Source organism: Rhamphochromis sp. 'chilingali' (genome assembly GCF_963969265.1).
Source record: "Rhamphochromis sp. 'chilingali' genome assembly, chromosome: 4".
Taxonomy (NCBI): Eukaryota; Metazoa; Chordata; class Actinopteri; order Cichliformes; family Cichlidae; genus Rhamphochromis; species Rhamphochromis sp. 'chilingali'.
Genome location: NC_137948.1, coordinates 32,777,137 through 32,892,809, shown reverse-complemented (window position 1 = coordinate 32,892,809; position 115,673 = coordinate 32,777,137). Strand labels below are relative to the sequence as shown.

General features: G+C 40.5%; 5 protein-coding genes and 1 long non-coding RNA gene across 9 annotated transcripts; 3 read left to right on the top strand and 3 right to left on the bottom strand.

Moving 5' to 3' along the window:
• The first annotated feature begins 1,217 nt into the window (after window positions 1-1,217).
• LOC308395245 lies at window positions 1,218-36,554 on the top strand. The gene is made up of 5 exons (XR_013971356.1): window positions 1,218-1,665; window positions 2,509-2,578; window positions 2,729-2,815; window positions 2,992-3,130; window positions 36,421-36,554. It is a non-coding gene; the product is annotated as an uncharacterized lncRNA (long non-coding RNA).
• LOC308395911 (very long chain fatty acid elongase 4-like) lies at window positions 7,029-13,574 on the bottom strand (the record flags this gene model as incomplete). The annotated part of the gene is made up of 7 exons (XM_080880962.1): window positions 7,029-7,526; window positions 10,840-10,978; window positions 11,155-11,241; window positions 11,392-11,519; window positions 12,306-12,477; window positions 12,583-12,622; window positions 13,570-13,574. The coding sequence occupies 5 exons, from the start codon at window positions 13,572-13,574 to the stop codon at window positions 11,191-11,193; spliced, it is 396 nt and encodes a 131-aa protein (XP_080737088.1). The 3' UTR covers window positions 7,029-7,526; window positions 10,840-10,978; window positions 11,155-11,190.
• Window positions 15,788-23,119, bottom strand: LOC308395243 (beta-1,3-galactosyltransferase 5-like). The gene is made up of 2 exons (XM_080880013.1): window positions 22,920-23,119; window positions 15,788-17,441 (listed from the first exon to the last, which is right to left on the bottom strand). Exons 1-2 carry the CDS (start codon window positions 22,961-22,963, stop codon window positions 16,340-16,342), a joined length of 1,146 nt encoding a protein of 381 aa, XP_080736139.1. The 5' UTR covers window positions 22,964-23,119; the 3' UTR covers window positions 15,788-16,339.
• On the bottom strand, window positions 31,348-61,483 carry LOC308395242 (zinc finger protein GLIS2-like). Of its 2 annotated transcripts, none has more exons than XM_080880011.1 (7): window positions 61,024-61,483; window positions 42,309-42,497; window positions 40,624-40,817; window positions 38,073-38,258; window positions 35,664-35,797; window positions 34,755-34,873; window positions 31,348-34,153 (listed from the first exon to the last, which is right to left on the bottom strand). In XM_080880011.1, exons 2-7 carry the CDS (start codon window positions 42,472-42,474, stop codon window positions 33,480-33,482), a joined length of 1,473 nt encoding a protein of 490 aa, XP_080736137.1. In that variant the 5' UTR covers window positions 42,475-42,497; window positions 61,024-61,483; the 3' UTR covers window positions 31,348-33,479. The 2 variants fall into 2 exon arrangements, with proteins under 2 accessions (XP_080736137.1, XP_080736138.1); XM_080880012.1 differs by having other exon boundaries at window positions 40,624-40,796.
• A 17,098-nt stretch (window positions 61,484-78,581) lies between these two features.
• Window positions 78,582-86,916, top strand: akap8l (A kinase (PRKA) anchor protein 8-like). Its single transcript, XM_080881467.1, has 13 exons — window positions 78,582-78,735; window positions 79,514-79,552; window positions 79,684-79,903; window positions 81,290-81,890; window positions 82,436-82,550; window positions 82,652-82,704; window positions 83,088-83,118; window positions 83,476-83,581; window positions 83,700-83,841; window positions 84,138-84,243; window positions 84,323-84,453; window positions 85,154-85,249; window positions 85,573-86,916. Exons 1-13 carry the CDS (start codon window positions 78,711-78,713, stop codon window positions 86,083-86,085), a joined length of 2,178 nt encoding a protein of 725 aa, XP_080737593.1. The 5' UTR covers window positions 78,582-78,710; the 3' UTR covers window positions 86,086-86,916.
• Window positions 86,917-88,804: 1,888 nt separating this feature from the next.
• LOC308395065 (bromodomain-containing protein 4-like) lies at window positions 88,805-109,968 on the top strand. 3 transcript variants are annotated; one of them, XM_080879724.1, is made up of 22 exons: window positions 88,805-88,881; window positions 90,516-90,667; window positions 92,787-93,027; window positions 93,129-93,221; window positions 96,346-96,483; window positions 96,594-96,726; window positions 97,120-97,622; window positions 97,719-98,087; window positions 98,442-98,570; window positions 100,296-100,517; window positions 100,686-100,909; window positions 100,987-101,084; window positions 101,173-101,418; window positions 101,669-101,767; window positions 101,861-102,328; window positions 103,724-104,320; window positions 104,907-104,995; window positions 105,171-105,288; window positions 107,200-107,333; window positions 107,478-107,668; window positions 108,335-108,575; window positions 108,672-109,968. In XM_080879724.1, exons 3-22 carry the CDS (start codon window positions 92,899-92,901, stop codon window positions 108,738-108,740), a joined length of 4,290 nt encoding a protein of 1,429 aa, XP_080735850.1. In that variant the 5' UTR covers window positions 88,805-88,881; window positions 90,516-90,667; window positions 92,787-92,898; the 3' UTR covers window positions 108,741-109,968. The 3 variants fall into 3 exon arrangements, with proteins under 3 accessions (XP_080735850.1, XP_080735849.1, XP_080735848.1); XM_080879723.1 differs by having other exon boundaries at window positions 97,716-98,087; window positions 101,672-101,767; XM_080879722.1 differs by having other exon boundaries at window positions 97,716-98,087.
• The last annotated feature ends 5,705 nt before the right edge of the window (window positions 109,969-115,673 follow it).

The following is a 115,673-nucleotide window of genomic DNA, read 5'->3' as shown; positions in this document are numbered from 1 at the left end:
ACTACTTTTCCTTTTGAGAGACTGAAAAACAAACCAGCGACAGGCGATCTTGTTTCACTCACACACACACACACACACACACACACACACACACACACACACACACACACACACACACACACACACACACCCACCCCGCGGGCCAAGGAGGAGTTTTTTTTCTTCAATACTTTAACAATAAGTTTTCTCAATAGATAGAAAATGATGACGCTGAGGAGTCAACATCCGATATTATCATTGCTTGTAACCCGGTAAATAATTTCGTACATCTCCCCATAAAACAAGTCTTAGCGGGGAAAAAAGCTCATATTCGAATAAGTTTATTAAAGCACCCCCCTCTGTGGGAAAGAGTCAACCATGAGGCGAGTTTTGTCAACAGCAATTGTCCATTTGGTAAAACAAATATCCGTCTCAAAGTCGTATTTTACCGTTGCAGAATGCGGAAAACAGACGGCGTTCGCAAGAAGGCACACACACACACACACACACACACACACACACACACACACACACACACACACACACACACACACACACACACACACCGCGGGTCAAGGAGGAGTGAGACGGCAGAATAGTTTTTTTCTTCATTACTTTTACAATGGGATTTCTCAATAGATAGAAAATGATGACGCTGAGGAGTCAACATCCGATATTATCATTGCTTGTAACCCGGTAAATAATTTCGTACATCTCCCCATAAAACAAGTCTTAGTGGAAAAAAGCTCATATTCGAATAAGTTTATTCCCCTCTGTGGGAAAGAGTTTTTTTCTCAGAGTCAACCATGAGGCGAGTTTTGTCAACAGCAATTGTCCATTTGGTAAAACAAATATCCGCCTCTAAGTCGTATTTTACCGTTGCAGAATGTGGAAAACAGACAGCGTTCACAAGAAGGCATTCAAAAAAAAGGAAATTGGATACCCCAACACCCCAACTCTCCCGACTGCACACACACACACACACACACACACACACACACACACACACACACACACACACACACACACACACACACACACACACACACACACACACACACGCTTGCATAGATAAACTCTGAATATAGTAGTGGGACTTCAGCTGTTTATGTAACTTACTATCTTAAGACTTTTGTGTCTACAATAATTAGTTTCCTTGGAACCAGATCCCTACCTGTTAATAATTCTCCACTGTACCCATGGTTCAGAAAATTACAGTCAGCCTGCCAGGGACACGTCACTCAGAGAGCTTTTAGAAACATGAGAGGCATCCATACATTTAGAGCACGGGCCTGTTATCAGAAAAAAGTACAAGCCGGAGTTGAATGGTGTTCAGTTTCACCTTCCTTCCTGTTGCTCTATGACGTAGTTTGAAACAGAAACCACAAGTGAGTCAGTCTCGGGTCGAGGTTAGGATTTCCAAAATCAGAGTTCACACACATGTAGCTCTTGATCATATATGTTCATATGTTAACAGTCTTTTTCTTCCCCTTCTTTATTTCTGCGGGAGTCAGGTGGCAGGAGCTCTGTGGAGGTATTTCATCTCCAAAGGCATTGAGTATCTGGACACTGTGTTTTTCATCCTGAGGAAAAAATTTAACCAGGTCACCTTCCTGCACGTCTACCATCATTGCTCCATGTTCACGCTCTGGTGGATTGGCATCAAGTGGGTGGCAGGAGGACAGTGTGAGTAGCTTACAACACAGCAGACATCAGCTATATGATATATATATGAATTTATCAGCATTGCTGTTGATAAAGCCTTCACCGGCTCTGTAGTTTTGTGGTTTATACTGGGTGAGGGCTGGGAAGAGACACAAATGCCTTGGTGGATGCTTCAGGAAGCTAAACCAAACATGTGGAGCTACTTGTCTATAAACCTTTTATTCACTACTGGTTAATGTATTCATTATTGTTGTTTGTTGAGCTTATTTTTTTTTTTTTATAATATGCATCTGCATATTAACAGCCATGCTAGCAACTCTGTAAAGGTATACCACAGGCAGAGGAGCACTTTGAGCTAAGTGCTAATGCCAACAAGGCAACATGTTGAGAGTAATAGCATTTAATCGCTGAAGTTTACTATTGGGTACAATGTTTATCATGTTTACAGTATGTATTTAGCATGATAACACGCTATCACTTGCTAATTAGTAAACACAGGTGCAGCTATATGTATATTTGCAAGTAGATGATTGTGACTGAGAGTAAACTGAGTCTGAACACTGATGAGGAAGCTAGATGACAAATTTCACTGAAACCCACAAGCATAGTATCGTCATATGTAGCTTGGATAGTTTAATCTGGATTCATGGGCCCCTGGACCTACACTTGTTTGTATCTCCCACCCCCTCAACTATTGTCTTTTTATTGGATACAGACAGCAGGAGTTCAGAGCAACTCAGTTTAAGATTTTTTTTAACTATAGTAAGCAGAACAAAATTAAAAACTTATTGTTTCTTCTACTGCAGCATTCTTTGGTGCACATATGAATGCGATGATCCATGTCCTGATGTACCTGTATTACAGTCTTGCCTCCTGTGGACCTAAGATCCAAAAGTACCTGTGGTGGAAGAAGTATCTGACAATTATCCAGATGGTAGGTTGATTTCCAGGGTGGCTGATTTTGAAATTAAATATACTGATTGTAGGGATCATTTGACTGAAAATCATTCTTCTTGCTATGAAAGAACGGTGAAAACACAATATGGTGCAAAAGCATAACTCTTATTCTCTCTTTGGGGCTCAGATTCAGTTCCATGTCACCATCGGTCACACGGCCTTGTCTCTCTATCTCTAAAGACAGAGCACATATCTGAACCACTGGAACACAGAGGTAAGAGAAATCTGTGGAGATACATGCGAAGGATTAAACTATAAATTAGTTAATATTAGATTATTTCTGCCAAGAAAAATGTTGCCTGAGTTGATGTAGCAGTAATCTTGTTTGCGTTGGCCATGTTTCTTTTGGTTTGTGTTACCTTACCTGCTTTTCTTTCATACTCTCTTTAGGTAATAAAGCCACATCTTTACCATGAAGCTACCTTTGGCTCTGGTGTTTGCACTCACCCTCCCCATCATCAGGGCTCAGGTTCCTCACTGGGGTCCGTGTCCAGAGCCTGCTGTTCAACCCCCCGTCAGCCTTAAACAGGTACCAGTGACGATGCAGACTGTGCAGAATATGCTGAACACATTAGGCGTGAATGTCATGAGATACTTCTTCTCTCGCACAGTTTGAAAAGGAAAAAGCTGACACCACAAACATTATCAGAGATTTCTGTTAAACGAGAATTTATTAATATAAATATTGTTTTCATGTGAAAAAATAATTTAATTTATTAAAAGTACTTTTTATTTATATAGTTTATAATACATATATATATATATATATATATATATATATATATATATATATATATATATATATATATATATATATATATATATAATTTTTTTTTTCAGCATTTCAGCATAATCTTTGTTGTAAGTCAACTCAGTACCCAAAGTATTGTGTAAGTAAAGCTTTTCAGTACCTTTAATAGCATAGAAATGTGCATACATTAGTACAATAACTGAATAAATGAAGACAGACTTTTTCCCAGAGGGGAAACTTGGCAAAACATTGTGTTTAATTACTTCCTCAGCTGGTGTAGAGTAGGTTTTTATAAAACACATACCATATATCAGAGTATGTAGATTTATTCATAGTCTGCCGACCCCCTCTTCTTCTTCTCTGTGTTGGTGTTGTTGTTCGTGTGCGTGTGTGTGCGTGTGTGTGTGCGTGCCTTAGAAGTCAATTAATACATTAGCCATACTTAAAAAACATCTGAATTTCATTTAGAACTGAGATTCTAAGTTGTAAGCAGAAATCTTATGCACAGCCAGAAACATGTTTCCCCACTTTCACAATGCTGAGGTGTCAAATCCACAACCCCCAACAAATGGTTTGTTACACGCGGGTGTGAAGGGCAAGCTTTACTTACACAGCCTCACACACAGTAGATTTTTAAAGTTTTTGGGTACAGGGGTTTAGCCACAGATGCAACATCCACTTTTGATAAAGATCCCTCCACCTGTTTATTTCTTAAGAAATTAAGCATCTTTATTAAGCTCTTATTTATAATTGTCTACACAATAATAGACACCGTGTGCTCTGTGACATTATAGTCTTCTACTGCTGCTTCCATCGGTTTGCATTTTAAACTCCCAGCCTTTCAGTTTGTTATGAACGACTTTATATCACAAAATGTTAGAAATATAAAGTGATCCATGCGACTTTTTTATTTTTTTTATTTTATTTATTTTTTTATTTTCTGTTTGATGGAAGGACTTAAGACACGAGTTATTTAAACAATTCTAAATGACAGTGTGATGGCCATAGCACTTTATGCGGGTCAAATGTGTTAAGGATAATGTTTATCAATGTAAAATTGCAAAGAACTTGTGGATAGATTATAACATTTTGTAAACAGTTACCTCAGAAGCTGTACTGGTAGATCTATGTATGTAAGGTAAAACTATCCACAGTACTTCCACTTAAGTAGCTAAACACATAAAGTCACCCTTACCAATAATCCGCTGCTCCTTGAAAAAGTAGCACAAACAGACAACTGACTGAGCAATGATAAGTAGAGCTACCCGAGGCCGAGACTCAAGCAGAAGAAAATTAAAAGTTGTTGTTTTTGTGGCTCGAAAAATTAAAGAAAGTATGTTTAATAATTCAACAAGACCCGCACCTTCAACACATGTACATTCAAATTCTGGTACAGGCTCATCATTGCTGCTGTTCAATAGTTTTTATCCGTTTGAAAAAGTCATTTTACGGCTTTAATGTTTCCAGCTGATAAGGAGAATGAGCGCGTTTTAAATGAGCGTTCAAAGGCTTTAAACATCTGCTTTGTCTGTAACGACAGTATCAAACTACAGAGCATTGTTTTTACTAAAATTCAACATTTTCAGATGAAAATTTGGCTGCTTTTTGTTTTTTTCACTGTAACACCCACCTCAACGCCATTTTTAGGATATTCTTGGTGATCCCACCTTTTTCATATTTATGCTTCTGGCACTGAGGGTATCTAATACGCATGTTGTCACTGTGTTTGTACTACCAGCTGTGAGGGCTCTGCCTTTGCTTTGAGCAGTCTGTTTTTATTTTGTCTCGTGACTGTGTGTGTGTGTGTGTGTGTGTGTGTGTTTTTTTTTTTTTTCAAACGAGATCCTCGTCAGTTTGATTTTGTTACCACAAACTTTGTGTGAAGTTCACAACAGAGGTAAAGAGATTTAAACACCCCAGTTTAAGGAGGCAGGCAGGCAGGGGTTGGACCACCTGCACAGGACAGGTGAAGCAGAGAGTGTCGGGGGGAGATGTGCAACAGAAGCAGAGGGAACATTTTACTAGATGGTAAATGACAGATTTAGGTGATTAAGGATTTGTTGACAAGATTAAAAGACACGTCCGTCAGAGTTCAACAACATTACAGTTTGATTAAATAAAAAGTTTTTAAACTACACAAGGGTCATTTTCTCCTCTGATAGTAAGCATATTAAACATGTCAAGAAAGAAAGAGTATAAAGAAAAATAGTAAATGTGTGTCTAATTAAACTCTTCCTGTGAACCTTATATCATCCTTTAATATGTTCGGTGTTACAAACTTGAAGAAGCACAGAAAAGATCATCAGACATTAATCTAATCAGTTTTCAGCCTTCATTCATATTGAAAAGTTGAAATATGAATGAAGACCCAAGACCCTGCTAGACCCAAGTGCAGCGTTTAACACCGTTGGCCAGAACATTTTATTACAGCTATTATTAAATGGAGAGTCCTCTTCACACACTGAGGTTAATTATGAAGCTCCACAGGCTTCTGTGCAAAGACCAGATTTGTTTACATTATACGTGCTTTAGAAGACATAGCATAGCATACATTTTCACTGCTATGCATAAGATACCCGCTTTTATTGGTTAAACTGCCGGGATGTCTTAGACACATAATGAGCTTTAATTTTCTGCTTCTAAGTTCAGATAGAACTGAGGTTATTGTAACGGGGCGTAAAAAATCTTAGAAACACTGTGGCTAACAAGATCCTTACTCTGGATGGCATCGCCTTGAGCCGCCTGTTGTAGTGATTTGGCACATTATAAGTAAAATTGAAACATACAATCCCATAGCACAACATCAACATTTATTTATATACAAAAATAAAAATGCTTTTTCAGAAAAGAATTGTAACTTCACAATTCATCACCGATTATGTGGGTACATTTTTCTTTTTTTAAATGCACTATATGTAGAATACATTGTTTGGTAAAATGCTGGTTACACGTTCTAAGAATGAAAAAATCAGTCTTTCAGAGAAAAAATTAGCAGCCTCCTTTGTAAAACTCTGCGACCAACCGTAGCTGTCTGATTTTCACCATGTCCAACCCTACCAGATTGTGGTATGCCTCGGCTATGGCGTCAAAGACTTTCCTTTCCGATTTCAGTTCGCGCAAGAGAGTTTCCGCCACCATGCAGACTTTGACGTCGTCCATTTTGATGTGGCGAGCAATCAGCAGCCGTTGAATGGATGGAATGAAACAAGGGGTGAGGAGTCTTTTTCTGATGCTGTAATAATTTTCAGCGTAAAAGTCATCCTCCAACACTCGCAAACACTCATGCTGTTTCTGGAGGGGTTGATCGGCCATACAATCGTTGCATGTGTCAGTGAGGTACTTGTTGATTACGAGGTTGACAAGATGATACACCGCGGTTTTCACGGTATCGATGAACAAAGAAGATGCCCAACCGTCAAGCTCGTCCTCTTGCTGCTGCTTTTCCAAGGGGCGATAGTAACCGGACGTGTCAGGTAATATTGTGCCCTCGTCCGCAGAACTTTCCTCCTCCTCCGCAGGGTGGCGCAGGGCTGTAGAGGCCATACTTCTCTCTGTTTTTGAGCTAAAAAAAAAAAGGTTTGAAGGAATGAGACGGCGGTCTTCTTTTTAAATAACAGAAGAGGGCGTGGTCTGGAAGTGGGTTGATCTTAAAGGGTGCGGGTAGGTGTGGCAGCTATTTTCAAAAACCGTAGAGTCGGCCACTGCGTCTCTAGCAGCTGTAACTTTGGAAAAGAACGGTAATTCCCATCTGTTGGGCTTGAAATTCTCCATGAAAATGGCATCTTCCAGCCCTTCTGCTCAATCAACCATCAGAGTGACAGAACTTGGTACATATTTGGTACTTGGTACCAGGGATACTGAGCAATCTTTAGTCTCTGAAGATCCAGCCACGAACCCTACATTTGAAGATTGGAGTGAAGTGTCAGAGTGGAGCACACCCCCCTCACCACCACAGCTGTGGACGATGGACATTGATAACGAGGAAGATTTTTTGTATTTCGGCGACTCTCCCGACATTGATGAGGTAGACTGGACATGGCCACCCTTCCAAGGCCCTGAGAGATTACCGGAACAGCTATGGGATAATGATGAGGACTTACCCTATGTACCCACATAATCGGTGATGAATTGTGAAGTCAAAGTCTGCATGGTGGCGGAAACTCTCTTGCGCGAACTGAAATCGGAAAGGAAAGTCTTTGACGCCATAGCCGAGGCATACCACAATCTGGTAGGGTTGGACATGGTGAAAATCAGACAGCTACGGTTGGTCGCAGAGTTTTACAAAGGAGGCTGCTAATTTTTTCTCTGAAAGACTGATTTTTTCATTCTTAGAACGTGTAACCAGCATTTTACCAAACAATGTATTCTACATATAGTGCATTTAAAAAAAGAAAAATGTACCCACATAATCGGTGATGAATTGTGAAGTTACAATTCTTTTCTGAAAAAGCATTTTTATTTTTGTATATAAATAAATGTTGATGTTGTGCTATGGGATTGTATGTTTCAATTTTACTTATAATGTGCCAAATCACTACAACAGGCGGCTCAAGGCGATGCCATCCAGAGTAAGGATCTTGTTAGCCACAGTGTTTCTAAGATTTTTTACGCCCCGTTACAATAACCTCAGTTCTATCTGAACTTAGAAGCAGAAAATTAAAGCTCATTATGTGTCTAAGACATCCCGGCAGTTTAACCAATAAAAGCGGGTATCTTATGCATAGCAGTGAAAATGTATGCTATGCTATGTCTTCTAAAGCACGTATAATGTAAACAAATCTGGTCTTTGCACAGAAGCCTGTGGAGCTTCATAATTAACCTCAGTGTGTGAAGAGGACTCTCCATTTAATAATAGCTGTAATAAAATGTTCTGGCCAACGGTGTTAAACGCTGCACTTGGGTCTAGCAGGGTCTTGGGTCTTCATTCATATTTCAACTTTTCAATATGAATGAAGGCTGAAAACTGATTAGATTAATGTCTGATGATCTTTTCTGTGCTTCTTCAAGTTTGTAACACCGAACATATTAAAGGATGATATAAGGTTCACAGGAAGAGTTTAATTAGACACACATTTACTATTTTTCTTTATACTCTTTCTTTCTTGACATGTTTAATATGCTTACTATCAGAGGAGAAAATGACCCTTGTGTAGTTTAAAAACTTTTTATTTAATCAAACTGTAATGTTGTTGAACTCTGACGGACGTGTCTTTTAATCTTGTCAACAAATCCTTAATCACCTAAATCTGTCATTTACCATCTAGTAAAATGTTCCCTCTGCTTCTGTTGCACATCTCCCCCCGACACTCTCTGCTTCACCTGTCCTGTGCAGGTGGTCCAACCCCTGCCTGCCTGCCTCCTTAAACTGGGGTGTTTAAATCTCTTTACCTCTGTTGTGAACTTCACACAAAGTTTGTGGTAACAAAATCAAACTGACGAGGATCTCGTTTGAAAAAAAACAAAAAACACACACACACACACAGTCACGAGACAAAATAAAAACAGACTGCTCAAAGCAAAGGCAGAGCCCTCACAGCTGGTAGTACAAACACAGTGACAACATGCGTATCAGATACCCTCAGTGCCAGAAGCATAAATATGAAAAAGGTGGGATCACCAAGAATATCCTAAAAATGGCGTTGAGGTGGGTGTTACAGTGAAAAAAACAAAAAGCAGCCAAATTTTCATCTGAAAATGTTGAATTTTAGTAAAAACAATGCTCTGTAGTTTGATACTGTCGTTACAGACAAAGCAGATGTTTAAAGCCTTTGGACGCACATTTAAAACGCGCTCATTCTCCTTATCAGCTGGAAACATTAAAGCCGTAAAATGACTTTTTCAAACGGATAAAAACTATTGAACAGCAGCAATGATGAGCCTGTACCAGAATTTGAATGTACATGTGTTGAAGGTGCGGGTCTTGTTGAATTATTAAACATACTTTCTTTAATTTTTCGAGCCACAAAAACAACAACAACTTTTAATTTTCTTCTGCTTGAGTCTCGGCCTCGGGTAGCTCTACTTATCATTGCTCAATCAGTTGTCTGTTTGTGCTACTTTTTCAAGGAGCAGCGGATTATTGGTAAGGGTGACTTTATGTGTTTAGCTACTTAAGTGGAAGTACTGTGGATAGTTTTACCTTACATACATAGATCTACCAGTACAGCTTCTGAGGTAACTGTTTACAAAATGTTATAATCTATCCACAAGTTCTTTGCAATTTTACATTGATAAACATTATCCTTAACACATTTGACCCGCATAAAGTGCTATGGCCATCACACTGTCATTTAGAATTGTTTAAATAACTCGTGTCTTAAGTCCTTCCATCAAACAGAAAATAAAAAAATAAATAAAATAAAAAAAATAAAAAAGTCGCATGGATCACTTTATATTTCTAACATTTTGTGATATAAAGTCATTCATAACAAACTGAAAGGCTGGGAGTTTAAAATGCAAACCGATGGAAGCAGCAGTAGAAGACTATAATGTCACAGAGCACACGGTGTCTATTATTGTGTAGACAATTATAAATAAGAGCTTAATAAAGATGCTTAATTTCTTAAGAAATAAACAGGTGGAGGGATCTTTATCAAAAGTGGATGTTGCATCTGTGGCTAAACCCCTGTACCCAAAAACTTTAAAAATCTACTGTGTGTGAGGCTGTGTAAGTAAAGCTTGCCCTTCACACCCGCGTGTAACAAACCATTTGTTGGGGGTTGTGGATTTGACACCTCAGCATTGTGAAAGTGGGGAAACATGTTTCTGGCTGTGCATAAGATTTCTGCTTACAACTTAGAATCTCAGTTCTAAATGAAATTCAGATGTTTTTTAAGTATGGCTAATGTATTAATTGACTTCTAAGGCACGCACACACACACGCACACACACGCACACGAACACCAACACCAACACAGAGAAGAAGAAGAGGGGGTCGGCAGACTATGAATAAATCTACATACTCTGATATATGGTATGTGTTTTATAAAAACCTACTCTACACCAGCTGAGGAAGTAATTAAACACAATGTTTTGCCAAGTTTCCCCTCTGGGAAAAAGTCTGTCTTCATTTATTCAGTTATTGTACTAATGTATGCACATTTCTATGCTATTAAAGGTACTGAAAAGCTTTACTTACACAATACTTTGGGTACTGAGTTGACTTACAACAAAGATTATGCTGAAATGCTGAAAAAAAAAATTATATATATATATATATATATATATATATATATATATATATATATATATATATATATATATATATATTATAAACTATATAAATAAAAAGTACTTTTAATAAATTAAATTATTTTTTCACATGAAAACAATATTTATATTAATAAATTCTCGTTTAACAGAAATCTCTGATAATGTTTGTGGTGTCAGCTTTTTCCTTTTCAAACTGTGCGAGAGAAGAAGTATCTCATGACATTCACGCCTAATGTGTTCAGCATATTCTGCACAGTCTGCATCGTCACTGGTACCTGTTTAAGGCTGACGGGGGGTTGAACAGCAGGCTCTGGACACGGACCCCAGTGAGGAACCTGAGCCCTGATGATGGGGAGGGTGAGTGCAAACACCAGAGCCAAAGGTAGCTTCATGGTAAAGATGTGGCTTTATTACCTAAAGAGAGTATGAAAGAAAAGCAGGTAAGGTAACACAAACCAAAAGAAACATGGCCAACGCAAACAAGATTACTGCTACATCAACTCAGGCAACATTTTTCTTGGCAGAAATAATCTAATATTAACTAATTTATAGTTTAATCCTTCGCATGTATCTCCACAGATTTCTCTTACCTCTGTGTTCCAGTGGTTCAGATATGTGCTCTGTCTTTAGAGATAGAGAGACAAGGCCGTGTGACCGATGGTGACATGGAACTGAATCTGAGCCCCAAAGAGAGAATAAGAGTTATGCTTTTGCACCATATTGTGTTTTCACCGTTCTTTCATAGCAAGAAGAATGATTTTCAGTCAAATGATCCCTACAATCAGTATATTTAATTTCAAAATCAGCCACCCTGGAAATCAACCTACCATCTGGATAATTGTCAGATACTTCTTCCACCACAGGTACTTTTGGATCTTAGGTCCACAGGAGGCAAGACTGTAATACAGGTACATCAGGACATGGATCATCGCATTCATATGTGCACCAAAGAATGCTGCAGTAGAAGAAACAATAAGTTTTTAATTTTGTTCTGCTTACTATAGTTAAAAAAAATCTTAAACTGAGTTGCTCTGAACTCCTGCTGTCTGTATCCAATAAAAAGACAATAGTTGAGGGGGTGGGAGATACAAACAAGTGTAGGTCCAGGGGCCCATGAATCCAGATTAAACTATCCAAGCTACATATGACGATACTATGCTTGTGGGTTTCAGTGAAATTTGTCATCTAGCTTCTTCATCAGTGTTCAGACTCAGTTTACTCTCAGTCACAATCATCTACTTGCAAATATACATATAGCTGCACCTGTGTTTACTAATTAGCAAGTGATAGCGTGTTATCATGCTAAATACATACTGTAAACATGATAAACATTGTACCCAATAGTAAACTTCAACGATTAAATGCTATTACTCTCAACATGTTGCCTTGTTGGCATTAGCACTTAGCTCAAAGTGCTCCTCTGCCTGTGGTATACCTTTACAGAGTTGCTAGCATGGCTGTTAATATGCAGATGCATATTATAAAAAAAAAAAAAATAAGCTCAACAAACAACAATAATGAATACATTAACCAGTAGTGAATAAAAGGTTTATAGACAAGTAGCTCCACATGTTTGGTTTAGCTTCCTGAAGCATCCACCAAGGCATTTGTGTCTCTTCCCAGCCCTCACCCAGTATAAACCACAAAACTACAGAGCCGGTGAAGGCTTTATCAACAGCAATGCTGATAAATTCATATATATATCATATAGCTGATGTCTGCTGTGTTGTAAGCTACTCACACTGTCCTCCTGCCACCCACTTGATGCCAATCCACCAGAGCGTGAACATGGAGCAATGATGGTAGACGTGCAGGAAGGTGACCTGGTTAAATTTTTTCCTCAGGATGAAAAACACAGTGTCCAGATACTCAATGCCTTTGGAGATGAAATACCTCCACAGAGCTCCTGCCACCTGACTCCCGCAGAAATAAAGAAGGGGAAGAAAAAGACTGTTAACATATGAACATATATGATCAAGAGCTACATGTGTGTGAACTCTGATTTTGGAAATCCTAACCTCGACCCGAGACTGACTCACTTGTGGTTTCTGTTTCAAACTACGTCATAGAGCAACAGGAAGGAAGGTGAAACTGAGCACCATTCAACTCCGGCTTGTACTTTTTTCTGATAACAGGCCCGTGCTCTAAATGTATGGATGCCTCTCATGTTTCTAAAAGCTCTCTGAGTGACGTGTCCCTGGCAGGCTGACTGTAATTTTCTGAACCATGGGTACAGTGGAGAATTATTAACAGGTAGGGATCTGGTTCCAAGGAAACTAATTATTGTAGACACAAAAGTCTTAAGATAGTAAGTTACATAAACAGCTGAAGTCCCACTACTATATTCAGAGTTTATCTATGCAAGCGTGTGTGTGTGTGTGTGTGTGTGTGTGTGTGTGTGTGTGTGTGTGTGTGTGTGTGTGTGTGTGTGTGTGTGTGTGTGTGTGCAGTCGGGAGAGTTGGGGTATCCAATTTCCTTTTTTTTGAATGCCTTCTTGTGAACGCTGTCTGTTTTCCACATTCTGCAACGGTAAAATACGACTTTGAGACGGATATTTGTTTTACCAAATGGACAATTGCTGTTGACAAAACTCGCCTCATGGTTGACTCTGAGAAAAAAACTCTTTCCCACAGAGGGGAATAAACTTATTCGAATATGAGCTTTTTTCCACTAAGACTTATTTTATGGGGAGATGTACGAAATTATTTACCGGGTTACAAGCAATGATAATATCGGATGTTGACTCCTCAGCGTCATCATTTTCTATCTATTGAGAAAACTTATTGTTAAAGTATTGAAGAAAAAAAACTCCTCCTTGACCCGCGGTGTGTGTGTGTGTGTGTGTGTGTGTGTGTGTGTGTGTGTGTGTGTGTGTGTGTGTGTGTGTGTGTGTGTGTGTGTGTGTGTGTGTGCCTTCTGTTTTCCGCATTCTGCAACGGTAAAATACGACTTTGAGACGGATATTTGTTTTACCAAATGGACAATTGCTGTTGGCAAAACTCGCCTCATGGTTGACTCTTTCCCGCAGAGGGGGGTGTTTTAATAAACTTATTCGAATATGAGCTTTTTTCCCCGCTAAGACTTGTTTTATGGGGAGATGTACGAAATTATTTACCGGGTTACAAGCAATGATAATATCGGATGTTGACTCCTCAGCGTCATCATTTTCTATCTATTGAGAAAACTTATTGTTAAAGTATTGAAGAAAAAAAACTCCTCCTTGGCCCGCGGGGTGGGTGTGTGTGTGTGTGTGTGTGTGTGTGTGTGTGTGTGTGTGTGTGTGTGTGTGTGTGTGTGTGTGTGTGTGTGTGTGTGTGTGTGTGTGTGAGTGAAACAAGATCGCCTGTCGCTGGTTTCTTTTTCAGTCTCTCAAAAGGAAAAGTAGTATTCACTAAGGGATAGTTATTCGTTTTTTACACATAGGCAGCCTGTAGGTTACAAGCGGATAGAAAGTTCTTCTTTTCATCACAAGCTATGGTGTATCTTAAAGGTTTTTTTACAGCGTCTGTATTATAGGAAAATAAAATACTATTGAAATCTCTACAGGAAGTCACTCTTTATTTCCATTACAAACGCCGGTGCAGCTTAAGAAAGTAAAATTACATCCGCTCTGTCTCTCTATACATCACAGAATCATCTGCTGCATCACCGCTGTGCTTAGGGAACATGACGCAACAGGTCTGAAAATGACTAGACACTTCTGGAGTATTCCCGGTAGGGTCATAAGGTCCGGATCGAGGCCTTCCATAGTAAATATGCTGTATTTGAATATGTCATATTCAAAGCCTTCTTCTTTGGGAGAGCAGATCTCATCGGACACAGGAACGCTGCGGGGCTGCAGAAGGAAATCCATCCTGCGTCTGGGCCTTAGAAATTGTGACGGACTCCACCTCTCTGCTTTTTTATTCCCCTCCAACAGATGGCGCGCTTCCGGAGGTTTCCCCCCTCCCTCTAAAAACTTTTTTTTTCCCAACAACAGATGACGCGCTTCCGGGGTTCACCCCCCCCCTTCTCAGGATGCGATTCGTCACGCGGGGGGTTTCCCACCCCCCTTCTCCGGATGCGATTCGTCACGCTCATTACACGCTTCCGGGGGGGAGGGGCGGGAGGTCAAAAGGTCGTGATTAGGGCCATCAATCACTTCGGATCAAATTTTGTCATAAGCTGTATGGGATTATCTCTCTCTCCAGCTTTGTGTCTTCTTCCATTCTAGCTGACGTCCAGGACAAACTGTGTTCTTTTTCAGCTCCGTACGAAGTGCGTAATAATTTCTCTGAATGCGGGGCGATTCTGTTTTTTACAGAACAGTTGGCAACTCTACTAACTAACTTTATGAATAAAATAAAGTTCACTGTCAGCAACATCATAGCTCCCATAGTACGCAGTACAACTTATTGTAACTGTAAAAAGTCAGCACAACGAAAATAAACTCCACCTAAACTTGGTTTATATCTGACCCAGATAGACTGCAGGTCATAACTTCTTACCTGAAGTTCAGTTCACCTGATACTCGGACCGGCAGCTGCCTCGGGTCTCTCCTCCTCCTGCCTCCACTCTCCCTCATCCACCTGCTGGCCTCTGTGGCAGCTCCGCCACAGCCACCAAAAATTTGGTTACTGAGTTACTTTTACATATCGGCCAGCATCTGGCCAATCCACCACCTTTCATTGTTTATACCATAAAAAAAAAATTTTTAAAAACGAAAAATCGCCATCGGCCCACCGGTATGCCCGATGGCCAGTCCAGCTATGATGTGGCCATTACATTTTTGGTTGTCTAGACCAAATCACAAAATTTTGCTCTACAAGGGCCTGATATCAACTTATGAGGACATTATACTGCCTCTGTTTCATCAAAATTTAAAACAAATATCCTCATATGTGGCTCTCATTTTTCTCAGAAACAAAAATTCAGTTTAAAAAAAATCTGGTAATTCTTTGTTTTTACATTCATCGGATCCCAATATGCCCAAATACCAAAGAGAAATTAAAAATGCATGCCATGGAAGAGTTTGGGTCTTAGGAGGTTAAGATGTGCAGTGAACCTTGGCTGTTTTGAGTCTTTGCTGTCTGTGTGTCTTATTTCTGGTGGGAGAGATAAGGACACAATGGGAACATAACAGATGTATGCAATGAGAGATGAATACAATTGAAATAAAGAAATAGTCTAAAAGAATTGAAATTGCTTTGCAGATTAAAACAATCTGAGGCACTATAGAGAAATATGGATTCTGTAACTAGTATCTTTCTGTATGTCAGAAACTGTCCTCTAAGGGCTTTTAAGGATCCCAGATTTGCCAGTGATAGAAAACAAAACAGGACAGTGCTCTACTGTGGTATTATCATAGACTCTAGTATGTGAATGGCGTTTCTCACAACATTCAAGAGAACACTGAAAGGTTGAGGTTTTGGAAAAACATATTCATTACATTCAAATGAATAAGAACAGTCCATTTAATTAAATGTACTTTAATATGTAAAATAAACCTTATAATCTTTTAAAATATTTACACCTTTCATTAGCAGTCAATTTAATCTTTAACCCCAACTGTATTATTTGTAAACGCATTTAAGTAACCTCAGCATTCTCACATAATAATCACACATGTAAAAGTGCACCCCAATGAGACCTGGTAAACCTATAAAACCTTGAAGCAATTGTTCACCTTCACCTTTCCAAACAAGTAACTCTAAATCACATTTAAAAAAATAAATAACTTCGGTAGTTTATAACAATCTATAAATACATTAAAACTCTAGCATAAAGCTAAGGTGTTAAGGACAAGGTGGCCCAGGCTTTTTCAGGTCTGTCCAATAATCCAGCAGCTGTTTAGAAGAACCAAGAATGTATGTAATGACCTTGGAAAATTCACAGCGATTATATGCATAGTTATAGGCCTTGAACTGGGAGGGTGTTGGTGGTGCTGTGAGGGCAAGTCCAAGCTTTTTCATGCACATCCCAATATAAGCATCCTCAATGTTAAAGGGTTTGACTGACTTTGACATTTCCACATATTTCTCTGGAAGATCATTAGAAAAGACATATCCCATACCCAGTGTGTAGGTCGGGTATTCAGGCTCTGGATACAATTCCTCAGGCACATACCACTTGGAGTTCTTGGAACGAATGACTGGTCTGTTCCACATAAGCATCCCTGTCAGGTAGTTGGTCTTGGGGATGCCCGGCTGTTTTAGCATGATTACTAGATTGTCAACATTCAGAAACATGTCAGAGTCAATCTTCATGGCATAGGCTGCTGCAGGGCAGTGTGTACTTAGCCAGTCCATGATCACCATGGTTTTGATTGTTAGGTTTAGATAACTGTCTGTGAAGTCACTCTGGATCAGATCATGGTGCTGCAAATTTTCCTGTTTGAGCTTCTCAACATCATCTTCTCTAGAGACACCCAACATAAATAAAGTGAGTACCACCTCACCCTGAACTATGTTTTCTTTGCCCCATGTCTGGCGGATCGCGTCCCGAGCTGCCACATTTTTTGGTTCCACTGGAACCATGAGAACCAGGAATGGGATCTTGTTCTTGCAAACCTCTGTGTTATCCATAAGAAAATGGTAGTTGCGTGGATAGGCTTGGTGGTACTGGAGGGAGGTAGATCGCACAGTCGAAGGTTCAGTGGTTTTGTTTAATATAACTTTGTTTTTGGGATGAATGCGGTAAGCAGGTGCATTAACCCTACTGTTCTGGTTTAAAAACCACTGGTATTGTTCCTGCAGTGGGAAGCTCTGCCATAGTGACAGCGGGCGGCTGGACAGGGTGTAACACAAGCCTAAGGCCAAAACACAAAATAGAAGCAGGAGCTGAAACCAGGAATGAAATAAGATCTTCTTCTGTGGAAAGATGCTCTGGACAAGTTCCCTAAAAAGACAAGAAAGATAAAAGTGGTGAGTTATATCATCTTTCTTTGCCATTGTTAACAAAGTGTACAGCTTCACAACATTTGAGTTAGAGCTGAAAATCTCTAAGCTCACTGATACTGAAGATTTATGCTTCAGTGGGAAATCTGCCTCATATCAACACTCCTCTGAAATCCTGCGCTATAACCTATGGAACAACTTGATATGCACCTCCTTAATGATGTAAGTACAATCCAGGTGAACACAGCCCACAGCTATTGTGTTCAGCCTCTTTAGTACTGCCAATTTCTGTTGAATGTTTCCAGCTACTTTTTTGAATTTATCAGTGAAAGATTAACAATCATTACCTCAGTATAGGGAACAATATTTATAGCATCAATATAAGGACTCACAAATGGCAACAAATTCCTGGAGGCAGATAATACAGTCATGATAACACTTGAAAAACAGGCCATTTCTTTGTTTCATCAGAAGTCACTTTGACCTTTGTTGGAAAACGATTGTTTGCGCAGGTTTTATCAAAGGGTCTATAAAGATTTTCCACATTTTTTTTTTTGTAATGATAGCACTGAAACTGAGTCACGGATGCCTGTTTAGATTATTTTCTGTCACCAATGCCTTGTGTGAAACTTTTTCTGAGGTTTTCTCTCTGAGCTATTGAACTTGTTATTACCTGTAGGGCTTCATATTTTGTTTATCAAATGTGTGTTGTGAAATTTGCATTTGAGTTCTCATCTCTGCACTCCACACTTTGTGACATCTAATGGTGACCATAGGTGGAAAGTTACAAAGTACAAATACCTACGTTATTCTACTTTAGTAGAAATTTTAGGATTCTGTACTTTATTTGAGTATTTTAATTTCTGACAACTTTTTTCTTTACTCTCTACATTTTTACATAAATATTTATGCTTTCCACTTCTTATATTTTCTAACAGATTTGTTACTTCGGGAATTTAAGTGGGGGAAAGGAGTGTAGGTCTAAGTATGTTGTGTTTGTGATACATCAGAATCTAGTGCTACAGAAGGGGGGAAGCATGAAAGGAGTGGCATTTTTTAAGTGTTAGGTCATTTCAAATGTAATGTTTCTATCAGCTAAACAAACATCAACAATCACACAAACTGTTTGTCTGCATTTTGTCACACAGTGTGTTGCCAGGTAAAGGTTCAGCTGCTGTATTTCCAGGGAAAGAAAAGAGAGAGCACTAACTTCACTCAGTGATGGAGAAAGATGTAGGAAAACAGAAAGAACAGGAGAGGAAGATGAGAGGTTATATTTAAAGGTAAGGGCAAATTAACTGCAAATTTAAAGCTTACATATGATGTCATCATTATCAATCACATTGATAAATTACGTATATTATCACATGTTTTATATATAAAGCTAAGCTGTGCTAACTCCTGTTAGCTGTTATTCAAATGTTGCATGTTAGTGGGTAGTTATATTATGTATATAAATATATAGCTTAATTTGAATTGGTGTGGTGGATTCACAGTAAAGCACTGTGTTGGATTGGTGCACAGTGCAGCATAGGGATGGGTATCGTTTAGGTTTTATCCGATACCAGTCCCAATCCGGTACTTTTGAAATGGTGCCAGTGCTTAAACGGTGCTCGAACCGGTGCTTAAAGAATCAAGAACACAAACTTTGTCCAAAACCTCTCATGTTTAGCTGTTTTTTGTAAAAAGATAACAATGTTAGCCTTTTCTGCAGCTATAGGGGATTTATGGTATCACTCTTGGCTGGAAGCAGTGCTTAAACAATGGAAAAAACACAAACTTTATCCAAAAACCTCTCATGTTTAGCTGTTTCCCACATTTTCTTTGGTCATTTTAGCCTTTTTGGCCAGGGTGAAGGGAGTATCTGCCATCAAACAAGAAGACAGCCGCATGTAACTACAACGGTGTTTGCTAGTTCACCTTACATGCATTAATTTAATAACGTGGTTACACACGAACAACATTAAGCTACTGACCCAGAGAAGAACGGCTGCTGCTGCCATCATCATCCGTCATCATTTCTGCTACACTGACAGGGCTAGGGGCCAGGACTCTCCTCTTTGGGTTCATGTTGCTAACTCCGGGTCCGATAACAGGCACCACACCCGCAGTAGATATGCTCGGTGTGAGGTCCTGCAGCAAGCTATCAAATACGGCGCATTTCTCGGCTTTTAAAAAAATGCTATACGTCACCAGGTGTTTCATCAGATTCGAGGTGTTACCTCCTTTGCACAGTATCACCGTATCAACATAATACCACTTGCTGCAGGCTGCTGAGTTTGCCCGCCTACTACGCTTGCAAAGGTAAAATGATTGGCTAGAATCCAAAGTGTATGACATCTCAGGGAAAAAAAGCACCGAAATGTGCGCTGCTTTTCGGTCTGGTTACTACCGTTTATGTCAGAACCAGTGCCGGAACAGGTGTTGTGCCAAAAAGTGATTGTCTGCCAAAAACTGATTTCCGGTATTTGCCAAAAAGCGATTGCTCATATTTAAAGTGCTATAAGTAACTTGTTGGGCTATAATATGTTAAACATATGTCAAATGCATCCCTTATGGATGACATAAAGTCATCTTGAGCCACAAACAACATTCGTGTAACAAGATACAAGCCGCAATCAGTTTTTGGCAGCGACTTTTATATAACCTTTATTTATGCAGTAAAAAAAATCTCATTAACATTAAAAATGTATTTTGTAAGAGTAAGTTGCCCAACAGGACAGCAGAAACGGCAGCAAATATTACAATAGTTCTGTAAAAATATTTTAAGTGGGGATAAAGGACCGGATTGGTTATAATGTAAGTACAAGTTGTAAAGATACTTAAAAAACAGATAATTTTTTAATTCTTTATGTAACCCCTTTGTATCCCCTGTTCACTGAAGTCTATTTACGAACATACGTAAAGATATTACACATAAAAAAATACACAGAAACACTGGAAATCAGTTTTTGGCAGACAATCACTTTTTGGCACAACACCCGGTACCCATCCCTAGTGCAACAGAGCTGAATTAGCATTTAATCTGACTGGAGTATTTTTAAACCTAGGTATCTCTATTTCTACTTAAGTAAAGAAAGTCTGTGCTTTTGCTACTTCTGAGGTTGACGCAGTTTCCAAATTACTTCAGAAATTATTTCTAGTATTGTTATAGTAGTGTTAATGATGATCTGGAGGAAGGAATCAAAAGGTATTTTTCTGCCTCCTCAACATTTTTATTTAATGTATGCTGCGTGACAATGGATGCCATCTATCAACTGGAGTTGATAATTTAACACTTATTAATGCTAACTAGGTGTTAAGAGTTTATATACTAACTCTCAGAGTATTCTAGTTTAACTACATAAGAGATCTTCTAATTAATTCTTAAAAGTTTGAATTTTACTCTTCTGAACTTCTAGAAATTCCTTTGGAAATAAACATGTATTATAAAGAGGCAATGGTTTTTGAAAAACATTTATTTTTGAACTGTGCACTACAATTTCAAAACATTTTCTGAAACATGTAACAATATGGAGCAATGTACATGTTCTCACTTTCATTAGAATATTGTTTATCAAATGCTCTGACATAGATAAATGCAACAGCATGCTCATTGTTCTTTTCTTCAATGGAGGAAGTGATGAATGTCCTCCATTCATCACTTCTGCTTTCCCCCATATTCCACCTTCACAAGCATATCCTGTGTGGAGATTCAATAAAAATTAGTTGTGCACTAATTAATTGCACAAATAATCTTTTGAGCTGTAACTTGTATTTAAAGGCAATATTCTACCCGCACATGTTTGTTGAAATGGTGCTCTCTCAAACAACTGAAGAACACAGACAACAGTTAATGGTGAACTAAATTTAAAAACTCAATCTTTTTCATTTTTACCTAAACCGTGTGCACAAAACTCTGGAGGGATCTAAACGTACAACCCAGTCAGGACGTCTGCAACTGCTGTTTGCTCGGTTTTTTTTGTGGGAGATCGTTTTCAGGCTTGAAGTAGCACCATTATACCAACATTTCACAATCTAGATATTGTTTTAGGTGTATTTAAGTTAACCAAAAACCTGACTGAAAATTCATATGCAAGCTTTTTTTCAAGGCTGTACTATTTGCCCGCAGACAATATATTTCAGCTAGCTAAAACAGATTATTATGCTATCAGCGAGCAACATGGCTAATGCCTTTCACACAGCTTTGTCTCAACTCCAAAAAGCCACAGAAGTAAAAGCTCATAATAATAATTGAAACAATCTCACAAAAAAACGACTTACCAAGCATAGCAAACGGCTTCACTTCAGCTTGGATCAGAATCTGTGGTACTGCGGGCGGAGTCTGTGAATTTACTCTATTAGTGTCATAGCCCCTCTAGGAGTTCGGAGTTAAGAGGTCAAGAGTTAATGTTAACATTGTAACACCTCCAGATTTGAAATAGAAACACTCATTTTTAACACTCGATTTTAACTACTATCATTTTACACCTCAGAGTTACATTAAAAGAATGTGACTCTACTTAGAGTAAAATTAACTCTACTTTTGCAAGAAGTCTACTAACACCAAAACATTTGACACTTTTGAATTTGCTGTGGCCTATAATCCTATACGATTAAACACTGGTTTCTGTTTCACCAAACCTGTTTGCCTCACTCCACAGCAGTAGAGCCACACCAGCTTGACTCGTTTTATTTTCTCAAGTAATACTGCTCATATCTGTAATTCTAATTCCCCAAAAGTTTTCCATTGTACTTAAGTCAAGCCAAGTGGATAGTAAAGACTCTGTATGCGCAGCATTGGAGTTCAGGGAATGTTTTATTTGCACACTGCCTTTTGTATTTTATTATTTATTTTGTTCTGTCAGCCAGACTGATTAAACAAATTGCATTTTAATAGTCTACCCATTGTGTTCACTATGTTTTGTTATACTGATGTGTATACAAACTTGCCATGAAAAATCAGTTAGATGCAAGTCACCAATCATTAATCATCAATCATTTCCAGCTCAGAACAAGACGGTCAACTTTGTCTAACTTACCAGGAAGAACAATAGCGTTAACACACCATCAACAATAAAACACACAAAAGACGTTAAATAACATCTTTAAAAATGTTAGTTTTCGTTTGTTTTGTTTTGTTTTCTAATCATTCATTGACACCGAAACTGTTTCTTGCTTTTAAATAAGTTGAAAGTGACTTCAATTAATGAGTTTTGTCTGTCAGGTATCCAGTATTCAAGTAGAGAAAATGTATAGCTTATATTATCGCATAAGTCAGCTTCTCCCCGAACGCTAACATTTAAGTTTAATCAGTTAAACTTTTTAATACTGATCTTGTCACTTTTTTCATCACAAAAAATGGAATCAAATATGAATGAAAGCTAAAGAATAGCGACTAATGCGTCCCAGAATGATGAATTCAGAGCCTTTACATGCTGCTGCTTTTCAGGAAACCAAAGCTGAGTTTTGGTTTGGAAGCAGTTTGATAAGTTCTTACCTCTTCGTTCCATTTGCACCTGAGCCAGTGTCGGAATCCCCCATGATCGGCCCCGATCCTTCTTTTCGTGATTCCTTGTTCTCTTTCTTTCTTCTTCGCTTCAGCCACAAAATCCAGCGATTATTTATTTAAGTGGCTCACTTAAGGTGTTCTATCCATTAATGTTTCCAGATAAATGAATGAAGCGACTTCTTTTTGTCTTTTTCCTTTCATTGTGTGTGATATAGGATAAGTGAGAGAAGGAGGGAGGCGCAGGAGGAGACTGGGGAGGGAGAAAAGGGGGAGGAGAGAGACGGGACACGGGGGGGGGGGGGGGGGGGGGGAATTATAGCTTGTAATTTTCCCCTAATTAGAACCAGCTCATCTTTCCACTCAAGTTAACTGTAATCTGAAAATTTACTGCATGTGGTCTTTTATGGTATTAAAATGGATGTCTATGGGAGTAGGAAGGGTCTTAACCACAAAAATTGTGCGCATGGGAGGAGACGCATTCTTTTTAATATTGAAGGAGTCAGCCGAGTATTGACAACTTTTACGCACAGCACTCTACACCCTAACCCTCTACACCGGCACTGTCAACTGCCTTTTAACGGCTGAGGTGCTGTGGTTCCTAGAAGCCCGGAGAACTACTCTCTTGTAATTTCTTTAACACTACATAAAGAAATTTCAAGAAAGCTTGCCTAAGACAGCTCGGGCTGTGTTGAAGACTTAAGGTTAAAATCGGGTCGCGAATACCTAAATAAACATTGACTTCAAAGCATCTTTGAATTGCACAACTATTCTTTTGTGTATGTTCTATTTGTTTGAACACTAGTGTTTGTTCGGTACAAGGGCGTAGATTTGGTTTTGGCATTGTTGGGGATGGATGATTCAACCACCGAACCCTGCCCTGTTTCTTTTTTTTTCTTTTTGTCTTTGCTTCTTAATAAAAAAAAGGAGAAATATACTTGCCTACATATGTTATTCTACATGCTTTTAAACCATTTAAAATTACAATTCATAGTTTTATATGGGAATTATATAATGTTAAGTTACTATTAAACAAATGACTGACTAAGTATTTTATACTTTAGTTTACTTCAACCATATTCCATATAAATCAGATATCATACAAAAATAAAAATACCTTAAAATACAGTCATGACAATAAAAGAATATGACTTTAAGGACTTAACAACATTACTTCAGTTATACTACACCAACATCTCTTATAGAATAGAATAGAATAGAATAGAATTCAACTTTATTGTCATTGCACATGCACAGGTACAGGGCAACGAAATGCAGTTTGCATCCATCCAGAAGTGCTTTAGTGATATAGATATATTAAAATATATATTAGCAATAGTATAGATATGTAAGTATATTACAGAAATGGGTCTATTATGGTATGTTATAATGTACACGGTATGAAGTATGTTGTGAATATTCTATAACTAAGTATGTAAAGGCTGTAGTGAGTACAAGCTATGTACAGGCTATGAACAGGATATAAATATGAAAAACTATACAGAATATGAAATAAATAACTTTACAGAAATCTGAGATATACAGCTATACAGAAATGGGAACTATGCAAGTTGTAAACAGTTGTAGGATTAAAGATTATTGAATGTACAGAATGATTATTTACACAGAGCTATACAGTAGTGCAGTTAAGATAAGTGAGGGTGTAGATAGTTTCTACAGAGGCTATATAAAGTGCTAGTGGTTGTGAGTGGTGGTTCACTCCATGTTATTATTGTGTGTTTGAGGGTACAGTTGTCCATTGTGGGTGTGTGTATGTTCAGTCCATGAGTTTAATGTGGGTCAGATGTCAGGAGGCAGAGTTCAGGAGTCTGACATCTGTGGGGAAGAAGCTGTTCCGGTACCTGGTGGTCTTAGTCCGGAGGCTCCTGTGGCGCCTCCCAGAGGGCAGGAGGGTGAAGAGTCCATGTGATGGGTGACTGGGGTCTTTGATGATTTTCCCAGCCCTTTTCAGACACCGCTTCCTGTAGATGTCTTTTATGGCAGGAAGTGGTGCTCCGGCGATGCGCTGGGCAGTTTTCACGACCCTCTGCAACGCCTTCCGGTCCGAGGCAGAGCAGTTCCCGTACCAGACTGTTATACAGTTGGTCAGGATGCTCTCGATGGTGCAACGATAGAAGTTCACCAGGATGTCTGAGGACAGGTGGTTCTTCCTCAGGGTCCTCAAGAAGAAGAGGCGCTGGTGAGCCTTCTTGACCAGCTTGGAGCAGTTGGTCGTCCAGGTGAGATCCTCGGAGATGTGGACTCCCAGGAACTTGAAGCTGCTCACACGCTCCACAGCCGTCCCCTTAATGTGGATGGGTGGATGTGGGTCAGCATTCCTCCTGTAGTCCACGATGAGCTCCTTGGTCTTCTCGGTGTTAAGCAGCAGGTTGTTTGTGTCGCACCACTCAGCCAGACGATCCACCTCCTCCCTGTAGGCGGCCTCATCGTTGTCACTGATGAGGCCAATCACCGTGGTGTCATCTGCAAACTTAATGATGGTGTTGGAACCATCAGCAGGTCTGCAGTCGTGGGTGAAGAGGGAGTAGAGGAAAGGGCTCATCACACAGCCTTGTGGTACACCGGTGTTCATTGTGATGGTAGATGAGCAGTGGTTATCCAGCCGGACATGTTGGGGGCGGTTGGTCAGGAAGTCCAGTAACCATTTGCAGATGAGGGAGCTGATGCCCAGGTCTGTCAGTTTCCTGATGAGTTGTGAGGGGTGGATTGTGTTGAATGCTGAACTGAAGTCTATAAACAGCATTCTGGCGTAGGTGTTGTTGTTGTCCAGGTGTGAGAGGACAGAGTGCAGTGCGATGGAGACTGCATCCTCTGTGCTCCTGTTCCGGCGGTATGCGAATTGGTGGGGGTCCAGGGTGGGGGGGAGACAGGATTTGAAGTGTGCTAGGACCAGCTGCTCTAAGCACTTAGTGATGATGGGGGTGAGTGCTACTGGGCGGTAGTCATTGAGGCAAGATGGGTTGGAGTTTTTGGGTATCGGGACGATGGAGGTGGATTTGAAGCAGGCCGGTACCACAGCGTGGGCCAAGGACAGATTGAATATGTCTGTGAGCACTCCTGCAAGCTCCCCAGAACACGCTCTGAGAACACGCCCGGGGATGCCATCTGGACCTGCAGCCTTGTGGACATTGATCCTGCTCAGCACCGCTCCTACATCGGTGGGGGAGAGAGTCAGAGGTTGGTGGTCTGGCGTCATGTCTGCTTTGGTTGTGGTTGTGGGGTTCCCTCGCTCAAAACGAGCATAAAAGTTGTTGAGCTCGTTGAGGAAGGAGACATCAGAGGATGCGGGGGAGGGTTTGGTGGTCCTGTAGTCTGTAATGGTCTGGAGTCCTTGCCACATGCGTCGGGGGTTGGAGTTGGAGAAGTGTTCTTCTACCTTCTTTTTGTAATGGTGTTTGGCTTTTTTGATGCCCTTCTTTAGATTAGCCCTGGCTGTGCTGTAGGCGTGTGCATCTCCTGACCTAAAGGCGGTGTTGCGGGCCTTCAGGAGGAGACGAACATCCCGGTTCATCCAAGGCTTCTGGTTGGGGTACATGGTGATCCGTTTCTGGGTGGTGACACTGTCTGTGGTTTCGGAGATGTAATCCAGTACAGATGAGGCGTACTGGTCCAGGTCTGTGTGGGTGAACATATTCCAGTCTGTGTTTTTAAATCTGTCCTGGAGCACTGCGTCTGTCCCCTCTGGCCACACTTTAATTGTCCTCACAGCAGGTTTCACACGTTGGATGAGTGGTGAATACCGAGGTGTGAGGAACAGGGAGAGATGGTCCGATTGTCCAATGTGGGGGAGGGGTGTGGCTTTGTAGGCTCCAGCCAGGTTGGAATACACATGGTCTAAAGTCTTGTCTCCTCTGGTGTGGCAGGAGACATGTTGGTGGAATCTGGGGAGGACTGTCTTTAAATTGGTGTGGTTGAAGTCGCCAGCAACAATAAAAGCAGCCTCGGGGTGTTTATTCTGGTGTTTGTTAATGGCTGCAGAAAGTTCTTTCATGGCTAACCTAGCATTAGCGTCGGGGGGGATATACACGGCAGTGAGTATGATTGAAGTGAGTTCTCTGGGGAGATAATAAGGTCTGCATTTGACCATTAGAAACTCCGCATTAGGTGAGCAGTGACTCTCAGTAGTAGTGGAGTTCATGCACCAAGCATTGTTAATATAAATGCACAAACCTCCACCTCTGGTCTTGCCGGAGTCATCTGCTAGCCTGTCGGCTCGGTGTGTGTGGCGTCCTGCTAACTCGATAGCATTGTCCGGGCAGCTGTTGTTCAACCATGTTTCGGTGAAAAACATGACATTTGAGTCCATAATCCGTCTGTTGTTAGAGATGGAGAGCCGTATCTCATCCATTTTGTTTGCCAGAGAACGGACATTGGCGAGGAAAATACTGGGTAAAGGCAGCCGGTGTGGTGTTAGCTTTAGCTTAGCCCGTAGCCCTATACATTAGCACTAAGGGAACGCACTGAATGACCTGGTGGTTTTTGTCCATAAAACTACTCGTCTAAGATTACCACAAAGTAAAAGATCTCTCAGCAAAATTATGCAACATTTTAGGCACACTATTGCCCCGATCAAATCAGTGAGCTGGGATGTTTTACTCTAAACATGAACTACTGTTACAGCAACAGACATGGACTACTAGTTGTAATCTGGAAAAGGTCACCTTCTATTTGTTCTCCCGTAAATTTTTTACAGCGCTGTTAATTCAATCTTGCAGGCCTTCTTAGAACAAAAATGAGAAAAAGAGAGCCGATTAGTAGCTCATCCAAGCACAAAACAAAATCACCTGCCAGGTTTTCTCTAAGTGCACTGTCACAATGTTAAAGGGCCCCGTTATACACTGAAAAAAAGGGATTGGCCAACTCTTGGATTTACGTAAGCATCTTGCGTGTATTTAACATAAGTGCCTCATGCTTTAAAGTTAAGTGTAATTATATAGTGTAGAAACTACATGATATGCAGAGAGGCTAGATTAAATTGTTCATATCATGTTCGAGTGAAGTAAGTCAATAACTTACTGCGACACCACACGGGATTTCAGTCTCGCACGCTTTGGATTGTGGTTTCAGGAAGGCATCCATCTCAGTCAAATCGAGCAGCCGCCTCTAAGTAAATTGGGTGGTTGTTGCATTAAAAAAGTCGAACTTGTAATTTAAACACAATAATTTCATGTTTCTATGAATGTAATTAAATCATGAAGAATCTGTACGAAATTCAACAACTTAATTTGTTCTTGTTGAGACGACCTGATACAATCTAGTAAGAGTGGTTAGTTGCTGAACTCATGAAATTCACAAGATCGCACGAGATTTCAAACTGCAGGAAAACCACTGGAGTTATAAGAGGCAGACAACTACACACACACCACATGTATGCTATTGCTATTTATTGTGGTTTAACCTGTCAAGGACAAAAACGTACAAAAGAATTCTGCATCAAGCCTTGAAATCATAGCTTTCCTCCTTTCGTTAAGTCTGTATTGGTGGCGTGGTGGTTAGTGCTGTTGCTTCACATTAAGAAGGTCCTGGGTTCAAATCCACAATCTGGCTAGTTTGCACTGGGTTCTCTTAGGGTATTCTGTTTTTCGTCCCAGAGTTAAAAGTCAAGCAGTTGTTAGAATTAGGTTAATTGGTGATTCTAAATTACCTGTGAATGTAAGTGCAAATGGTGGTTTGTGATAGACTTGTGAGCTGTCCTGCCTTGTAACCTATCACTTCAGGGTTATTTCCCAGCCCCCCTGCACCAGAATAAGGTTAGGAGGATGGTAGCTATTGTAGATCCATTCAATTTTTATGGTAACCAGACTCTAGACTTTGTTGAACATTATGTAATATGAAGACAACATGTAGTATTTAAGTGACCAAGTAGTACTGGGGTAAAAGTTATTGAATAGTGTTAAAATAAAATGACAAAATTGTGAAGGATTAAAATATTCCAAGAGCTCAACTTACATCATCTGAACATGTTTCAATCGTGTTTTATGAACACAAAATGCACATGGTTATTACATATGAAAAAGCTGTGTTGATTTAACTCAATTGTTTAAGTTTTTGCCAAAGCAAGAAATTTGTGTGCAACCAATGTCCACTATTGAATCAAGTAAATTCAACATGGCCTTTTGTTCAGTGTAGACATGTCCATGGTGGAGATGATTCCACACTGCTTCAATAAGTTTGAGCTCCATGCTCTGGAGAAGCCAGTCCATGACTGATAGTATTCCACTGTGTGTTTTCCCATACAGCTACATGTTTACTGAATTGGCATTGTGTTTGGGGCAATTGTCATGCCAAAGCAAAAGCCATCACCAATAAGATTGTATTGTTTGTATATGTTCGTAGTTCCATCCAATTTCGCCAAAATCCCCAACATCACTGGCTTGAAATGCAGCAGTCACTGTTGTACGCCTCATAAGTTCATGACCGTTTGACTCAAAATTCTGAAATCTGATTTCACTCCTTGATAAGAGGCGTAACAATTGTAATTTGGCAACCTCAGCCTTTGCTCCATGTTAACCTTCCTTGACAGCTAACCTTCTGAGACCATTTCTAATGAGGCTTCTCATTTCAGGTATTTGGTAGATTTCTTTAATTTCTTAATTTCAGATACTATTCATCTATTGCAGGTAGTTTTTAAGCAACACCACTTTTTCTTTTGTCCTCCACAGTTCCACATCATGCAGAGATCCACTAGATTTTCAGGTGATGGCTCTTTGGAGATCATCCTGTTGGTGCAGAAATAATATTTTTATGCCTATCAAACTGTTTTATTGTTGGCATTTTTCATAGATTCAATTAAAGAAATGGGGAGGGTTAACTCGGCGCAGACAAGGATTTACACTCACATTAACACCTACAGGTCGTTTAGAATCAACAATTAACTTTTCCCTGCTGGGGGGATTTTCCCATGACATTTTTATCAGACACTTCTGTGGTTAACCACAATAAGCCAGTAATTGGTTGGAATCCCATCCCTCCATTCCCTCCTCTTTCTTTTTGTGTGTTTGTGTGTGAATGTTATATACCACAGCCACAGCATTTAAATGTCCTATTTCCTCAGGCTGGCAGTTCATGCCTGTCCAATCAAGGTTAGAATTAGGGTTAGGGTGGGGACTAGGGGTCTAAGTGAGCATTTGCAGATTGAGTGTCATCACCCCATGAGGTTTTGGATTGGAGGTATAAAACTTGTTCCAACCAATCCACTGTCTTCAGTCCAGAGAAAGATTACACGTTTACAATGCTTATACAACTGTATTACTTCTCCAAGTGCTGAAACCTAAGGCTTTCATTACAAAGGTGTATTTACACGTCAAATATTTACTGATTTTCTTTCTCACCTACGAACAATTACCTACCTGGAGGGGAAGAGGGGCCCTTACTATAACCAAAGCTGTGACAGGCATGCCATTGCAACACCCATCAGAGATGTTTTATTGTTAATATGTCACCCGAGATGTGGAGACATATTATTATAACCCACTTAGATATGGGAGGACCATTTTCTGATTCTCCTCGGAGCTATCAGTAACATTCACGTGGTAATTCTTTCACATCGATAAGAAGATACCTGTTTGTCTGCTTTTTCCTGCTTTCTATTCATGCTGGTATACAAGGAAGCTACCTGATGTCATAATCTCAAACAAATGAAACAGCAGAGGCAAACTCTAACTGTGAGTGGGCATAACACAAATAGAGAAGAGTGGACACGCACAGTAAGAAAAACCCTAATTTATTACAATTCTTTATTCTACCATGTAGTCTTTCAACTTGTAAAGTAACAAAACAAAAAACATCACAGCACAAAAATTACACAATGGTGTCACACTCTCTCCTTTAATGCATTTATTGACACTGAGTCATTGCCATAGTCGTAAACATTGGTGGAGTGTTTAAAAGGTGTTGCAGTCGCCCTGATGTACAAATCACATCTGTTGTCAAGCCTTTAAAAAGTTTAACGTTTCCTAAAATGTAATTTTTAAAAAAAAAGCATATATATGCACTTTACAGCTGAGTACATATGTTCCATATACTGAGTGATATATTTTAGCTGAAACACAAGGCACTTACTGGGGCACCTTTGAAATACTGATCAGGATGTGCAAACAGGAATACAAGATCAACACAGATACTGGCCATGTGTGGCCATCGTCAAACACTTCCCCTTCACTGCCTCTGGACAGACTGCTTTTTTTTCTGTTCCTACTTATGCCATGTCTCAACATTTGTTCAAAGCAAATGTGTAATTATTATTGCCATATACACACCTTTGTCTACCCACAAGAATTATTCCTTCAGGCAGGGCTGATCCTGTTTAGACCATTGTCTTGAAACGATTAGTACAACAAACACTAAACTAATATAATCTGCGAGTGAAGGAGCTCTGACCTTCACTTGTGTCAATATGTTTGTTTTTCGTTTTTTTTTTTTTTTTTTAGTTCGTTCTTCTTGCGATTAGAAAAATCACATGGTCAACATAGCTTTTTGTTGAAAATAATCTGTCACACATCATTGTGTTCTAAGTCTGAGTCAAGGTTTTACTGTTAGCTAAAATAAACAGCAGTGGAGATATGAGAGCAACACTGAGCACTTTTCTATGTGCAAATTAGTGCGATAACTGCTGACATTGTCCTGTGTAGCGTGAGACCTCTTGTGATTTAGCATTTTTAAATCAATATTTTTGGGGGTTGGAGGCAAGGCAATTATTCTGTTTGCTTTTGGCTTGGAAATTAAGCAGGTGAGGGGATATACCAGGACTACATATTGCACGTAGCAACTGGTGTACCAAACTGAAACCATAGAAACCTTTACATGATCAGACCGAGTCAAAGATTTTGATTTCAAACTGACTTAAGTACAATCTATAAGAAGACTGCTGTGCAAAATCTTTTCCATAAACACATAATTTCCTCTTCATATGCATAAATATTGTGTAAACAGCTTTGCTCAAATAAAATCAACTGTATCAAGGGTAGCTCTGTATTGTATGTTTTAATATTACATAATTGTGTGTGTTTTGGTGTGTGGACTGTACTTCCTATTGCTCCCCACATCCTTGTTTCCTCACATCTTTATTGTTGAGGAAACAATCTGAGTCGATGGAAGCACTCTGTGGGGGTTGTCGAGCTTAAAAACTACACAAGGCCGGGGTGCCAGCTGTTTTTCCTTAGCAGCTTTGGTAAATTTAATCCACGAGCTTGCCTGTGGAAAAATCCTTTAGGAAATCAAGCTGTAGATGAAATTAAAAAGATGGGTTTATGAAGGCTCAGTTCACCCAGATTACACATATTCCCCAACTTCTGTTATTTAGCTGTGCAGCGATGTGGTTTTGTTTCTCTTTGGAGTAAACATTTCCTAGTGGGTTTATGATCTCAGGCCCCAGTTTCAAGTCTCACCATGATATTAACTTGGTAAACTGTGGTTTAATTTAGAGTAAAACAGACTATGAAGGTGGGTATACGTGATGGCCGGGCAATCACAATGTTTTCCCTGGTCATTACTGTATGAGTCACTATTATATGGACTTACTTTTTGACCTTTGGTTCTCTTACTCATCATCTGGGGTTTTAAAACCAGAGACCAGTTAAAGCAAACAAATTTTAAATGCCCGAGACTTTTTATCAAGCCTACTAATAACTACAAACAGCTATAGTGGTTGAGGAAATTATCCAAACAACATTGCTATCCTTAGGAGTATTTCAACAGGAGAAACTGTTTGCACTGATGATTTAACATTACCCAGATAACAACTAGAGCTATAGAGATACTCAGTAGGTATCTCAGGTCAATGTGAAAAAAAAAATATAAAGTGGATCTGCATGCTACGATTAAGGATCTGGCTTTTTTTCTTTTCTTTGCAATATGGATGAACTGACCTTCTCAAAGTTAAGACAGCTAAATGCATGTATGGTGTAAAAAATAACTGTTATGCAGTACAAAAAGGCCCTGCTGAAGTTTTGCTCATTACAAGACCACTGTACTCAAGTCTGTCTTTAGTTATTATTGGTTGGAATGGCTGAACTGTTGCATGGCTCTAACTGTGGAAGGGATTTTTATAACCTTATACACCCACAAAAGCTTTCCACAGTCATATGCACTGCATTATGTTAGTAAAACCAATAAGGTTTCATGCCCGGGTATTAAATACTAGTGTTTTGTCAGGAGCCACCAGCTTCACAGAGATCTACACCTTTGGTTTAACTCCTTAATACAACATAAATGAGGAAGTAAACGTCCTGTTTTAAAGAGCAACAATATATCAACAAAAGGAAGTGATGCAGGCATACACTGAGGGACTGTAGATAGAATTATCTGGATTTTCCATGATATGCCAACATAAAGACATTTCAGTGTATCTTAATGTGGCACCAAGGTATCCAGAGCGAGTCTCACATGTTATGTACTTTTTTAAACTATTACACTTACATTACCAGTGATTTCTGATAAAATGTTAGTATGAGACACGGTGATAATGATGATGGCAGGCTGGAAAAACACAAAGTCAAACTCTCTGGTTCTCTGAGTTGCTGACAGTTCATCTTAACTAACAACAGCTGGTTTGAGGAGTAGCGCCCTTGATGGAACCACCACCCAAGACAAAGCGTCACTTTGTCTCGCCCCAACCCCTGCAGAGAGGTTCAGCACTTCCCCGTCCTCTCCTTCCTCTGATTCCTCCCCGTCCTCTGGCTCCCTTCTTACTACCTGCCCCAGACCTCCCAAAGCCCCCAACCCAAACATAGACGCAGCTGAAAGTCCAAAGCGCAACAGTGGGGAGTCTGAAAGGCTGAGCGATCCCATGCTTCCTCCTCCACCCATGGAAAAGAGCGGTGCCCGGTGGTGGCCTAGAGCTCTGGCATGGCAGAAAGCAGAGAGTGGCAAGGACGTCCCAAGGCCCCCAAGAAGGGCTGCAGCAGCCCCAGGGATGATGACAGGAGTCCCGCCTACAGAGGGCTGTTCAGTGGCACTCTGGTGGGTAGGAAGGCCCAGCCCTGTCCCTGACCTACTTGAACTCCCCGGCTCTTGGGCAACAAAGTGCCCATGAGCCTTGATGTGCTTGCGTAGGGAGCTGGGGTCTGTGTAGCGCTTCAGGCAGCCAGCCATCTTGCAGTAGTAAGGCTTGTCCACATAGTGGGTGCGAGTGTGCTTGAAGCGGTCACTAGAGTTGGAGTAGCGCTTGCTGCAGCCTTCATAGGGGCAGATGTAAGGCTTTTCCCCTGAAAGAAAAGAGAAACAAACAAATATGAGTCAGAGACAGAAGGACAAAGGAAGGAGAAATGGAGGGGAAAGAAATGATTTGATTTGAGAACAATGCCAGAGAAGGATGTTGTCAGTTTGTTTCTAACTCTTGAGATTCATGGTGTGTCATTGCTCAACAAGGAAAGGAACAAAGAAGAAAGTGTTATTCCGATGTGACACTTTTTAAAAGAACAAAATAAAATACTGCATAAGAACAAAAGATATAAAATACTTTATTTTTAATGGTCAATGGTCGCCATTGACCATGGTCGCCTTAATGGTCGCCTTTTGTAATAGCCTCACTGGGACGTTCCTTTTTTTTCAAAAGGTTTAATTTGCTCCTTCTTTACATTATTAGAGTAAAGTCTGTCATTTATGACAGAAGTGATAGCAGAGTTGTACGTTTTATTTTTTCAGAAATCACTCAGTCAGAACATGCTATATTATTTAGTCTTAAAATATTTTTGGAATCTTCCCGTGTACCACTAGAGGGAGCCCACGTACCACCAGTGGTATGCATACCACAGTTTGAGAATGACTGGTTCAAGTCATTGCTGGTTTTGATGGGACTGAACTCACCTGTGTGCGAGCGAGTGTGTATCTTCAGGTTCTCCAGACGTGAGAAGCTCTTGTTACAGGTGGGACAATGGTGTGGCTTCTCATTGGTGTGTGTGCGGATATGAATCAGCATTTTATACCTAGAAATCATAACAAATAAGACACACATTTACAATCAAGATCAAGCCGTTTTTATTTTTTTCAGCATTTTTACCTAGGATGTGGCTGCTGATATTCAAATGTGTCTTATCTTGGAAGCCTGACATATGATGCTTACATTTATTAGTTTCAGATGTAGCCATTCTTGTATTTTGCTTGTTTACATTATTGTATTTGCACAACTCTGTTGCTTGTGAAGCTCGCACACAAGAATTTCACTCACATGTACTGTACCAATGTACCTGCACATGTGATGTGACAATAAAAGTGATTTGATTTTGACATTATATTGAAAAGATCATGACTCGCTCTGATGACCTGTCACACTGGATTCAAAGCTACTATTGCTAGCATGTTTTCATTTCTTTGTTTCTTAAGGCAGCCAACCTTTTTTGCACCACGGACCAGTTTATGTCCAACAATATTTTCACAGACTGGCTTTAATGTGTCGCGGATAAATACAACAAAATAAAATCAGTACTGGTACCAAAAAAAGAAGATTTATTCATGATATACGGGAAAAGACCCAGGGAAACCGAGTTAACAATAAAAATGATAAAAATTAAAACAACGCTAAAAACCAATAAAAACCCTGAGAACCATAAATTTCGCACTCAAGCCTCAACTGTCGCGGCCCGGTACCAAGCGACTCGCAGATGGGTACCGGAAATTACATTGCTTTTAACACCTGTTGCTTAGAGACTGGTATAATTTTTATGAGAAATATGCTTTGTGTCATCCTCATGACAATGGAATAAAGCCACAGAATACCTTGCATTGAAGCCCCTCCCATTTCGAGCACAGCCTTCCCATTGGCAGCAGTATCCAGAATCCTTTTCGGGCTTGACATGGAAGTCGTTGATGTGATCCACCAGGTCCTGCAGTGAATCGAACAGCAGGTGGCACTGAAGGGCAAAAGAGGGAATGAAGCACATGGCTGATAAGAAACCTGATTGTGACCTTTTTAGGAAACTTTCACACAAACAGTTGATGTTTTTTTCTTCTTATGTCACTCTTTCTTTTTAATTGAAAATGTTTGAACAGTATACCATTAAAAGCAACCTTTGTCAAAGTATCTACAGTTCCACAGTTCAGTACAGTAGGTGCTATTTCCTAAATTTGTAAACTCCGTAACATATTGTATTATTTAAATAGTTTCGTCTTTTACTGTTACTGTCTTGGAGCAACTGTAACCCACACAATTTCCTTAGGGATTAATAAAGCATTCTGATTCTGATTCAAAGGATTAAAGAGAAAATAAGCCTCTGTCTCTAGAATTTTCTGCATTGTCCCAGGATATGGATTTTATATCTGTAAATTTAATGTAAATTAAAAAATAAAATGAAAAAGCAGAATCATCCTAGACAAAACAAACCAATAGGCGATTGTGGCAGAGGTGTGGTCCTTGGCTCAGCTGCAGGGGAGGGGTGGTGCAGTGAGCTCAAGGGGCAGTGCCAGGGAGGTTGGTGGGACACGTGTGTGGTGTTATAGTTAATGAGCTCTCTCTCTTTTCCTGTCTGATTTTTAGTGAAGCCGGAGCAGAGAGTGGGGAGGTGTGTCAGAGTGTGGCTGGAAGCTGCTCGCGTGGGTGCCAAGCCGGGGAAAAACGACAAAGAGACTGTCAGTAGTGTGTGTGATGGCAATAAAAGGAAAATAAACCCATACAGTGTGTCCATTTGTGGTCCTTCTTCACAGCAATAGTATTTTCTATAAATTTGTATATTTTAAACATTTATTTTAAAAAGTTTCTATTGCACTAAAAATCAGGTAGCATGACAGATGTTTTGTCTAATTAAATTAATATAATGTAGGAGTAGGTCGTGGATAATAGGCATTGATTTGTAAATAACTGGACATAAACTTGAGCTTATTATATAATATTATACGAGAGTATCTTTCTAACTAAATAGGCAGCTTGTAATCTTTTGCTTGAGGTTATATCAAGAGATATAAAACGTTCTGGGGTCTACTTGAAGGAAAGGCAGATGCCAAATTTAAAGTGAGGTCAGAGGTCAAATGTGACATGTGTCAAACTATAATAACATGATACAGGCACGCAAGCAAACACTATCAAAAACATAACTTTGGCAGAGTCAACTGCAGTTTAAATGACAGGTAATAAGTATGTGTAAGTATAAAAAGATCATTTCATAGCTCGGATAAAGCCATCATAAAAACATAATGTTATTGATGGGTAACTCTAAATCTTTAAAAGAGTTTTTCCTGTGGATTCACAACAGTCACAAACCCCATGAATGTGTGACACAAGCTTTAAGTGTGCAAGCTGATCATCACAAAAAGTTATTCTTCTTTGCTTCATATTTATGGTTCATCCCATCTTCAAACTTAGTCTTAGTACACAACTATACATTTCTGTGACTTTGATGGCTCTGTGTGCGGTATGAATGTGAGTATTAATGGGTAACTGTGGCTTGGTGTAAGAGAGCTATAAAAAAACAGGTGAAAACACTCTGAGGAACACTGCTGCTGCTAGCAAAAAGGGAGATTCTGGCTATTATTAGCCTGACGTGATGATCTTACTGTATGTAATAAATTTAAGTGTGACGTACTGAAGAGCATGTCCATTAATCATAGCATCTGTTGTTCTGATATATGAGTTACGTTTTGTACAGTTTACCTAATCAAGGTACTTCATTGTTTTTCATTCATTTTTTATACATAATTATTAATCCTTTAGTTCTTAAAACACCAGAATATAATATAGGAAATTTTGACCTTTTAATTCACCCAACTATATTTTTTTAAAAACACAAAGTTTATCTATTTAAAATTATACAAACAGATGAAAAAGTAAATCCCTTTTCACACCAAAATGGTTAATTTGTTATTGCTAGATCACACCGCACACCACACTCATTTTTTTATACTGTAACCTCTGATAGCATTTATCCCCGCTGACCTCTTTTTCTGTAACTCTCAGCTTTATATATTTTGTTTCCAGCGCCACTTAGTGGTCAGAGTAATGTTTGCAGGCTCTTTTTCACCCTCATTGAAGAAACTGCTTGTGCCTGCTATTAAGTGTAGGGTTTGAAGCGCGACACATGATTAATAATATTATCTGCCAAAATAATATGACTCAAGCTTCTGCTAAAATGCATGCAATAAACATATAACTAATATATAAGTATAACTAAACCTACAATATTTAATTACACGTACCTTCATCCAACGACAGGCCAACTGAGCATCCATGGAGGGTTCCGGAGAAACCGGCTTCTCTCTAGTCTGACTGATGAACATGGAAGAGGGAAAGCTGTAGCTTCTTGGTGGACTTCTAACTGGGACATAAAATGGATAGCCCTGTGGTGAAGCACCAGGTTCCACACCTCGGTGAAAAGGTGATTCCTAAAGCAGAGGAGGATAGAGAGAGGTCAGAGCAAGAGAATTTTGTGGCAACAAAGGCAAGATGTTCATTAGCTATTCACAAGAAAAGAAAAATAATTAATTTACTTCACCGTTAACGATGAAGAAAGAAGCTGACCTAACACTAAAGCCTGCCACTTTGAGCTTGATCATTAGAAAGATACAACTATCAGAGGAAATGGAGGAAGGTTGTGAAATAATAATGTACTCCTTCTGATCGTGTTTACTTCAAGTGTGTTAAAGTACGATTTAAGAGCTTTTGCATCCATGACATGTATGTTTATTAAATGGGGATTGAAGGTCTGCATTTGTTTTTTGATTTATAGAATACACTTCAGCAAATCCAGTGATGACAATGAAAAAGGGCTTGATAATGTAAAAATGAGGACTTTCTCTGCTAAATGATAAATCTGGTCCAAGAAGGGAGATTTTGTGCCGTAACTAAAGGAGTTGTGTGTTTGATGTTTTCACCATTAAAGCACAGCTAAAATTTGATTTAGACAGAATCACTGCGTGGCTGTGTGCAGATGCTGCACCGGCAAATTAGATTCACTCCCTGGATCACTTTTCTATTCAGTCCTGCTGAAGAAAAATGGAGCGCATTCAGCCACGATTAGTCACCGGTGTGAGAATTCTAAGATTGTGGTCATGCCTGTTCAGAAGATTAAGTGATTACATGAATACATACACGTACCTGGAGTGCGTGCTTGTAAAACATTTTTATTATTCTTTTTATTCTTGCAATCGTCTTTAAAATGAGTGCAACACACATGTGTTTGTAATGAACCCCGCTCAGGTTAGGGGAATGTGACATTCCTGGGTTTTTCAAAAGCTGGACAAACATTAAAGGAACTGTTTTAGAAACATGCTCACATGCGTTCATGCTGAGAGACAGATGTGACTCACATGTGTACTGTGAAGGTAACACTACAGCCAGCAGCCAGTTAGCTTGTAAAATATTCATTTGTGAGCTGTACAGGTGCTAGTAGTCCCAAAAACCGCTGTTCTATTAATGTCCTCTTGGGTTCCGCTCCCATTTGTAAAATGCCAAAATCCAGCTGTAACAACTACATCTCTGTACAAAAAAAATTATATTCACATTCACAACAGCTTCGCAGTTGGTGATCTTTTTTTTATATCTCATCCATTTTGATACTTTTAAGACATCAATTCAGGGGCATGTGCATTTTAATCCGACCAGTGTGCTGACACAGGGAAATGATTACCATTTCCTAGGCCTCACTTCTGCTTATCTGAGATCTTAAACAATCACATGACCTTCTATGAGTAAGCATTTTGTCAACAGTGGAAAGAAAAATCTCCCTTTTAACAGGAAGAAACCTTCAGCAGAACCAAGCTCAGGGAGGAGCGAACATCTGCTGCGACTGGTTGGAGTGAGCAAAATAGCACAGGACAAAAGACGTGATGTGAAAGGGAGCCAGAGATTAATAACAACTGTGATTCAATGCAGAGAGGTCTATGAACATAGTGAGTGAGAAAGGTGGTTGAAGAAGAAATACTCAGTGCATCATGCAAATCCCCCAGCAGTCTACACCTATTACAGCATAACCAAGAGAGGATTCAGGGTCACCTGATCCAGCCCTAACTATATGCTAAGGACAGTTTTAAGCTTAATCTTAAAAGTAGAGATAGTGTCTGTTTCCCGAAGCCAAACTGGAAGCTGGTGCCATAGAAGAGGGGCCTGAAAACTGAAGGCTCTGCCTCCCATTCTACTTTTAAATAATCTAGGAACAACAAGTAAGCCTGCAGTGCGAGAGTGAAGTGCTCTAATACGGTGATACTACAAGGTCATTAAGATAAGATGGGGCCTGATTATTTTAGACCTTGTATGTGAAGAGCAGGATTTTTGATATCTCAAATCAAGATCAACAAGGTCAACAAAATTCGAAGCAGAGGTTTGGCAATACAAATGTGCAACATAGAAGATGTCATTTTTTTCTCCCGTTAATTTTTAAACAAACTAAAACGCTATCCACACAATCCTAGCAACCGCTATCTAGACTCGCAAATTGACATGTAGTTTTTGACAACAATCATTTTTCAAGCTTGATACACTGCTCACAAATTGCTGTTATAAAAATGGGTCTTAATACAAGGTATTGATTCAGTCTGATGCTTTGCATGCTAAGTATACTGCACCCAGCCACTCAATTCAAATCTTTTTAATCCCCATGTCCTCTCTGGAATGTCACAAGAGATTGAAGTCATTACCAAGTCAACTGATGAAACAAGCAAAACACAACTTTCGTGTTTGCACACTAATTGCAAAGTGCAGCAACGCAAGGAGCGGTAGCATTAGTGCACTCCAGCAAACACATGGACTCACCCGAGAGAAGAGGTGTGGCTGAGGGCTGCTGCTGCTCTGAGGGGACTCCATGGGAGAGGATGGAGAGAGGGAGGATGGCGAGGAAGGGGATGGGGAGAGAGAAGAGGCATGGCGCAAGGAGGGGGACAGGCTGAGGTCCATGGCTGGAGGGGTGAAGCAGGACCCAGGTCGTTCTTGAGAGGAAGACAGGGAATCTAGATTAGAGATTAGAGATAAAGCAGGATCCTTATTACACCCATCGCAGTATCATGATTCATTGATTTCTTGCTTTGCTGAGGTTCATTTCACAAAATGTCCCTGTAATTTTACCAACGCGTTATTGTTTGCAGGTAATGCCACGGTCTTAGCAACACCCCTGCTCACTCTTTTTAAATATGTTTCAAAATATTTTAAATATACCTTTTCAATTTCATTGAGGCATGTAGAACATTTCTATAATCCTCTGACTTATTTTGTTCTTTCTTCTTCTTAGATTTTATAACAATCACAATAAAAGTAATAAATAAATCATGAGGCACTTTTCAAAACACGAAGAAAGTCGCATAAAAAATTGCACAAAGCGACTCCCAGGCCATTTCATTTTGTTATTATCGCAGCTATCTGAAACAATCACACAGAACTCATTAATGTAAGTGCATGGTGCTTCATCCATACTGGACACACAATAGCTACTAGCCCTTTGTTTGTCATCAGTAGTTAAAGCAAGCCATTTATCAGTTTGAAGGTTGGTGGATCAATTCCCAGTCTACCCCAGACTGCGTGTGAAGTCATCATTGGGCAGGATACTGAAACTCAAGTTGCCCCCAATCCATCCTTCAGAGTCTGAGTGTATGTGCAAATGTTAGACAAGGCACTTGGGTATGGATGTGTGCATGACTGGGTGAATGAGACTTTTAATAACAAGAGCTTCCATAAACATGGAAGGGAGGACCTTGGCATTGTTCATTAGTTCAGTCACGGCATCCATTGTGAATGATGGATTAGGTCCTCTTTATATGGTGATATATGGACTATTTATTATTATTTATATGGGCTTAAGTTTTTCCTTGTGTGAAGCTCAAAATCTCTTCTCTCTGTCCCAGGTTCACCACTCACCCCAGCTTCAGCCGTCTGCCTGCACCCTCTACTCTCAGCCCGTCCTACCTGCCTAGCTCTCCAGAAACCTTCCTAAGACTATATATGCAAACCAACCAACTAAATTTGTTGTAATCTCAGTTTCTATTTTCTGCCCATGTGTCCTTTAATCAATAGCAACAGCAGTGTTTCTGTGTTAAACAGAGACGGAAGCACACAACGCAGTAATGCTGAGCACAAAAGCTGACACAAGAATGAAGACACAAAGTCCATTGTGTTTGTGAATGTCACAGAGGTGCTGTATTTTTTTTAGGTCACTTCATATCAGTGTCACACTCCTCTTGTTATGAGCTGCACTGACAAAAATGGGGACAATCTTCTCGAGGACACAAATGAGCTACTGTTCACTGGGTTTGCAATAATAGGTTACCAGGAAAGTGAGGACAGAGAATCAACCTATTACGCTATTGCATTACCACAGTGATAAACTTAATTACTGCGCCATGACAATATCAAAGTCATGTCATGTGTGTATTTAGGAGAGTAGAAATGATGGAGAATTTATTTCGGTGATGCTAAAACTGCCAGATGTTTACCAGGTTAACTCGTACCTGGAGAAGAAGGAGGCGATGGAAAAGTTGTGCACTGTAGCCGCAGTCGTTTGATGCTGATGTGGGCACAAATAGAGGACGGGCAGCTCCTCTTTCCCAGTATCCCTGGACCGTCTGTGCGACCTGAGGGAAGCTTCAAGTCCAGTGGCTCATCCACAGACAACATGGCCGCCGATTATTGTTGCCCACCTAGCAACAGACAAACAAGTTAACAAACAAAGTGTCTTTATTTCAGTAAAGAGCAATGAAAGCAAATTTATTATTAGGACTTGCTTACTAATGTGTTTTTTTTAATAACCTCCTGGAATAAATCTGTACATTTCTTTTCCCTTTTCTCTCTCTCACACTCAGGGATACTGAGTCTGTTGTGGGTGCTAACCACAACTCCCCACACTCTGAAATGACTCTGACTCATCTGGGAAAGAAATACCTGGGACCCACAAATCAAAACATTTCTTTCACACCACCGTGCTAACGGACGACTATATAACAGGTTATTAAACAAAAAAATAATTTTGCACATCTTACAGCTACAGATGAGTTAAAAGATACGATTAATTCAATTAATTCACTCAATAAAGTGAGTTGTATGACTAAAATCATCCGTTTTTCTTGATCCAGGTTCTTAGGCTCTCGAGATTCAACATTCACACAAATAGTACAGAGTTACACATCTTTCTTCATGGGATATCCGCTGGTGTATCATCAGCTATCATTCCCCTCTTAGAATTTGGATAACAATATTCCTCTCTTTAGTAGTAGAGCATCCACATTTAGACTTCCAGATGCAATGAGAAATAATTCTGCAATAATCCCAAAAAAATTCTAAAATGACAGTCACAAAACTGTTACAAAAAGCTACTTAATATCCCACAAACTGAAGTAATAGTAACAGTTAGTCTAGATGACACTTCACTAAATTGTGAATACTTGTTAATTAACATACTACCTACAAATGTTAGTTGTTCTAGGTCATGTATTCTGTAATAAGGCAATTTGAAAATAGCAGGGCTTAGTTCTTTCGTTGTCAATTTTCGTTGTAGCTCAGTTCCCGGGGGGAAATCATAATGATGTGGGCCTGTTACTTTGATCCTCTGCATTTCTGTGGTGAACACTCGAGGGCCTAAACTAGACTTTTCAGTAGTTTTCCACTTCTGATGGTATGATACTCTGGGTGAAGCATGCGACAAAAGTTATCCCAGCCAACGACTAAACTCATGGGTTCTTGTTAGACTAAATGACTCAAGACGCAGATATGTGCTGCAAAGAAAAAAAATCTCCCAGCAGAAAACCAAAGAGGGGAAATTCTTGGACCAAACCCGCAGTGAAATGCTTGACAGCTGCCGGGAAAGTCAACGCAATACACGACATTTTTGCACCTGAGAATTCCACAGCTGTTATTCACTCCGTGTCAGTGGGAGTGTGTACGCGATGTCAAAAAAAGCTCATCTAATGTTGAATTACATTTGGTATTATATATAGGGTGGGCCATTTATATGGATACACCGTAATAACATGGGAATGGTTGGTGATATTAAAGTGCTGTTTGTGGCACATTAGTATATGTGAGGGGGCAAACTCCTCAACATGGGTGGTGACCATGGTGGCCATTTAGAAGTCGGCCATCTTGGATACAACTTTTGTTTTTTCAATAGGAAGAGGGCCATGTGACACATCAAACGTATTGGTAATGTCACAAGAAAAACAATGGTGTGCTTGGTTTCAACGTAACTTTATTCTTTCATGAGTTCATGAGGTTTATCTACTCTATGTTATACATACATAACTATAACATAGATATACACTCAACAGTCATAGCATTATGACCACCTGCCTAATATTGTGCTGGTCCCCTTTTGCTCCAAACATCGAGTCATGGACTCCACTAGACCTCTGAAGGTGTACTGTGGTATGTGACACCAAGATGTTAGCAACATATACTTTAAGTCCTGTAAATTGCAAGGTGGGGCCTCCACGGCTCAGACTTGTTCGTCCAGCACATCCCAATGATGCTTGATTTAATTGAGATCTGGGGAATTTGGAGGCCAAGTCAAAACCTTAGACTCATCGTTGTGCTCCTAAAATCATTCCTGAACTATCTTTGCTCCAGCATTATCCTGCTGAAAGAGGCCACAGTCATCAGGGAATACCATTTCCATGAAAGCGTGTACATGGTCTGTAATGGTTAAGTAGGTGGTACGTGTCAACATAACATCTACATGGATGGTTGGACCCGAGGTTTACCAGCAACATTGCTCGTAGCAACACACTGCCTCCACCAGCTTGCCTTCTTTCCATAGTGCATCAAGTTGCCAGGTGTTTCCTCATTCAAAACTTTGATATATATGTTGCTAATTGCAAGTTTACTTTAAAGAAAAGAAAAGAAAAAAGACCGAACCAGGCTTAACTGTTAGCCCTTGCGTTTAATTGCAACCCTAGCATACAGACAAGACAATGGTAAAATAAAAATATTTCCCCATCCTACAAAAAAGACAGTTTGAAAACATTTCTACTTTGCAGAGTTCACTTAAAATCTTACACCCACAGTGCAGAAATGTTTGCAGGTATCCGTTTCAAAGACAACAGTATTTAAACTGCATTTAGTCAGTGTTTGCCTCCAGTGGAACTCCTAACTGGCGCCAGACGTGGGTTGTAAGTGCATTTTGTGACACAACTGCAAAAGCTCCACAGTGTGTCTCACCATATGACTCTTTAATGATAGCTGGCAGCAAGAGCATTCTTAATTTACTTTCACCGGCTGGATTAAACCTTCCAGCTACATGTACACCTCCTTAACTTCTAAACTTGCTGTCGCCGCAAATTCTTCCACAATCACCGACACAATCCCCCGACATAATATAAGGCAGAGGCTAAACCACAATGAAGTCAGTGTTTAGGTCCTCCTGTCGGCTTGCCAGCTACCTCACCACACTAAGTTTCACATTCCACAGCAACCTTGTTGACTTCTCTCTCTCACACGCACACAGCTATTTGGAGGTACTGTAACAGCACGCACACTCAGGACCATATGTCACACCAGTAGACATGTGTATGGCTCATAACCACACATGAGCCCCCAACCTCCCAACGGGTCCACCCCCTTTTTTCCCCTCAGTGACCTGCATTTGGGCAGCACGCCCAGATCCACTTATGGATCCTCCACTGCCTACAAAAACACATAGTTTGACTATTTGCAGACTTACAGTCAAGCATATGTACATACTTGTGCACTAGTGCATGCACTCACTGTCCTATACAGTATAGTACATACTGGTATGGTCTTTGTATGGTCTTTCCATACTGTCCCTCACTGAAAGATGGCACCACTCTACACAGCAGAATCTCCAGTGTTAAATTAACACTGGAGAGTGTCTATATGGGTCCACACCTCTGAGTGTTAAATTAACACTTTTGACGGCGTTATATGTTTAAAAGTAACCTAGTCAGTTTTGAAGATTAACAAAGACTAACACTGAGCAGTGCTGATTTTCTAACACTGGAAAATAACTCAAAATGTTAGAAATATTCCAGTGTTAGAAAATCAGCACTGCTCAGTGTTAGTCTTTGTTAATCTTCAAAACTGACTAGGTTACTTTTAAACATATAACGCCGTCAAAAGTGTTAATTTAACACTCAACAGTGTTGTATTTAACACTCAGAGGTGTGGACCCATATAGACACTCTCCAGTGTTAATTTAACACTGGAGATTTTGCTGTGTACCTCAAACCTTCAACAACAAAGTTATGCTTAAAACCAACCTACATTAAACCCATTTGTTTGAAATCCAAAACACCTCATAAGTCAGGAGCGTCCTCACACAGTGGTTAGATACGCCTGTCAGAACCCCATAATTCTTACAAGGGAGGCAAGCTGACAAACACGCATACACACAAAGTGCATTGCTTACACATTTTTGCATGGAAATACGTACTGGTTTACACTCAGACTGGATTGCTGATGCTGTGGGTATTCTCAGCACACAAATCGTTATTAGACTCATCCAAATCCCACTTTGACTGTTCGATTTTTTGACGCTATTATATATGAAGCAAAGCAGACACACACATATGCTCACACAGTTTATCCCCTCCCCTCAGGTGTAACACACCCACACATGAGAGTTTGTCCTCCTCTCACAGGAAACATTTGCTTCCACGGTGCCCCAATGTGGCCTCTCCCTCTCTCTTATTTTTTTATTTTTCCTCCCCTGTCTCTCTCTCTCGTGCGCTCGCTTTACTTCCCTCCCTCTCACTCCTTCCTGCGGTTTTCCTCTCCCAGTCCTCCAGCGGAGCATACCTCTCCTGTTCTCTGTACCTCCCACTCCTTTTTCTTTTCTCCTACTTTTTCTTCTCAGTGCATTTTTGAGCTCCCTTCTTTTATTTCTCCCCAGTTTCACGACTTGTTTTTATTCCTGTTCTGTCCTTCAAATCGAACAAGATACAATGACATGAAATGACAGTGTTAATAACTGAGAAGATAGACTGTAAAGCTTTGGATCAGGCATGGACTTCACAGTCTTGAAGTAAAAACCTTTTTCAGTGTAGGTATTCAATGATTGTTTTTTTTATGTTTTACTCTAGACCTATGCTTGTTCCACGTGTGAAAAACTAGCTGTCAGGATGAGGAGGAATCAGGTTCAACAAGGCAGCAGACAGAGAAAGAGATTTAAGCCAGTCCATCACTCCAGGAACAACGTCAGGCCTGATTTCTAAGGTTTATATATTCTTTGATCTTCCACTCAGTGTCCTTATAAGGTATTATGCAAGACCACCGCAACAGTGAGGATGATAGGAGGCTTTGTTTTTGTGACGTGGAGGCATACAGAGACAAAAAGAAAAGAGGCCGAGGTGCCCTCGTGAGAAATGAAATTGGACACCTGTTTGAACAGCAGTGGACAAAAAAACAAAACAACTGGTTTGCATTAGGGAGAAAAAAAGGGTTTCTAAGGACATAGAAAGGTTGTTGAGAAGCATGGAGGAAGCAGCGGGGGGTTCCTCTTACCACACACTCTGTGGTGAGTTGGAGGTAAACAAGTTCTTGGAGGCAAGTTTGTTTTTCTTTTAAAGAAAGAGGACAAACACGAGTTTTTCTTTTCTCATTGAAGTCCAAGTGTTGCACAATATGTTTTTTGAGGGCCGGAGAAACTGTGCAGATCATCCAAAACACTAATGACTATATCACATTTCAAACTCCAGTCACAAAAACAAAACCACCTCCGCTGCAATCAAGCGGCTTTTTTTTCTTTTCACCGCCACGGCAGCAAAAAGGAAATTTACTGTCAGTGTTCACAACTTGAGAATGAGTTGCGCTGTTGTTTTATATGATGTCAACTCTGATTCACGGCGCGCGCTCTGTGCCAGCATTCACGAGGGTGAACTTCCCTCAGGAGAGAGAAAAACGGCAACAGTGCGGGGAGACTGAGAGCGAGTGGGCGATGAAAAATGGCAAGGAGAAAACAGAAACTGTGGGAGTCAGACATGGGCTCCCACCCTTTCCTCCCCTCACACTTTTCCCATTATTTGTCTCGGCATGTCTCGGCCTTCCCTCTCTCTCTCTCTCTCTTGCATCTCGGCAGCACAAAGTGATGCAACTGTACCGAGCAAGTCTGCAATAGCTACCAGTAGAGCCTGCAGTGTCTCTCATACTGACACTGGCGTCTACACCACTTATGAAGGGAGTGGTGGCGACTGTCAGGGGGAGGGGGAGCGGGGGTGGGCGGGTGTAACTTCTGGAATCAGCGACTGTCTTTTTTTCACTTGAAACATACCACAAATCTCACATCTCTATATGTCAATAAGCTTACTTCTGACTCTTGCTGTCTATAGGGAGACTTTTGAAAGGCATGAAGTAGCTGCTCACTTTACCAAAAAATTTGTTCCAAAAGGGCTGAGCTGCTAAGTGTCATGACAAGAAGTGCACATTAGAAAACCCAACTTTAAAAGTTGAACAGTGCTGTTTATTCAAGCTCAGATTCACTCACACAAACAATGCTTTTCCTATTAATTCCTTGAATTAAAGCCCCAGTCAGCCCAAGAGACAGATCAGAAACTCCATGGCAACCGCCAGCTGCTAGAGGAAAATATATATTCCCCAACCAGATGGTGAGGGGTTGCTAGAGGTTTCTGACTGACCATAGGTGAACTTGATCGCTAAAGGCCCAGTGACGGAGCCTTAGAGACTAGTCCAAGTCCCCCTGCCAAACACAGGTTATTACAGAAAACTGGGTATTCCCCAACAGGTTGGCGAGTGGGTGCTGGAGGATGCTGGTCATCAGTAGCTGAAAATGGTTAGTAGCCATTGAAAACAGGCATCATTTTGACTGCTTGGTTAGCGAGCGCTTGCAACATCATGGATCACAAGGAGGATTGTTGGTGTAACACCTACTTTGCAACTACTCACCAATGAATGGGGAATGCATATTTTTTCTCCAACCAACCAAAGATTTCCAGGAGAGGTCGCTGACCAGTCTGTAGGCCTATATGACTAGGTCCTAGGGTTTGTTTTTACATTCAACAACTTCAATAATCAGGGAGTCAACTTCATTGGAAGCTGCAGTGTTGCACACTTGATACTGTCTGAAATGCCACCAGCAATGATCCTCCAGTGCTTCTAGTAAACTGTTATTGCTAATACAAATTGGATTTAGAAATCTGTTCCTTAGGGTGTTTTCACACCTGCTGGTGTTTAGTCCGCTTAAATCAAACTCGGGTTTGTTTCCTCCCTCGGTGCAGTTCATTTGTGCAGGTGTGAACATGGTAATCACACTCAGGTGAGGAGCGAAAGCAAGACCCTAATTAACTCCAGAGTGGTTCATTTATAGTGTGAACGTGAGCCGACCACGATCTGAACCAACTACCAGGTGTACATTACAAGTTTGAACTAAAAACCACCTTGGATTGCTTTTCTGGGATGTGCCAAGGTACAATTAAGGTACAATTAAGGTACAATCAGTGGTTTACTTTTGTTGCTCCCACCCCAGACACATCTGGACAAGAAGCGAGCTGAACGTTTTTTCGTGGTTTGTAGTGATGCATTTAGTTTTGCTTGGAGTTCATTTTGATTTTTCTCTGTGTGAAAAGAAATCAAATCTACAAAACAAAAGAGCTACAAGGTTACTGTGGCGGGGCGGGGCTTGCAGTGCTGTGCAGGGAAGGCAGACGCACCTGCACAGCGAACGTGAACGTGCACCCAGGTCTGCTGTGGGTTTGTTACAGTTACAAATTAATCAACTTATACGGACCAGACTAAACAATCTATAGGTGTGAAAACACCCTTAGTAGTGACCTCAGCTGTCACAAGTAATAACAGTTATTAACCTGTTACAAAAACATCTTCCATGTCTACTAAATTTACAGACTTTTAACATAATTCTTCACCATATGTATTGTGTTAAAATCAACCATATGGTTGTCAGCAATGCCCTTTAAAAAAAACCTCTGTTATATACACTAGGTAGCATAACAATGAATGAACCAAACCTGCTTTATCATACTTTCAAAGTAGATGAAAGGATGAAAGGACTTGATCTTTAAACAAAATGTTTACTTTGTATAAAGAGCAAGGGAGCAGAGAGTCATTTTGTCATAGAACCAAAATTCTTAATGCACCCGAAGGAGTCGCCCCCTGCTAACCATTAGAAAGTGTGCAGGTTCAAGGCACTTTTTCACTGACATGTACTTTTCTGACCATAAAGTACACGACACGCATCTTTTGTAGAAAGTACAATAGTGGTGTAGCTAACACTAATGGAAGCATTTTTTATTCGATTGCAAGTTAATTATTCATTTGTGTCAGATGCCAAATACACAATAGTTTTTGCTTTTTTATATTTAAATCCCAAACAGACTCCAGTGCAGCTATGACCAAAGAGTCACATTTGCTTTAAAATAAACAAAGTGGAACAAGCTCGATCAACAGGTTCTTAAACAGCATCCAGAATGCTGAAAATCACATTTAGGGACATTAGGCAGTGAAATATGTGTGTTTATTGCAAAAATATGGGATACCTGTTTTTTATCATATATAAAAAAATTGCTGAACATTTTGGAAGATAGGCCCTGGGAGGAAAATGCTGGAGAGTTACTTAAGACTCCCCCACTTAGAGCACATGGGGTGGGTGGGCGTTAATCAGATAGGAGCTTTATAAATGGAAAGATCAGTTGAGGAAGAGCTGTAATAAAAGATAAACCCCCCTCGTTACAGTTTATCCCTTCATAACTCAAAGATGAACATAACCATGTATAGTAAACTTCATGCTGGTGGAAGTTAAGAGCATATTTGTACTAACTGAACGGTTCTTACTCCTTAGTTAAAGAGGGTCTGTTTTTCTTCTCTAATTCTTCAGTGTTAAGAATTTTGTCAAATCTAACTCTTTTCAAGAAACACTCTGAAACCACTCCTTTGTGTTTACATTAATGAAATGGGTCAAATGAATGCAAGAAAAAGGGGTGATTTGATTTCACTTTAACCATATCAAACCAAATCACTCCAGAGCTTTTCACTCCCTTTGTACACTCGTACTCCTCCCTGACCAACCAAATGGTTTATTAAACCAACAGTTCATTCTTCGCTCAACACCAAGCAGCAAGCAGACAAAGGAAGTAGCTAACTGATGAACATTTAATCAGCCAATTAGCTCTGAAAGAACCATTATTCTGAGAAGAATGAATATTGGATTTAAATGAATAAGTTAACAGACACTTCACCTCTACCTGCAGCTTAAAGAATAGCCTGTGTTGCTCAGCTTTATAAAGTAGGCCCACACTGGTATAGTACGTCTGTTTTGTGTTTTGAGATTGTTTTGCTCATTGCAAGTGTAAGAAACAGAAATTGCTCACTGTTTACTTACTTTTTACGTCTGTTTCATCAGATATCTGAAATGTGCAGCAGTTGCACTGATGCAGAGTTTAATATGTTTTGTGTATTAGTTTAGAAAAGTGAATCACTATAATAGATGGCTATGGTTTATGTATTATCTGTCCTTATGAAAAGTTTCTGTCAGTGGTAAATGTAGGGACAAATTATTGGCCTGTTGACAAAAAGCTGAGGGTTTCATCCCCATATGGTTTAAATCAGAGTATAAAATTTTCTATTCTTCCGTACGTAAACTCTGAACACAACAGAATACGCATAACCATAACACCATAGCAGTAATACAGCTTATAAAAACCACTTATAGAAAATCATACAGACAGAGCACTCATTCACACTGCATGTTAAAACATATGCATGGCCTAAAAGAATCAAAAACATTGGGGGAGATGAATGGCTTAGTTAACTCAGAACATGCTCATCACTGCCAGTAATTAAACCACATGAGGGCAAAGTGAGCATGTTTCACTTATTAAATCATTGTTTGTATCTACCTGTCTGACTCAGCCCATGCCTTATGTTGTAAAAACGAATTCATAATTATTTGTAATTAATTAGTTAGTAATTAGCACAGACACAGCGCCCCAAGCATGCACTTTATGACAAATAGATGCTAGTCAAATTTTTTATAGCAGCAACATCTTTCCAAAAGATATGTTGATCTCACGGTGGTTTTGGTTTAATTATACTTGGTTTTGGACATGAACACAAATGCCACAAAGAGGCATTCTTGTTACACTTCACTGAAGTCCAGCTAAAGGGTCGATGCATAGCTGGCATGCTGTACTCTGTTTTTTTCTGAGTCTGCGCAGGCACAAAAACTGGCATGTGAACTTCTGCATCGATGTTCACATGCACTCTCTGATGATAAATGCTCACATTCATGGAAGCAATAAAACACCTCCAATGAGTTCACTACTCTGTTAAAGGGTGTGTTGGGCAATTCTTTTCATCGATCTAAAAATAGCATATTCTAATGTAACAGCGAATGTGTTTATTCCATCATCTGAGGCTCATCGTCGTATTTATGACCTGTCCACGTGTGCTTTGGTATTTTGGTAGCCTTTTTAATGCATTTTGGCCACTCGTCCACACATAAACTGCATTCTATGTGACTGAAAATGGAAAAAAAAAACAACCTTCTTCCAGGTGAAGATTTTCACAAAGTCCATGAACATCATGTCCACATGTAAATTTATATTCTTCTTTTTTTTTTTCTTTTTTTTTTGATGATCAGCAATCCAGTTGTTCAGTCTGACGTCACTAGCCGTGTCTGGGTCTAAACTCCGCTGCAGCTCCATGTATCAAACGATCACTGTGGCATTACTGAGAGTTGAAAAACTGTCTAAAGTCTTTCATCTTTAATAAAATGATCAGCCAGGTGTAACACTTGAGTTTAACATCCAGGCATCCATGAAAACGGAACTTATGACATTTAACGGAGTTAGAAGTTAGCAGGGAGTTAGCTCGCTAGCTTCTATCTAAATACAATATAGCATGTCCTGACTGCGGGGTTTTGGAAACAAATTAAAACGTACAGCTCTGTTATCACTTCCAGCATAAATGAAGACAGAAAACTAAACAGCAGTGATGTTTGTAGGGTTACTGAAGTTTGGCTAGCTGGTATATAATGATGTGCTACGTGACCGCTAGCGACACAGCTATGTTAGCATAATATAAACAAGCTAACTTTTTTTCCACTCGATAAAAGTTAACGTGAGTGTTCTCGGTGGTCAGAAACAAATGTAATCGCATGGCAGGATGCTGTAAAAGGACCAAACTTCAGCCAGGAGAACAACTGAGATAATCCATCCACAATACGAGGTTAGTCATTCATATACTGCTGCATGGGCTGGGCTGTAGTTACATCCTAAGGTTTTAAAAACTGAGCTTAAATAAATGATTAGCGGTAATAAAAGCCGAGGGAGGTCAACAGGGATCACTGACTGTTTTAGGAGCTTTTTGAGATCAAATAGAAGAAAATACATAACATTAAACATGTTAACAACACAAAAGCCATATTAAACGCAGACTACTTTAGGCCCGGAAGTAGGATTCGTCGCGTCATCACTGAACAACCGGATAGGTTATGTTGCCACTTGTTGCTTAGGAATTCTCTTGACATCAAGTGAGATCATTTTTTTAGCAGAAAATCTTTGTTACAAAAAATACCCGTGTATAAAAGTTTAAAAAACAACAACAACAACAATTCAGTAGCATTTTGACATGTAAGGGATCACACTGTCAAATACCTTTCAAATTGAACAATGAAATGGTGCAAAAACAACACAAAAAACAAGATAACGAAAAAGTAAAAGTATCAACAAAAAGCCTGGTTAGACAAAAAGGTTTTTAACTGAGTCCACAGAGTCGGCTAAATGTAATTACAGTGGGAGACTGTTCCAAAGTCAAGGAGCCACAGACTGAAACGCTCTGTCCCGCTTCTGTCTCGTACACGGGAACACCAGCAGATTGTGAGCCTGCGATCGAACCCTATGAGCAGCAGTCTTCGATTCAATCTGAAATTATTAACTTTTTACTTTTCATTCTCGTTATATTTTAGTTTAGTCTCTTACATCTGTCTCTTCACCTCGTTCAGAACCCCCACCCATAATGCCTTGCAACACCTCCGCTACCACCATCCCACCATTTGGCAGCAGGACAAGATCAACATAGACTTCACTTCTCCCCTCTGCCTCTCTGTAATTCCTTGCCGTCAACGGTGCAACAGAACCCCCACACCCACCCACGGGCCCTCCATCCTGACCGTTTCATCCACTGCCACCTTCAAAGAGAAAGACCACGGATGGAGAAGAGGACTAAAAAAGAGAATGGAGGATGATGGAAAAGAATGAGTGGAGGATGAAAAAACGGGAAGGGATGTGGGAAATGAAAGACAGAAAGAAAAGCGAGAAAAGTGTTTTTAACCTTGTCAGGCGAGACAGACGAGGCCAAGCACAGTCTGCATCCCAGAAATCCGTCTCTCTTTTTCCCTTTCCCTCAGTTTTTGTTTTTTCTTTGTCCTTCTTTCCTCTTTCTTTCTCAGCCTCCCTCTTTCATTCCCTCAGCTCTGTCATCCAGACGTAAAACACACAAACACATGTGCCTCACATTCCTGCGTGCAGAGCAGATTCACCCAATTTGTTTCCACTGAGTGTGTGTGTGTGTGTGTGTGTGTGTGTGTGTGTGTGTGTGTGTGTTGTGTGTGTGTGTGTGTGTGTGTGTGTGTGTGTGAGGGAGTCTCTGCATGCGTGCTTTCGTATGCGTGTGCTCGTGTATGTGCCAAGCCAGTAAATAATAACCAATCCCAGCTGTACTGTGGACCGTTCCTCTCATTCTAGCTGAGGAAACAAAGAGGGAGGGAAAGGAAAAAGGCTCCATCAAATAGCAGAGTAATGAGCTGGAAAAAAGTCAGCTGAGAATTGAGCAGGAAGAATTAATTTTGTTTTAATGCTAGCAGACATTATGAGTCCTGTAGGAGTGCCAGTCAGTATAGGAGTTGGGCCAGATGCCACCTGAGAAAAACAGTCCATTTGTACACATTTCAATAGAGAGTCAAGATTCGGCTACCTTTAAGCTATAGGTAAATCACTGCAACAGATTCCTTCCAGATTCCACAAAACAATCCATTACTAAGTTGGCTTCCTCACACTGTGGGAAACAAGCAGACTGACATTTTCATCCAGTTTTCTCTCTGGATTTGTGAAAAACAGTTGAATATGACAGGAACCAAATCTGAAACCAAAACAGGGGTGTTTTTTTGTGCAACCTTAGAAAAGAAGGCGGCTATATCCAAGGAGATTAGACGGGGAAGTAGACAGGACAGCCCACATGAAGAAAGGCAAGGAAGATCTTGAGGAGAGAAATAAATGTTTAGCCACAGGGTCACATCACAGGCCTAGCAGTGTAAGCAGCAATGTCCAGACTTCCCTATCCCTCGCTATCACCTCCAGTTCTTCTGGGTGGATATGTTCCAGAGCCTGCCAATTATAATCTCTCCAGCACATCCTGGGACTTCCCCAGTCTTCCCTCCCATTTGGGCATTTCCAAAACTACTTCACCTAGGAGGTGACACCATTTCGTTTGGAGGAGCCTTTCACTAAGTCCAGACAATCTTCTGTCACTAGCAGCTGGAGGTCCTTTTCTTTCTGTTACTACTCACAGTGGTGATACTGTCCTACTTTTCTATGCATCTAAGGTGGAGATACTGACTTTCCTATATGGCAGGGATTACAAGCTCTTTATTGCTCTCACTGTTTCAAGATTAAAGCAAATCTGTTATACAGATTTACAGTGTAATAATTTTAACTCTGCAAGTTGTCCATTAAAAAGTGGAGATTAGTCCTGAAACAATAAAAACAATCTCTCTCATCTCAACTTTAATGCCACTGATCTGGGTCAACACCACCCTTGCCTGTTCCTCACCTCTCCGCTAATTTCATTACATTACAACTTTAATTACATCATTACTTCGCCTGAGCCAAGGTGAGCCATACCCGAAACTCTGGCTGATTGGGACCCACACCCAGTTTCACACCTTGGCTCAGGCGATTAGAGGATCATCAGGGGGTCCTTTTGTCCCTCTGTGGGGGGTTACTCCCACTAGGTTTATATCTGGGACTCTCCACCATTTGACCTTAGAACTGAAGAAGCTTCTCGGATGAGAGGTGAAACGTCTTCAAGCAACTTAAAGAAGTCCAGACGCTTTTCTTTGCAAGCTCCTTTGACCAGTGCCACTTGATTTTCCCTTCAGTGGAATAACTTATTAAAAAAGTTTGGAGTGCTTTTTAAATCCCTCGTCAGACTCCTTATCTTACACAAAGGTTTTCTTCTGAAGGCACTTGCGCTTTCCAAGATGGTGTCACGCAGTTTAATAGCAAAGACCCTGGAGATCAGATGGAGTCTTTGCATCAAGCAACAAGAAGACCCTAGACATGAACATGACATAATTTCCTTAGGGATTATTAAAGCATTCTGATTCTGAATCTAGATCCTCTGGGTCTACTTTTCAATGGTTTTGAATGTGCAATAAAAGTAGTGGACCACCAAAAGAGTTCCAAAATGTTACTTTGTGTCATTAGTTTGAGTATATCACTTTTAAAAAGGGAAACTGTTTTAAAGAGTGTTGAATCTTTGCTTGACCACATTTGTCAAATTCAGTTCAGATCAAGTCACAACAACAGTGGGCTCAAGACGTTTCATATAGTGAAGTATAACAGGGAGATAAACAATAGAGAGAAAACCCCAACAATTAAACGACTCTCTATGAGTGAATACTTGGCAACAGTGGGAAGAAAAAACTCCCTTTTAACAGGATGACACCTCCGACCTAACCTGGCTCAGGGAGGGGCAGCAATTAAGCCAACAATCTTTCATGTAGGCTTCCTAGCAGACCTAGAGATTTGTTGAGACTGACACCTACGCAAAATTTAACATCATCAAAGTAGCCACAAGAAAAAAAATAAACAGTCATCATATTGTTGTCTACATCTAAGGCCACTTGAACACAGAACAAGATCCTACGCCCATCTGCGACGGCACTTGAGCCCCCTTTACAATCATAATTCCCAACCTTGAGGAGACAAGGCTGTTTTCCTCTCTTTCTGTACCTCACAACTCACTCCCTCGCTCTGCCAGGGCTTTTTCACTGAGGCCAGCATTTCGTTTGCCTCTTTCCTCCAAACACAAACCCAAAAGAAAGAAAGAGGGGTGGGAGAGGAGAAAATGAGAGAGAGAGACGGGGGGGGGGTTTGAGTCGGGGTTTTCGGAATTTGGTCTATGTTTGGATTGGAAGCGAAGGCCCCAGCACTGGGCTCTCAGGAGGATAATGGAAAAGAGGGAGAGAAGAAAGGGAGGTTTATGGCTGTGTGTGTACCCTCACAGGTGGTCGGCACATACTGACGGGTCCGGGGGGGGGGCTTTTGTGTGTCAAAATGTGTGTGTGTGTGTTCACGTGGGGTTGCCGAATCGTGTCCGCCTGTTGGCAAAAGTAACGCCATGTGTGCTCAAAGCATGTATGCTCAAAGATACATGTGTGTATCTTTGCAGATGTTGGCACCAACGCATGTGCGCTTTAGCTTGTAAGAATCAGAGAAGAGAGACGTAGAGAGGAGGTGAATAAGACATTCCTTAGATGCAGAGGAGTGGGGGGGATGCAGGGAGCCAGTGGTTAGTTAGTGGTTTGAAACTAAGAGGAGAAAAATGAACGTCTCGTCCAGGGCTAGGCCTGAAAATGCTACCGCAAACCAACCAACAAGCCAAGTGGGAGAGGAAAGGAGACCGGAGCACAGAAGAGGAGAAGGGGGAAAAAGCGAAGGATATGAAGAGAACCAGTGAGGCCTCCTCTTCCTCCTCTTCCCATATGAGGCCTGCTAACTCCTGCCTGTGCCGCAGGGGAGAAAGAAGGGGAGTGGTGCTTTTATAGCTGGACTGAACCGACTGAACCCATCATGTACAAACAGCAGGGAAAGTATGGAGACAACAGAGGCCTGAGGCCAGCAACCACGCAGGGGGCTTCAGATGGTTTCAAGTTGAGGGCCACAGGAGGGCTGGAGGTCCAAGGAAGAGAGGGATGGAGGAGTAAGAGAGAACCCCTCCAAATCTCCCTCGAGTCCCTTTTCAGTGATACATCAACAGTTTTGGTTGTTCTTTCTTTTACCTGTTGCTTCTTTTATTCACCTTTGTCCTTCTTTTCTTTCTTTGACTATTTTTCCATCTCTTTTCCTTGTTTTCTTTCTTATTTCCTCCACCCTCATCTTCATTCTTTGGTTATTCCTGCCGCATGTCTGCTCCATTTTCATTTTCATTCCTGTTTGCCTTTATTTTTGTTCCCTTCATTTTGTAACATTTCTTTCGTCTTTCTTTTTTATCCCGTCTTTCTGGCCTTGGATTGCTTCCTTTCCCAAACTGTTTTTTTTTTCTTGGCTCATCACTGGACTACTCCACTTATTAAATAACTCATTCAGTCAGTCTCTTTTTTTGGCTAAATTGCTTTCTTCCTTCATTCCTTTTGTCTTTTTTTTGCTGCACTTTTTTGTATTGCACACTCCCTTTTTTATGTTTTATTCCTTTTCTTTTCTTCTGACTACCGTCCTATCACATCTGTTCCCATTGTTTTCCATTCTCTTTCCATCATCTTTGTTTCCCTTGTTTTCCCTGCCATCCTTTCATTCTTGCGTTGATTTCCTCCTTTGTTAGTCCACATCAGATTATTTATTTTTCACTTTATTCACTTCTTCCATTTCATCTTCTGCCATCCTTTTCCTCCCTGTGGCTCTGTTTGCCCTGAAACTTTAATTTTTGCCCATACAGTTTAGTCATTTTGTGTATTTTCTTATAACTGATTAGTGTTGTGAACTGTGATCCTTTGTTTCTTTTTTCACTAACTTTGTTTCTACTTTTTTTGTACTTTCTGGTCTTTCTTCCTTATTTTATCATTCCTTCCTAACTCTTATCTCCCTATTCTATTTGTTTCTTTCTTTCTCCCTCTTTTAACAATTTACTTAAAACTTGTACACACAACCCTGCAGGTGTCCATATGCATGAGCAATGTTCCCACCCTGTAGCAGACTGAGTGGGTGGAAGGGGCCTGTAAGACAGATGCACCCAACAACAACAGGAAAGGAGTTTTCTTGGCTCAGAGTCTTTTCTAAAATCCATCCATGTGCGTCTGCCCAACCTTTGGAGAGCAGCATGATGCAACAAGCCTGCAACACACGCAGTACTGCATGACATGAAAACCACAAAATCAGCAAAAACTTTCGCCCCGACCACCATGTAACATCAGTAAGGGATTTTTGTTGGTCTTATGCACCAGTGGCCACTCCCCAAACCCTAAACCAGGATTTCAGACCCCGGAGAATTGAAGTCTAAGTGCAAGAATGAAGTTGGGAAGTGTTTTTCTGATACAAACTTATGCAGCAAAGCACAGAGGAGCTATGCTTGGTGTGAGGAGAGTGGAAGTTTTGTGTGTGCTTTGTGTCCACCTTGCCACACTTATGGGTGTGTAGAGTTGGTGTATATGGGAGTATTTGTGTCCCTAAATATGGCAACGTAGCTGTTTTAAATTTAAGCATTTGAGTCTAGCACAAGTTGGTAGTTTGTGGACAGAAAAGGTCTTACGGTATGCAATTATATACAAACACAATTGTGGATCACCGCAAAAAACGACAATAACGCCACTGTTACAATGCATGAAGCTAAAAATATGTCCCTTGTCAATGCATTTTCTCAGAGTATAGGCTTTCTGCTAATTTGGTTCAACTGCTTCCAGAGTGAAGACGCTACATTAGGAAATTCCAGCCAATGTCAGTGTTCAAAATACCAGTCTGGGCAATACCAACAGTAATACTTGGTAATCGTGTAAAGAGTCTTTGAGATCTTAATTAATCAAATAATCTTTCAACATTTAGTCAGACCACATCTGATACAGGCAAGAGAGAGACACGGGAGATGAACACAGGCCACTGACACTGCTAAATGCCATCTAATTTTTAGATATGCCAATAAAAAGTCAATAAGGTCAATGCCAATATTTGGCTGACATGTTGTTACAACCCCACTTCAAACTTCATGCCCCACCTTGAAAGCACTTTACCCCACCTTTTTATTTGGGCATGCTCGTATGGCACAAGCACAGTGGACACAGTACAAACTGGTTACAGGATGATGGCAATAACTGTAACACAGGCCAAATGATGTGGATGGTACATCGATGTGCAATGCTAGTCCAGTTAACTGTCACTCAGAAAGCAAAAAGAATTGTGGTGAAGAAATCAAATGTAATTGATTTTATGGGTTTTGTTTTGGGGGTTTTTTTCTTGATTGATATTGGATTTCTTGAATTGATCGAGAAGTAGTTCTAGTTAAGCTGAGAAATTCTTAGTGATCTGACAGCCAAACAACGTCCACCCTAATTTTGTTGTTGTTGTTTGTTGATAAACTGTTTGTTCATAAAATGACAATGTGAAACAATATTGACCACAAACCTTTTCTTGCTAGATATTCCAACAAGGACATCCAGCTGAGTGTAAGGTATATCTCCAGTCTCAGCACAACTTTGCTTTTGGAAACTATTTTTCAACCAGACATCAAGGTAAAGGGGACAGCTGATGCTTTTTCATATGTAGCAATTCTTTTACAGCTCGTTGAGCCCTAAAATTGTGATGTAACTTACCAATTTGTTACTAACCAATTCATTTGCACTCTTCTTTGTAAACAAGGAAATAATGCTGTTGTTTTCCTAGCTTGGACCACTGTCCCTCACATCAATGTTTAATGTTTAAAATTCAACAAAACAACATTTCATCAAGTCCACAGAGTTTTAGTGACTGGTTATTTCTTTAACTTTTTTTTTCTCCAAGCAAAATACATTTCAGAAGAAAATCAGAGCTCCCAGACGAAACCCCTGAGGAGCTCCTGAGATTACCAGGAGTAGGAAGATCATATATGGCTGTAAAGATTATTGTCATTAATATTAAATTAATCGTTTTAAGAAAAAATCATAAAATGTCATTTCAAAAACTCAAAGCAATATCTTTGAAAAGGTCAGAAAAAACAATATATATCCAGATTACAGACAAAGAAAACCACAGGTGCTAAAGATTTCTAGTATTTTTATTGATTAGATTCATTAAAACCCCTAAAGACAACAGATGTCAACCTGTATTAATACTGTAAATGTTTGTTTTTTAATACTTGAATCATGGCTCGTATATTTATACATAGCTAGTTAAATTCTGTAAGTGCTGCCACACTTATGGCCGCCACATATTGTAAATCAATATTAGGGAAACGTCAAGGGACTCTTAGATTTCTAGATACACAGACAAAGCTGAGATTTACCTTATAACAGCCTGTTAGTGAGGCAGATCTTCTCCCTGTAGTTTGCCTGAAGATGCTTCTTCAATGGTCGTACTGTGAGCTCAGAAATTCATCAAAATCAAGCGAGTTTGTCCGACGTGTCCTGTATCATCTTCATCAAAGTTGTCGGTTTTCACTGGCTGCTCTCAAAATCAAAGAAATCTGCGTTGTTGAAAAGCAAATCCTCCCCTCGGGGGATCGTTCGGAAGGTAAAATATCTATTGCTAGTGGTCAGTTTTCACATATGTATTGGAAAACCTTGTCCTGGGAATATTTTTTCTTCAAAATGACTATTATGTAAAAAAAATTTAAATGAATAGGGATTTTTTTTTTAAATTGTGTGTCACTCAAATATACGAATGCAGGATACTCTGCGGCGTAAATGTCAAATCTGGCGTAAAATCAGGCTCTCCGAGAGGCGCATCGCTCAGTTGCGACGCTGGTCAACTGAGCTTCCAGCGGCGGAGAGGAGGGAAGAAGCTGTCTGGGAGGGAGAAAGGGAGAGGGGGCGTGGAGAGACACTGTGACAGCATGAGCGAGAGAAAGAGAGGGAGAGAGTCTGACATCCGAGGGAGCATTCCTCCTCCAGCTGTTGAATATCTGGACGTTTTCATTGCAGCGCTTCTTCATTTTTATTTTGTCATAGGGGAGACCGGGGATAGCTGTAACGTGGGTCAGTTGTAACACTTCCAATTTCTCCAATCAGGGCTAAGTTTCAAATGATGTGACTCATCCTGTGCATGCCCAATTCAGTTCTGCTATCACATGTGAAAAATCAGCACATTTTGTCAAACACAGACAATTTAACATGAAAAAAAGTAATTTGTATGGCAAAAAGTAAGTTTTTCTACTTTATTTCAATTTGTAATAGCATTATCTGCTTTGCAGCTAAACTCAAACTTAAATTATGTTATTTGTATGTCTATGGGGATATATTCTGTGTAGGTCTTTAGTGCTAATGTTTTAGCCGTTGGCTGTAATGTTAGCTAGTTCATGGCTATAGGAGTTCTGGGTCAGTTGTAACAGCAACAGTCTGGGTTAGTTGTAACAATAATGCAGATGTTACAACTTACCACACTATTACTTTAACTTATATTAAACAAGTTGGGGCAACGACATCAGCAGAGAGAGGTTCACTGGTCGCATTTGTATATGCGGTTAATGCCATTGGCAACACAATTCCTCTACTGTTTGTGTTCCCACACATACATAATGCAGACCACTGTGTCAGAGATGGACCAGTAGGAAGTACTGGTAGTGGAAATAAATCAGGATGGGTGCAAGAAACAGATTTCCTCATCTTTCTGAAGCACTTTGCAAACCACACCAAGGTAAGCCATGATAAAAAGTAATGGAATTGCGATGCTGGTGAACAACTACATTTTTTCAGCTTCATTGTTATGTTCAAAATTGGTGCAAGAGTTGTAGGTTATAATGCCCACTGAGCCAATGAGGCCAAATTCAAGGAAGACCAACCAAAATTAATGAAATATTCAGTTGCAGAAAATTCCATAATTTGTCTTTTTTGGGGGGTTGGAATATGTTCAAAAGCTAGATTTCTGCATTCTGTCACACACATTCATGTGTTGAATAAACAAAGATTACATGTTAATGTTTTGTCAGTACCCTTATTTCATTGTGTTACATTTCACCCCAGGATATGTTACAACTAACCCAGACTATGGGGTTAATTGTAACATTTCACTCTTCGTGTTTGAGGCCATACCATGCAATGGGTAATTGTGCTGCAGAGAAAATAGCTGCATTATTTAATAGCAGAGACATGTAAATACTTTGCATTACATTTTGAATCCACTACCTTAAAAGAGCTTCAATTTACAGACAGAAATGTCAAAAATGTTACAACTATCCCCGGTCTCCCCTACTTTCCAGATCCAAATTGTTGCTACATATCATCCATCCGTTTCATGCTGATTTAAAAGTAGGGTGTAAGTGTGCGTGATTTTCAATATTTTTGCAATTACTGGGAATTAAATCGGGAATCAAAAGCGGTAATTATGCTACAAACCTTGAATTTCTAGATGTTGATTTTAAATTAAAGCACACACACTCACGACTGGTTGTGCGAGCCTCATGTGTTTGTTCTTGTAAATAAAAGATGTACATTTATTTGTGGTCCCGTTTTAAGGCTTTGACATTTGCCTTTGTGTTATTCTTTCTTTCTTTGAGCTTGAAGTGATCACTTAGACCAGAGGGTTGAGAGGCACAGCTGCCCCCTCATTAAAATGAAATCATAATCTTCTTGGATGACCTGTACCACAAAGCAGGTCATTTAATTTTTCATATAATTCTATTACAAATGCACCAAAAGACACAAACAGCAAAGCCACTGTGGTGAGGCCCACAAGAGGCTGAAATTGAAGGTGATGCTCAGCAAACAACAATCATCCACAGCAGCCTGTATTGGCACACTTGTCACTCGAATCCATTTATTTGTTTATTTTGCTATTTAGTTGCTTTCAAAGAATATCCGTCAAATTTTAAGATCATTCTGTTGTTTCAGTATGGCTGAAAACTTCCAGGAGGCTGCGACCCGTCACCATTGAGACATTTGCATTTTGCAGCTTTGTTTTGCATTTACTTTTCATTTCTTTTTTTACTTCCACTTTCACTCACAGATAAGTTTTAGATTTCATTGTTGCACCGTGAATATGCACCAGTTACCTGTGAGTAGATTTCACTGCAGCTTTTTCATGCTCAGATAGTGAGACATGCAATATCGGTCTCAAGGACTGCACTGACATTAGAGCTTTACAATATTATCCTATACTTTTTAAACACTTTTCAAATTCATAACAAAATTCTCCGAAACATTTGTCTGTAGCTCAAAACAAGGAAAACCAGAGAAATTAAGGGCAGCAAAGCTGACTGCTTTGGGAACTGCAGATAAAAAAAACATTTTTTGATTAACTTTTATTTCTTGTATTGAAATGGCTTTTGTTTGCTAATTTTCACATGAAAATATGATGAATACTTTGACCTTCCTCCCTGAAACTAAAACTGTGCAGGCGGGCTACATGTGTGCTGAATCTGAGAACTACAAAGTGGCTGCGTGTTTTTATCACTCCTCTTTCAGGGACATAAATCTCCTAAAACAGTTATATTGTTGTGACCTGGCTCTTTTTTTTTTCCTTTTTTTTTTTGAGGAAGAAGGTCTCTGCAGTCTAATTCATCACTTTATAATGTAAACACTTTAAGGATCAGAGTAAGGGCCGTGGCCTCCAGGCCTCCAGGAAAATGATGTAGAGATGAATATACAACTCTCTCATTTTTTTTCAGTCCATTCCACTGGGGTGGAGGTAGGGAGGTAGAGTGGCCAGTTGGAGTGGCCACCAACCAGTTGGAAGGTTGGTGGTCTGATCTCAGCTCCTCCCTTGTGCTGAGGAATCGTTTAAGCAACAAATTGAACCCTGACTTCCCCTGTGCATCAGTCTTATCAGAGTATATGAATGGTAAATAGCCTGTATTTGTATAGCACTTTACTTAGTCCCTAAGGACCCCAAAGCACTTTACACTACATTCAGTCATCCACACATTCACACACTGGTGATGGCAAGCTACATTGTAGCCACAGCTCCCTTCGGGCGCACTGACAGAGGCGAGGCTGCCGGTCACTGGCGCCACCGGGCCCTCTGACCACCACCAGTAGGCAACGGGTGAAGTGTCTTGCCCAAGGACACAACGACCGAGACTGTCCGAGCCGGGGCTCGAACCGGCAACCTTCCGATTACGAGACGAACTGCCAACTCTTTAGCCACGATCGCCCCCCAGAATTGTTTTTAATTGTGTTGTTCTGTTGTTTATGAGCCTTTTCTTGTCTCCCATACGTGTTTTATGTATGAAAAGAAAATTGTTAAAACGTTCGTCAGAGCCCAGGAACAATAGCTACTGCTACTGCAGGAGCTAATGGGGAACTTGGTAAACTAAACTAAACCATTCTCTTTGCTTTTCATACTTATTACAAGGATGATGACAGTCACTTATCAGATGCACAAACCTGTTAGACATTATTAGCAGCAGTAGCAGTAGTAGTAGTGGTAGTAAATGTCAGTTTTCAAAAATGTCCTTTTTTGATAATAAAATGTTAAAAATTAAAGTATTATGACATGAATACTCCAGCGAGTTTTAGCAAACAACTTTATTAGGTGACCAACATGTTTTAGTTTGTGGCCTTCATCAGGGTCATTGCAAAACATATATTTAAAAAAAAACAGGAAATAGAAAAAATCCAAGTGGACCAATCACACATTCATCATACTTTATTCAAAAAAATAAAGTATGGTCGTTTCTGCAATCCAATCATGTACAGTATGGACTAAGAATAAAATAAATCTGTAAACACCTTAAAAGGTTGTTCTGTCAATCTACAGCAAACCCATTTCATAAATTACACGTCTTTTATAGTTATAGTTATTCATAGATGTGAGGAGATCCTGTGTGAACATTAGCAGGGATGTTTCTGAGACCCAAGCAAAACTATACAAAAAACCTCTCACGGAGATTCAGGAAAACACTACACCCTGCAGGGTCATTTTTTCCTCACACCAGCCTTTTTAGTGTTCAAAAGCTGTGCTGAAGTGTTTCTACATGCTATTGACAACATGATACTTACATAGTAATAACAAACAACATGTAAGCATCTAAAAATATTCTAAAATGTCCATATTTGATATTTCTTACAGCACTTTATATTTTCTTTTTCTCCAAGGCAAAAACCAGCAGCTTAGACAAATTTGATTCATTTGGTCAGAGAATTGAAGAAGTAGCACAGAAGTGAAGTGATGAGTAGTTTTTAAAATACAAAATACAAACTCGCTGATGTGATGCTTGTCATGTTATGTTGTCTCTCTCTGTCTTGTAGTGTGATCACCTCCAGATCTCCATGAAAAAATATTCTTTGTGATACTTTCAATCCTGATATATGAATTGCAATAAATTAATCCTGTTTAATCAGATTTACAATTATCACTTTTAGTGAAATATTCACTATTTCTCTTATATTATCATGTAATGATCCTTGTAGAAGAATAAAAAATTATAAAAAAAGAAATACTAAATGTCAGCTACTTTAAAAGTACGTTTTTTGGAAATAAAACAATAAATGAAATTTACTTTATGGACCAGATGAGGAATCTGTGTATTAGGAAGACAATGATTGTTGTCATATCTAGTTATATGAAACAAGCCTGCCCTGACAGCCCTGATAAATTCATCATTAGTACTTAATAATGATAACTGGTTTTGGTGTAACACCTTTGGATTGCTTCACACATCAAAAAACTAGACATAGTTTAGTTTAATTTGGACAAAAGGATGATTAAATATTATCATAATTACTAATACTGTATTATATGATATATTACACTTTGATAGAATAGAATAGAATTCAACTTTATTGTCATTGCACATGCACAGGTACAGGGCAACGAAATGCAGTTTGCATCCATCCAGAAGTGCTTTAGTGATATAGATATATTACAATATATATTAGCAATAATATAGATATGTGAGTATATTACAGAAATGGGTCTATTATGGTATGTTATAATGTACACGGTATGAAGTATGTTGTGAATATTCTATAACTATAAGTATGTACAGGCTGTAGTGAGTACAAGCTATGTACAGGATATGAACAGGATATAAATGCGATGGCTTACAAGATATCAGAGTAGGACCGAAGCAACTCTAGTATGCAAAGTTTTAAACAGGAAGTAGCTGTGGATGCGACATCACTGATCAGCAGTAATAAGTTATAAGTAATAAGGCTAAAATATTACTTCAGTATATTAATTCAAATACATTTGGAGAAACAGAAATTTTAAAAAGTTCAAAATAAAGACACAAATGTTTTAATGTAAAAAATAAGTATGTTAAAGCCAGATAAGCAAACTTGATATTTACAGTGTTCTAGATAAAATTCTAGGAAGACGTATGAACAAATCTCACTTCCTTGCAACTCTTTACACGGAAGTGAGATTTGTTATATATTTGCCATCAGTAGCAATATCAGCTACAGATAGTAGTTATGGTTACACGCCAAAAGGATTGTTAGTGTACACTTTAAACACTGCAAACCCCAAAAAGTAGCAGAACTTAAAAAAAATAAAACTTAAGGCAACCTATTGCCTTAATCTGCATGATTTCAGATCTGCTTTCACAGACTCGTCCTAAACGAATGAGTGAGAGTGATCACAAATGAATCGGCTAATTACAAGATGATTTTAGGACAAATCACCTCTCCGATTTCTCGTCTTCATCATAATCTTCATCAGAAAGGTGTTTACACTACTTGTAAAACAGAGGATTCTGCAAAATGTCATGATACTTTAATGTGTTTAAACATGAAAAGATGTTGGAGATTGAGCTAAAGGCAGGAAGGAGAAAAGGCAAAATATGAAAAAAAAAATCTGAACAAAAGGTCGGTTGGCTGTTTTTAAAGCTTGCAATTGATGCAGATGTTTTAAATGCCCCCAATAAATTCACTGCAGTAAAGTTTTTTTTTATGTTTACAATGTTTATTGTTTAATGTTTGAAAAAGAAATCAGAATCTAAATCAATCCAGCTGTTGTATCAAACTAAAGACTAATATATTTAATGTTTGGGGTCAAATTGATCCCAGAATTTAAAACCTTACAAAGATCTCTGCCACGGGGCGATCGTGGCTCAAGAGTTGGCGGTTCGTCTTGTAATCGGAAGGTTGCCGGTTCGAGCCCCGGCTCGGACAGTCTCGGTCGTTGTGTCCTTGGGCAAGACACTTCACCCGTTGCCTACTGGTGGTGGTCAGAGGGCCCGGTGGCGCCAGTGTCCGGCAGCCTCGCCTCTGTCAGTACATCTCAGGGCAGCTGTGGCTACAATGTAGCTTGCCATCACCAGTGTGTGAATGGGTGGATGACTGGATATGTAAAGTGCTTTGGGGTCCTTAGGGACTAGAAAAGCGCTATATAAATACAGTCCATTTACCATTTAGATAAATTGGTACATTTTTTTAAGTAGCAGGTACTTAATATGCAAAGTAGATGAAGCTGATCAAAAATAATAAGCTGAATGAACTGAAATGGAACAAAATGTTAGATGAACTTACGCTATTTCTTAGTGTTTTTTAAATTAATATTACATTACTTCATTTATTTAAGTAGTTTCAGCATTTGCATTTACTGTGTATTAAACTAGACCAGCTAATAATAAAAGTCTTGAGTCATGTATTCTGTTTCCAACCCAGACATTCATGTGTTAAAGTGTTCTATAGGCAGTTATATACAACAGTTCTCCAGGCTTTCTGAAGGTCTGGCTGCTTTTTCACTCCTTTTCATTCCAGTCCTTAAACTTGACCATTTTCATAAGAGTGTTGTTGGTTTTTTATTATTATTTCTGAAGCAACCTAATACGGACGTATGACTTAATCCTGTCACTTCGCATATAAAGAAACTCTACTAGTAGAGCACAACAGTAAGTAGCAGACCTACAAAGCTCTGTACCCGAGGTAACCAGCAGAGACCTACAACAAGCACGTATCTACATCTGTAAAACATGGGGGACAGACTTTTGCACAACACTAAAACCATTAAACAAGATTATTTTGATTAAGCATTTCAAGAGGAAGGAAGTTACAGCTAGATCTCAGGGCTGCGTGTGATGTATTTATCGTCCCCAACAAGATGAAAACTTGCCTTTGCTGAGACACTGCTCTTAATTTCAACATGTGAGTTAAATTTTATGTTTTTATGGATATAAAGTAGGAGACCTTAAAAAACCAGATACAAGTTCTGTTATTTTATACATTTTCTTGTTAATATAGAAACCGAAGCATTCCTGCAGTCATGCTGTTTGTAAAGACTCAGTGGACGGTGATGTGTTTCCTCCTGCACATAACAGGTATTATTATTATTATTATTATTATTATTATTATTATTATTATTATTATTATTATTATTATTATTATTATTATTATTAAAGATCTGTATCTATAAACTTTAGAGCTAGATATTTCACATGAAATAGGAGTGATGTTTTTAGTAAGATTGGTTTTACTGACAACATTAATGAGGATTATCTTCTGATTAGACACAGAGCATTGATATAGACTTTATTAGCAACACCTCTTTTTTCTTCAGAACCTTTCCTATAGATTTGAGTTACTGTTGCCTTCTGCATCTCACCTGTGGCCTCTATCATTACTATAGCATTTTCTCTCTGAGTGCTGGATAGTTTCTCATTGTCGGGCATACTTTCTCTAAGAAAGTTGTGTGCGAATATCCCAATAAACAAGCAATGTGGCACCAACAACCATCAGTAACTTAAATCACTTTTCCTCAGCAGGTTGTCTTGACCATGTGTATATGCCTAAATGCAATGAGCAGCTACCATGTGACCGGCTAATGAGATATTTGCAGTAACGATCTAAACAACTTTTAACACCTTTGCTCACCTGTGTGGTCAAAATGGTGTAGAAATCATAAATACACTGATTTAAACAAACATGTTTAATGGTAGAGCAAAACTTTGCATACCCACACACGTTATCTGACATCCAGTATTCAAATGAAGTCCTTCTCCTTCTGTTAAAGCGGTTATAGGGCTACAAAGCAGAATCTGTGCTTTAAAAGGTTCATCAGTGGATCTGCCATGCTCCGCTCAACATGCCACCTCAAACATAAGCTGGTACACTGTACACACAAATGGCTCCAAATATGTCCTGACAGAGCTCTCTGTGGATGGAGACAATGGAACATACAGCATGGCTAAAGACAATAACTTTACTCTGACAATCAAAGTTTTGAGAGAAATAGATGCAAAGTTTTACTGCTGCAAAGAAACTACAGAGAACCCACAATTCTGCTTGAACAACCAAACTGAGCTCCGTGTTTCAGGTAGAGCTGCTACCATTCATAAATTACTGCTCACTTCAGTTTATGCGCACTTATTTTATCCATCATCCTCTCAGAGCTGCAGGTAAAGGTGATTCCTGCCACAGAGGGACAGACAGTAACACTGATGTGCAGCAGCAGCTGTCCTCTGACTGAAAAGCCTGCAGCCTACATCTGGTACAAGAACAGAGAGTTTCTCTATGAGGACTGGTCTCCCTGGTACCAAGAGCTGCTCAGCAGTGAGGAAGCAGTCACATACTCCTGTGCTGTCAAAGGCTACGAGGATCTCAGAGCCCCTCAAGTCTCTGTGGGTGAGTAACGTTCCAAAAACAACCCCAAAGTGTTAAAAGCTACAAAATCCTGGCAAGCCATTAACAAATTCTAAAGTTAAAATATTAATTTTCATCTCTTTTTGTGCAGATTCTGTAACTAAAACCTGTTTCAGTGTGACTTATACTGAAAGCAGCATGTGTTCCGAGAAGCTGAAATCAAAGGACCAGTTCTGCTCCATCACATATCCGACAGGTTTCCACATGCAAACAAACCATTCTCCCCAAAACATATCACAGGTCGTAGCAAAAAAAAAAGTATTTATTTTCTTCCAACAGATTTGCACGTTCAAATAACTCCTGTCAGGAGCTTTGTCATTCTGACCTGTAACACCAGCTGCCCTGTGGCTGATGCTCACACTGCATATAAGTGGTACTGGAACAGAAAGTTATACAATGAATGCGAGCATCAAGACATTACCATTTTGAAACCCAAAGCAGCCTTCTTCTCCTGCGCCTTAAAAAGCAATGAAGATGTGCTCTCTCGTGAATCCTGTGAGTACGTGTATGAGCCAAACATACGTACGAAACAAACAACAGGCAGGTTGAAGCAGAAGTAAAATTTCATGTGTTTAAACTCTGTTTTAGGCATCGACAATGCAAACTGCAAGGCTGTAAATTACGTCAGCAGGAGAATCTGTGCCCTGGAAGGTTCCTCTGTGAACATTGCAAGTCAATACTCGAGCCATTCCATCTCGAAGTATGGATCGTGGTATAAAGTACAGCTTGGTGGTGAGGAGGATGACTGTAAGGAGGTATTTGACGAAGCTACGGGCCGTGTGAAGCATCACGACAACATGAAAGACAACCACACACTGAGAATTAATGATGTGAAGAGGAATGACTCGGCTGAATACTCATTCAGACTTGAGAAACATATTAATCTCTGTCATTTACCTAGAGTGATGTTAGTTGTCACAGGTAAGTTTAATTGATTTAATACAGAATCACCTGCAGTGTTTAGTGAAGTGCATGTTTTTATATCATATTGATGGTCCACAAAATGTGTTTCATACAGGATTTGATTTAAAGAAACATAACAGCAAATTACCTGATATCATTATCATTATTCTTTCAGATGTGAAGCTAAAATTTGAAAGCAATCATTTTGGATGTTCAGAATTTGTACCATAAAATTTTTATGCTAATTGGAGACAGTCAAGCAGAAGGCCCGTGTTCATTTGAGATACAACCACCCTTACAGTTAGGTCCATATATATTTGGACACTGACACAAGTTTTTTTTATTTTTGTTTTTTTTACCCGTTTACTGAAACGTATTCCAATTATAGTTACATCATGGACATGGGCGTAGTGTGTAGACCCTCAGCTTTCATTTGAGGGTTTCTACAATCAAACTGGATGAAAGGTTTAGGAGTTTCAGCTCCTTATCATGGGCCACCCTCTTTTTTTAAAGAGACTAAAAGTAATTGGACATTTGACTCATCATCTGGTGACGTCTACAAGTTCAAGCTGTCATTGCCTGCAACGGGTTTTCAACCAAGTATTAGAAATAAACATTTTATTTTCAGTTATTTAATTTGTTCAGTTACTGAAATGCCCCTAAAGTGAAGGGATTGTGTTAAAAATGCATTGTTCCACCCACTGAATTAAAGCTGAAGGTCTTCATTTCAACTGTATCTGAGTTGTTTCATTTAAATTTCGTTGTGGTAATGTACAGAACCAAAAATAGGGAAAAAATGGTCTCGTTCAAATATTTATGGACCTAACTGTATGTCAGATATAATTGATAATCACACGTCAGTTTTGTCAAAAGGCACAAAAACTCTTCTGTTTTGTTTTTTTTGTTTTGTTTTGTTTTCTATCCAATCGAACTATCTTTGAGGTGTGAAAGTGAGCGTGAGTCCTTCTGCAATGGTGACAGAGGGTCAGAGAGTCACACTGACCTGCAGCACCAGCTGTCCTCTGACTGACAACACAAACTACATTTGGTACTTCGACAGTCGACCAGTCGGCCACCAAACTAAACATCTGATCCTGGACCCAGTCAGCAAGGAGAATGAAGGGAACTATTCCTGTGCTGTGAATAGTCCTCAGAACATTAGCTCAACTGAGAAGGCTCTCACTGTCAAAGGTAAGAAGGACATAATGTTAAAGATCCTGCTCACTTTCTGACTACCTTTACATTTGGTGAATGGAGAAATGCAGGCTAAGTGATAGCAGCAGGCAGAAACTTCAACTTTTTTCTGGACCAAACCAACAAAATAGCAGTCTGGCCGTTAATTTTATACTATTCTGAAATATTTTACTACAATGTTTACTTACATCTTACATCAATCTCTACAGCTCTAGAGAAAACCGTAGCAAGGCTGAACGTATTGAAAATGACTCTTTTATCGCTGATCCCTGCAGTTGTATTTCTACTCTACATGAAAACAAGGTAAACTACTTCACTTCAGATTTTGTGTCATATCTTCTGTCTTCAAAACTCTTTTCTTTCATATAAGAAAAATTTGAGTTTGATATATTACAAATGTAGGAAGAAGAAAACTGTGACTGCCACTGCTGAGAAAAGTGACAGGGAACAACCTGGACAAGTAATGAGATATGTCAAACTCTGAAATTACTGTTTATGAAAGTGTGCCCACAGTCATCTGCATGTCCTCCTTTCAGATGGACCAGCTGTATGAGAGTGTTGAACTGAACCCTGCTGCACAGTGAAAACCAGCAGAGAAGCAAGAAGACACTGTGCAACATCTGGCTGGGTAGCTTGTAGACTTCCTCTTCCTCTCGTGTGCAGAGTATAATCTGAATACAATTGATCTTATTCATTTAGATTCATGCTGGCAAAATATGATCCTGCATGTGCAAAGAGACAAACAGCCCTGCAAACTTAGAGTATGTCAAACTTGAGGCCTGTACTCCAAAGCAGGATTTCTTCTTATCCAGGCCATCTTTAGCTTTGACCCTTGCTTTTTTGTACCAGTTTTCACTTTTTATTGGGGTACATTACCATGGTAACTTAGAAACCTGTAGGTATCAAATCACTGCCCTGGTACCCCTGGGCAGTTTTTCAACAGTGTCTAATATCTTTGTGTTTCCCCAGTGAGCTCCAGTAACAAATATAGTTTCTTGGCCACAGCATTATTTGTTACTTTTTCCTGTCGACTCCAAATAAGTTTACAACTATTTTACTGTTCTATAAGCATGGATATGCGATCCCAATAAGGAACACCTATTTGTACTTCCTGATATATCAAATTTGCAAGTAGACTAATCCTACATTTGAATAGTTTTATAGTCATTCTTTACGTGCTCTCAGACAGTTAAGCACCACTGTTGCTGCAGCTGATTGAATAAATACTAAAATAAATAATAACAATTTATTTATAACAATTTAATTAAATAGGTGATAATAATTCATCCAGTTCCCTCGTTTCTTAATAACAGAGCTGTGATACTGACAATCTGTATCTGTATCTGGCTTCAAATGAGCTAAACTGTATTAATATAGCTGATTTTTGTCCAGTCGTATTGCTCTGCAAAAGCTGTGTTACTTTGAGTCTGTAATTTGTATTTAACCTCTTCGTATTTTTCCCATAATGTATTTTTTAATGTTGTTGTATGAAATCAGCTGTTCTGCTGTTAGTACACTTAATCCATAATCTTTATTGGTGAAATGCTGCCAGCACCACCCCTTTCATGTGAACACACACATGTTAACCTTAACATGTGTGACATATGTTGAGCTTGTTTTGTATTTAAGAGCCCCGTAGGTCACAGAAATGACAGATAACTTTATCATCTTCCTGCTTTATATCATGCAGTGGTGGTGGTGAATTCAGTGTAACTAGCTTTTCCTGTGATGCCAACTTTCACACATTAGTGATGCTGTTAGAAAATAAATAGCCATTTTTGCATGTTGTGATTAAATCCTTTTCAGGTTTCATTTTTCATGTTTTAATTGCCATGTTTATCATTTTTAGTTTATTAACCTTGTTTGTTTTGACTTGAGTTTGACCATCTTTAATTAGGACTGTTTCCCAGCCTCTGTATGGCTTCTGTATGGCATCTTAACTTGGCTGTTTTTAAAGGATTTTTGTGCAAATAATAAAAATCAAAAAGTTCTTTTTATTATTTATGGAGATTTTCTTACTAGACTTTGGATGCAGGTTTTAATGACAGCTTTCTTGCCTTCTCTTAGAGGACAAATCTTAATTTACAATTCACTGGCAAAACGCACAATCCGATAGCAGATACGCCCCGAACTGCAACGAAAATCATGACGATGATGATGATGTGATGAGAAATACTTTATGACGACATGATCTCCCCTTCAGTGTAACGTTAAAACAAAGTTCTCAGTAGAATGCCTTTTAAAGTGCTGTGATGATATGTGGAATCAAACACAGCAAAAACTGGAGAGTTAAAATGTGCTGGAGTAAATGTCTCAGAGTTGATTTTAACCCTCAAAGTGTGATTTAAACACTTTCTGGTTTAAATTGTACTCTGTGTTGGAGTTATTTGACAAAATGTATTCCATCAGTGTTGATTTAACTCTTAAAAGAGAAAATTCTAAATACTGTAACTCTGCACAGAGGTTGGTTAAAAATGTTAACTCTGTCATTAGTTAACTTAATAGCTTTAATTCTGTATAGTTCATTTTGAACTGGAGTTAAGCCCAGCCCTCCCAGACACCCCCAGTGCGGGCAGAACAGTACTGTAGAACTACAGGGTAAGCAGAATTATGTCAGACTTACTAAGATAGTTAGAAACTTGTGCTATAAAATGTATTTTGTGCATTTTAACAATTTAAACGAAGAAAACACGCTAGCTTTTGGCGCTAGCAATAAAGAGTTAATGCAAACTGTTAATAGCCTCTAACTATATCAGTATTACAGATCACATTCAAGCTGTTAGTGATGGAAAAAACCCAAAGTAAACTGCTCAGGCTGGCATTAATGCCCCTCTATTGTTTGATTTTTTTGTGGAATTTCTGACATGTAGTTTAACATCAAAAGAACTACAGAAAAAGTCTTCAAACATGCACTGTTTTATATAGTGCGTGACTGACTCGGGGCAGGTTTCGGGTCGCAGATGCCAACAGACTTAATAAACTGATCCGTAAGGCCAGCAATGTTGTGGGGATGGAGCTGGACTCCCTCAAGGTGGTGTCGGAGAGGCGGATGCTGTCCAAGATAAAGACAATGTTGGATAACACCTCCCACCCACTCCATGACATGCTGGTCAGTCACAGGAGCACGTTCAGTGAGAGACTGAGATTACCGAAAAGCACCACTGAACGACACAGGAAATCATTCCTGCCTGTGGCCATCTCCCTGTACAACGCATCCACTTAACACACTGTTTGCTGCTACAACTACACATGTTTCTTTTCCAACTATTTATTTATAAGTGACTTATGTATGTATGTATGTATGTATGTATGTATGTATGTATATATATGTATATATTGTACTATTCTTAGTTAGCGTATTGTCTGTCTTGTCTTAATGTTGGTTTAAAATGGAGCACTGTAACAAAAAATAATTTCCCCCAGGGATCAATAAAGTATTCTGATTCTGATTCTGATTTTATTTTGTCCTCTTAAAATTTCAGTCTTGCATTTTTCAGAAAAATGTTGGTCCAGGTTAAGTATAATCAACAACTAAAGTATGTGAAGCTAAATAATGATGAAGGACACGACTTTCTGCAATTTAATGTAAAAGCTGTGTAGGTTATTGCTACTTTATCTTGGATAAAGAATATGTTCACAATAATATTTTAATACATATTGTAGGAGCTTCTTACATTGATGTAGATTCAGATTTGTGTTTTTAGCAAAGGTGTTGTTCGTATTAACAAATTGTTAAGCACCATATACAACAAGACACAAGTAAGAAGCAGTGCTAACACCAGAAGCACAATGAGTTTCTTTGTACCATTTTTCACAGTCATCGAGAGATTTTGCCTGCTACCTGGTGCAAACATTACTTACAAGGATGCAACAAGGACAGAGGTTGATGCAGTGACCTTGTTGGACAAGGCAACGTGCTGTTAACAGTGTTCTCCGATGATGGTGAGGCTACACACTAAAAAGTATAATCGAGCACTTTACATTCAATTGAACAAATTATTTGATGTTTTCTTTTTCTTTAGTATTTTCGCACCTGTCTTCTGCTTCTGAGTTGTCTGACTCCAACTCAAGCTTCAGCTCATGTGCCTCAACTATAATCTTAGATGAGGTCTCATGCAAGAGACAAAGAATTAACAATACTGCTACAGTAAACAGGCTGCTACAAAGCTTCACACTTGCGCTTTGTTTTTTTCCTCTCAAGTTTCTAGAAAGATTCCTTATTGCCAGGTTTTTCTCAATGTTCATTTTTCTCTTTTTTGTTTGTTTTTCATTTTTAAGAGTTAATTGAAACTGTCTTAAGAAGCAAGTCTGGTGGTGACAAAGTAATACAGGAATACCAAGCAACAAACACCATGAAGGACGCCACAAGATGACAAATGGTTAACATACTTGTGGCTCACATGATTGATAATCATGGGTATGTATTCAGTGTATGTTGTGTTCTTTATACTTGTGCCAAATAAATGCATACTAATTGTCTAAATTTAAAAAACTGAAAATCTCCTCTCGGGCACCTTCCCCCAAAAGCAATCAGAGAGGAGTATGCTTTGGGCATTGTGATGCCGATCCCCTCGCTCAAGGATCCATATGTAGACAAAGCCTATGTAAAAGTCAATATTTATACAACACAAAATTATTTAATGATGGACATAAAAATTATCTGATATTTTGTTATGAGCTAAATCTGACAAAATATGTTGTGTTTTCACTTATCCAGGAGCAGCAAGGGGTGCAGGATACATTTCTTGGCGTATGAAAACTGTCCAAAGACAGATTCGGCGTGGATCTCCAACACCACCTAATAGGTTGACAGACAGTTCTTCGGGTGGCCCAAATCTCCAAAGGACTGTGAATGTTATACACCAGCTTGATGGGGATGCTTGCAAGGAGGCCATGTCTTTGCTCAAACAACTCTGTGATTTTCCAGAAGATGAAGGAGACCTTTCAGCACCGTCAGAGGCTTGTTAATGATCCAAGCAGAAGCTTCCTACATACAAAAGGACTGGTAAGTTAGAATTCATTTTTTGAAATGGTTTGGAATTTGGAGCTACCAGTTGTTTCAAATACAATTTTCTTTCTTAAAGGTGGAGCAAGACTTCACTCTCCTGCTCGATGACGACACATCCTCCAGGTTGCTTCAGAAATGGAAGACATTCTTCAGGCCAAATGCCATAAAAGAGGCTAAGAAGCTCACTTCAACACCAGAGTTGCTTCGCTTGATGCAGTCAGCAGAAGGTCATCCAGAAAATCATCAAGATGATTCTACAAGTGAGTTGTATTTTTTTATATATATATATATTAAGGGTTAAAGCTGCATTCAGGGGCACATATTCATTTGTTTCTGTGTTTTTTAACATTTAAATTCATACAATTAAGACAAATTAAATATTTGCCCACTTTTTCTAGTTTTGCTATTAGAATATAATATAAAGTCAAACAAAGCATTGTCTGTTTTGTTTGTATGTTCATCCTGAACTAATAATCCTATAGATTTTTCTTCTTCTTGTGTATCTCTAAAAATTGATATACTTTTGATAACTTTCAACAATAGATAGAAGACAGAAGGTTAAAAATTGTATCTCAGCAGAGTCACTTATTCAGTCTCTAAAGTGTTATTTTAACTCTGTTTTGAGAGTTAAAACATGAAGTCTGGCACAGTGTTAAATATTTTAACTATTTTAAAAATGTGGATTTAATTCTAAAGAGTGTGGACTATGTAAACCCTGAAAAAGTGTTGAAAATGATTCTGTGGGAGTCAATTTAACACTGGTCTTTGTGCTTTGAAGAGATGAAATATTTAAGATTTCCTAATCTTAAATGTGTGTGATAACAGTCTCGTCTTCTGTTGGAAGATATACACATATACATATATTAGACATTTTGACAGCTGATGAAGATTTACTGGCAATATTTATATTTACAGAAGCAAATACTCTGTTTAACATATTTTGTGTATGTACATAGTTAAGATGTTTCAATTCAGGGCAAACTGTATACCTCTGTATATAGTACACTGAGTCTTTGATTGACTGATAGATTGATTATTCAATATTAATCTCTACATTTATGGGCGTTACACTACACATGTAGCCTTTGGTCAAGACCAGGATACGGTGGTGACATTCTTCTTGCCTTCATTAAATCTATTATTGATATTTAAAACAATTTTATATTTAATATATATTCACCTTCATATTCTATTATTGGCATACCAGTGACGTAACGAGGCCTTGTCGGTCACGTGGTTTTGACGTGTCGGACTTTGCTCGATACATTTTGCTACAAGCAGCTACTCTTTTCTTGGATCTGTAGCCGCTCGTGTTGCTTGTTTCGTCCAAACAGCGCACAAAATATCATGGAAGGCAGGGGTTACGGCTCTGGTAAATATAATCTGTTTAGCTTTTGTTTCACATTTGGCTATAGATATTGATAGTTACCCAGTTAGCCACATGCTTTGTTCCCCTGAAACATGACCAGTTTGTTAGCCGTTAGCTAAGCTAATGCCGTTTAAAAAAAAACAACCAAAAAAAAACTCCCCAGCATAAGAGCCAGCCTTTAGCCGGTTGCAGCCTGAAACAAATACCTAGCTAAACAGTAGTCGTGTTGTATTTTCTTACCAGTTATTACAAAATCTGACAAGTACCAGTAGGTTTGTTTTAGCGAAAATTTAAAAAAAAAAAATCGTCAGCGTTACGCTAGGCCCATCGGCCACGATTAATGAAACACTGCTAGCTACGCGGCCCATCTCGCTGTCGGGCAGATTGTTTGCTAGCGATGCTAACGCAGACGGCTTTATGGGCCTTGGGCGGTTTGTCACTTGCTCTGCCAAAGTTCGTTAGCTTATTCTTTTAAAATGGAGTCAATGTCGGAATAGTTTAAAGGCTAGCTGATAAAATGGCCGCCTCTGAGAAGATGCCTCTTAGTCTTTGGATTTAATTGCTGTTCCTTTCTGAACTGCACAACTCTATTAAGACAGAAAGCTTGCAAATCAATTGTCAAATGGTTATAGTTATAGCAGTGGATTCCACCTTCCTATGCTTTTGAACGATTTGCGCTATTGAACAGCTCCTTGTAATAAATCCGCACATGCTTGTGGACCTGTTAATATAAAATTCCCAGTGCGTTTGTATTATCAGTCCATATTCTCTCTTTTTGTAGGTTACTCCAGTTGGGGAGGTGGCGGTTCTGGAAGCAGAGGTAAGTTGGTACACTCAGCCCTGAATTACTGCTATTCATGAAGCAAGTAAGTAGTGCATGTTTATTCTGTTTAATTAATTTGTTTCCTCACAGGGAGTGTGTTATTCTTTTTGCCCCACCCCCTTTACTAGGTTCTGGTGGTTTCGATATGCACGGGGGAGGTTATAAGGATTCCATGTCTGGACTCGGAGGCTATGGAGGTGGCAGCAGCCACATGAAAAGAGGGCTCTCGGGAGCATCTCTGCTCTCATCGACGGGCACCCATGCAGATGCAGTCATTGCTAAGATTAACCAGCGCTTGGACATGCTCACTCAGTTGGAGGGGGGGTTTAAAGGGGGTCGGAGTGACAGGTAACAGTACTTTCCTTTTTATGCTTCATACCATCTTTCTTAGTAGGGTATCATTCCCACACATCCATGCACCTGAATATGTGCCAAATTTGCATAACAAATTTGGCCCTCTGGTTGCTTGAGCGCATCGTCTCTTAGTGTCACGTCATGTCTGGCTGATGTCAAGTTACCACTTTGTTCTACAGTTGTCTCAGTAAATGCTTAGGCCTTCTAATAGCCGTTCTAATTTTAAAGTCCAGCATTAGGACCAATTCACACCTGGCTGCCCTCCTAGCTTGCGATTCTCCACTGATTCTGAAGAACAGTTATTCACAGTGGTTGGGGGTAAAACAAACAAAGGTATACCACTGTTTGCAGAGACTTGGAGAGTTGATATCCTTTGGAAATTGTTGAGGTTGCACCAGTAAATTGTGCTGTTTTAGTCTTTGTTACGGCATTACTGTTGCACTCAATCCTTGTTGGAAACAAGTTGCCTCAATTCCCGCTTGATGAGAAGATCGTATCGTCCAGGCTGCATTTGAATGCCTCGGCATCTGAGGATGCATTGTTTGCTCCCATTTGCTATGCTGCAGTATCCCTCATTTATTGAGAAGAAAATGATGATGTGATCCTTTAAACCAAAGACATTGTGAAATGCATGGTCCCCTGTTGGAGGTGCAGTTACAGACCAGCTTTTCCATTTGTTACAAACTGACATTGTTGCATATAAAGCCAATCCATCTTTATTTAAAACTCTGAGCATTGCTTTTGTCCCGGCTTTGTGTTTGTGTTTACACACGTTGTTTCTCTCATCCTCTGTGTGACCTAACCCTGTCTTCTGGCTTTAGGTTACTGAAGAGAGATGGGTTTACAGGTGCCCTGATAATGCCTTGTTAAGCTGAAATGTTTATTGAAGGATGCTCAATGTATTTACAGAAACACAATCTCCCCTTGAAAAATGCCCAGTATATATGTTTTGTTTTTTTTGTATATAAACCCCTTTTCATCAGTATTTATTGTAATTGAGTCAGTTCCCAGGACACTTTACTTCTTGTGGATTCTGATGGACCATGTTCATGTCTGTTCAGGGTTTTACAGCCCATCCTTTAAAAAGGAGGGAGGCTTAAAAAATTAACTGCATTTCCCTAATCTGCAGTAGACTTGAGATTTTAAAAACAAGAGGAATAACCTTTCAATGTACCACAAGCACAGTGTTTAAGTTGTTGTGGATCATTAATTTTTGATCTAATTTGTTTTCTGAAATGAAGCTGGGAGTGACAAGAAAACATGGAGAAAGCGAGACCACAGAGGAGAAGGAATAGCAGGTGGAGAAATCCAAACCTGGCTGCCCCTCTGCCTCCCTTGCTCTCTGCTCTTCTCTACCAACCCTCTTCCTCCCTCCTGCAGGTTTGACCAGTACGAGTCATTCGACTCGCGCTCCTCCGCTTTTGCCTCCTCCCGAGATCTCTACAGATCTGGCGGCGGTAGCTATGGTTTTGGTGATGGCCGGGAGGACAGCATGCTGTTGAGTCAGCGAGGAGGCCAGGGCTTCGGAGGGGGACTTGGGCTAGGAGGAGGAGGAGGCTTTGACAGCCCCTCCTCTTCCTATGGAGTCGCTAAAATGCGACAGAATATGAGGGAGTCCTTCACCAGTCCCCAAGGAGGAGGTTCTGGAGGTGGAGGATGGGCTGGAGCAGGCCGACGTTCCCCCAGAAGGGGTGGAAGCGCCGGGGGTCGAGGAGCTACTGGAGGGTTTGGAAACCGCAGGTCAGACCCCACTCCATTAAGCGGAGGTTTGCGGGGAAGTGGTAGCGGTGGCCAGTCCCACCGTGGCCACTCTCCAGGAGGTGGTAGAGGAAAGCTCCCTTCCCTCCTGTCCAACCGCATGTACCCTGAGAGTGGGGGCTTCCAGGGTTCTACTCAAGGGCCTCACGACTTTCCTGGGAGGCATTTTGGAGGGGGCCCACGGGCTGGCCGGCAGCGAGGCCGCAAGAGACCCCTTAACAAAGTAAGTACCTCCAGCCAAATAAGACCTCCTCAGATACCTGGAAAAAGTTAAGCCCTTTCTAATTCCCTCCTTTTGTATTCTCAGTCAACTGGCAAGTCTTGCTAAACTGCCTGTGCCTGCTATTTGCTACCTAAAGCAGTTTGTCACAGATAGTGCCCAACACATATTTACAGTATCACTTGCCCTTCTAGTTCCAGAAGAAAGTAACTGCCCTGCATCCACAGTAACGACAAATCCCACATCTCCCCACACAATTCATTGCCCTGATAACTGTCCGGATGTTGATTTTTTTTTTTTTTTTTTTCATTAAGTAGCTTAGATAGATTTTTCCCTTTTCTTTCCTTTGCCCCAATTCTGGCTTGTCTTAAGATGAGGCTAACACTATTGATGTGGAAATGCCACGAGGAGAATATGAACATTGCCAAACATTAAGTCTAGCATCTATTAGTGTTTAATTCTAAGTTGAAGGTGTATTGTCCAGGTTTGTATTTATTTTTATTATCACTAAATGCATTTGTGTGCAAACTGATTTCTGTGTACTGTAGCAGGTGAAGCCACAGCGGGATATTCAGAAGAAAAGAAAGCAGACCCCGACATCAGGTGATGAGCCAGAGTCGAAGATGAACAAGACGGACAGTGCCGAGTCAGAGGCTACGCAAGGTACTGTTTTTGTCGACTGTGTGCTATTCTCAAAAGACCTCATTACTTGGCAGATATTTTGGTGTCTTTCTTGGTCTTATGTGTGTGCTCCGTGTTCTTAGAGCAACCAGAGAAAAACGGCGATGGTGGTGAGCCAAAGACAACAGCTGCTGCGGTTAGTGGATCAGCCTTTTGTCAACAGTGGCATTTTAAAGGTTTATTGTATTACTTTAGGATCTAATTAACTTGTCCCAGGAAATTGCTTTAAGCAACCGGTGTACAGTTTCAGATGGAAATAATAATTTAAATGTAAATGAGGATGAGGATGAGGAGGTTTTACAAAACAGACAAAAAGGCTAAATGCGATGTTCTTTTTTTCCTTCATGATCAAACAATGTCACAGATTTGAGTTGAATATGTGTTGCAAATATTTATGACAGCATGACTACATCCAGCAATACACATCTGTTAAGTTCAGATGATGGAGCTATTTTTGACTTCTTTTTTTTTTTTTTTTTTTTTTAAATTTCTTTGAGTAATGAATATTTTTCTTTGCAGGAGACAAAACCTGCTGAAGAAGGTGATAAAGGTAAGCTTAACTCCAGTGACTCCTCACTGATTTTTTTTTTTTTTTTTTTTTTAATTATTAGTTTGAGTTAACTGAATATTGTGGAAACCCAGCATTAGTTTTTGGGTTTTTTCTTTGCGTATAGAGGTTTCTCCAGATTCTCTGAATCTTTTGATATTGTGTTTCATTATTTCTTTAATTATTTCTATACAGTTAAATAATTTATTTACAATTTACACTGTCTCTGTTTTTGTTTGTTTTGGGGTTTTGTTTTTTTGTGGGGGTTTGTTTGTTTGTTTGTTTGTTTGTTTGTTTGTTTGTTTGTTTGTTATTGGGGTTGTTCCTATACGTGTCTTCTGCACTCTTGCTCCTGATTAGCTGCATCCAAACTGGAAGAGAAGAAAAAGCCACAGGGCAAACAGACACCGGCCCAGGGTCAGGACAGACACCCAAAAATGAGGAAGAGACGAGGATTCCTGGAAAGGTGAATTTACAAACTCCTAGAAAGTTCTTTCAACTCTCATTTGCTGTTTTTGTTTTCAATCTCACCTGTGGCTCTTTCTGATGGGCTTTTTTCACTAAGACTTTAAATATTTTTCCAGGGTGATGTTTGCATGTTCTGTGTGCAAGTTCCGTTCGTTCTACAAGGAAGAAATGGAGGCTCATCTTGAGAGTCGCTTCCACAAGGACCACTTTAAGTTCCTTTCCAGCCAGTTGTCCAAGCCCACTACAGACTTTTTGCAGGTAACTCAAATTTATTGGAAGTCATATTTATGATTAATGAAGAACCGAAACTGAAGAAACTTGCCAATCATAGGCTTTTAGAAATGTTACAGTGCAACAAGTGCTTGTTGTAAATATACTAAAACAATTTGGAGTGTGGTTAAATGGAAAAACACTTCTGGTTGAATCTGCTGAAATATTTATGCAGTGATCTTCCAGAGCCGACGCGTGATTTATACATGTATGCAAGAGTAAAGATATTGGGCGAGGTAAACGTTTGATGAACTGTAAACTGAAAAAAAACCTTTCGTTTGTAGGAGTATTTGCAGAATAAGTTTAAGAAGACAGAGGAGAGGGTGAGCCAGCTGGAGAACCACAGTGCTGCAATCTGCCAGGTGTACAAAGAGCAGGACCTCACCAGGGGTAAGCAGAAACTCCTGTGTGTTGAACTGAAGATGCGCATAGATTGCTCACTACAGATATTTCTCTCACGCTTGTACAGAGCTTGGAATGGAGCACTTTATGAGGAAGGTGGAAGCTGCTCACTGTGCAGCATGTGACCTTTTCATTCCCATGCAGCCCCACCTGATACAGAAACACATCAAGTCTCCTGACCACAACTACAACCGCAAGGTACAGCAGGTCTTCTGCAAATGGACTGCCCCACAAGCCTATATGTTTAAAAGTACAATACTACATTCAAATCAGTGCCCTTTTATTTTTATCGCCGTCCTTCGGGTATCATCGTTATTATTTTGGTGTGGCTTGTCTGGTTCTGGAGATATCGGCCGTATAAATGGATCTAAATAGCACGCAGTGCATCCAAAAATAATAATAATTTCAGCATCATTGAGAAAGTCCACAAATGTTGTTGTGACCAGTTTCATGTAGTAACTGTTTTCTTCCAACTACACCGTCCTGTCATTCTGCAGAATGTTTCATTTAATTGGCAGATGTAGACAGTAGAAGAAAATGATTTGTATATGAAGCTGCTTACACAGCAATGTTTGTAGGCTGTGTGAAACTGGGTCCTGATTTCTGTAGAGACATTGCTGCTGACCTTTTCACTGAAGCACTGAAGGCCAGAGGTTGGCTAATATTGATTCTGCCTTATCAGAAAACATTTACAACTTCAGACTGTCAGACGATGGGGTAACAGTTTGTCCCATCCACTCCGTTTGTGCAGTGCCTTTTTTTTTTTTTTTTTTTTTTTTTTTTTTTTTAAATGCAGTAACTCTGCGAAGTCCTGCACTAATTTTATAAATGGTGCCACAGAGCTGAGGCTATTGTTTATGATGTTTTGTTCTGACATGGAAATGTTGTTTATTTGAAGGGTATGATGGAGCAGTCCAAGCGGGCCAGTCTGTCGGTTGCTCGAAGCATCCTTAACCACAAACTCATTGGCAAGAAGCTGGAGAGCTACCTCAAGGTATGCACAGAGTCCTGTGTGGGCTTGCATCAGAAATAAATGTGATTATAAATATGCACCAACTACTTGTATGTATGTATATATTTATTTATTTATTTGTAAACACAAAGAACAAAAGACCAGTCGTGTCAGTAAATGCACTGTTAAGAAAAAAGGGAACTTATACTTGGAAAAAATCTGATTAATAACATAACACTTTGGAGGTTTGCATCAGCTGTATGGGTTGTAGCGTGCAGAAACTGTCTGATGCAAACATGCATAACTGACCATGAGTGCAGTGGGTCAAAATGTCATTATTTTTCTCAATTCTTTTATTTCGTCAGGGTGAGAACCCGTTCACTGGTAACCAAGATGAACAGGATCCAGAAGACAGCATGGCAATGGACGTATCGGAGTTGGAGGTCACAGGCGAAGCGGCAGAGAGCCAGGCGGAAGGAGAACCTGCCAAAGATGAGCCTGCTCCTGAGGGGGAGATTAGCAAAGAGGTGGTCGAAGGAGAAGCAGGAGAGACTGCTGAAGCAGCAGCAACATCAGAAGCAGCAGCAGCAGCATCAGAAGCAGCAGCAGCAGCATCAGAAGAAGCAGCAGTAGCAGCAGCAGGCACGGAAGAAGAGGGGGAGGAAAAGATGGAGGAGGAGCAAAAGATGGAGGAGGAGCAGGGGAACAAGAATGAGGAGAACCAGGATGAAGAGGAAGGTTTTGAAATTGGGGAGGAAGAGGATGAGGGATATGTGGTTCATGATGAGATTGGTGAAGAGGGATTACACGGTGACTTGGGAGATGAAGGATTGGAGGCAGCAGTGCACGAAGAGGAAGATGCCAATGATCATGAATGATTTCTGCACTGTGTGAGAGAGAGAGTGAGAGAGTAACCTTTCCATCTGAACATCTGTTTGGACCAGTCTATGACCTGTACTGTCCAGTTTGACTGCCACATGTATTGTGGATTACATATACCTGCTCCCGTCATGTTTCACTGTCAGTCTGAGCTTGTTGTTTGAGTTTGATAAAAAGCAGTTGCACATTTTGTCTACTGCTCTTCTTCTTCACTTTCTTGCAGAGATTTACATGAAAGCAAATGTCAAAAATAGTAACTCTTGTCTTCTGCATGCATACAAAGTTAGGGGTAGACTTCTTTTTAAATATGAGAGTAGACCGGACGTGTGGTTTACCCTTCCTCAGTCTCAATGCTGAACTGATCTGTTCCCAGGAATAGCTTTGTACTCGGTGCAGACATGAGAGGCATTGTTGGACTTTTCATTTCAACATTGGCAAGAAGACACATGAGCATATTTATGAAAACGTCAAAGTAAATTTTTTTGTTGTTGTTGTGCCTTTTTGTTAAAATGTAAGTTGTTTAGAATTAAGAAATTGCGGCTATTGTAACATTGAGATATATTGTGTACTTTTTTTTGGGGGGGGGGGTCCAGAGTTTACACATTGTTATGGCTTTCAGGCCTTTCCCAGTATTGATGAATGACTGTTTTCCAAGCTTTTGGATAAATCTATTAGGAGGAGGGCTTTTTAACTCTGCAGGTGGGGCTGCCTGAGATGATTGAGGGGACTGTTTGTAGAATAAGCGTGCAACATTTTGAATATCATTCGGAATATTTTCAGTCGTTTTAGTTTCATCTCGGTCTGGGAAAGAAATAAACTCGTTGACTAAATCAGTTTCTTTGTGTTAATTCCTAAATAAAAGTGAAATTAACTCAGTGGCTGCTTAAAAGGTGCCTTTACTAATTTGTGGCAACGATTCAACGAGGTGCTGGAAACGCTGCTCGTGGATTTTTGATTCATAATGATGATGGCAGCTGAATCTCCTGTTACATCACAGCCCTAAGGTGCTCTATTGGATTGAGATATGGTGACTGTTGAGGTGATTTGAGTACAGAGAGCTCATTATTATGTTTGAGAAAGTGTGCCAAAAAAAATTACCCTAACACTATAATGCCACCAGCCTCCTGAAGCATCGAGAGAAGGCAGGATGGATCTGTGCTTTCATGTGGTTTACACCAAACTCCGAGTCTGTCGAAATATCACAGCAGCAATCCGCTCATCAGACCAACAATATTTTTCCAGTCTTGTTGATTTATCCTGTGCAAACTGTGACCTCAGTTTCCTGTTCTTAGTTGACAGGAGTTGCATCTGGTGTGGTCTTCTGAATAGAAAAGAATCGCTCTCTTTTTCTACATGTCTTTATTATAAGAACAATGAAACACAGTTTGCGATCTCTCCGTTGTGTGTAATACATAATAACACAGGCATTTACATTTACACAAGAAAGATGTGTACAAGTTAGTGCTGCTAGTGTAGTTCAACATTTAACATGTTACACATTCAGAGATGCTCTTCTGCACAGGCCGTAAACATCTAACCTCAACAAGGCAGTTTTTCACAGAGAGCTGCCACTCACTGGATATTTTCTGTTTCAGAGCATCCTTTGTAAACTCTCGAGATGGCTGTGCGGGAAAATCCAGACCATCAGCAATGCCCATCTAGCATTGACAACCATTCCACGTTTAAAGTCACTGAAGTCTGGATTTCAGCAGGTCGTCTTGGCCATGTCTACATGCCCAAATGCACTGAGATATTGCCATATGGTTAGTTGAGATATTTGTGTTAACAAGCTGGTGAACAAACATACTTAATGAAGTGGCCAGTAAGTTTGAATTGGAGGAGGACTGCATGTGTAGACCTTTAACGTAAACTGAGCAGGGTATCAAAAGCAAATCATCTAGCAACCAGACTTATCACATTTGTGATGTGTACATATTCACTGCTAATTTTGCACATTTTGATGCAGACTGTTGACCACAATTCTGATAACCTGTTGCAGAGGTTGTTTTGATACTGTGCTTTAATTTAACACCATCCCAACCACTAGGTGGTGTACCTACTCCCTCCTACCCAAGCACTGATAACAGTTTTCATAAACATGAGTGGTATAATATCTTCTAGGACACAGGAAAAGGCAGAAAAGCACAATTTACCGCCATTATCTCCATCAGTATTCAGCTGGATTGACATCTTCATGACTTTCACACTTACCAAACAGTAGAATGAGCCCTCATGCCACTCACACAGCATTACATCTGGAAGACCCCGCTCCCATCAAGATCTAAACATCTAATTACGCACAACAACCGTGCGCACACGGGCCTGAGATCAAATCGGGCAATAAAAGGTTATTTGCAGTAGGTCGATAAGCTGTATAACAAATTGTCAAGTTTTAGAAATGCTTTTAACTTCCGTTGTGTTCTCTATAGTTTGTAGAAAACGTATTTACAGAGGAAACAGATGTCAGCTCGGTGGCCTACGTGCCGTCCGTGCCGTGCACATTTAAGCTGTCAGCTTGTTTTCTACTAACTAAAAACAGGTTTTAGTGTACGCGCACTTTTTACTCGGTTATATATTTAGACCCACTCGTTTAGTAAAGTGAACACCGACCTGTCTCCTGACTGAAATGATTACAAGCTATTGCGTGATGTTAACCCAGGAGAGAGGGGAGGAGTTGTAGGTGACATTTGTTGGCCTGCCCCCCGTGCGTCTGACGTCATTGACGTGAAACGGGACTGTTTGTTCTGGATTTGGGGCGAGGAAGGTCTGTGAACGCTGACAACCGACTGAAGAAGGTAAAAATATCATTTTTCGCCTTCGTGTGGCTTACGTTCGTACATCAAACGAAAGCTTACGACCCCGGGGATCAGATAAAACGCTTACAGCGGGCATCGGTGGCATATTTCCCGCGCGCTCAGTGAGCGCTTCGGGAAGCGGAGCATGAGCTGTCTTCGCAAGGCCTTGCACCGGTTCGGGCACGCGATACAGCTCATTTTTTTAGCTTTTAGGCGCGAGCGACTTGGTGTTGTTGTACATATTCTGCGTTGTGTCTTTCTCCTTTTAACGCTCGCGTAAAGGTCGTTTTTGTAGCAGCGGGCGCTGTCTGTTGTCAGTGTGCACGTTAGCTACATGTCGCTAACATGCTAGCGAGCTAGCTGCTAGGCTGTTTGTTTGTAGCCCCGTAGGCCGTATTCGTGACACAAGTTACGTTCTCTTGGTAGCGTAGTAAAGGCGCTATGGCGCAGAAGCTCATGTGAAATGTGACGTACGTCATTTCGAGAATATCAATCCCGTCAAAGTTGTATTCTGAAACGCAGTTTACGTGCGCAGCTGTCACTTGAGCATAGTGGAAATGGCGATGCGCCGACATGGAAGGTTAGCAAAGGAAAAGCTGAGGAGTAAAGTTGTTTTGCAACAAATTGGGTCGTTTTTATGATCCGGTTACTGGTAGATACTAAGTAGTAGCAGTATGTGATACATTTCGCAGTATCGTTACGTCTAGTGGCTTTATCGATAGAATATTTGATTTGTTGTTGATCAGATTACCTGCGACACTGCTGCGTTCTTAACGTGCTGTGTATGTTGTGTGTAGTTCTATGCAGTTACGTAGTTTGGAGAATGACTTGGTCTTTCGTGTATTTTCCCGCAATATTTATTTATTTTGTCTCAAGCACTCGCTGCAGTGCTAACTGCTGCCCAGTTAGAATTATTATGCATATATTACACGTCTATATTCATTGATAAGGTAGTTATCAACATGCAATCCACTTAACTGGTAAATGTAGGGAACAATTATTCACTTATTTAATGTTTGTTTGTTTTTGTTTTTTTTAAACTAATGACGGATCTGTAGCTGGAATATGGATCTGTAACGGGTAACAGGCATAGAAAGAGATGTAAATAAAGCTTTTGGTCTTTAGTAGAAGAAACTGTCAGGGTGATAACAAACTAAATGTTAGCTGTTGTCTCTGATTCATTCATTTTGTCTTACTCAGAAATTCCTTTGACCTTTGATCTCAGCGGGTACCAAAGGTCATCTGAAGCATGCCAAGGTTGTAGGTCAGGCAGAGTTCAGTTTTAATGCAAAAGAGTACCATATTAGCTCTTGTCACCTAATTTGTTCTAAGTTTGCTGTACATAAACAGTAGCACAAAAGACCTATGAAAACATGCATATATAGGACGCCCCCTCCCCGAAATCCTGAGTTATTGTTGCAAACTGCTCCATGTACTAGATGTTGACTGGGATAAAGAAGAGTAATGTGCCTGTATCATCCAGATGAGGGCTTTCAATTCTGTGTTTTGTGATGTGGAAGTGTTGTTTTCTATTGTGACAGTTTCAATTTTGAAAAAGGGCAGTTTGCACGAACAAAATCTAACAAACTACATAAATTGACTCTAATTCAATTTGTTATCTCGGTCTCTCACAGGTGTGACACTCGACTCTCTGTGTGTTCTGGTTTTTATGCTGCCGCAGCGTGTCACTAACAAACATCCCACATCACCCTGGGAAGTTGCCACCTCCCCAACTGAGATATGATCACACAACTGCTTTAGACCACAGCTGCACAGCTACAAACATGTAAGTCCACCAAAAATAATTGGCCTTTGAGTTGAGAGAGTTTAATGATGAAATTTTTCCCCAAGATAATTACCAGTTTGTTTGTTTGTTTGTTTTTCATCTGTGATTAGAAAGTAAATACACTTACATTGTGTTTTCAGCTTTTAAAAAGTCGCCATTATCATAAAACATTTCCATCAATCAGACTACCAAGGCATTCTTAAACCTGAACCCCAGTTTTATCTTGCCTTGTGTATAGTTATTATTAATATTACAAAATTTCTGATATTACTAACAAAACCTGAGTCTTAGATAAGGTATGCATTTGAAGTTCTGCCTCATCCTGTTGAGCTGTTCAGTCAATTCCTTCTGTAAATATTAGTGCATTTTTGTTGTTTTGCCTAAATTACAAATGCATGATTGATTTAAAAAAAAAAAAATACTCCAAGCTATGGATTTGTTTTGTAGTCTTTGTGCTTTTAGGACAAGTAAATGCTCTGCATTGTTTGTGGATATTTTATAGCTGGTGAAGCATGTAATGTGTTTACACTTTCTGCTTCCATTTGATGGATCAGAAACTTTGCAGGTTAACAGTCATAACGGTATTTGATCTTAAGCAATGATTCAATATTTATTCCCAGATGCTTTAAACTAAGAGTTTGATGTTGATGTGGAATGCATGCTTTTTGTTTGTGCACATAAACACACGTTGAGTCCTCAGTGCCTGATCCCAGTTTTCGCGCAGTAGTTTCAAGCACGTGATGACAAAATCAGATACTGAGTTTGAGTCACAGCTTAAAGAGCAGTGAATGTGTCAAAGATGAGATCTTTATTGTTTTCTTGAGCGGGGTGAAAAAGATTGACCCTTTGCCAAGTTGCCTCTCTTTCTCACGCAGAGACCTTTGGCGATGTACTGTAGAAGAAAATGCTCACACTGGGTTGTGGTCGTGAGTAGGGATGGGTATCGTTTAGGTTTTATCCGATACCAGTACCAAACCGGTACTTTTGAAACGGTGCCGGTGCTTAACAGTGCTCGAACCGGTGCTTAAAGAATGGAGAACACACACTTTGTCCAAAAACCTCTCATGTTCAGCTGGGGTTTTTTTGTAAAAAGATAACAATGTTAGCCTTTTCTGCAGCTATAGAGCATATATGGTATCACTCTTGGCTAGAAGCAGTGCTTAATCAATGGAAAAAACACCAATTTTGTCCAAAAACCTCTCGTGTTTAGCTGTTTCCCACTTTTTCTTTGGTCATTTTAGCCTTTTTGGCCAGGGTGAAGGGAGTATCTGCCATCAAACAAGAAAACAGCCGCATGTAACTACAACGGTGTTTGCTAGTTCACCTTACATACATTAATGTAATAACGTGGTTAGCCTAATCAATGTAAATTACACACGAACAACATTAAGCTACTGACCCAGAGAAGAACGGCTGCTGCTGCCATCATCATCCGTCATCATTTCTGCTACACTGGCAGGGCTAGGGGCCAGGACTCTCCTCTTTGGGTTTTTGGGGGATGTTGCTAACTCCGGGTCCGATAACAGGCAGCACACCCGCAGTAGATGTGCACGGTGTGAGGTCTCGCAGCAAGCTATCAAATACGGTGCATTTCTCGGCTTTTAACAAAATGCTATACGTCGCCAGGTGTTTCATCAGATTCGAGGAGTTACCTCCTGCACAGTATCACCTTAAAGCACTTGTTGCAGGCTGCTGAGTTTGCATCTTTTGCTGTGAAGTACAGCCAGACTTTTTATTCTGTAGCTCTGCTCTAAAAGAACATACGTACCTGGGCCCGCCTACTATCCTCTGAAAGCCGGGCCCAGGTACGCCAAACGATTGGCTAGAATCTAGAGTGTATGACATCTCAGGAAAAAAAGCACCGACATGTGCGCTGCTTTTCGGTCTGGTTACTACCGTTTATGTCAGAACCGGTGCCATTACCGGTACCCATCCCTAGTCGTGAGACAGATAATTGAGACAGAACGTGTAAAAAGTGGTCTGATCTAGATAGTGGGGTGATAGGAGTTCAGATTCAACGTGTGGCAGTAATGCTAAATGTGAGATACATTCTGAGAAAGTCATGTCAAAATTCTCATAACGGCTGCAGAGATAATGTTTTCCTCTGTGGTTCTTTCAGAGAGTCACGTGAGGAGTGGAATGGCCTGAAGGGGTTCCCCCCGGTCCCACCTGCCCCTGCCAGGTCCAATCTGCCTAAAGTGTCTGCTCAGTCACTGCAGCCCACCTCTGCGATGGGGGACGGACTGGAGGCAGGCAGCAGCCAGAACCCTACCTCCGCCCCACCGCCTATCCCCTTCAACCCTCCACCCCCCGAAACATGGAACCCCTCCAGACCCAAACGACAGACCAACCAGCTGCAGGTAGTAGGACGTTGATTTGTGAACCATGTCTGCTAGTGAAATGTCAGTTTCACTTATTTAATGTGTGTATAATTATTTTTTTTGTTTTTGCTCTTTTTCAGTACTTGCAAAAAGTGGTATTGAAGACATTATGGAAACACAATTTTGCCTGGCCCTTCCAGGCTCCTGTAGATGCCATCAAACTCAATTTGCCTGTGAGTCACGTGTGTGTGTGTGTTTGTTTCAGTGTGTGTGCAATAAGAGTTGAGCACAAAGATAGCTCTGTAACAACTAGTAAATGAATTCCATATGCAAAGTTTCACACAGTAGGACCCGGTGATGGTGGCACCCTGCAGTAAAACACGTCGCTGCCTTTTCTGCTTTTCAGAAAGTGTGTTTTTCTTTTCTGCATTTCCTCATTTGACACTTTGCGACACGTCACATTGACTATTTCAGTTAAGTAGGGAAAAAAACTCTCCTGCAGTCTTCTGTGGTCTTCTAGTTATGGTTACCAAGGAGACACACAAGGTAGTACCTTTAGTCTTGGCACTGACTTTTTGCTGCAGGTGTTGGTTTTTCAGAGGGAGGATGTTAAGGATGCATCTAGGGCTGTGACTGCTGTTTTTGCTGTTGTTAAATTATGTGCTGTGATAGAGCTGGGCGATATATCGAGTTTTTAAAACATATCGATATATTTTTATACGAGATATAAGATGTGACAATATCCTTTATATCGATATAGTCTATGTTACGTTATAATTATAGTTGTGGAGCCGCAAGTTTGCCTCTCTTTCGTCCACTTTTGTCTCTACGCAACGTTACTCCGCCTCGCCTTCACTGAAGACAACTCCCCCTCCTCCCCCATCGCTTCACGTGCAGGCAGCGACAAGACGGACACGGCAAATCTCCGTTAACGAGTTACTGCGCATCGCCCCATGCGTGGGGCTGGACGGCGTCAACGTGCTAACGAGCTAACCGCGCTAACGAGCTAACAGCGCTAACAGCGCTAACCCTAAAATCCTTTCATTCTCTCAAAAGTTGATAGCGCGCCTTATGTATGAATTCTGGTTGTGCTTGATGGCCGCGAACCGATTTTATGTGGTACACGGCGCTCAGCAATCTGTCAAAATGTTTGAGTACGACTTTGGTCAGCTACGGAGCTGCACCGCTTGATAGGTTGTCGGCGCATTACGGCTACCGAGGAGCTTCGCGGAGTGATACGTACTGTGCATCAACGTAATATTACCGTATTGTGTGTGTATAAGGACCATAAATGGCACCTGTAAGAGACGTGGTTATGAAGCGGATTTCAAACTCCAGGCTGTCAGTCACACAGCAAAACTTGGGAACAGAGCAGCTGTGAAATCTGTCTTTGTTATTACGCTCAGCGTCTTTTAGTTTATATTTTGACTGCACAATTGTGAGCTCTTTGTTTAGCACAAAAACAACCTTGTTTTCTTTTATTTATGGAGCATGATTATTTAATGAATGCTCATAATTTAATTTTGAGTAATTTTTCATGTACATCTGTGCTGTATGTTAATAAAAGTGCCTGTGTGACATCTGGGACACAGCTTTGACTAAGACCTCTCTTTTTGTTCTTACTTTATGGCTTAAAAAAAAATATCGAGATATATATCTTATATCGCCATCCAGCTAAAAAATATCGAGATATGAATTTTGGGTCATATCGCCCAGCCCTATGCTGTGATTGGAGGGTGATCTACTAACAGTGCAGTGATTTAGATACAAAGAAGCAGCCAGTTTATTTCAATAGCAACCAAAATTCTGTCAAGAAAAGCACAAATTAGAGGCTCAAGAAGCAGCAGACACCATGAAGGACTGAGTAATGTACTAATGAGAAGCGTATTACAGGGTAAGCACAGATCTGTTCAGCAGTTCAGATCAATGACAGGCAGCCGAAGGAGGATCGTTCTGTTTTTGGGTAGCTGATAGAAACTGTCAGGACTGTGTGACATTGTGACTGAGACTCAGGTGGAGTGCAGGATTGATCCAGAGGAGAGCTGGATCAAGCCTCCATCTCATTATGAACTATTTCACAATATAAATGTGAAATCTGTGAGTAACAGCTGACCCGTGCCATGTGCAGAAGACTACAAAACTTTATTTACCTCCAAATCTTGAGCCTCTGATTTCTTAATTAAGACACTGTTACTGTGCCACATAACTAAAAGCACACATCAGTCTGGGTTATTTTGTTTTGTTGTGATACTTCACAGTAAGTGCAGTTAGACACAGTATGTTTAAAAACACATTCACTGTTTCATAAGTAGTTGTATATTGATAGATATTAGTTTGTAACAGATCCAAGCAGAGAGAAGTTCAGTTGTCCTCAGTAACAGTGGTATTACTGAGAAGCAGGTTTATGTAGGGCTCCGCTCTGACCTGCGTTCCTTTTTTTTCTTAAAAATTGAGACTTTTGTAATGAAGTGATATTTTTCATCTGTTGTTGTTGTTTTTGTTGTTGTTTATAATAATAATAATAATGTATACTTTATTGATCTCTGCATTTACCCATTCACTCAGTGAAGCTCAGTGAGGTTTACATGACCTGCAACAGGATAATTCAGATTATTGTAACAATTTTTTAGTCCATCTTCTGAATGTTGTAGTTTTAATATGGCAGTAAGTTCATATTAGTTTTCCTGAAAACCTTTCCCTGAACTCAAGATATTTTCCATTGAAATCAAGGAAAATTGGTTTGGAGAAAAAAAAAAAAGATGGGAGGTAATTTTTGGAGGAATATTCAAAGAAAATAAATGGATGTCTTCTATGTATGAAAACAGAAGTGCTTTAAACCTAGAGTTTCTTTAATGTCCATTAAAATGAATGCAAAAAAGATTCCAAAGTCTCTAAAAATGTATTTGGAAAATGGTGCTCGGCTCCCTTAATCTTTGACCTCTGATAATTTTGTGGGCTATTTCACTAGTTTCACATTCATTCAGTAAATAGTCATTATGAGAGTCGGAAAGGAGGATTATCCAAATTCAAAACACAAAGATGGTGACAAGGAAAATGCTGAGCGCCGGGCTTGAGAATGGAATTTCACTAGCCTTTTGTCTATTCAGTAACCCATAAACTGAGTTCAGTCTATAATCCTGAGCAGCTTTCCTGAGTTACTTTACATGGTAAATATAATTCTTTAGGATCCTATTAGCATAGTATTTAAACTTGTGCAGGGAATAGCCAGTTTTCATATGAATGTCATTCCCTTGAGGAACTGGATGAGCTTTTAATTCTAATGTTTTCTTTCAACTCTCTTAATTATTCTTCTGTCTAGCTAAAATACTAATACTCGTTTCCCTGCTCTTCTTTAAGGACTATTATAAGATCATAAAGAATCCTATGGACATGGGCACGATTAAAAAACGCCTGGAGAACAACTACTACTGGAATGCCCAGGAGTGTATCCAAGACTTTAACACCATGTTCACAAACTGCTACATCTACAACAAGGTCAGCCACATTAGATTTTCCGCACACATGCGACTGCCCTGCTCAGCGACATTAAGAGACATGGATTGTGGCTAATGTGCTCTGTGGTTTTCATCTGTTTGTGTGTTTAGCCCGGGGATGATATTGTCCTAATGGCAGAAGCCTTGGAAAAGCTCTTTCTCCAAAAGATTACAGAGATGCCGCAGGAGGAGACTGAGATTGCTGTGGTTACAAAGGGACGCAGAGGAGGCAGGCAGGACACGGGTATTATTTTAGCATCGTTCATTTGTTTTTCTGTGAAGCAGAAGAATTCTTCTTGCTGCTTTCCCTCAGTAGAATTGGTACTCCAACTTGATGCCAGAGGATGTGATTCTACTTCCTGGTGTACACTTAAGACTTCATGGAAGAGTTTCCATGCGTCACCAGCAGTGATATGCAAATGCTGCTAATCTAGCCAGCTCAGCTGGTATGTTTGGTTTCATTGTTGTCTGCTCTCCGCCACCCACTAAATCAGCCACACCTCATATGGAACTTTTATTGGGAAATCAGGTTTTGGTTATGTCATGCCTGTTGGTGATCTGCTTTACAACCTGTTGACCTAATGTTTAGCTATGCTAAAGTTTTGTCTTTGTGCTGCTCTCGTGTTCTTCCTTCTAGGTCTGATTTCAAAATCAGATTCAGGACATGACTCATCATCCCCCTCTACCACCCCGCATACACGAGGCTTTTCGTCCCCTTCAACCACTCCACATACCCGTGCTGCACCCGCCCCCCAAGGTTCTCCTGCCTTACCCCTGAGGTTGGACCAGGTGCTGGTCCAGCCTCTGGTCCAGCCTCTGGTCCAGCCTCCGGTCCAACCTCTGGTCCAGCCTCCGGTCCAGCCTCTGGTCCAGCCTCTGGTCCAGCCCCTGGCTCAGCCCTTGGCCCAGCCTCTGGCCCAGCCTCTGGTCCAGACTCTGGCCCAGAGTCTAGCCCAACCTCACCTTCCCCGTGTGCCTCCAACAACCACAAACCATGCGCCCCATCTGGGGCCTCCATTCTCCCTCACCACTTCAGACGTCCTGGCCCAGGGAATGACTTCAGTTCCACCTCCGACTGTGACTCACCCAGGCCTCCATCCTACTGCCCCCATACTGCAAAGTTCGCCTGCTCTCATCAAGGTAAGACGACATCTATTGTTACAAAGACACTTGCTGATGTGTTTTTGTTTTGTTTTTCCAGACTGTGACCTCTAAACTCTTCTGTTCCAACAGCAGAAGAAGAGCCAGAAGAGGAAAGCTGATACCACGACACCCACCGCCAACGATCAGCTCAGTGAATCGTCTCCCATTTCTGCCGAGACCCGGCCGCGCAGAGACAGCAGCCGCCCATCAAAGCAGCCCAAAAGAGAAGCATCACAGCCAGACTCTCAGCATCAACTTGGAGGAGTCTTGGAGATGGGAGGGTCAGGAACACCGAAGCGCCAGGAGCAGTTACGTTGGTGTGCACGCCTCGTCAGAGAGATGCTGTCTAAGAAACACGTGGCATATGCCTGGCCTTTTTACAAACCTGTTGATGCAAAAGCTCTCGGTCTCCACGACTACCATGAAATCATCAAGCACCCCATGGATCTCAGCACCATCAAGGTGATTTTATTACAACATGTACAAACCTGTTTTTATAGTTAGGAAGGTTTCAGCCTGAGTCTGCCTGTGATAAAATTTGCTCTTGATACCAAAGCTTTTTGACATTTTGCTGGATTTCTTTGTTTAGTTTGCTTTTATTTAATCTTTTTACCACAAACATTTAAACAACTAATGAGCCACACAAACGTCAGACAGTGAATAATAATCAAGAGGATGTAAACTAGGTAATCCCAAATAAATAGCTAAGCTTCAGCTTGATAAGTCAACTTTTAAATTGCCAACGTGCATGTCTCGTGTGTCTTTAAATTTGCAGAATTTTGATCGCTACTGTTTTGTTTTTTTAATCCCCTCCAGAAAAAGCTGGACAACAGACAGTACAGAGATGCTCAAGAATTTGCAGCAGACGTCAGGTTGATGTTCTCGAACTGTTACAAATACAACCCTCCAGACCACGATGTGGTTGCCATGGCGCGCAAATTACAGGTAAACCACACATTTCACACACTGCAAACCGTAACCTACATTATATAACCTATATGTGCAAAAGTCTTTAGACCGCCCTCTAAATTTGAAAAAAAAGCTCTTACCAAAATCTCATAGAAAAGTTTTGAACAATCACATAAAGTTCATAACCTTCTGTGCCCACACAATTTTGATCTTATTGTACAAAGGTTTGATTGTTAGGTGACATGCTTTGCAGTGTGTGGATGTGGACAATTTCCTCGTTATATCATGACATCTTAATGAGTTTTAACATCTTATTGTTTATTCCATGTGTTTGATTTGCATTTTGTAGCTGCTGATCTGAACTCTTGATATGTGTAACAAAGAGGTTTTGGTGTAAGTAAAAGACTTTTAAGTTAAAGCATAAACATTAAGCTGGAAAAAAGAAAGTCAGAGATGACCTATCAGTGAGACAGCAGAGATTTTGGGATTGGCTAAATTCAGGCCTGAAGATCATTGCAGAACCCAAGTGGATGATTGTAGGATTGTTTTCTTTGTAAAGCAGTACACCTTTGCAGCATCTATCAAGCTGGTGTTGATTGATGACTGCTGTAGGTTACAGAGTAGTTTTTCTTATGTAGAAAACTTTTAAGTCAGCACCAAAGTAAAGTGAGAGAAAAAGAGCATGCACTTGGGCTGTGCGATATGACCAAAATCTCATATCCCGATATTAAACATCTACCCAATAACGATATAAATCACAAAAATTTAACATTTTCTGTAAATTCTGTGAATCTCGGGTAGCTGAAGTGTTTCCAGCTGGGCGTCGTGTAGTTGGAGTCGAGTGTTTTAACCGATGCATGAAACTACACATTTTTAGACAGGTTGTAACGGCCGCCGTTTTCTTTGTGAGTATTTATTACACGGCGTGCTGCGGGGAAAAGCCTGCTCTAACGTTTGAGTCTAAGGTTTATTTTTTTGACACCCGGCGGCTCTTTTTTGCTTCTCATCCGTAAACACTCTGCATACTTTTTCACGTGATTCAGTTTATTTTGAAAAGTCTCAACAGGATCTTGAGCTTTATTGTGAAAGGTTTATGTGGAACATAAACAAGCGGACACGCGATGGTTTTACCGTCGTTGTTGCTAACCGCAACGCATAAAAACAGGCGCTTGTCCGTCCGTAGTGTGGTTATATTAAGTATAAGAGAAAGAGAGAACTTTAAGAAATTAATATCGCCACTACAGTGACCATCAAAACGATGAAAAAATATTGCCGTAAACAGTTTATTTTGCGACACCACGAAACAAACGATAGCGTAAAATGAAACGATAGTTTTTATATCGTCAGCCGATATATATCGTTATATCGAACAGCCCTAGCATGCACAGCAGTTAATTAAGCAGCACAAACTCGAGTACAACCTCGATGACTTCCAGCAGTCAGCTCTTCTCTTATTCATAGGCTGCTTACATATTACATGTTGCATCCTCTATTGCAGTTACATATCTGATAAAGCTTGCCTTGTGTTTGAGCTGCTGACCTTCTGCGACAAAGAAATGGAGGAAATTCACATAGAGGGTTAAAAAAAAAAGTCTATGGTGTACAGCATAAAAAGCTAGTGTGATTTAACAGTTTTAGAAGAGCTTCTAAAATAGAGATTTTAACCCGTAAAGGGCCAGTTCACCAAATAGCACAGTATCTGAACGTGTCTGTTGCTCCACTCGAGCTGACAGCTTTTCTTGCTGTCCTTCAATCTTACAGGACGTGTTTGAGATGCGTTTCGCCAAAATGCCCGATGACCCAGAGGAGCCAGTCCCTGTTCCCACCCCGTCATCAGCTCTCCACCCTGCCCCCTCCACTCGACAAGTCCCACCTCCTTCTGCCGCCTCGGAAGATGAGAGCTCGAGCTCCTCAGAATCAGAGTCTTCAGGAGGAGACTCGGAACAAGAAAGGAAACAGCGATTAGCTGAGTTACAGGAACAGGTTAGATGAGGGAAAGTTAAGGGGAGGTTGGCTAATTAGACACAAGAGTTGGGTTGGCCGTGTAGAATGGTCTGAGTAAAACACGGCTGAATGCTGGAGAATCAAATGTGCAGAGGCTTATCATCTCTTTAACACACAAATGTCTGTGTGTGTGTGTGTGTGTTTCAGCTTAAAGCTGTCCATGAGCAGCTGGCAGCGCTCTCCCAGCCACAGGTCAGCAAGCCCAAGAAGAAAGAGAGGGAGAAGAAGGAAAAGAAGAAAGAAAAGCACAAGAAAAAAGTGGGAGCAGAGGAACCTTTGGAGACTCTCCCGCTTGCAATGCTTCAGGCATCTAAGAAAAGCAAAAGTAGTAAAGAACCCATCAGTGCAAAGAAAGACAGGAAAAAGCCCAGGTAGGTTTTCCAGACGTAAAACTCAGGTTATTGTACCTGCACTGCATGGAGCTCATCTAAGAACTTCTCATTTACAGTAAAAAAGAAGGAGTTAAAAATCCCCGGCCTGCTGTGCCCCCTCAGCCTGGGCCGACCCCTCTCGTCCCTTCGGCTTCTCTTGAAGATGTTGACATCGGTGCGTTAATTAAAGAACATATGATTGAGTTTTGTTGATATGCATGCCTGGGACTATTGTAAACCTATTGTAATGCGTCCTCCTCCAGACATGTCTGCTGACAGGTGCAAGCCAATGTCGTATGAGGAGAAGCGCCAGCTGAGCCTCGATATCAATAAGTTGCCCGGAGACAAGCTGGGCCGTGTCGTGCACATAATCCAAACCCGTGAGCCGTCGCTGAAAAACTCCAATCCGGATGAGATTGAGATTGACTTTGAGACACTGAAGCCCTCCACGCTGAGAGAGCTAGAGAAGTATGTCTCAAGCTGCCTCAGGAAGAAGAAAAAACCATCAGGTAGGCTTTTTGCACATTTAGAACCTTTTTTAAAACACTTTCACATAAGGTTCGTAATTCCAAAGATTCTCATGCGAGCTCTTGTTTTTAAGTCTTTGTTCCCCATGCTTTCCAGTTAACGTTATCTGGGTGCAATCTTACTTTCACATATTGATAGTTTCTTTTGGAAGATGTGTCGCTGCTTCTGTTATATTGGATTATGTGAACAATATTCTGTTTAATCTCTGAATGCTGTGGCTCTTTTTTGCAGCAGAGAAGCCTCTGGAAATGCCAAATGTGACAAAGATGAAGACGGGATCCTCATCTTCAGGCAGCAGTGACTCCTCAGATAGTGAAGACTCTGACAGTGGTAATATACACTCGGCAGTCTGCACCAGCAGAGTCCTAGGTTTTGTCTTCAACATGTTATATTTCTTCATTTCATATTGTGCTGTCTGTACAGGGCTGGTTCCCAAGCAACCGAAGAAGACTTCAACTAACAAGGACACCAAGAGACCGCAGCACCAGTTCATTGGTAGTGGAGTGGGCCCAGTCACTTCTCAGCCACAGCAGCCTCAGCTTCAGCCTCAGTCACAGCTTCAGACACAGCTTCAGCTTCAGCCTCAGCTTCAACCTCAGACACAGCCTCAGGTGGTCCAGTCCAAACCACCATATATCCCGGCTCCAGCTATTTCCCTCCCTGTCCCTGTCCCCTCTCTGGATTCCTCCCAGCTATTGGCCTCAGGATTTGACCCTCTGGCCCACTTCATGAATTCTCACCTGACGCAGTCCAACACAGAGCCTAATGCAACCATTACTACTGCCAGTGCTCCTGTTGCCTCTGGCCTCCTCAATACCAACGCGCCCACCAACCAGACGCCTTCTGAGACGCACCCTTTCCTAAACCAACATCCCATCATCCCTTCTCCAGGTACGTCCACCAGAACACTGGTGGACTCTGCTAACAACTCTGTATTCACTTCATCAAGAGCCAAAAAAAGGTGGATTTTTATGCTTTCCCGTATTTTTGGCCATCTATGTACTGATGCATCCTCAAACACAACTCTGGAGTAATGAGTTCAGTGTCTGTCCAAGAACTACATGCGTGCTAAAAGCTTCAGACTGTCAGGCTGTTCAAATAATTTGTTTAAGGCACTTTTTTCTCCCATGCTTTTAGCTCTGATGTTACAGAGAGTGGAGCAAGAGGTTACACCCAACTACTCTTTGTTATCAGTGGGCAGCCAATCAGAGCAAAACTTCCTTAAAGAGAGAGCAAAGGGAATTATATCGGGATGTTTCAGAGGGTGGACTAAATGAGGATCATTTTATACCAGTTATTCTTTAAGTCTCTAAGAATTAAAGCGTATAGCTTGAAGTGTGCATAATAGGCCTCCTTTATTGTGACAGTACATCTTTTAATAGCTGGAGATAATTATATGTTTATCACCAAAAAATGACTGTTCCATTTATTCAGAAGACAGCTGCCGTCTTCTGTTACAACTTAACAGTTAATTGTTAATTGTTCAGACTGCTTGCTTCGTCAGTCAAAATAAAGTAAGTAAAATCACTGCTATAAAAATTTAGATTCTAAACTCCTGGAACTGTCCATAGTGTTTTTCTTCTCTTGTGAATACAATAATTCAAGAATGAGGTGACGTACGATTTTCAAATTGATATCATAGGTACAGTTGCTAAAAATCTTAGACAAGTTCGAACCTCAGTGACCTCGACCTCAAGGTCAAGGAGGTCCACTTTTCTGAAAATCACCATAGATTTTTAAATTTATCTACTATCATCTACTATGAGAATGAGGAGTGGGGGCAGCAGTATTTTTGGTTTTATTGTATTGAGCAACACTATTAACTGTAAATGTTTTCAAGCTGGAGGCTCATGTCAGCTACTCAAAACACACATCAACGCTTGCTAGTCTGGACTTTCTTCTTCTTTCTCTTGGAGTTCTGCTCCTTCAGCAGCAGCTCTGTTTAATGCAGTTTCCTCTTCTCTACCTTCTCCTCCAGTATCGCTTCTTTTAAAACAATAAATGGCTGAATTATTCCAAAGTGACATGCTGCCATTGCGTAGTGTCTAGTAGTTTAAAGTGTTTGAGTAAGCCAAGGAAGGAAGAGCAGATAATTACATTTGCAAGGTTGTTGTGTGTTGTTTTTTTTAAATATGTCTGTAATCTATATGTAGGGAAATGGTGAAATATTTCAGTCTAATGAGAGGTGAAGCTTGAAGAGCTGGAGCTTTCATGATATACACATCCTCCTGTTTCCTGTGTTCTTTACATTCATGCCTTTCCCATTTTTCTCTCCTATGTTTACAGCAATCCATAATGCTCTTCCCCAGCAACCATCAAGACCTAGCAACCGTGCAGCGCCACTTCCACCCAAACCTGCACAGCCTCCTCCATCCTCCCTCCCTTCAATGCCTCCAGCTTCCTCACCTCAGCTTCAGCCCTCGCTTCCTCTCACCCTCCCCCCACAGCCTGTCCCCCGCCCTCGCGTCCCGTCACCGCCATCCCACGGCATCCTGGGCACCCTCTCGGCGCAGCCTCCCCAAGCCCTGCTGGAGGACGACGAGGAGCCAACGCCCACCAGCTCTGAGACCCCACCGCTCAGCCAGGTCCACAGCCTCCTGCAGTCACTTCAGCCCAGAGCCCCCACGCAAACGCTGCACACGCATTCTCCCGTGCAGCTGGGGCCGCCACTGCATGCGCAGGTCATGACAACAGCCGCCCCCGTTCTGACGCAGAGACACGGCTCAGGCCAAGCGTACATGCAGCAGTCGTTCCCGCATACGCACACGTCAACACCGCAGCAGCAGCAGCAGAAGGGCGGGGTGCTGCAGCAGAAGGTACAGCAGCTGCAACAGCACCAACAGCAGCCATCGCCACAAAGCAAAGTGGAGCCTTTCACAACAGGTAAGGTGTCTTAATGCCTCATGGTCACACACATTCAGATAGCTGCTCTGCTGACAGCTGCTTCTTTCCAGTCAATTTCCCTCCACTGCTGTCGACAGACTGAGCAGATCACAAACAGACCTAGACCACAGATCTCACCACAGCCCATTCGCAGTCTTTGTCAGTGAACTGTACCAAGTAAAACTTATCCCAACATATTGTGTCATATCTGCACTTGGCCATAGTGTGGAGCAAAATGTATTTGTCTTGAAATGTGCTGCCTCTTGGCCAGGACTCCCTTGAAAAAGAGGTCTTTGATCTCAACGGGACATTCCTGGTTAAATAAAGGTTAAATAAATAAATAAAAAATCTCTGTCTTTTAAAACATTGCTACATGTTGCAAGGCATCTATCATGTGACCTGTGGTCACAGCTGAAAACATGAGGCTGCTCCTGTTGCATAACAGCACAGTAAAACAATACTTGAAAGTTACAAATCACTGCACGTTGTGTCGACCCTAATGCTTGGTACCGATTAGACATAATCACTGTAGGCACACATTAAATGAGGCATTTAATTAAATGATGGGACACCGATGTTTTTGCAGGTTGCCCCTCTCCGCTGATGATGCACTCTCCTCCGATGCCTGCGTTCCATTCAATGGGACAACAGTCGCCTCCACAGACCAAGAAGCATGTAAGTGATTTAGCATTGACTTTGTACTGTTTGTCTGTCTGGATTGGAAGTTAATGCCTCTCCCCATCTTATGTTTAAATGTATAGTTTGAACGAGTGAGTACAAACAAGTACAATAATCAGTTCAAATGTTAAAAAGAAGCAATTTGACAAAAGTGGTTGTTCATCCTGTGTAGGAGCAGAGGTCAAACATGGGGATCAAAGAAGAGAAGCTTTCCCAGTCACCAGTGCTGCCACCCTCGCCCTTCAGCCCAGGCGTTCGTCAGGATGCACACAAACCAGACAACAAACACAGTGAGTGCAAAAGTGTGTATGTGTCTGTTTTACAATCCAGTCGTATGTGAATAAAAAGAATCATACATTTAGCTGCAGGTAACTTTTTGCATTTTTTTTGTTGTGCTCAAACCTCATTGGTCAGCGGTCCCTCGTTTATCGAGTTACATTCTAAAAATAACCCACGAAAGGTGAAATCGCGAAGTAGCCAGTTTTATTTTTTGCAATTATTATAGATGTGTTAAGGCTGTAAAACCCCTCACTACACACTTTATACACTTTTTTTCAGGCAGGCATGAACATTTTCACACTTTTAAACAATCTCAAAGTTCAAACTTTCGTAGAAAAACAAGTTTAGTATTATAGAATGAAACCAAAGATCAAACCCTGTTTTCAGTTCCAGAACACGGGAATAGAGCAGCTGCAAGAGAATTCAACATTAGTGAGTCAATGGTACGGAGGTAGAGGAAGCAAAAACAATGAGTTGAGTAAAGTTTGACTTATCTGACTGTTTTGTTTTGCTTAATGCACCTTATAATCCAGTGTGCCTTGTGGTCCGAAACATACGGTAACTTCTACCAGAAGTCCTACTTTTTGTGCGATGGTTAGCATCTTCCTCTGCCTTTTGGGTGCTACTGGAGGTACCTGTGATGGTGCAAAACGTTTCGTCAACATTGTTGTGTTTGTTGGGTAGAAAACCTGCAAACATACAGTACAGCACTTGTACTGACACTGCTAGCCATTAGTGGTGCAACGGATCAAAAATCTCACGGTTCGGATCGGATCACGGTTTTAAGTCACGGATCGGATCAATTTTCAGATCAGCGAAAAAAGACAAAAATTTAACATTTACTTATTGAAGTATTTTTTTTCCTGTTAAAAACATTCAACTCAAGACTCATCCCACGCAATTATTAAAAAGAAATTATGGTACAAAATAGGGCAGTACAGTCTTTGTATCTACCAATTCAATTTTATTTATAAAGCGCCAAATCACAATAACAGTCGCCTCAAGGCACTTTATAACGCTCATTATATCGCACTCCGCTGTGATATCATGAGCTTTTGTAGTAGTTAGGGCAACAGAAGACGCCTAGGACAGTTCAGCCACAACCTAAATCTTTTCCCGCTCATACATGCTTGGAACGATCTTGCCACTAAAGTGGACGCGAGCGGGATATCATAGCGTGGCTCAAGCACGTTGATCATAGTTTAAACCCCTTGTTTTGCACAATGGCATACGGCCTCCCGTCTGCAGCTAAACACCCCAATAGCTTTTGTAATAGCTTTAGCCCGCTCGGATTGGGCAGCAAAGGGTTGCTTAAATGCCGCAAACCCCTCTGCTCCTCCATTTGGATCGCTAGCGCTGGCCATAACTATCTCTTGACAGACCCACCATGCGCACCATACACATACTTTTTTTTTTTTTTCTTCTTTTTCGAATCTTCGGATCACGTGCGTACCAAACCGTGGAGTGGGATCGGTTCAGATTACGGATGAACCGTGATCCGTTGCACCACTACTAGCCATCGAAGATTTATGTGAATTTGACATGGTTAACAGCAAAATTACAAACAAAAAATAAATAAATCCGCAAACAGCGAGGCCACGAAAGGTGAACCGCATTATAGCAAGGGACCACTGTATATATCGAATCCAGAAGGCTTTTGTATGCATTCTCCCACAGTTCCCTATAGCCAGCTTATGGAAGCAGCATTGAGTCAAGTGTTGTTTTCATTGCAAAGTATTTTAACAGCTGTTCAGAACTAATGTCTGTCCAAACGAACACACCACAAACTAATCCTGGAGATTCCAAATAAAAAGTTTCCCAGCTAAAGCTCGCAAAGGTTGTTGGATTTTAAAATGGAAATTAGTGTCGACGTGGCTTAAAGGGTGTAGTATATAGAGTTACTCTTTCTTTGTCTCTCACAGGGTTAGATATAAAGCCGATGGATGGCTCTCGTCCCATTTCGCATTTGGCAGACTCGCCTGCACCACCCTGCTCCCAGCAGGACAACAAAATCAAGCAAGAACCCAAAACTCCCATCGCTCCCAAGAAGGCACAGGTGTGTAGAAGCCTGAGATGAGAGAATAATTTCATAAGCCACATTAAACCAGACTGTCCTTCCTGGTTTCTTTTTTCTGTCCTTCATTTTGGCCTTTTTTAAAACTTGACCTGGTTTTTCTGTTTGTTTCTTTTCTTTTTATAGGAGGTCAAGATAAAGAACATGGGTTCTTGGGCCAGCCTGGCTCAAAAGTCCCAGTCCACACCGGCGTTCTCGGTGCGCTCTTCAAGCGACAGCTTTGAAAGATACAAGCAGGTCGCGAGAGAGAAGGAGGAGAGAGAGAGACAGCTGAAAGCACAGGCTGAACAGGCCAGGAGGGAGCAAGAGAAGCTACGGTGAGTGGGAGGTTAGCAGGTAATGTGTGACCAGGGAAACGCGTCAGAAGCTGTAATCCTATTAGAATTTAGCTTGACTTAAACAGTCATAAATATCGCGCTCATCACCACTTTATTGCTTTTGCTCATTTAATGGTTTAGTATCACACAGCTTAGTATCCTGCCAGCTGATGTAAATGTCAGACATTTCCGCCAAACTTACAAGTCAACTGTGAGTAAGTGTGAACTCTCACACTTTGATGTGAAACCTTGAAAGTGGGTTGCTCCGGTTGTGAATCAGCTGCTACGTTTTGGGTTGGTTTTCCCAGAATACTGAAACGACTACAAAGCATGAGCTGCACGAAAGGTACAAGGAGAAAAGTAAAAATCAATAAAAAATATTATTTTATTAACATGGGACAGTGTACATTGCACTGCTTCATCTTGTCTTAAGACATTGCAGGGATTGAACGTGTAGTTAAACTGACAGAAAGTCGAGTTTCACTCACTTAAGATCAAAGTGGGTTGTATGTGACCCTCGATGCAAAACGAGGTTCAGGTTAACTGGACGAAAGAATCTGCTGTTGGTTAGGTTGTATTTGAGTGTGACCTTGATGGGAATCATTTATGGGCATCATGCAGTGCTGACTGCCAGCTGTCTCACTTTTTGTTTGCTTGTTGTCGCAGCCGTGACGACAAGGACACGGCGGAGCCGTTTCGCCGAGTGCCAGATGACGACCGCCGTCGCCCAAATCAGCAGTCGCCGCACGCTCCAGTTCCTCCAGCTTCGACTCCTCCCACTCACTCTCCGCAGGCCCCACCTACACAATCACAAGCCCCCCCACCCACCTCCGCTTCACAGAACACGCTCAACCAGGACAGGGCGACGGCACGGCGTGAGGCACAGGAGAGGCGCAGGAGAGAGGCGGTATGGGAGAGAAAAGGGGGGGGGGGGAATTATTTTATCAATTTCTTTTTAGAATCTATCTTTCATGCTGCTTCTCGTCCTCTGGTTCCTCCGCAGATGGCAGACACCATTGACATCAATTTCCAGAGTGACCTGATGGCAATTTTTGAAGAGAATCTGTTCTGAGAGGAAGGCACGAGAGCAGGACCCCGTAGACTCACAAGAAGCAGATTTGCAGATCGCTTCCAAACACCCGTGCTGTGACGCACACGGTCGCTGCTTACACAAATGCACACATCTGCATACACAGACTCAGTACTAACTGTCCCTTTCTCTCAGCAGTTGAAACAGCTGGTTTGTGTCGTGAATGAGAGATGAGGGGAAGTGAAATTAAAATAACAAGCCCCCCTTTTGTTTGTTTGTTTTTTGTTTTTGTTTGTCCCCCCCTTCCCCCGGCTTGGTGTCTCTGGTTGTAGGTTCTTGATCACCATGGCCAACAGGTCCAAATGGTTGCCCCCCACCCCATATGAGGATATGATGAAAAGGAGGGGACTGAGCATCTATATTTAAAGAGAAAAAAAAAAACAGTAAAAAGCATGTATGAAAAGATGGGGTTAAAACACACAGATGAATGAATAATAATGCTTTTAGTTTTCTCTCTGGATCTTGTCTCTTATTTTATTTTTAAGTTGGATTTTTTTTTTTTTTTTTAACTGGGAGGGTCGGGCCGGGGTGCTCACGTTTGCCAGGTTGAGCGGTCATCTGTTGTTTCTTCTTAAGGCACCGTGGGGATGGGGGAAACCCCCCCGCCATGGCTCTATTCAAACACTTTTTCTAAGACCTTTACATCCTTCAGCTTCTCTCTTTCTCCAGTTACCAACAGAAGAGGTTGAAGAGAGCAGCAAGGAAAGAGCCAGTCACCACATTTAAACAAAAAAATTTCAACGTGTCCTTCGCCTTAGTGCTCCGGCCTGTAAACTAATGATTGCACCCCACAAATTATACATATTATATATATAAATAGAAACAAATACGTATAAATATAGATATATAAATATATATATTCTATACGATGAAAAGTCAACAGGAAAAAGGAAGATGAGAAGGATTTGGATTGCGGGGAGCAAAACTCGTCTCGGTGTTCATCTCTGAGCTCTGGTTTTGATTTTGTAGAAATTACTGTAAAGAAGAAGAAAAACTTTTTTATGATTCTATTGAAAAGATGTGTTCTCTCACACACACCTTTTTTCTCTCTCCTCTGGTTTTGTTTTTCTTAACTCTATGCCAAAACCAATCTATCGAGTGCTGAAACGTCATTCACTTTCTTTCTTCTTTTTTTTTTTTATGTGTACTTCTTTTCACTTTATATGAAAGGTTTTGTTTTTACTGCTATTTAATTTTCCTGTCCTCCCCCCCCCCCCCCTTTTTTTTTTTTTTTTTTTTTTTAAAAAAAAACCATGCAGTAGTTTGCTCTGTACTAGTTTGAAGCGGTTCCACCAATCATCTTATGCGACTACTTTAGTAGCCCCCTCCCATCATGCTCCAGTTGTCCGATGAATCCGCTCTTGACTCATTGATTACTTGTGTTCTTTTATGGATTTGTTATTTTTATTCATCATGTTCATGTTTTTAGTCTCTTTGCCGTCTCATCTTCCACTATCTCGTTCCCAGCTTCTGCAGTCTGTATAATAGGTTCTGATTCTGTTGTTTTTAGCTCTTATTTCTGAGATGTTTTTATCATCCACGGTAACAGTTTTGGGATGTTGTATGCCATTGTGTTTGGAAACTGAGCGCTTTTTTTTTTTTCTTTCCCCTCCCCCCCGACTGTCTGTTGGTTGGCCCACTGATCCATGAGCGTTTCTGACTCTATAATCACGTCTTCTTCTTCTTCTCCTTTTTTTAATGTTCTACTTCCTTTCCGTTTTCATATTTAACTGTTTTTAAGTTTCTTTTCCCTTTGCTATGTTTTTTTTTTTCTTTTACCCAGAACAATGTGTTGGTATGTTGGTGAGTGAGGCATTGAGGTCAATAGATTCATCTTGTTCAGATTATGGAGTACAACATCTTTTTTTTTTTTTGTTTGTTTGTTTGTTTTTTAAAGAAAAGTATTAAAATAATATTTAAAAAATATTTGGGTGTTCATGGTTTTTTGTTTTATTGGTTGAGTCTACAAACAAGTGAACTTTAGTTATCCACTGTCTGCCAAGGGGGGGGGCTGTTCCATCATTTTGCTCACTGAAGAGTCATTGTTACAGTACAGCTCCACTCTGTGCACCTCCTGGATGGTACATGTGCTTTATGTCCTATGCAGACTTCACACTTTGGCCCAGTTACCTCATTCCAAATGTCTGTTTGACCTCTTATCGGGGTGGGGTGGGGGAAAGGTTCCCCTCTGGGCAGGTCGCAAAGCCAACGCAGATAGACTGTTGTGTTCACATCAACCTGTAGCAGTTCTAGCAATTCTAAATTTTTTTATTTTATTTTTTTTTAAATATAGCCTGACTAAAAAGGTCCCAATCAGGTATTGTCTGATGATGATAAACATAACACCTGTTACAAGATTCAGCTGTGATGACTGGCAGCTGTGATGCTTGTGTCAGGGCGGAGCTATGTTCTTTACTATTGCAAAAAGGCAAGGTTTGTCTGGAGCTCAATCAACCTGAATATTCGGTAGAGACTAAGCAGTGCAGACACAACCCATGCTAGCGTCTGCTAAGAGAACACTTGCATTACCATTCAGGAGAGAGGAGGAATGTGAATGATGCTGCATTTCTTTTTTGCTGTTATAAATCCATTTATAATACCAAAATATAAATGCATTTGTATTTCATAATGAAAGACTCCACTTGAGGCTCAAATCAGTGTAGTGATCAACCTGCAGGTGCTTAGTGCAGCGTTAACAGAGTGTTCCCAACAGTGAGACACTGAAAAGAGGGTTTGAAAGAGAACTGTCTGAAACTGAATGTTTATATTAGCCTAATGCTGGCGGTTGTTGAAAATTGCATAGTGACGTTTAAATAATAAACAGACCAGAACCTTAAAGCGGGCACAGTCACACTTATGTACAAACGAAAAGAATGACTGTGGCTAATTTTGCCATCTACTGTCACCTCTTCCTCAGCACTCATGGTTCAGATCACAACCATTGTGTAGAAGTTGGCCTTCAATTTTATTTCAACATTACGTGACTCAACTAAACTGGTGGAGTCTTTCCACATACATGTTAAAACCTGTCAAGTACTCAAAAATGCATTTGTGGAGGTTGCTGTGACGCAAGGTGACAACAACACATTTTGCTATGATCACTTGCACAAATACACAGAAACACAAGTGAAAACCTTAGCAGCCATCCTGTCTCAACTGTTTAAAAATCAAGCAATAATACATTTTTGCAGTTTTAGTTCTGTGAATGTGAAAGCCAGAGAAACTTTATTGCCAAGAAAAAGTATTTACTCACCAATCCAAATCACTGAATTCACATCTTCTAATCGCTTTGACGACCACAGGTGTAAAAAAATCAAGTAAATGTAAAAATCACCTAGGCATGCAGACTGGTTCTGCAAACATCTGGGAAAGAATGGTCGCTCTCAGGAGCTCAGTGAATTCCAGCATGGTACCGTGATAGGATCGCAGCAAGTCCAGTCATGAAATTTCTAAATATTCCACAGTCAACTGTCAGTGGTATTTTAACAATGTGGAAGTGATAGGTTACATAAAGTCAGAGACACATAGTACACAGAGGTTGCCAACATCACTAAAGACTTTCAGTGCGTAGAGAGCTTCATGGAATGGGTTTCTATGGCCGAGCGGAGTTTGGCTCTGCCCCTTAGCACCAGTGAAAGGAACATGCTCCCAACTCATTTCAACCATGTGCAGTGGTACAGTACGCAGTGAAGCAAGACAACGCTCCTCCAAGATCATGGTGCTACATATAAGGGACAATCAACACAGGCCTCCATAAAGTGCAAGTGTGCAAAAAACAAAAACACCAGACACAACAGAACGGTGCAGACACAACAGAATGGTGCAGACACAACAGAACGGTGCAGACACAACAGTGCAATAGAAAAGTGCAACAATGACAGTGGGTTATGCAAAAAGACTGAGCATTGTGCAAAAAGTAACTTCGTGTATGAAGATGTGCATGTGTGTGTATGACATTGTGCAGATAAGTGCTTGAGGTAGTGACGTGTATGAGGGTATGCATGTGTGTCTGTCCAGTCACTGAGTGTTCAGGAGTCTGATGGCTTGGGGAAAGAAACTGTTTCGCAGTCGGGCAGTGAGGGCATGAATGCTCCGGTACCTCTTGCCAGAAGGCAGCAGGGTGAAGAGTGTGTGTGAGAAGTGCACAACGCTGGTGGCTTTGTGGATGCAGCGGGTGCGATAGGTGTCTGTGATGGAGGGAAGACATGCTCCAATGAACTTCTCAGCTGTTCACACTATCCGTTGTAGGGTATTGTGATCCAATACGATGCAGTTACCATGCACAGTGATGCAGCTGCTCAGGATGCTCTCGATAGTCCCTCTGCAGATGGTGGTGAGAATGTTGGGAGATGGGCTTTTCTCAGGTCCCGTGTGAGGTAGAGACGCTTTCTTACTTATGGAGCTGGTGTTGAGGGTCCAGGTGAGGTTCTCTCCCAGAACACCAAGGAATTTGGTGCTCTTGATGACCTCCACAGAGGATCCATGTTGCAACACGACTGCACACCAGTGCACAAAGACATCGATGAGCGAGGTTGGTGTGGAAGAACTTCACTGGCCAGCACAGAGTCCTGACCTTAACCCATAGAACACCTTTGGGATGAATTACAGCAGAGACTGCAAGCCAGGCCTTCTCATCCAGCATCACTGTCTGACCTCACAAATGCACATGGCTGTTCGTAATGTAGACCGCAGATACAAACTGTGCTACTTTTAGTTGTTCTCTTGGAACAAGGGTCACTGCAGCAGGTAGCTGCTCTTCCTGATACAACATCCTTTAGTTCGACCCTTAACCACTACTCTATGGCAGTACGACACAACTGTAAACTGAATACATACAGGGAGATGTAGTTTCAGTGTGTTTAAGGTGTTAAATGAGTCTGAATTAGTTTTTATAGCACAACAACTTGTGATTCACACCTCTTAAAGTTAACAGCTATGTCAGCGACAGAGCCAGCATTCAAACACTTCTGCTCTACAGTTTGAATCAAGCCCTGGCCCTCCAGTACTACACATCTGAAGCCTTTGTGTGGATAAAATAACGTGGACAGTTTTATTTAAACTGTATCCTAAATCTAGTCTCCCATGGCCTTGAGCAGCTGATAAACCTGCTGCTGCAGCAAGGATCTGCTTTGTTTCTTTATCATACTGAGCAGGGAGAAGGCTTTTCCTGTCCTCTGCATATTTGACTTTCAAATCGTTGTGTTGCATAGCTTTTAAATGGTTTGAATTAAATTCAGGGCGGGACAGAAACCAACGCATTTCCAAATACTCCACTTGGAAGAGAGGGCAGTGTGTGTAAATGCAGGAAAACTGACAAGTTTTCCTGCATTTACACAAGTCATACCTGTGACAAGTCATACCTGTGAGAGGATGACAAGAAGTTAGCATAAAAATAAGGGATGCCCAGGACAAACTGCGTGCACCTCCAGATAAGCAGGAGTGAAAGTGGGGATCTTGAAAGGACAGTCTTGGAGTGTTTTTGTGTAAATAAATTAATTAAAGTGGAACGGCAAGAGCTCTTTTCTACTACATGTGGCAACACATTCTAAGAACCTGAGTCAGTCAGGCAAGCTGCATGTTGTCGCAGACAAGTCATGTGATCCACTTATGAACCAGAGGAGCACAGCCCTTTGCATTTTTGTCTCTTCTGCTCATGTGCACATTTTTATGTCTTCTGCAAAAGATGAAACATGTTTACTCAGCATGTTGAGGCACAAGTTTACGTTTACATTTGATTTAGTGCTGTTTTGTGAAACCTTTGCACGATATTCTTAAGGCATCTTGAAAGAAGTGTTTCCCCAAACTTTCCCTTGGCCCAGTAAAACAGGGCCCTTTGTACTGCCAAGCACTTGTAACTGATTATATGTACACTCACCGACTGTGACTCGGGTGGTAGAGCTACCAATCTACCAATTGGAAGGTCGGTGGTTCTGCCTTCGGAACAATTCATTTTTCATGGCACAGATTTAACAATGTGCTGGAAAGATTCCACAGAGGTTTGGTCCATATTGAGACAATACTCAAACACATCTGCTGCAGGCTTCTTAGCTGTACATTCACGATGCTAATCTTTCGTTCCACCACATTCCAAAGGTGCTCGATCAGAAGTTTAGATGATCTGAGCTTTGTGACACCGCGCATTATCCCGCTGTGAGCAGCCATTAAGAAGATGCCTAGTTTGTGGTCATTAAGCAAGGGAAATGGTCAGCATTTAAACGATGCTCAGTTGATACTATTGGGCCCAAAGTGTGCCAAGAAAATATCCCCCACACCATCCATGTTTCATATTTCAGAAACTGAGACTCATCAGACCAGGAAACCTTTTTACAGTCTTCCATGTCCAGTTTTGGTGAATTGTAGCCTTGGGTCAGCATACCTGGATAGAAACCATGGAAACACGGGGAGAACATGTAAACTCTTTACAGAAATACCTTGGCCTTGGTCTGATGGTGAAATTGACCTTCTTCTTGCTGTGAGGCAACCGTGCTAACCACTGCTCCACCGTGCTGCTCTTACCAAAATTTTCTGTCTGAAATCAGCAAGGCATTTTCACCCAGAGAGCCGTCACTCACTGAAAACAGCAAACAGTAGAGAGTGAACTCAACATCAAAGGTTTGAAGGATATGACTAAAGCAGATGATCACAGAATTGTTTCCATTGCAAGGAAAAAGCACTTCACAACATTTAGCAAAGTCAGGAACAAAGCAAAAGACTTAATTTAAACACACGGGGTTGTCCTAAAGTTGAGAGCAAAGTTGAAACTTGAGAACACCAGGTTCAGAGCAGACGTCATATTTAGAACGATGAAGAGTGTTAAGATGTAAAAGAGGAGACGACTATCTAAAGCACACCACATCCTTTCCCAAACACGGTTGAAGATGCGTAATAGCTTGATGGCTGACGGTAGATCTGAGT

Coding starts and splice junctions, on each gene's coding strand:
- LOC308395065 (XM_080879722.1), top strand. CDS start 92,899: ATGGGGGACGGACTGGAGGCAGGCAGCAGCCAGAACCCTACCTCCGCC. Junction 97,623..97,715: donor GTTCGCCTGCTCTCATCAAG/GTAAGACGACAT, acceptor CTGTTCCAACAG/CAGAAGAAGAGCCAGAAGAG. Junction 104,321..104,906: donor AGTGGAGCCTTTCACAACAG/GTAAGGTGTCTT, acceptor ATGTTTTTGCAG/GTTGCCCCTCTCCGCTGATG.
- LOC308395243 (XM_080880013.1), bottom strand. CDS start 22,963: ATGGGGGATTCCGACACTGGCTCAGGTGCAAATGGAACGAAGAG. Junction 17,442..22,919: donor GGTGCAAATGGAACGAAGAG/GTAAGAACTTAT, acceptor TTGTCTTTTTAG/GGAACTTGTCCAGAGCATCT.
- akap8l (XM_080881467.1), top strand. CDS start 78,711: ATGGAAGGCAGGGGTTACGGCTCTG. Junction 79,553..79,683: donor TGGCGGTTCTGGAAGCAGAG/GTAAGTTGGTAC, acceptor CCCCTTTACTAG/GTTCTGGTGGTTTCGATATG. Junction 84,454..85,153: donor ACCACAACTACAACCGCAAG/GTACAGCAGGTC, acceptor GTTTATTTGAAG/GGTATGATGGAGCAGTCCAA.
- LOC308395242 (XM_080880011.1), bottom strand. CDS start 42,474: ATGTTGTCTGTGGATGAGCCACTGGACTTGAAGCTTCCCTCAGGTCGC. Junction 40,818..42,308: donor ATCGCCTCCTTCTTCTCCAG/GTACGAGTTAAC, acceptor TCTCTAATCTAG/ATTCCCTGTCTTCCTCTCAA. Junction 38,259..40,623: donor AGCCACACCTCTTCTCTCGG/GTGAGTCCATGT, acceptor CCTCTGCTTTAG/GAATCACCTTTTCACCGAGG.